The 144,179-nt window shown below is 49.7% G+C and overlaps 1 protein-coding gene across 1 annotated transcript; it reads left to right on the top strand.

The window, feature by feature from the left end:
• Positions 1-32,289: 32,289 nt before the first annotated feature.
• LOC134338888 (PDZ domain-containing protein 4-like) lies at positions 32,290-143,751 on the top strand. The gene is made up of 9 exons (XM_063035052.1): positions 32,290-32,690; positions 62,286-62,348; positions 90,115-90,377; positions 90,993-91,083; positions 92,763-92,861; positions 121,625-121,687; positions 122,988-123,089; positions 125,140-125,247; positions 137,393-143,751. Exons 1-9 carry the CDS (start codon positions 32,631-32,633, stop codon positions 138,932-138,934), a joined length of 2,391 nt encoding a protein of 796 aa, XP_062891122.1. The 5' UTR covers positions 32,290-32,630; the 3' UTR covers positions 138,935-143,751.
• The last annotated feature ends 428 nt before the right edge of the window (positions 143,752-144,179 follow it).

Here is a 144,179-nt window from a genome sequence, read left to right as displayed (position 1 = left end):
ACCTATGCTCCTCATAATTTTGGACACTGCTATCAAATCTCCTCTCAATCTTCTACATTCTGGGGAATACAGCCACATCGTATTCAACCTTTCCTTATAACTCAGTTCCCCCAACCCCGGCAACCTCCTTGTCCATTTTCTCTGTAGTCTTTCAATATTATTTCTATTTTTCATGTGGTAGGTAACCAAAACTGCACACAGTACTCCAAATTAGGACTCACCAATGTCTTGGACACCTTCACCGTAACATCCCATCTCCTGTATTCAGTACTTTGATTTATGAAGGCTAATGTACCAAAAGGTTTAATGACCCCATCTACCTGTGTCACCACTTTCAATGAATTATGGACCTGCATTACCAGATCCCTTTGTTTTACTACACTTTTCAGCGCCCTACCATTTACTGTGGAAGACCTACCCTGGTGTAAACATAGAAATCTACAGCACATTACAGGCCCTTCGGCCCACAGTGTTGTGCCGACCATGTGACCCACTCTAGAAACTGTCTAGAATTTCCCTATCGCATGGCCCTCTGTTTTCCTAAGTTCCATGTACCTTTCTAAGATTCTCTTAAAAGACCCTTAGGCCCTGTGGTTTGTCCTAGATTTCTTATCAACATCTGTCTGCACAACCTCTCCACTATCTGTCTGGCAGTTTGGTCCTATCTCCATGCAGCTCCAGTTTAGCGCCCCCCACACCCCCAAGCAGCACGAGCAAACCTTCCTGCTAGGGCATCAGACCCCCTCCAGTTCAGGTGCAAACCATCTCTTCTGTACAGGCCCCACCTTCCCTGGAAGAGAGCCCAATGATCCAAAAACCTAATGCCCGCCCTCCTACACTAACTTATGAGACACGTGCTAAACTGTATGATCTTCCTATTTCTGGCCTCACTAGCACGTGGAACAGGTATCGATGCTGAGATCACAGCCCTGGAAGTCCTGTCTTCGCACCTAACTCCCTGAACTCACTCTCCAGCATCTCGTCACTCTCCCTACCTGTGTCATTGGTACCTACGTGAACTGCAACTTTTGGCTGCTCACCTTTCCACTTAAGAATACTGAAGACTCGATCTGAAATGTCCCAGGCCTGGTATCTGGTAAGCAACGTGCCATTTAGGAATCTCATTGTTGTCCACAGAGTCTCATTTCTGTTTCCCTAACTAACGAATCCCCTATCACCACAACTCGCCTCTTCTCCCTCCCTTCCTATCTGAGTCACAGAGCTAGAGAGGTCATTCCCCCCACAAAAATATTCAAACTGTTGTTGAGATGGATGGCCTCAGGGGTATCCTGTACTGACTGTTTAATACCTTTTCCCTTTCTGACTGTCTCCCAGTCTCTTGAGTCCCACACCTTGGTTGTAACTACCTCTATATGTCGTGTCTATCACCCCTTCAACCTCCCAAATGATCCAGTTCCAGCTCTAACTCCTGAACGCAGAGTGACAGTGAAAGATACACATCTTTCAGGCATCAGTCCCTCAACTAATCCCACTGCCTGACTCTTTCCACACAGCCCTGTGTCAGTCCCCAGACAAATCCCACTGTCCCACTCTCTCCCCACAGCCCTGTGTTTGTCCCCAAACTAATCCCACTGTCCCACTCTCTCCCCACAGCCCTGTGTTTGTCCTCAAACTAATCCCACTGCCCCTTCTCCCCCCTCTCTCCCCAGGGAGTAACAGAATTTAGAGTGCTGTAAGAATGTGTGCATTGGTATTCTCCGTCTTCCTGTACGCTTGTGAGACATAGGCCCTCACAGCAGAGCTACAGAGGAAGATACAGACATTGGAAATGAGATGCTATCGCAACATCTTGGACATCTCATACTTGGACCACATCACAAACGAGCAGGTCCGCAAGACCAACCAGCACCACATTGGCCCCCATGAAGAGCTTCTCACAACGGTGAAGGAAAGAAAGCTGAGATGGAACGGCCACGTAACAAGATCCAGTGGCCTTGCAAAGACCGTTCTACAAGGAACTGTGGAGGGAAAAAGAAGGAGAGGTAGATAGAGGAAAAGGTGGATGGACAACATTAAAGAATGGACAGGGAAAACTTTTGCAGTGACCCAGGCTCTGGCACACAACCGCGACAGATGGAACAGACTGGTGCAAAGCTTGTCATGACAGCAGCCCGACGACTCCACCAGGAGTTAAGGGTGCAAGGCAAGGCAAGGCAAGAATGCCCTCTCCATAGAACGCATGGATATCTCCCCTGGGTCCTCCAGCTTCCTCACACCATCCAAAAATGTGCTGTTTGGTTAGTCATTGTAAATTGTTCTGGGATGAGGCTTGTGTTGAACGAGTGGGTTGCTGGACTTGTTGGGGTAGAAGCACCTGCTCCGCACTGTATCTCTAAATAAATTGAAATGAAGTAAAATGAAGGGCCGGGTTTAGGAATTGGCACTCTATTTTGATGACAAACTTCCTGTATTTTCTCTTCACTGAGGGTCGCGCGTGAAAATGCTGGAACTCTGAAAAAAAAACTTGGAATGTTGGAATACTCAGAATGTCAGGCAGTGTCTGAAGGAAGGGAACATTCTGACAAGGAGTTTCTGTCCGAAACGTTACTGTTTTTATTTGCACAGATGGCCCCTGAAATACCCACGTATTTCCAGAGTTTTCAAGTTTTTCTTCAAAGTCAGTAGATTTTGTTTTGACAGCAGGATCTCCCAGTGGCCACTCATTTTAATTCCATGTCCCATTCCCATTCTGATATGTCCATCCATGACTTCCTCTACTGTCAAGATGAGGCTACACTCAGGTTGAAGGAACAACACCTTGTATTCGTCTGGGTAGCCTCCAACCTGATGGCATGAACATTGACTTCTCTAACTTCCGTTAATGCCCCTCCTCCCCTTCTTACCCCATCCCTTATTTATCTATTTATTTATTTATTTATTTATTATTCTTTCTCTCTCCCCCCCCCCTTCTCTTTTTTCAACCTCTGTCCCTCTCACTATATCTTCCTCTGGTGCTCCCCTTCCCCTTTCTTTCTCCCCAGGCTTCCCGTCCCATGATCCTCTCCCTTCTCCAGCCTCGTATCCCTTTTGCCAATCAATTTTCCAGCTCTTAGCTCCATCCCTTCTCCCCCATGTCTTCTCCTATCATTTCGGATCTCCCCCTCCCCCTCCCGCTTTCAAATCTCTTACTATCTCTTCTTTCAGTTAGTCCTGACGAAGGGTCTCGGCCCGAAACGTCGACTGTACCTCTTCCTAGAGATGCTGCCTGGCCTGCTGCGTTCCACCAGCATTTTGTGTGTTTTGCTTGAATTTCCAGCATCGTCAGATTTCCTCGTGTTTGGGATTTTGTTTTTCATTCATTTAACATAAAATATTACAGCACTTGCAGGCCCTGTGGCCAACAATGTTGTGTCAACCTTCAATCTACTCTAAGCCACTCCCACATAGCCCTCCATCTTTCATTCATGTTTCTTAATGCCCCGAATGTACCTACTCCAGGCAGGGCCTTCCATGCATCCATTACTGTCTGTATAAAGAGTTTACCTCTGACTTAACCCCCTCCCCCCACTTATACTTTCCTCCAGTCACCTTAACATTATGCCCCCTTGTGTTAGCCATTTCTGCCCTGGAATAATGAAGTCTCCAGCTGTCCACTCCATGTCTCTTACCTTCTTGTACACTTCTCTATCAAATCACCTCTCATCCTCCTTCAGTGCAAAGACAAAAGCCCCAGTTCACTCAACCTATCCTCATTGGACATGCTCACTAGACCAGGCAGCATCCTGGTAAATCTCAGTCAGCTCAGCTGTTCGGTACAGTGTCGTAATCCATTCTGCCATGGTCTCTCTCAATGTGCGTCAATTTGCTGGACGTGTTTCTCCTTGGGTGAAGTCTATTCCCTCTGTGTAGGGTGTAAGATCCAAGAGTCGGCCTATATTCATTGGTAGAGTTAATCCGTCTCGGTGAGATTCTGTTGGTAGTAGCTGGGGCGGCATGGCTCATGTACACGTTACAGTATTCCTTGAAAAATATCTTCCCAGCTATCTTTTCCTTTGCTTTAGGTAGAAACTGAGGATATATCACATTGGGCTCCAGGGGTTTATCAACCCAACACTTCCTCCTCTTAATACTGGCCTCCGACTGGATCAGCCCTGTAACCCTTCCCTGATCTGCTTGGTGAGCACATATGAGAAGTAATCATTTATGACTCCCCCCATGTGGACATTACCCCAAAAGGACCCACTCTAACCCCAGCTACCTTTTCAAGAAGGCAGCAGCAATCATTAAGGACCTTCAGCACCCAGGAGACACTCTTTCTTCATTACAGGAGTCCAATGATTCAGGAACAGCTTCTTCCCCTCTGTGTTCAGAATTCTGGATGGTCCATGAACCCACAAGCCCACCTCATTAATAATTTTCCTTTGTGTTTTTTTGTAATTTATGTCTTTCCACTGTTTTGCTGCCAAAAAACAACAAATTTCATGACATATAAGTCAATGGTAATAAACCTCATTCCTCTCGGCCTTTGCTAGTCGGGGGGATTGAGTTCAAGAGCCCTGAGGTAATGTTGCAGCTCTATAAAACCCTGGTTAGACAGCACTTGGAATATTGTGTTCAGTTCTGGTCGCTTCAATATAGGAAGGATACGGAAGTTTAGCGAGGGTGCAGAGGATATTGACCAGGATGCTGCCTGGATTGGAGAGCATGTCTTATGAGGAGTGGTTGAGTGAGCTGGGGCTTTTCTCCTTTGGAGAGAAGAATGAGAGGTGACTTGATAGAGGTGTACAAGATGATACGAAGCGTAGATTGAGTGGACAGCCAGAGATTTTTCCCAGACTAATATTCCTGTACTCAATACTTGGATTTATGAAGGCCAATGTGCCAAAGGCTTTCTTTATGACCTTACCTACCCGAACACTTTCAAGGAATTATGGATCACTCCTGTTTATAATGATCAGTGAGGCACAGAGAATCTGTATTTACTGACAAGTAATCTTTATTGACTCAACTAAAAAGCACGTGGGTTCAGAAACTAATTGCCTGCGTGCACACCCACTCAAATCCCTGACCCTCCATGAACAGTCAATGAAGAGAAAGGTATTACATGGAAACATAGAACCATAGAAAACCTACAGCACAATACAGGCCCTTCAGCCACAAAGCTGTGCCGAACATGTCCCTACCTTAGAACTACTTAGGCTTTTCCCATAAGCTCCATTTTTCTAAGCTCCATGTAGCCATCCAGGAGTCTCTATCGTATCCGCCTCCACCATCACCGCTGGCAGCCCATTCCATGCACTCACCACTCTCTGCATAAAAAAAAACTTACCCCTGTCATCTCCTCTGTACCTACTTCCATTTCAGCCCTGGGGAGGCAGATACACTAGTGAAGTTTAAGAGACTACTGGACAGGTATATGGAGGAATTTAAGGTGGGGGCTTATATGGGAGGCAGAGTTTGAGGGTCGGCACAACATTGTGGGCCGAAGGGCCTGTACTGTGATGTACTATTCTATGTTCTATGAAAAGTCTCTGACTATCCACAGGATCAATGCCTCTCATTATCTTGTACACTTCTATCAGGTCACTTCTTATCCTCCATCACTCCAAGGTGAAAAGGTCGAGTTCATTCAACCTATACTCATAAGGCATGCTCCCCAATCCAGGCAACATCCTTGTAAATCTTCTCTGCACCCTTTCTATGGTTTCCACGACCCTCCTGTAATGAGGTGACCAGAATTGAGCACAGTACTGCAACTGGGCTCTGACCAGGGTCCTATATAGCTGCAACATTACCTCTTGGCTCCTAAACTTAATCCCACGATCGACAAAGGCCAATGCACCGTATGCCTTCTTAACCACAGAGTCAACCTGCGCAGCTGCTTTGAGCGTCTTATGGACTCGGACCCCAAGATCCCTCTGATTCTCCACACTGCCAACAGTCTTACCATTAATGCTGTATTCTGCCATCATATTTGACCTACACCTCACACTTATCTGGGTTGAACTCCATCTGCCCAGGAAAGGATCCTACATTGACCAGGCGTTCCTTGTGGTCCTGGTCTCCATGTGTCCGTGGAGTCCTCCTCATCGGCGATGGCTGGTCTCCGGTTGCTGGGGAGTTATTGCCATTAGGTATTTGGAGTTCCTAACTCTTGTAGTGCTAACTCATCAGTTGAACTGGTGGATCGGCATCCCACTGGCTCAAGGTCACCCGACCTACCTGGATCACCTTCTTACTGGTTCTAGTCCAGGGTTACAACCACCATTGTCTCATGGTTCTGCCCACCCCAGCCTTGTATATTTGTGTCTTTCAACTCTGAGTGGTCCAAACCAGTTAAATGAGGTGACCCAGACAGAGTCCATAAGACCATAAGACAAAGGAGCAGAAGTCAGCCATTCGGCCCATCGAGTCTGCTCCGCCATTTTATCATGAGCTGATCCATTCTCCCATTTAGTCCCACTCCCCTGCCTTCTCACTATAACCTTTGATGCCCTGGCTACTCAGATACCTATCAATCTCTGCCTTAAATACACCCAGTGACTTGGTTTCCACTGCTGCCTGTGGCAACAAATTCCATAGATTCATCACCCTCTGACTAAAAAAATTTCTTTGCATTTCTGTTCTGAATGGGCGCCCTTCAATCCTTAAGTCATGCCCTCTCGTACTAGACTCCCCCATCATGGGAGACAACTTTGCCACATCCACTCTGTCCATGCCTTTCAACATTCGAAATGTTTCTATGAGGTCTCCCCTCATTCTTCTAAACTCCAAGGAATACAGTCCAAGAGCGGACAAACGTTTCTCATATGTTAACCCTCTCATTCCCGGAATCATTCCAGTGAATCTTCTCTGTACCCTCTCCAATGTCAGCACATCCTTTATTAAATAAGGAGCCCAAAACTGCCCACAGTACTCCAAGTGAGGTCTCACCAGCACCTTATACAGCCTCAACATCACATCCCTGCTCCTATACTCTATTCCTCTAGAAATGAATGCCAAAGTCTAATGAGATAACAAATTATTCCTTGGTAGGTGTGGTATTTTACATAATAAGTAGCTAATCTGAGAATATTCTCAGGTTCAGCAAGTCATTACCTGAAGCTCCTTATGACCACATTCAAATGCTCTAATTAGTTTATCCCAGGGCAAGAATCAATTCAGAGTCCAGAAAATGGGGGTGAGGGAGAACAAAGACATTTGGTTTGTCTGCTCCTCCTGTCCTTGACTCATCAAATCCACTAACAGCAGACTGTAATTTCTTCTGGCCGACAGATCTGCATGGAGCTTTGGGCAGCAGCCCATCAGAGAGATCGGAAGCCCAAGGAGATGTAGTTCACTTAGCTTCGCCAATTGAGTAGAAAAGGCAGTGGCTCACAACAGTTTTCGAGATTTGAATAGTGGCCAATCACCATTCAAGACTGATCAGCAAAAACGAATCGAAATAAGGTTGGGACATCATCGTAACAGTCAACATTGGAATGGTCAGAGTTAGAGCGAAGATTTTGAGGCGTTTGCTCTCTGGGCTTCAGCAAGGAGAGGTTTGTGTGATAGAAGGTAAAAAAAAGGGCTGTGGGTCGAGTTCCCCTTCTCCATTACATTTGCGCAGTTAGAACAATAGAGATGCCAGGCAGGATGGTGGGATGCTCCTGTTGCAGGATTTGGGAAGGCAGGGAGACCTTCAGAGTCCCTGATGACTACACCTGCAAGAGGTACATTCAGTTGCAGCTTCAAACAGTCCACGTTAAGGAGCTGGAGCTGGAACTGGATGAACTCCAGATCATGCAGGAGGCTGAGTGAGTGATAGGTAGGACATAGAGAGGGGCAATTACACCCAAGGTGCGGGACACAGGAAACTGGGTGACAGTCACACTCAGGGAGGGGAAAAGGATTGAGGAGCCAGTGCAGAGAACCCCCTCACCAACAGGTATATCACTTTGGATATTATGGGGGGCGGGGGGAATGACCTAGCAGAGGAAAGTTACAGCAGTCAAGTCTCAAGTCTCTGGCACTGAGTCTAACTCTGCAATTCAGAAGGGAAGGTGAGGGGGAGGGGGGAGAAGAGGCGAGCTGTGGTGATAGGAGATTCGTTAGTTAGGAAAACAGAAAGGAGGTTCCGTGGGCGAGGACTAGATTCCCAGATGGGTATGTTGCCTCCTGGGTGTCAAGGTCCAGTTCATCTCAGATCAGGTCCACAGCATTCTTCAGTGAAAGGGTGAGGTTGTGGTTCACATAGGTACTAATGACATGGGAAGGAAAAGAGACAAGGTTCTGCAAAGGAAATTCAGGGAGTTGGGTGTTAACTTAAAGGACAGGACTTCCAAGGTTTTGATCTCAGGATTGACATCCATGCCACGTGCTAGTAAGGCCAGAAAAAGGAAGATTACAGTTTAACACGCGGCTAAGGAGTTGATGTAGGAGGAAGGGCATAAGATTCTTGGATGATTGGACTCTCTCTCAGGGAAGGCAGGACCTGTACAGAAGAGAGAGCTTGCATCTGAACGGGAAGGGAACTAATATCCTAGTGGGAAGGTTTGCTAGGGTTTAGACTACATTTGCAGTGGGATATAAACTAGAGTGCTAGAACAGTTACTGAAGAGGTTGTGAGGACAGATATTGGTAAGACCACAGACAAAGTCAGGGATCAAAGGTTGAGCACGGTGCAACTCGTGTCCTGTATATTTCAAAGCAAGAAGCATCGTAGGATGAGCTCGGGGCACGGATCAACACTGGAATTATGATATTGTAGCCATTAGTGAGACTTGGTTGCAGGAGGGGCAGGACTGGCAGCTCAATATTCCAGGATTCCGTTGTTTTAGACGTGCCGGAGGAGGAGGGGTGGCATTACTAGTCTGGGAAAATGTCACGGCAGTGCTCCATCAGGGCAGACTGCAGAACTCGTCTTGTGAGTTGTTGAGTGGAACTGAGAAATAAGTTCCACGTTAATGGGGCTACATTACAGACCACCCAACAGTCCAAGGGATAAGAGGAACAAATTTACAGAGAGATCACAGACTGTTGCAAGAAACATAAGATTGTTATAGTAGGTGATTTTTAACCTTCCATATATTGACTGGGAATCCTATACTGTAAAAGGACTAGTTGGGATAGAGTTTGTCAAATGTGTATGGGGAAGTTGTCTTAATCAGTACATAGAAGTTCCATCTACTTGATCTGCCAATGAGACGGGGCAGGTGACAGAAGTTTGTGTTGGGGAATACTTTGCGTCCAGTGATCACAATGCCATTAGTTTCAAAGTAAATATACAAAAAGCTAAGTCTGGTCTGCAGGTTGAGATTCTAAATTGGAGAAAGGCCAGTTTTGATGGTATCTGAAATGATCTGGCAAGTGTGAATTGGGACAGACTGATTCCTGGCAAAGCTAATAAGTAGGAAGACTTGAAAAGTGCAATTTTGAGAGTTCAAAGCTTGTATGTGCTTGTTGGAAGGTAAAGATAACATGTAGGGAACCTTGGTTTGAGAGATATTGAGGCCCTGGTTATGAAAAAAAGGTGTATATCAGGCACAGGCAGGTCAGAACAAATGAGGTGTTTATGGAGCATAAGAAATGCAAGAGATCACTTAAGAAAGAAATCAGGAGGGTTAAAAGAAGGTACAAGGTTGTCCCAGCAGAAAAGATGAAGGAGAATCCTAAGAGAGTCTACAGATACGTTAAGAGCAAGGGACAAAATGGGTCCTCTGGAAGATCAGAACGACAATCCATGTGTGGAGCCAAGAGAGATGGGGGAGATTTTACCTAATTTTTTTGCATTTGTACTTACTCAGGAGAGACACAGAATCTGTAGAAATGGGGCAAAGCGGTGTCAACTTCATGGACCCTGTACAAATTACAGAGGAGGAGGTGTTTGCTGTCCTGAAGCAAATCAGGGTGGATAAATCCCCAGGGCCTGACAAGGTGTTCCCTTGACTCTAAGGGAGACAAGTGCAGAAATTTCTAGAGCCTGAGCAAAAATATTTAAAACCATCATTAGGGACAGGAGAGGTCCCAGAGGACTGGGGGATAGCCAATATTGTTCCGCTGTTTTAAGAAAGGCTCCAAGCATAAACCAGGAAATTATAGGCCGATGAGTCTGACATCAGTAGTGGGAGAGTTATTGGAAGGTATTCTAAGGGACCTGATACTGTATATAAGTATTTGGATAGACACTGACTGATTAAGGATATAGTTTCATGCATGGTAGGTCATGTCTAACCAATCTTATAGAATTTTTCTGCAAAGTTACCAGGACAGTGGATGGAGGCAAAGCAGTGGATGTTGTCTACATGGATTTTAGCAAGGCTTGGGAGGTTGGTTAAGAATGTTCAGTCGTTCGACATTCAAGATAAACTAGATTAGACATTGGCTTTGTGGGAGAAGCCAGAGAGTGGTAGTAGAGGGTTGCCACTCCAGCCGGAGACCTGTGACTAACGAAGTGCCACAGGATCAGTGCTGGTTGCATTGTTGTTTGTCATCTCTGTCAATGATATGAAAAATACTGTGGTTAACTGGATCAGTAAATTTGTATATGACACCAAGGTTGCAGGTGTACTGCCCAGCGAGGAACATAGAAACATAGAAAACCTACAGCACTAATACAGGCCCTTCAGCCCACAATGCTGGCCGAACATACACTTACTTTAGAAATCACCTAGGGTTACCCATAGCCTCTATTTTTCTAAGCTCCATGTACCTATCCAGGAGTCTCTTAAAAGACCCTATCGTATCCGCCTCCACCAATGCCGCCGGCAGCCCGTTCCACACACTCGCCACTCTCTGTGTAAAAAACGTACTTCCAAGCACCTTAAAACTGTGCCCTCTTGTGTTAGCCATTTCAGCCCTGGGAAAAAGCCTCTGACTATCCACATGATCAATGCCTCTCATTATCTTATACACCTCTCATCCTCCATCACTCCAAGGAGAAAAGGCCGAGTTCACTCAACCTATTCTCATAAGGTATGCTCCCCAATCCAGGCAACATCCTTGTAAATCTCTTCTGCGCCCTTTCGATAGTTTCCACATCCTTCCTGTAGTGAGGTGACCAGAACTGAGCACAGTACTCCAAGTGGGGTCTGATCAGAGTCCTATACAGCTGTAACGTTACCTCTCGGCTCTTAAACTCAATCCCACGGTTGATGAAGGCCAATGCACCGTATGCCTTCTTAACCACAGAGTCAACCTGTGCAGCAGCTTTAAGTGTCCTATGGACTTGGACCCCAAGATATCACTTAGTCTCCACATTGCCAAGAGTTTTTCCACTAATACTATATTCTGTCTTTATATTTGACCTACCAAAATGAACCACTTCACACTTATCTGGGTTGAACTCCATCTGCCACTTCTCAGCCCAGTTCTGCATCCTATCGACGTCCCACTGTAACCTCTGACAGCCCTCCACACTATCCACAACACCCCCAACCTTTGTGTCATCAGCAAATTTACTAACCTATCCCTCCACTTCCTCATCCAGGTCATTTATAAAAATCACATAGAGAAGGGGTCCCAGAACAGATCCCTGAGGCACATCACTGGTCACCGACCTCCATGCAGAATATGACCCATCTACAACCACTCTTTGCCTTCTGGAAGCAAGCCAATTCTGGATCCACAAAGCAAGGTCCCCTCGGATCCCATGCCTCCTTACTTTCTCAATAAATCTTGCATGGGGTACCTTATCAAATGCCTTGCTGAAATTCATATACACTACATCTACTGATCTACCTTCATCATTGCGTTTAGTCACATCCTCAAAAAATTAAATTAGGCTCGTAGGGCCCAACCTGCCTTTGACAAAGCCATGCTGACTATTCCTAATCTTATTATGCCTCTCCAAGTGTTCATAAATCCTGCCTCTCAGGATCTTTTCCATCAACTTACCTACCACAGAAGTAAGACTCACTGGTCTATAATTTCCTGGGCTATCTCTACTCCCTTACTTGAATAAGGGAATAACATCTGCAACCCTCCAATCCTCCGGAACCTCTCCCGTCCCCATTGATGATGCAAAGATCATTGCCAGAGGCTCAGCAATCTCCTCCCTCGCCTCCCACAGCAGCCTGGGGTACATCTCATCCGGTCCTGGAGACTTAGCCAGCTTGATGCTTTCCAAAAGCTCCAGCACATCCTCTTTCTTAAAGTCTATGTGCTCAAGCTTTTCAATCTGCTGTAAGTCACCCCTACAATTGCCAAGGTCCTTTTCCGTAGTGAATACTGAAGCAAAGTATCTCTGCTGTCTCCTCCGGTTCCACACACACTTTTCCATTGTCACACTTGATTGGTCCTATTCTCTCGTGTCTTATCCTCTCGCTCTTCACATACTTGTAGAATGCCTTCTCTGCTATCTCCTCCAGTTCCAATAAGGAAGGCTATCATGGCTTGCAGATGGATTCAGATCAGCTGGAAAATGGGCTGAAAAATGGCAGATAGAATTTAATGCATACGTGCAAGATGTGGTATTTCAGTAGGACCAACCAGGGTAGGTCTTACGTAGTGAATGGGAGGGAACTGAGTAGAACAAAAGGATCTAGGAATACAGGTACATAATTCATTGAAAGAGGCGTCACAGGCAGATATGTTCATATAGAAAGCTTTTGGCACACTGGCCTCCATAAATCAATGTATCGAGTACAGGAGATGGGATGTTATGTTGAAGTTGTCTAAGACATTGGTGAGACCTAATTTTGGAGTATTGTGTGCAGTTTTGGTCACCTACCTACAGGAAAGATGTAAATAAGGCTGAAAGAGTGCAGAGAAAATTTACAAGGATGTTGCCAGATCTGAAGGATCTGAGTTATGAAAATAGATCGAATAGGTTAGGATTTTATTCTTTAGAACGTAGAAGATTGAGAGGAGCTTTGACAGAGGTATAAAACATTATGAGGTGTATAGATAGGGTAAATGCAAGCAGGCTTTTTCCAATGAGTTTGGGTGGGACTACAACCAGAGGTCATGGGTTAATGGTGAACAGTACAAAGTTTAAGACCAAAAGACATGGGAGTAGAATTAGGCCATTTGGCCCATGGAGTCAGCTCTGCCATTCAATAAAGGCTGATCCCTTTTCCCCTTGTCAGCCCCACTCCCCAGCCTTCTCCCCATAAGCTTTGATGCCGTGCCCAATCAAGAACCTATCAATCTCTGCCTTAAATGCACCCAACAACCTCATCTCCACAGCTGCCTGTGGTAACAAATTCCACAAATTCACCACCCTCTGGGTAAACAAATTTCTCTGCATCTCTCTTTTGAATGGATGCCCCTCTATCCTGAGGCTGTGTCCTCTTGTCCTAGACCCCCCCCCCCACCATGGGAAACATCCTTTGCACATCTACTCTGTCTAGGCCTTTCAACATACGAAAGGTTTCAGTGAGGTACCCGTCATCATTCTAAATTCCAGCGAGTACAGACCCAGAGCCATTCAAACGTGCCTTGTATGATAACCTTTTCATTCCTGGAATCATCCTTGTGAACCTCCCCTGAATCTTCTCCAATGCCAGCACATCTTTTCTTAGATAAGGAGCCCAAAACTGTTCACAATACTCAAAAGTTTCCAGTGCTTTATAAAGCCTCAGCATCACATCCCTGCTCTTGTATTCTAGACCTCATGAAATGAATGCTAACATTGCATTTGCCTTCCTCACCACCAACTCAACCTGCATTAACCCTTAGGGTGTTCTGCACAATTACTCCCAAATCCCTTTGCATCTCAGATTTTTGGACTTTTTCCACATTTAGAAAATAATCTGAAAATTTATTTCTACTACCAAAGTGCATAACCATGCATTTTCCAACATTGTATTTCATTTGCCACTTTCTTGTCTATTCTCTGTTTCGGTCCTTCTACAGCCTACCTGTTTCCTCGACACTACCTGCCCCTCCACCAATCTTCATATCATCTGCAAAATGGCAACCAAGCCATCTATTACGTCATTTAAATCATTGATATATAGAACCCATCCCAACACTGAACCCTGCAGAACACAACTAGTCACTGGCAGCCAACCAGAAAACGATCCTTTTGTACCCACTTACTGCCTCCTACCAGTCAGCCAATGCTTGAAACATGCCAGTAATTTTCCTGTAGTACCACGGGCTCTTAATTTGCTAAGCAGCCTCATGTGTGGCACGTTGTTAAAGGCCCTCTGAAAGTCCAAATGTAACGTCCACTGCATCCCTTTATCTATCCTACTAACTATTCTAAGACACAACACTAGTCACAGGCCTGCAATGAGAGAGGCAAACAACGGCTTCCCCTTTCTATCTTCACCCACGAAGCGAAAGTCTACTCTAACTTGCAACTTCACCCGTTTTTTTTTATTTTAAAGATCTTCATCAGGACTCTGATATGTAAAAGGATTTTTCACGGGCCCCTCTTCTGTGGACTTAACCTCACATTGTATACAGTATTCCGAAAAAACTTGTGCGTTTCTAGGAAGGCACATATCTCCAATGGCCACTAGGGGGAGGCCAGCACCAACATGGCAGTAGACGAAAACAAACGCACGGAGGATGTTCACACACTGACGGGATCTCCCAGCCCATTAAACTCAGGGGAGGGTGGTGGAGAGATCTATGTACTGATCGGAATGTCTGTTCCTGTCTGTCAGGGGCTGATCTGCACACTGACCAGCGTCTCTCAGTCCTCCCCTCTCAGGTGGAAGTCTGCACACTGACTGGAGACCCTGTTCCTCTCTCTCAGTGAGTGACTAGTGTCTCCCCGTCCCCGTTCTTGGAGACAGATCTAAACACTGGCCACTGTCCCTCAGTCCCTCTGTCTCTCGGGGATATCAGTTCATTGACCGATATCTATCAGTTCCTCTCTCTTAGGGGGACCAGTGTCTCTCAGTCCCTCTCTTTCAGCAGCAGATCTGTACACTGACCGGTGTCTCTCAGTTCCTCACTCTCATAGAGAGATTTCACCCCTTCCCCCCCTCGCTTCTCCCCTCTCTACCCCCTCCTCTCTCCCCTTCTCTCTCACCCCTCTCATCCTCCTCTATCACTCCCCTCCTCTCTCACCCCTCTCCCCATCACCCCATCACTCACCCCTGCTCTCCCACCCCTCTACCCCTGTTCCACCCTCCCCCCTCTCCTTCCCTCCCCTCTTCCGCTCTCTCCCTCCCTCTCCTTTCATGTACCTCAACCCTTCTCCCCACCCCTCTCGCCCGCTCCCTCTCCCCTCACCCTCCCACCCCCTCTCTCACTTAACCCACTCCCCTTCCCCTTCCCTCTACAGTCCTGACGAAGGGTTCCGGCCCGAAACGTCGACTCATCATTTCCACGGATGCTGCCCAACCTGCTGAGTTCCTCCAGCGTGTTTTGAGTGTTGCTTTGACCCCAGCATCTGCAGATTATTTTGTATTATCCCACTCCCCTTCCCCATCTCCACCTCATCCTCCCTTACCACATTTCCCCCTCCCCATCTCCCCTCCCCATCTCCCCTCCCCATCTCATCCCCACTCCAACCCCATCTCCCTCCCTCAAACCATTCCCTCCCCCTCTATTCCCCTCGACACCCACGCTCCCTTCCCTTTTTCTCTCTCTCCCTCCCTCCCTCTCCTTCCCTGTACCCCCACCCCCTCCCAACTCTCCCCTCCTCCTTCTCCGCCCCTCACACCCTCCCCTCTCTCTCTCCCCTTCTCTTTCCACCCCTCTCCCCCACTCTTTTGTCCAACTTTCTCCCACTCACCCCTCAACAACCACTACAACCCCTCTCCCCTTTTACCCCCTTTCTCCCCGTCACTCCTCAACCACCACTACTCCAGCCCCCTCCCACTCTTTCCCCCTCCCTCCCACATCTTCCCCTCTCACCCACCCTCTCTCTCCAACCCTCTAACTCTGTCCCCACTCTCTTCCCCTCTTTGCCCCCTCTCTTCCTCATTTCTTTCTCTCTCTCCCTCCCCTCCATCTTCCCTGCTTTCCACCACCCTCCCTCTCTCCCTTGTCATCCTTTCCTGCTCCCTCTTCTCTCCCACTCCTCCTCTCTCCACTCCCCTACTCTCTCTCCATTCCCCCACTCTCTTCGTTCCTCTAACCCCTTTCTCTCTCACCCCTTCTCTCTCATGCCCTCCCCTACTCTCTCCCCTATCCCCCTCTCCACCCTCTCCCCCCTCACCACTTTTCCACCTTTCCTCTGCCCCCTCTCTAACCCCTCTATCCCCTCTCACTCCCTCACAGCTCTCTCCCCTCCTTCACCCATCTCTTCCCCCTCTCCATCCCATTAACCTGCTCTCCCTCCACCCCTCTCTCTCCCCCTCCTTCCGCTCCCTTCCCACCTCTCCCGCCTTACCTCTCTTCCCAATTCTCTCTCTCATCCTCCTCTCTCCTCACACCCCTATCTCTCTCCCTCTGCTCCCCTCTCCTCCCCTCTCCCCACTCTCCACAGTCCTTCCCTCCCCTCTTCCTACCACCCCTTCCTTCCACCCTCTCCCTCTATCACCTTTCACCTTGCCCCTCTCCCTCCCCACTTCTTTCCCCCCTCGCTCCTCTTGCTCTCTCCCTCCCACTTCCTCTCCCCACTCCCCTCTCAGTCTCTCTCTCTCTCTCCACTTCTATCTCCCCCTCTCACCCCCTCACAACCCCTCTGTCTCTCCTCTTTCCCTCTCCCCTCCCCCTCCCTCTCTACTCCCTCTCCCCATCTCCCTCCCCCTCTCCCCCTCCCCATCCTCATCCCCCTCCCCTATCCCCCTCTCTTGCTCCCCCATCTCTCCCACTCCCCTGCTCTCTCTACCCTCCCCACTCTCTCCCCCACCTTTTCTCCCTCCTCTCTCTTCCCCTGTCTTTTTCCCTGCCACTCTCTTTCCCCTCTCTCTTTTCCCACTGTCGTTCCACACTCTTTCTTCACTCCCCTCTTTCCCCCGCTCTCTCAACCCCCTTCCCCCGTCTCCCATCACTGTCTGTCCTTCCACTCTCTCCCAGCCCCCTCTCTCTTCCCCCTCCCTTTCTCTTCCTCTCTCCCCTCTCTCACTCCATCTCCCTCCTCCCTCTCTCCACCTTCCCTCTCTCACTCTCACCCTCTCCCCTTTCTGTCCTTCTCTTTCTCTACCCCTTTCCCCCTCTTTCCCTCCACCTCACTTTCTCCCCCTCCCCCACTCTCTCTCCCCATCCTCTCCCCTTCTCTCTTACCCCTCCCCCCTCCTTCCCCACCTCAACCACCCGACCACTCCCATCTCTCTCTCCCCACTTCTCTTCCCCATTCTCCCCTTCTCTACCTTTCCCTCCTTCTCTCCCCCTTCTCTCCTACCCACTTTTCTCCCCTCCCCTCTCTCTACCCCCACCTCTCACCCCTTCTCCCCACATTCTCTCCGCCACTCTCTTTCCATTCCCTCCTGTTCTCTCCTCTTTCCCCCCACTCCCCATCCCTCTCTCACTGTCTCTCTCCCTAGACTCTCCCCCTCCCCTTCTCCCTCCACCCCTTCTCTCTCCCTTCTCCCCCTCCCCTCCTCTCTCTCCCTCCCTCTCTCCTCCCTTTTCTCCCCTTCTCTCTCCCCCTCTCCCTCCTCCGTATCTCTCCCCCTCCCCTCCCCTCCCTTTCCCTCTCCCTCTCTCCACCCTCTCTCCCAATCCCCTCCCCTTCTCTCTCTATCTCCTGTCTCTCTACCTTCCTTTTTTCTCTCTCTCCCCTCCCTCTTTTCTATCCCCCCCCCCCCACTCTCTGTCCCTCCCCCGTCTCTATTTTCTCTCTTGCCATCTTTTCTCTCTTTCCCCCAGTCCTGATCAGGAGCGTTGATATCATCTTGCGTGTACCTGCCACCCCATTATTTAAGACACGGTGAGAATGACAGCTCCGTAATCAAAGAGAACAGGGTGTGATGAAGGAGGTCACGGTGGGAGCTCGTCACTCTCAGAACAGAACGGGGCTGTGCACTGACACGCGGCCGGCTGGACTGAACATCAGTGGACTGAACACGGAAGGGAGCTAAGGGAGTAGGAGAGATTTCGTGAGACACACACACACAGAAACATACAGGGCGAAAGAGAGAGACGTGCACATGGACGGAAAGGGAGAGGTGGAGACATCCCACACAAGGAGACAGAAATGGGAAGAGAACCAAGGGAACACACACACACACAGACACACACACACACAGACACACACACACACACAGGAGGAGAAATGGAGACACTCACTCATACATACACACAAAGAGAGAGATACACAGGGAAATAGAGTGTGAAAGAGAGGGACAGTGTGAAACTCACCCACACACACCCCCACAGAGAGAGAGAGAGAGAGATAGACAGACAAAAGGACCCACAGATACGGACAGAAATACTCAGAGAAATAGCGTAGGAGAGAAAGATAGGGGCAAGGACAAGAGAGAAGCACACAAACACCCGCAGACTGATGGAGAGAGAGACAGACAGACAGACAGAGTGAGAGAGAGAGAGAGAGGGAGGGAGAGAGACAGAGAGAGAGAGAGAGAGGGAGAGAGACAGAGAGACAGAGAGAGAGACAGGGACAGAGAGAGAGAGAGAGAGAGAGAGGGAGGGAGAGAGACAGAGAGAGAGAGAGAGAGAGGGAGAGAGACAGAGAGAGAGACAGGGACAGAGAGAGAGAGAGAGAGAGAGGGGGGGGGAGAGAGAGAGGGAGAGAGAGAAGCAGGCAGACAAAGAGACACACACAGTGGCGGAGAGTGAGAGCCGCACAGACGGAGACTGAGACAGGGAGACACAGAAAAACAGATGGACGGATTCAGGAAGAGATTGGGATAGATGAAGTGAGTTTGAGGGGTTAGGGACGGCAGAGTGCGGAAGAAAAGGTGTCTGAACACAGCAGGGGAGGGTAGATAGAAGGAAGGAACAGGTGTGGAGAGACTGTGACTGACAGATCTGGAACATGGAAGAGGCAGAGATGAGGGGAAACACAGCTCACAACAGATGTGCGGGGGTTGGGTGTGCTGGAAGCTGGGGAGAGACAGGTAACAGGGAGGGGACAGCAACGACCAAATATGTGGAAGAATGGATCGGTGGGCGGGTGGGAGAGAGACAGAGAGAGATGCGGACAGACAGATAGATAGAGGGAACGGAAAGAGAGCGAGACAGAGGTAGAGACGGAAACGCACACAGAGTAAGAGAGAACAGAGACAGACAGAAACAGGGGGACACAGAAAGAGGGACAAAGGGAAACAGGGAGAGACAGATAACGATTGAGAAAGGGACACAGACACACACACACGCGTACTGTGCGACGTTCAGAGACGAGGATATACACCGTGAGAGGAGAGCGGGGTTGGCCCTGTCACCGAGTGTGTTTAGTTACTTTGCTGAGCGTAGCATCAGTCACGGAACAAAGGGAATCTCTGCTAGCGACGGCTGTTTGCCGAGGCAGCCGGGGGTCGGCTCAACCCGCCACCCGCTCGTCGTCACCTTGCCTGTGGGTTTGAGCTCCCCAACCCCCGCCGAACAATGACCCCTCTCTGCGGGGAGAGTGTTCCGAATATCTGTGCCCCTCCGTATTCCTCAGCCTCCCCAATCCCTTCCCACAATGTCGCACACCATCCGCACCATCTCCAGCGCAGACTCATCTTTCTTATCATGTGGCCAGTGGTAACCTTTGCAGCTCCGGGCTGACCATTCCATTGCGCTATCAAGTTAGAGCGTGATCTCCTCGCTGGTGTGTTGGAAACCCCGGCCAGGTATATTACCAAAGATTCAAAGTATAGTTATTATCAAAGTATGTATAACACTAATTTGTTGTGCAGTATTTAGTTTGTAATTTTGTGGTGGAAGTGTCCTAATGTTTTTGCTCTGTACTGCTATGGCAAAACAACATATTTCACATCATGCAATATCCTATTAATAAACTCAGCAGGTCAGACAGCACCTATAGAGGAGAATAAACAGTTGATGTTTCAGGCTGAAACCTGGTCTTGATGAAATATATCCATCCACATCTCCTCATTTGAGAAATCCTCTGCTCGACCATTTTTCGGCTCTGGGCCTTTACTGGAGTTTACGAGAATGAGGAGGGATCTCACTGAAAGCTATCAAACACTGAAAAGTCTGGACAGAGTGGATGCTGGAAGGCTGTTTCCTATAGTGGGGAGTGTCTAGTACCAGAGGGCACAGCCTCAGAATACAAGGACGTCCCTTCTGAACAAAGATGATTCATTATGCTCTTTCCATGACCGTAATTGTTTTTGGCAAATTTTACTACAAAATTGGTTTGCTATTGCCACCTTCTGGGCAGCGTCTTTACAAGATGGGTGACCCCAAACAGTATCGATACTCTTCAGATATTAGATTAGAGTATTAGATTATGAGGACACACAGTCCTCTATTATTGTCATGCATGCATGCATTAAGAAATGATACAATATTCCTCCGGTGTGATATCACAGAAACACAGGACAGACCAAGACTGAAAAACTAACAAAAACCACATAATTATAACATATAGTTACAACAGTGCAACAATACCATAACTTGATGAAGAACAGTCCATGGGCACAGTAAAAAAGTTCAAAGTCTCTCCAAAATCCTACATCTCACGCAAACGGGAGAAGGAAGAAAACTCTCCCTGCCATGCCCGACCACAGTCTGATTCTGAGTCGTCTGAAAACTTCAAGCTCCGATCAGCCCTCCGACACCAAGTACCGAGCACCATCTCTGCCGAACGCTTCGATCCCAACCTCGGTCACCAGCAGCAGGCAAGGCCAGGGATTTTGGGGCCTTCCCTCCGGAGATTCTCGATCGCACAGTAGCAGCAGCAGCGAACCGGACATTTCAGAAGTTTCTCCAGATGTTCCTCTGTGCTTCTCACGTCTGTCTCCATCAAATCGGAATTGTGCACAGCATCCTACTTACAAATACGATATCATTTTACCGGAGAGCTGCACGCGCTGCGTTGCGCCACCATCTTCTCCTCCCGCCAAGGAGCAGATATTGTTTGTCTGCTGCCAGTGGTCTACCTAGACAAGGTGCCACATCAATGTCGCCAATCTGCATCCAATCCCCCCCTACCCGCCCTATTTTCCACTACACAGAGTCTGTATTCTGGAGAATAAAAGTGACTCTCCTGCCCTTCGTTCAACCTCGGGAGCGAAACCGCATTCCCATGTGCTAACAATGCCCTCAGTTAGAACACAGCATACATCAGTACTACACAGTAGAGACCCTGTGGCTCACAATGTTGTGCCAACCTGTATAACTGTCAGTACCTCCAGTTGAACTCTGTCTTTTTGTGTGTTTCCCCCCAGCTGTCAGTCTGTGGTTTTGTATTGCCATGTGCTTCTGTCTCCGCTCCTGCTCTACTCCGGCCCCTGTATTACTGAGTGCTCCGTCTCTCACCTGTTTCTCATTGTTACCTGTATCGCTGCCACCTGGGTCTCATTGTGCTCCACCTATCATCTGCCTCTCTGTGTATTGTCAGTGTGTTTCAGTCCTGTGTTTTCACCTGTTTGTTGCCAGATTGTGTCGGTGAATTTTCCTGAGCCTTTCCAGCATTCGTATCTGTACTCTGTCTGTCTGAATATCGACTCTGCCTGTTTCCTGATTCTGGTTTTTGGATTTCTCTGGATGTTTTGATCTCTGCCTGAACTTTGACACCAACTTTTTTTGCACCTCAGGATTTGTTACTCAATTAATATCACTGGATCCCTCCTCCAGCGTCCTGCCAATAACCTACTCCAACATCAATCTAACTCACCCTCCTAAGCCCATAACCCTTCATTTTTTAAACATCCATTTGCCTACATAAGGATCTTTTAAATGTCCTCATTGAATCCACCTCCACCTTGCAGGGCATTCCAGACACCCACCACTCTCTGTATACAAAAACATATCTCTGACTTTCCTCTCCTCAATTTCAATGGACATCCTCTCCTATTAGCCATTACTGCCCGGGGTAAAAGGCTTTGGCTGTTGACTGTAATCTTACACATCCCTATCAAGTTACTGTTCATCCTCCTTCATTCCAAAGAGAAAAGTCCGAGCTCACTCAACCTACCCCTATAAGACACGATCTCTAAACAAGGCAGTATCCTGGTAAATCTTCCCTGCACCTCTCTAAAGCTTCCACATCCTTCCTATAATGAGCTGACTAGAACTGGACATCATACTCTGTGTGTGGTCTAACCAGCTCTAACGGGTGGCATATTAACATAGCCGCCAGCTCAACACTCTACACGCCAGCGATACGGGTTTAGTTCCCACCGTTGTCCTGTTAGGAGCTTGAACGTTCTCTCTGTTAGTTTCCTCCAGTTTCTTCCCATATTCCAGATGTAGAGGTTAGTAGGCTGTGGGCGTTGTAGGTTGGTGCCGGAAGCATGGCGGCACTTGCTCGGATCGTGTTGGTGGCTAATGCAGACATCACACTTCGCTGTATGTTTTGATGTAAATATGAGAAATAAAACAAATAATTAAGACAGTGTGGTGGTGTAGTGGTTAACACAGCACTATGACAATGCCAGTGAGCAGGGGTCAATTCCCACTGCTGTCCGTAAGGAGTCTGTACGTTCTCCCTGTAACTGCGCGAGTTTCCTCCAGGTGTTCTGGTTTCCTCCCACGGTCCAAAGATGCGTGGTCAACAGAGTAACTGGTCACAAGGGTATAACTGGGCAGCGTGGCCTCGTTGGTCCAGAATGCTGTATCTCTAAATAAATATACGCATAACCTCAAGGTTCTTGAACTTTGAGAGAGAGAGTGGGAAATCCCCCGGCTACTGAAGGCCAACATAACATACGCCTTCTTAACCACCCTATCAGCTTCAAGGGATCTATGGACGTGGACCCCAAGATCTCCCTGTTCCTCTACACTGTTAAAAATCCTGTCATTAACCCTGAATTCTGTCTTCAAATTCGACCTTCCAAAGTGAATCACTTCACACTTTTCTGGGATGAACTCATCTGCTACCTCAGCCCAGCTCTGCATCCTGTCAATGTCCAGTTGTAATCTACGTCAACCTTCCACACTGTCCATGATGCCACCAACCTTCGTGTCATCTGCAAACTTACTAACCCACCCTTCCACTTCCTCGCTTCCTCATCCAGGTCATTTGTAAAAGTCACACAGAGCAGGGGTTCCTAAACAGATCCCTGTGGATCATCACTGGTCTGTGATCTCCAGGCAGAATACACTCCATCTACAAACACCCTCTGCCTTTCTACGGGCAAGGACATTCTGAATCCACACAGACAAGTTTCCCTGAATCCCATACCTCCTGAATGAGGGACCTTATCAAATGCCTGACTAAACATCGTATCCACAGCTCTACCGTCGGGCACTGAGGTGTGGTCTTACCAGGGTGAGTCTTACAGAGTGAACGGTCGGGTACTGAGGTGTGGTCTTACCAGGGTGAGTCTTACAGAGTGAACGGTCGGGTACTGAGGTGTGGTCTTACCAGGGTGAGTCTTACAGAGTGAACAGTCAGGCACTGAGGTGTGTGCTAGAACAAAGGGATCTGGAAATATTGATCTATAATTCGTTGAAAGTGGCGTCCCTGTAGATAGGGTCATAAAGAAAGCTTTTGGCATATTGGCCTTAATAAGTCAAAGTATTTAGTGCAGGAGATGTTGAATTTGTATAAAACATTAGTAAGGCCTAATCTGGAGTGTTGTGTGCAGTTTTGATCACCTACAAAGATGTTCACAAAAATGTAAACAAGGTCGAAAGAGTACAGAGAAAATTTACAAGGATGTTGCTAGGACTTTAGGACCTAAGTTATAAGGAAAGATTGAATAAGTTAGGACTTTATTCCCTGGAACATAGAAGATTGAGAGGAGATTTGATGGAAGTTTACACAATTATGAAGGGTATAGGTAGGCTCTTTGCACTGAGGTTGAGTGGGACTACAAAGAGAGGTCAGGGGTAGGGTGAAAGGTGAAATGTTTAAGGGGGACCATGAGGGGACACTCCTTCACTCAGAGAGTGGGGAGAGTGGAACGAGCTGCCAGCACAAGTGGTGCATGTCAACTTGATTTCAAATTTGGACAGGTACATGGATGGGAGGGGTAAGGAGGGCTCCCAGTGCAGGTCGAATGAAGTAGGCAATTTAAATGGTTCGGCATGGACTAGATTGGCAGAAGGGCCTGTTTCTGTGCCGTAATTTTACATGACTCTATGACTATGACTAAAACTAGCAACATAATGAAAAGCAACACACATAAAAATTGCTGGTGAACGCAGCAGGCCAGGCAGCATCTCTAGGAAGAGGTACAGTCGACATTTCGGGCCGAGACCCTTCGTCAGGACTAACTGAAGGAAGAGTGAGTAAGGGATTTGAAAGTTGGAGGGGGAGGGGGAGATGCAAAATGATAGGAGAAGACAGGAGGGGGAGGGATGGAGCCAAGAGCTGGACAGGTGATAGGCAAAAGGGATACGAGAGGATCACGGGACAGGAGGACCAGGGAGAAAGAAAAGGGGGAGGGGGGGAACCAGAGGATGGAACATAATGAAATAGAATCTTAGTGTTTTAAACATACTTTAGCCAAGCGTTCTTAGATGTATTCAAGAATATTCAAGCTTACTTAAGCAATTTTAAATGGTCCTAATTAATCAACAAAAATAATATTGCCCCTGGTCCACTCTGTAGCTCTACCCAAACTAGACTAATTAAAGACATGAATACGTAATTAAATTCTTCACTTCTACCATGCCCCAACTCATGGTTTCTTTTGCTTGTTACACCACTGACGTTTAGGGCAGTCATAAGGGTCCTCCGTCTCTCAGCGTTCACGCCTTCCTTCATCATGTCAGTAGCTTCCGCTCAGTTTTCAGGACTAGATTTGCAGGGGGATGGGAACCAGAGTGCCAGAGCAGATAGTGGAGCGGGCGTAAAAATAAATGATGTTAAAGATTCATGCAGTCACAAATAGAAGGACTGTGTGTAATAAAGGGTGGTAATAATCTTCTGAGGTGTATATATTTCAATGCAAGGAGTATTGTAGGGAAGGCTGACGAGCTGAGAGCATGGATTGACACATGGAATTACAACATTATAGCCATTAGTGAAACTTGGCTACAGGAGGGGCAGGACTGGCAGCTTAATGTTCCAGGGTTCTGATGTTTCAGACGTGATAGAGGTGTGAATGAAGGGTTGGGGAGGGGTGGAATTGCTAGTCAGGGAAAATGTTACAGCAGTGCTCAGGCAGGACAGATTAGAGGGTTTGTCTACTGAGTCCTTATGGGTGGAGCTGAATAACAGCAAAGGTATGACCACATTAATGGGATTGTATTATAGTCAGCGAGAATTGGAGGAGCAAATCTGCAGCGAGATAGCAGACAACTACAGGAAACATAAAGTTGTGACAGTAGGGGATTTTAATTTTCCACATATTGATGGGATTCCCATACTGTTAAAGGTCTAGACAGGGTAGAGTTTGTAAAATGTGTTCAGGAAAGTTTTCTAAATCAATATATAGAGGTACCAACTAGAGAGGATGCAATATTAGATCTCCTATTAGGAAATGAGTTAGGACAGGTAACAGAAGTGTGTGTAGGGGAACACTTTGGTTCCAGTGATCATAACACCATTGGTTTCAACTTGATCATGGATAAAGATAGATCTGGTCCTCGGGCTGAGGTTCTAAGCTGGAAAGAGGCCAAATTTGAAGAGACGAGAAAGGATCTAAAAAGTGTGGATTGGGATAGGTTGTTCTCTGGCAAGGATGTGATGGGTAAGTGGGAGGCCTTCAAAGGAGAAATTTTGAAAGTGCAGCGTTTGTATGTTCCTGTCAGGATTAAAGGCAAAGTGAATAAGAATAAGGAACCTTGGTTCTCAAGGGATATTGCAACTCTGATAAAGAAGAAGAGAGAGATGTATGACATGTATAGGAAACAGGGAGCAAATAAGGTGCTTGAGGAGTATAAAAAGTGCAAAAAAAACTTAAGAAAGAAATCAGGAGGGCTAAAAGAAGACATGAGGTTGCTTTGGCAGGCAAGGTGAAGGATAATCGAAAGAGCTTCTACAGGTATATTAAGAGCAAAAGGATAGTAAGGGATAAAATTGGTCCTCTTGAAGATCAGAGTAGTCTGCTATGTATGGAACTAAAAGAAATGGGGGAGATCTTAAATGGATTTTTTGTGTCTGTATTTACTAAGGAAATTGGCATGGAGTCTATGGAAATAAGGCAAACAAGTAGTGAGGTCATGGAACCTATACAGATTGAAGAGGAGGAGGTGCTTGCTAGCTTGAGGTATATCAGAGTAGATAAATCCCCGGGACCTGACAGGGTATTCCCTCAAACATTGAAGGAGACTAGTGTTGAAATTGCAGGGGCCCTGGCAGATATATTTAAAATGTTGGTATCTACGGGTGAGGTGCCAGAGGATTGGAGGATAGCTCATGTTGTTCCGTTGTTTAAAAAAGGCTCTAAAAGTAATCTGCGAAATTATAAGGTGGTAAATTTGACGTCGGTAGTAGGTAAATTATTGGAAGGAGTACTAAGAGGTAGGATTTACAAGTATTTGGATAGACAGGGACTTGTTAGGGAGAGTCAACATGGCTTTGTGCGTGGTAGGTCATGTTTAACCAATCTATTAGAGTTTTTCAAGGAGGTTACCAGGAAAGTGGATGAAGGGAAGGCAGTGGATGTTGACTACATGGACTTCAGTAAGGCCTTTGACAAGGTCCCGCATGGGAGGTTAGTTAGGAAAATTCAGTCACTAGGTATACATGGAGAGGTGGTAAATTGGATTAGACATTGGCTCAATGGAAGAAGCCAAAGAGTGGTAGTAGAGAATTGCTTCTCTGAGTGGAGGCCTGTGACTAGTGGTGTGCCACAGGAATCAGTGCTGGGTCCATTGTTATTTGTCATCTATATCAATGATCTGGATGATAATGTGGTAAATTGGATCAGCAAATTTGCTGATGATACAAAGATTGGAGGTGTAGTAGACAGTGAGGAAGGTTTTCAGAGCCTGCAGAGAGACTTGGACCAGCTGGAAAAATGGGCTGAAAAATGGCAGATGGAGTTTAATACAGGCAAGTGTGAGGTATTGCACTTTAGAAGGACAAACCAAGATAGAACGTACAAGGTAAATGGTAAGGCACTGAGGAGTGCAGTAGAACAGAGGGATCTGGGAATACAGATACAAAATTCCCTAAAAGTGGCGTCACAGGTAGATAAGGTCATAAAGAGAGCTTTTGGTACATTGGCCTTTATAGATCAAAGTATTGAGTATAAGAGTTGGAATGTTATGATGAGGTTGTATAGGGCATTGGTGAGGCTGAATTTGGAGTATTGTGTGCAGTTTTGGTCACCAAATTACAGGAAGGATATTAATAAGGTTGAAAGAGTGCAGAGAAGGTTTACAATGATGTTTCCAGGACTTGAGAAACTGAGTTACAGAGAAAGGTTGAATAGGTTAGGACTTTATTCCCTGGAGCGTAGAAGAATGAGGGGAGATTCGATAGAATTATGATGGGTATAGACAGAGTAAACGCAAGCAGGCTTTTTTCACTGAGGCTAGGGGAGAGAAAAAAACAGAGGACATGGGTTAAGGGTGAAGGGGGAAACGTTTGAAGGGAATATTATGGGAGGCTTCTTCACACAGAGAGTGGTGGGAGTGTGGAATGAGCTGCCAGATGAAGTGGTACATGTGGGCTCACTTTTAACATTAAAGAAAAACTTGGACAGGTTCATGGATGGGAGGTGTATGGAGGGATATGGTCTGTGTGCAGGTCAGTGGGACTAGGCAGAAAATGGTTCGGCACAGCCAAGAAGGGCCAAAAGGCCTGTTTCTGTGCTGTAATGTTCTATGGTTCTGTGGAGTTGTGGAAAATCTGGGGCATTACTGTAGCGTAGCGGTTAGTGCCACGCTATTACAGCTCAGGGCATCAATTCTGACGCCAACTGTAAGAAGTTTGTACGTTCCGTCCCATGAGCATATAGGTTTCCTCCAAAATTCTGTAGGCATACAGATCAAGCTTAGTAAGTTATGGACCTGCTGTGTTGCCACCAGAGTGTGGTAACAGTGTCGGGCTGCCCCCAGCACAATCCTCGGACTGTTAACGCCTCAAATGTTTCACAGACACAAACTTACACATGCACAGGGTAGGACAGACACGCATGCATATGTATATATGGCAGAACTGGGACACACACACACGGGGACACAGGCATCCACACTTGTTGCACACAGCAGAACGGACACAAACACACACATGCACAGGTACATTGGCACACAGAGACATGGACAGTACACACACAGACATAGAAACAAGCGCACACGCACACACACACACACAGAGAACAGGACTGAGACACACACAGAGGACGGATGTGTTACTTGTGCTTCATGTCCTGTGTCGGTGGGGTGGGGAGTGAGTGAGTGAGGTGGGATTTATCAGAGAGACTGGAGGTGGGGGGTCTATACCTGCGACACACTGCAGTGGAGAAGGATTTTGATCAGAGCCTCTCGGCGCAGATGATGTGCATGAATAATTCAGCCCCCACCCCTGCCGTGGGCTGCGAGTGTTTGATCAGTGCAGTGTGCAGTCAGCAGCTCCCCCTCTCCACCTCCCACCACAGCAGGCTGCGGAGGTGTCCTCTCTTCTACTCCACCTGTCTGCAAAGTTCCTTCCCCCTCACCCCATCTGCCTCGCAGCCGCCCTCCCGCACCCCCCCCCCACCGTTCTCTGAAACTGACTCTCTGCAGAGATGCCAGGAAATGCATAGAAGGATCCCATGGAGATCGGCAGGCACATAAAGTCCCCAGTGAGGGCGATCTGCACCTCCCTCTCCTCCTGTCAGGTGCACGTGGCAGCCCCTGGGTTGATGGTCATCTTTCCCACATCCTCACTGTCCCTCACACAGAGAGGCACTCCCTCCCCAGCGCACCTCACACAACACGGTGCTCCCTCCTCACCACCCCTCACACAGAGAGGCACTCCCTCCCCAGCGCACCTCACACAACACGGTGCTCCCTCCTCACCACCCCTCATACAGAGTGGCACTCCCTCCTCACCACCCCTCACACAGAGAGGCACTCCCTCCTCACCACCCCTCACACAGAGAGGCACTCCCTCCCCAGCGCACCTCACACAACATGGTGCTCCCTCATCTCCTCTCCCACAACGTGGTGCTCCCTCCTCACTGTCCCTCACACAGAGAGGCACTCCCTCCTCAGCGCACCTCACACAACACGGTGCTCCCTCCTCACCACCCCTCATACAGAGTGGCACTCCCTCCTCACCACCCCTCACACAGAGAGGCACTCCCTCCTCACCACCCCTCACACAGAGAGGCACTCCCTCCCCAGCGCACCTCACACAACATGGTGCTCCCTCATCTCCTCTCCCACAACGTGGTGCTCCCTCCTCACTGTCCCTCACACAGAGTGGCACTCCCTCCTCACCACCCCTCACACAGAGTGGCGCTCCCTCCTCACTGTCCCTCACACAGAGAGGCACTCCCTCCCCAGTGCACCTCACACAACATGGTGCTCCCTCATCTCCTCTCCCACAACGTGGTGCTCCCTCCTCACTGTCCCTCACACAGAGTGGCGCTCCCTCCTCACTGTCCCTCACACAGAGAGGCACTCCCTCCTCATCACCTCTCCCACAACACGGTGCTCCCTCCTCACTGTCCCTCACACAGAGTGGTGCTCCCTCCTCACTGTCCCTCACACAACTCATACACACTGTCTATCACCTCCCTAGCCAGTCACTTCTCCAGTCCTCACCCAGGGTCGGGCGGTGGCGCCGCCACCCACGGGTTCCCCCTTGACCCTGAGCTCCCGGGCCCTCTGCACCCTCACTGGGTCCAGATTCCCACCCCTCCCTCTGTGACCAAACCAGCAGAGAGAGAGGAAGTTGTGACTGCCCTCCCCCCTCACTCTCTCAGGGTGGGGGTTAGGGAACAGCCCTGAGGGACGTTGGGTCCTTGAGAGGACATCCACTTGCCGATCACAGGCACGGAGTAAACGGGTCAGGGGCTCGATGTTCAGTGATCGCTCCCCCTCAGGGCCCAAACGGATCCATAATTAATGACCTGTTATCTTCACTGGTATCGAAACCAGCCAGCCAAGTTAATGATGCTCGGCCAATCCACACCTTCACACACCAGGATTGGGCAAGTTATGGACAGGACAGCGGGAGGGACGCTGAGGAGGGAATACCACACTGTGGGAGGGACGGTGAGGAGGGAGTGTCACACTCCGGGAGGGGCGGTGAGGAGGGAGTGTCACACTGCGGGAGGGGCGGTGAGGAGGGAGTGTCACACTCCGGGAGGGACGGTGAGGAGGGAGTGTCACACTGTGGGAGGGGCGGTGAGGAGGGAGTGTCACGCTGTGGGAGGGGCGGTGAGGAGGGAGTGTCACACTGCGGGAGGGGCGGTGAGGAGGGAGCGTCACACTCTGGGTGGGAGGGACGGTGAGGAGGGAGTGTCACATTGTGGGGGGGTGGTGAGGAGGGAGTGTCACACTGCGGGAGGGGCAGTGAGGAGGGAGTGTCACACTCCGGGAGGGACGGTGAGGAGGGAGTGTCACGCTGAGGGGGGCGGTGAGGAGAGAGTGTCACGCTGTGGGAGGGGCGGTGAGGAGGGAAGGTCACATTGTGGGGGGGCAGTGAGGAGGGAGCGTCACACTGCGGGAGGGGCAGTGAGGAGGGAGCATCACACTCTGGGTGGGAGGGACGGTGAGGAGGGAGGGACACATTGTGGGGGGGTGGTGAGGAGGGAGTGTCACGCTGAGGGGGGGCGGTGAGGAGGGAGCATCACACTGAGGGAGGGGCAGTGAGGAGGGAGAACCACACTGTGGGGGGGGTGAGGAGGGAGTGTCACACTGAGTGAGGGGCAGTGAGAAGTGAGTGTCACACTCCGGGAGGGGTGGTGAGGAGGTGCTGCAGGTGGAAATGTCAAGCTATGGACCTCTTTGAACCTCTTTCTTTAGTGAATCCACCTCTCCCCCCTCCCTCCCTCCCTCTCCTCCTCTTTCCGTCCATTTTCACCTGCCTCCGCCAATCTCCCTCTCTCCTTTCAACCATCATGTCTTTTTGTCCCCTCTCTGCTCCTCTCTTGCCCCTCTGCCCATCTGTGTCTCTCTTCCTCCTTCTCTCTCTCTCCCTTCACTCCCTCCATCTTACTCTCTCCTTGCTCTCCTTCCATTTCTCCCCAACCTTTCTGTCTCTCCTCTCATCAATCTCCTCCCTCCCCGTTTCTCTTTCTACCTCCCTCTCCTTTCCACCTCCCCCCTCTCTGTCTCCCACCCTCCCCTCTCTACCCCTCCCCCTCACCCGTCTCTCTCTCTGCACCTCCCCCTCTCTCTTCCCCTTCCCCCCTCACTCTCTCTCTCCCTGCTCCTCTCTTCCCCCTATCCCCCTAATCTCCCTCTCTCTCTCCCTCCCTCCCTCCTTCTCTGCCTCCCCTCTCCCTCCCTCTCTCTCCCTTCCTCTCTCCCTCTCATTCTCTCTCCCCCATCTGCCCCTCTCCCCTCCCTCCCTACCACCCTGTCCCCTCTCTCTCTCTGTCCCTCCACTCTCCCTCCCTCCCTATCTCCCCCTCTATCTCCCGCTCTTTCCCTCCCTCCCTCTCTCACCCTCCCCCTGTCTCCTTCCCTCCCCCTCTCTCTTCCCCCACGTCCCCCTCTCCCTCCCTATGTCCCTCTCTCCCTCCTTCTCGCCCTCCCCATCTCTCCCCCTGCCCTCCCCCTCTCTCCCTCTCCCTTCCACTCTCCCCTCTCTCTCTCTGCCCCTCCCCTCTCTCTTCCCCCTCCCCTCTCCCTCTCTATTTCCTGCTCTTTCCCTCCCTCCCATCTCTCCCTCCCTATCTCCCTCTCTGTCCCTCCTTCTCTCCCTCCTCCTCCCCTCTCCCTCTCCCCTTCCCCTCCCTGTCCCCTTCTATCCCCACCCCTCCACTCCCCTTCCCCCTCCCTCTCCCCGTCCCCTCCCCTTCCCCCTCCCTCCGTCTCCCTCCCCTCTCTGCCCCTCCCTCCCCCTCTCTCTCCCGCCTCCCCTTCCCTCTCCACCTCTCCCCCCTCCTCTCCCTCTCTCCTCCATCCTCCCTCTCCCTCGTCCTCTCTCCCCCTCCCCCCATTCCCCCTCCCCTTCCCCCTCCCCTTTCCCCTTTCCTCCCCCTTCTCTCCCTCTCCCCCTCCCCTTCTCTCCCTCTCCCCTCCCCCTCCTCCATCCTCCCTCCCCTCCCCCTCCCTCCCTCTTCCCCCTCTCCCCCTCCTCCATCCTACCTCCACATCCCCCTCTCCCTCCCTTCCTCCCTCTTGTCCGTGATCGTGACTCTACTCCGCTCTTGCAACTCTGCGGCTGCCCACACAGGGGCGCCCTTTCCCCAGCCTCCCCCCACCCTCCCAGTACACACATCCCCACCCCTCCCACCAGCCGATGAATATTCAATCACGTCTCATGAATATGCATAAGGCGCCTTTCATTGCGAGCCGTTCGCTCGCTGTACTGCGGCGTCCAGTGTGAGCGAGTGAACGAGTGAGCGGCTGGTTACACGGTGATGGGTGGCCGTGAGGCGACCCCCACGGGGGTCTCAGTGTCCCGGGCCGACGTTCACCGCTGAAGGGGCTGGCAGGGGGTGGGAGGGAGGGGGGTCAGGATGACATTCCGGCCCCCGTGTCCCCCGGTCGGCGACACCTGCGAATCGGGCATCGGAAGGTGGGACGTCGAGAGGGTCTGACCGCTCCTTTGATGCTGTTCGGCGGGACCAGACCCTCGGGCACTGATTCCCCCCTCCCTCACCCCCACCCTCCCCGCAAGGCAGCCCCCACACCTCTCCCTCGCGATGGGATGCAATATGTGTGTCATGGAGAAAGCTGACGGACAAAACAAGGTGCTGTCTCAGGTAGGGGAGCCGCGTCTGTCTGTGTCTGTGTGAGGGAGGGGGCACCAGGAAGAGGGGAGATGGAGAGGGAGACAGAGGGAGGGGTGGCTGATGAGGAGATGGGGGGGGGGGAGAAAGATGGAGGGGGAAAGAGAGAGATAGCAATACCTGAGAGAGGTACCTGAGAAAGGGAGAGCTGGATAGAGAGAGAGAGAGACAGAGGGTGAGAGGATGAAAAGATGGAGGGAGACAGAGAGAGACAGACAGGGTGAGAGAGGAGAAGGAAAAGATGGAGGGGAACAGAAAGAGAAAGACACAGACGGACAGGGTGAGAGGAGGAGAAGGGAAAGATGGAGGAGAACAGAGAGAGAGAAAGAGACATGCAGGGTGACAGGGAAAGAGGGAGGGTGAGAGAGCGCACGCAGACAACAGAGAAAGGTGCAAAGGAGGGAGGGAGTGATGAGGGAGAGGGGAGGGATATTTGAAAAAAACGAGACAGAGATGGCGGGGTGGGTGTATACCTGAAAGGAGACAACGGGAGGCAGTGGGAGAGAGAGGGGAGGGATATTTGAAAAAATGAGACAGAGATGGAGGGGATGTATACCTGGTGAAGGAGACAAGGAGAGGCAGTGAGAGAGAAAGGAAGGAGGGGGGAGATATAGCTGGGACAGATCAGAGAGAGGGAGATAGGAGAAGAGGGGAGGGGAGAGAAAGGTTAGTGGGGGGGAATGAGAGGGATACTGGGAAAAGACGATGAGAGGCAGTGAGAGAAAGGAGGGATGGAGAGAGAGAGAAAGGAGAAAAAGACAGAGATATACGTTCACCAGCAAGGAGATCAGAGGAACGAAAAGAAAGCGAGTGCGGGTGGGAGGGGGCAAAGAGCCCTGGTGTGGGGATGATGGAGTGCCGTGTGGGGTGACTGGGAGAGAAGAGGGGTGCTATGTACTGTTGCGGATTGGTTTGGAATCTGAAAGCTTTATCATTGCTGGCTTATATGACGTGAAGTGTGTTGTTTTGCAGCAGTGGTACAGTGCAGAGGCAAAATTACTGACTGGGATTGAGAGGTTTTCAGTTCAGAATCAAGTTTAATACAGCTGGCATATATTGTCAATTTGTTGATTTGCAGCAGCAATACATTGCAATACCAACTATAAATTACTGTAAGCATATATATAAAAATTCAGATAACTAGTGCAAAAAGAGAGGGAAGAGTAGTGAGATTGTGTTCATGAGTTCATTGTCTATTCAGAAATCGGATGGCAGAGGGACAGAAGCTGTTCCTGAATCGTTGAGTGTGTGCCTTCAGGCTCCTGTACCTCCTCCTCGATGGTAGTAATGAGAAGAGGGCACGTCCTGGGTGATGGGGGTCCTTAATGATGGACATTGCCTTTCTGAGGCATCACTTACTGAAGGACTCCTCAATGCTGGGAGGCTGGTGCCCATGGTGGAGCTGGTTGAATTTACAACTTTCTGCAGCTTTTTCTGATCCTGTGCAGTTCTCCCACGTCCCCCCCCAACCCAATATCATACAGCGATGCAACCAATCAGAATGCTTCCTCAATACCTTGGTGAGGCAGGTTGAGGGACGATGGGTTTTGGTGAGGGGGAGGGTTGAGGGGCGATGGGTTTTGGTGAGGGAGAGGGTTGAGGGGCGATGGGTTTTGGTGAGGGTTCAGGGGCGATGGGTTTTGGTGAGGATTGAAGGGTGATGGGTTTTTGTGAGGGTTGAAGGGTGATGGTTTGGTGAGGGTTGAGGGACGATGGGTTTTGGTGAGGGAGAGGGTTGAGGGGCGATGGGTTTTGGTGAGGGTTCAGGGGCGATGGGTTTTGGTGAGGGTTGAGGGGTGATGGGTTTTTGTGAGGGTTGAAGGGTGATGGTTTGGTGAGGGTCGAGGGACGATGGGTTTTGGTGAGGGGGGAGGGTTGAGGGGCGATGGGTTTTGGTGAGGAGGAGGGTTGGGGGTGATGGGTTTTGGTGAGGGTTGACGGGCAATGGGTTTTGGTGAGGGTTGAGGGGTGATGGGTTTTGGTGAGGGTTGAGGGGCGATGGGTTTTGATGAGGGGGAGGGTTGAGGGGTGATGGGTTTCGATGAGGGGGAAAGTTGAGGGGTGATGGGTTTTGGTGAGGGGGAGGGTTGAGGGGCGATAGGTTTTGGTGAGGGGGCGGGTTAAGGGGTGATGGGTTTTGGTGAGGGGGAGGGTTGAGGGGCGATGGGTTTTGGTGAGGAGGAGGGTTGGGGGTGATGGGTTTTGGTGAGGGGGAGGGTTAAGGGGTGATGGGTTTTGGTGAGGGGGAGGGTTGAGGGGCGATGGGTTTTGGTGAGGGGGAGGGTTGAGGGGCGATAGGTTTTGGTGAGGGGGAGGGTTAAGGGGTGATGGGTTTTGGTGAGGGGGAGGGTTGAGGGGCGATGGGTTTTGGTGAGGGGGAGGGTAGAAGGGCGACGGGTTTTGGTGAGGGAGAGGGTTGAGGGGTGATGGGTTTTGGTGAGAGGGGAGGGTTGAGGGGTGATGGGTTTCGATGAGGGGGAGGGTTGAGGGGTGATGGGTTTTGGTGAGGGGGAGGGTTGAGGGGCGATGGGTTTTGGTGAGGGGGAGGGTAGAAGGGCGATGGGTTTTGGTGAGGGAGAGGGTTGAGGGGTGATGGGTTTTGGTGAGAGGGGAGGGTTGAGGGGTGATGGGTTTCGATGAGGGGGAGGGTTGAGGGGTGATGGGTTTTGGTGAGGGGGAGGGTTGAGGGGCGATGGGTTTTGGTAAGGGGGAGGGTTGAGGGGCGATGGGTTTTGGTGAGGGTGAGGGTGCGGGTTGAGGGCGATGGATTTTGGTGAGGGTGAGGGTTGAGGGCGATGGGTTTTGGTGAGGGGGAGGATTGAGGGGCGATGGGTTTTGGTAAGGGGAGGGTTGAGGGGCAATGGGTTTTGGTGACGGGATAGGGTTGAGAGGCAATGGGTTTTGGTGAGGGTGAGGGTGCAGGTTGAGGGCGATGGATTTTGGTGAGGGTGAGGGTTGAGGGTGATGGGTTTTGGTGAGGGGGAAGGCTGAGGGACAATGGGTTTTGGTGAGGAGGTAGGGTTGAGGGGTGATGGGTTTTGGTGAGGGGGAGGGTTGAGGGGTGATGAGTTTTGGAGAGGGGGTAGGGTTGAGAGGCAATGGGTTTTGGTGAGGAGGAGGGTTGAGGGGCAATGGGTTAGGGTGAGGGGGAGGGTTGAGGGGCGATGGGTTTTGATGAAGGGGGGTTGAGGGGTGATGAGTTTTGGTGAGAGGAGGGTTGAGGGGTGATGGGTTTTGGTGTGGGGGAGGGTTGATGGTGATGGGTTTTGGTGAGGGGATAGGGCTGAGGGGCAATGGGTTTTGGTGAGTGTGAGGGTTGAGGGCAATGGGTTTTGGTGAGGGGAAGGTCTGAGGGGCGATGGGTTTTGGTGAGTGTGAGGGTTGAGGGCGATGGGTTTTGGTGAGGGGAAGGGCTGAGGGGCGATGGGTTTTGGTGAGGGGGTAGGGTTCAGGGGTGATGGGTTTTGGTGAGGGGGTAGGGTTGAGGGGCGATGGGTGAGGGGGAGGGTTGAGGGGCAATGTGTTTTGGTGAGGGGGTTTGAGGGGTGATGAGTTTTGGTGAGGGGGAGGGTTGAGGGGTGATGGGTTTTGGTGAGGGGGAGGGTTGAGTGGGTGATGAGTTTTGGTGAGGGGGAGGGTTGAGGGGTGATGGGTTAGGGTGAGGGTGAGGGTTGAGGGCGATGGGTGAGGGCTGTGGGCGATGGGTTTTGGTGAGGGGGAGGGTTGAGGGGCAATGGGTTTTGGTGAGGGGGAGGGTTGAGGGGTGATGCGTTTTGGTGGGGGGGCTTGAGGGGTGATGAGTTTTGGTGAGGGGTGGGTTGAGGGGTGATGGGTTTTGGTGAGGGGGACGGTTGAGGGGTGACGAGTTTTGGTGAGGGGGAGGGTTGAGGGGCGATGGGTTTTGATGAGGGGGAGGGTTGAGAGGTGATGGGTTTTGGTGAGGGGAGGGTTGAGGGGTGATGGGTTAGGGTGAGGGTTGAGGGCGATGGGTTTTGGTGAGGGGGAGGGTTGAGTGGGTGATGAGTTTTGGTGAGGGGATGGGTTTTGGTGAGGGGGAGTGTTGAGGGGCAATGTGTTTTGGTGAGGGGGAGGGTTGAGGGGTGACGGGTTTTGGTGAGGGAGAGGGTTGAGGGGTGATGGGTTTTGGTGTGGGGTGGGTTGAGGGGTGATGGGTTAGGGTGAGGGTTGAGGGCGATGGGTTTTGGTGAGGGGGAGGGTTGAGTGGGTGATGAGTTTTGGTGAGGGGGAGTGTTGAGGGGCAATGGGTTTTGGTGAGGGGGAGTGTTGAGGGGCAATGGGTTTTGGTGAGGGGGAGGGTTGAGGGGTGATGAGTTTTGGTGAGGGGTGGGTTGAGGGATAATGGGTTTTGGTGAGGGGGACGGTTGAGGGGAGATGGGTTTTGGTGAGGGGGAGGGTTGAGGGGCAATGGGTTTTGGTGAGGGGGAGGGTTGAGGGGCGATGGGTTTTGGTGGGGGGGTTGAGGGGTGATGAGTTTTGGTGAGGGGTGGGTTGAGGGATAATGGGTTTTGGTGAGGGGGACGGTTGAGGGGAGATGGGTTTTGGTGAGGGGGAGGGTTGAGTGGGTGATGAGTTTTGGTGAGGGGGAGGATTGAGGGGAGATGGGTTTTGGTGAGGGGGAGGGTTGAGGGCTGATGGGTTTTGATGAGGGGGAGAGTTGAGGGGTGATGAGTTTTGGTGAGGGGGAGGGTTGAGGGGTGACGGGTTTTGGTGATGGGGAGGGTTGAGGGGCGATGGGTTTTGATGAGGGAGAGGATTGAGGGGTGATGGGTTTTGGTGAGGGGAGGGTTGAGGGGTGATGGGTTAGGGTGAGGGTTGAGGGCGATGAGTTTTGGTGAGGGGGAGGGTTGAGGTGCGATGGGTTTTGGTGAGGTGGAGGGTTGTGGGGTGATGAGTTTTGGTGAAGGGGAGGGTTGAGGGGTGATGGGTTTTGGTGAGGGGTAGGGTTGAGGGGCGATGGGTTTTGATGAGGGGGAGGGTTGAGGTGCGATGGGTTTTGGTGAGGTGGAGGGTTGTGGGGTGATGAGTTTTGGTGAAGGGGAGGGTTGAGGGGTGATGGGTTTTGGTGAGGGGGAGGGTTGAGGGGTGATGGGTTTTGGTGAGGGGTAGGGTTGAGGGGCGATGGGTTTTGATGAGGGGGAGGGTTGAGGGGTGATGAGTTTTGGTGAGGGGGAGGTTTGAGGGGTGATGGGTTTTGGTGAGGGGAGGGTTAAGGTGTGATGAGTTTTGATGAGGGGGAGGGTTGTGGGGTGATGACTTTTGGTGAAGGGGAGGGTTGGGGGGTGATGGGTTTTGGTGAGGGGGAGGGTTGAGGGGTGATGGGTTTTGGTGAGGGGAGGGTTGGGGGGTGATGGGTTTTGGTGAGGGGGAGGGTTGAGGGGTGATGGGTTTTGGTGAGGGGAGGGTTGTGGGGTGATGACTTTTGGTGAAGGGGAGGGTTGGGGGGTGATGGGTTTTGGTGAGGGGGAGGGTTGAGGGGTGATGGGTTTTGGTGAGGGGAGGGTTGTGGGGTGATGACTTTTGGTGAAGGGGAGGGTTGGGGGGTGATGGGTTTTGGTGAGGGGGAGGGTTGAGGGGTGATGGGTTTTGGTGAGGGGTAGGGTTGAGGGGTGATGGGTTTTGGTGAGGGGAGGGTTGGGGGGTGATGGGTTTTGGTGAGGGGGAGGGTTGAGGGGTGATGGGTTTTGGTGAGGGGAGGGTTGAGGGGTGATGGGTTTTGGTGAGGGGAGGGTTGGGGGGTGATGGGTTTTGATGAGGGGGAGGGTTGAGGGGTGATGGGTTTTGGTGAGGGGGAGGGTTGCATGGTGATGGGTTTTGATGAGGGGGTGGGGTTGAGGGGTGATGGGTTTTGGTGAGGGGGAGGGTTGCATGGTGATGGGTTTTGGTGAGGGGGTGGGGTTGAGGGGTGATGGGTTTTGGTGAGGGGTAGGGTTGAGGGGTGATGGGTTTTGGTGAAGGGGAGGGTTGGGGGGTGATGGGTTTTGGTGAGGGGGAGGGTTGCATGGTGATGGGTTTTGATGAGGGGGAGGGTTGAGGGGTGATGGGTTTTGGTGAGGGGGAGGGTTGCATGGTGATGGGTTTTGATGAGGGGGAGGGTTGAGGGGTGATGGGTTTTGGTGAGGGGAGGGTTGAGGGGTGATGGGTTTTGGTGAAGGGGAGGGGTGAGGGGTGATGGGTTTTGGTGAGGGGTAGGGTTGAGGGGCGATGGGTTTTGATGAGGGGGAGGGTTGAGTGGTGATGGGTTTTGGTGAGGGGTAGGGTTGAGGGGTGATGGGTTTTGGTGAGGGGGAGGGTTGGGGGGTGATGGGTTTTGGTGAGGGGGAGGGTTGCATGGTGATGAGTTTTGATGAGGGGGAGGGTTGAGTGGTGATGGGTTTTGGTGAGGGGTAGGGTTGGGGGGCGATGGGTTTTGATGAGGGGGAGGGTTGAGTGGTGATGGGTTTTGGTGAGGGGTAGGGTTGAGGGGTGATGGGTTTTGGTGAAGGGGAGGGTTGAGGGGTGATGGGTTTTGGTGAAGGGGAGGGTTGGGGGGTGATGGGTTTTGGTGAGGGGGAGGGTTGCATGGTGATGAGTTTTGATGAGGGGGAGGGTTGAGGGGTGATGGGTTTTTGGCTCAGTATCCTGAGCTGAAGGGTGAGCATGCACTTGACGTGGTAACCCTCAGACCCACCCACCAGAACGTGGGGCAATGGGTGGAGAACAAGGTGCTGGTGTTACTGCCTGGAGTAGAGAGCGTGTCTTACAAGGAGAGATTGAGTGAGTTAGGGCTTTTCTCTTTGGAGCAAAGGTACAAAGAGGTGTAGCAGATAATAAGAGACATTTCCTACAGGGACCCTGCACACCTTGTCTTTCTCTGTGACCCTACTGGGACCCTGCACACCTTGTCTTTCTCTGTGACCCTACTGGGACCCTGCACACCTTGTCTTTCTCTGTGACCCTACTGGGACCCTGCACACCTTGTCTTTCTCTGTGACCCTACTGGGACCCTGCACACCTTGTCTTTCTCTGTGACCCTACTGGGATCCTGCACACCTTGTCTTTCTCTGTGACCCTACTGGGACCCTGCACACCTTGTCTTTCTCTGTGACCCTACTGGGATCCTGCACACCTCCCAGTTCTTTGATCTCACCAGGATGCTACACCCCTCTCCCTCACTGTGACCCCGCCGGGGCCCTACACCCCTCCCCATCTCAGTGACCCCAAAGGGACCCTACACCCCTCCCCATCTCTGAGACCCCCATCAGGACCCTGCACCCCTCCCCATTTCTGTGACACATTCCAGCCCCTGTGCCCTTCCTCGTCTCTGAGATCCTGTTGGATTCTGCTCCCCTCTAGTTTCTCAGCCACCAGCACACCACTCACCTCCCGGGCCACCAATTCACCCCACACACACACACACACACACACACACACATCACACCCACACCTCCCGGGCCATGAACACATACTCACCTCCCGGGCCACCAACTCACCATACACACACACACCTCCCGGGCCCCATGAACACACATGCACACACACGCGCACACACACACACACACACACCTCCCGGACCATGAACACACACACACACACCCACCCCTCCCGGGCCACCAACACACAGACACACACACACCTCCCGGGCCCCATGAACACACATGCACACACACGCACACACACACACACACACACACCTCCCGGGCCATGAACGCACACACACACACACACACACACCTCCCGGGCCATGAACACACACACACACACACACACACACACACACACACACACACACACATCACACCCACACACATCACACCCACACCTCCCGGGCCATGAACACATACTCACCTCCCGGGCCACCAACTCACCACACACACACACACACACACACACACACACACACACACACACACACACACCCCTCCCAGGCCACCAACACACAGACACACACACACCTCCCGGGCCCCATGAACACACACGCACACACACACACACACACACACCTCCCGGGCCACGAACACACCACACACACACACCACCTCGACCACCAACACACCATACATCTTCCTGACCACCGTCAACTTTGAGGGATCTATGGACTATATTTCATTGGGAGTTTGAGGAGAATTGGTATAGTACCGAAGACACTGACAGATTTCTACGGGATTTATCTCGGAGAACATTCTGACTGGTTGCATCACCCTCGGGTTTTGAAGTGGGGAGGGGGGCATGCACAGGAACAAAATGAGCCTCAGAAAGCTGTAAACTCAGCCAGCTCCATCATGGGCTCTAGACTCCCAGCATCCAGGACACCTTCAGAAGGTGATACCTCAGCCGTTCATCATTCAGGACCCACATCACCCAGGCCACGTTCTCTTCCCATTTTCACCATCCTGGAGGAGGAGACTGAAGGCACACACAACTTTTCTGGAACAGCTTATTTGCCTCCACCATCACATTTTCGAACAGATAATAATCCCACGAACACTACTCAATATTTTTTTCTCCAGCTGTTTTTATTTTATTTTTTATAAATATTCTTACTGTAACGTAGTTTTTATTATGTATTGCAATGTACTGCCATCACAAAGCAACGAACTTCATATACAGTACTGTGCAAAAGTCTTCAGCACATATATATACGTATATATATGACTTTTACACAGTACTGTAGTATATTTATGTATTGCACTAGACTACTGCCTCAAAGAAAAAACAAGTTTCATGACGTGTGAGTGATGATAAACCTGTTTCTGATACGGGTCTCTATTGTGGACTGAGAGTGGGAAGGGGGCAGGGAAAGTGGGAAGCATCAGAGAGACATTTGGTAATGATCAATAAACCAGTTATTTGTAATCAAATGACCCTGCCTGGTGTCTCAGGACAGGGGTGAGTCTGGACCCGCATCTCCCCCTGCCCCGGCACTCATTGTCTGCCACCCACATCACACCCCTCCCGTGGCACTCCACCTTCACCATTCACAACACCCTTTGCACCCGCAAGATTATTAAGGACCCCCATCACCCAGGACGTGCCCTCCTCTCATTGTTACCGTCAGGAAGGAGGTACAGGAGCCTGAAGGCACACACTCAGCAATTCAGGAACCTCTGCCACACAATTCCTAAATGGACATTGAAGCCATGAACACTTCCTCACTTTATTTTTAGTTATTTATGTTTCTATACCATTTTTAATCTATTTAATATACATATATACCTACTGTAAATGATTTGCTTGTTTTTTCTATATTCGTCACTGCTAGTAAGTTAACAAATTTCACAACATATGCCAGTGTTATCAAACCCAAGTCTGATTCTGATTCACAAACTCGCTCTCTGCTCCATGTTGACATGCACAGTACCGTGCAAATGTCTTTGGCACCCTAGTTATGTATACAATACGAGCCTAAGACTTTGGCACAATACTGTCTGCCAGTGATTTAAACCTGACTCTGATTCTAAACATTGTAAATGTTCCTGCCTCAGCTACTTCCTCTGGCAGCTCGTTCCGTACAATCACCACCCTCTGAGTGAAGAAGTTGACCCTTGGGTCCCCTTTAAATACCTCCCCTCTCAACTAATGAAAACCACACACGTTCTTAACCACCCTATCAACTTGCATGGTATCTTTGAGGGGTACATGCCCGTGGACCCCAAGATCCTGCTAAGAATCCTGCCATTAACCCTGTATTCTGTGTTCGATATCCTACCTATAAGACCATAAGACATAGGAGCAGAATTAGGCCATTTGGCCCATCGAGTCTTCTCCACCATTCAATCATGGTTGATCCTTTATTCCTTTTTCAACCCCATTCCTCAGCCTTCTCCCTGTAACTTTAGATGCCACGTCCAATCGAGAGCCTATCAATCTCTGCCTTAAATACACCCAACAACCTAGCCTCCACAGGTTGGATGTTCTGCGCAAGTCCCTTTGCATCTCATAATTCTGGATGTTTTCCCCGTTTAGAAAATAGACTGCACTTTTATTTCTACTACCAAGTGCATGACCATGTATTTTCCAACATTGTATTTTGTTTGTCATTTTCTAGCCCATTCTCCTGATCTGTCTAAGTTCTACTGCAGCCTACCTGTCAACACGACCTGTCCCTCCACCAATCTTCATGTCATCTGCAAACTTGGCAACAAAGCCGTCTATTCTATCATATAAATCATTAATATACAGCATAAAAAGAAGCGGTCCCAACACCGACCCCTGCAGAACACCACTAGTCACTGGCAGTCTACCAGACAAGGATCCTTTTATTCCCACTCGCTGCCTCCTACCAATCTAACCATGCCAGTAGTAGCATGGGCTCTTAACTGGTAAGCAGTCTCATTTGTGGCACTTTGTCAAAGGGCTTCTTAGAATCCAGATATACAACATCCACTAAATCCCCTTTATCTATCCTACTTGCATTCTCTTCAAAGAATTCTAATACATTCATCAGGCAAGATTTTCCCTAAAGACCACTAGAAGATGAGGCTGGAGAAATAATAATGGGGGACAAGGATATGGTAGGCAAACTAATTGAGTATTTTGCATCAGTCTTCACTGTGGAAGACACTAGCAATGTGCTAGTCAACCAGCAGGTTGACTCTGCCCTGTGTCACCAATTACTCCATAACCTCATCCTTAACAATTGACTCCAACATCTTCCCAACCACTGAGGTCAGGCTAACTGGTCTATAATTTCCTTTCTGCTATCTCCCTCCTTTAAGAGTGGAGTGACATTTGCAATTTTCCAGTCCTTTGGTACCATGCCAGAGTCCAATGATTCTTGAAAGATCATTACTAATGCCTCCATAATCTCTACCATTACCGCTTTCAGAACCGTAAGGTGCAGTTCATCTGGTCCAGGTGATCTAAGTACCCTTGGGTCTTACAGCTTTTTTGAGCACCTTCTCCCTTGTAATAGTAACTGCATTCATTTCTCTTCCCTCACACCCTTCAATACCTGGCACACTGCTAGTGTCTTCCACAGTGATGCAAAATACTCATTTAGTTCGTCTACCATCTCCTTATCCCCCATCATTATTTCTCCAGCCTCATTTTCTAGTAGTCTTATACTCACTCTCATCTCTCTTTTACTTTTTACATACTTGACAAAGCTTTTACAATCCACGTTGATATTGTTTGATAGCCTGCTTTCATATTTCATCTTTCTCCTTCTAATGATTCTTTTAGTTGCTCTCTGTAGGTTTTTAAAAACTTCCCAATTCTCTACCTTCCCACTAATTTTTGTTTTGTTGTATGTCCTCTCTTTTGTTTTTATATTAGCTTTGACTTTCCTTGTCGGCCACGATTGTACTATTTTGCCATTTGAGTATTTATTTGTTTTTGGAATACATCTATCCTTCACCTTCCTCATTTGTCCCAGAAACCCACGCCATTACTGCTCCGCTGTCATCCCTACCAACATCTCCTTCTACATCAGACTTTACTTTCTCCCTGTCAGATTTCAAGTTGAACTCAATCATATTGCGATCACTGGCTCCTGAAGGCTCTTTTACCTTAAGCTCCCTAATTGCCTCCGGTTCATTACATAACACCCAAATCCAGTCTAGCTGATCCCCTAGTAGCTCAACGACAAGCTGCTCTAAAAAGTCATTCCGTAGGCATTCGACAAACTCACTCCCTTGAGATCCATTTCTAACCTGATTTTCCCAATCCACCTGCATGTTAAAATCTCCCATGACTATCATAACAATGCTCTTTTGACATGCCTTTTCTATTTGTTATTGTAATCTGTGGCCCACGTCCCAGCTACTGTTGAGAGGCTTGTATATAATTGACAATGGGGTCCTTTCACCCTTGCAGTCTCTTAACTCAACCCACAAGGATTTAATATCTTCCAATCCTACATCAAATCTTTCTACTGATTTGAGGCCAGTCTCTACCAGCAGAACCACACCACCCCGTCTGCCTACTTTCCTATCCCTCTGATACAACATGTAACCTTGGCCATTGAGCTCCCAACTACAACCATCCTTTAACCACAATTCAGTGATGGCCACACCATACCTGACCATCTGTAATAGTGCAACAAGATCATCTACTTTATTTTTTACACTCTGTGCATTGAGATATAACACTTTGAGTACTGTATTTGCTATCCTTTTTGATTCTGCATCCCTAATGCACTGATACTCACCCTGCTGGCTGCAATTTTGTCCTATCATCTGCCAGCCCTTGCTGGCAGTCTGACTGCATGCTATCTTTGCTTTTTCACCATCCGCCCTATCCTGAGTCCCTTCATTTTGGTTCCCATACCTCTGGCAAATTAGTTTAAATCATCCCCCACAGTTCTAACAAACCTGCCTGCGAGAATAACGGTCCCCCTCGGGTTCGGGTGCAACCCGTCCCTTTTGTAATGAGCTGACTAGAGCTGGGGCAATGAATCAAGACTGATAAATGCTGCAGTGACTCCCACAGCACATGCTGTCTCCCTGTCCCACCAGCCCCAGGTGGTGGGAGAGTCCGGGGGGAGGCCAGAAGGAGAGAGAGGGATAAATAACTGTGGGGAGGGAATTGCTTTTGGACCTGCCATAGAGGCGAAGGCAGCATGTTGTTAGTGTAGCACTGTTACAGCACCAGTGACCCAGGTTCAATACGCTGTCTATAAGGAGTCTGCAGGCTCTCCCCGTTACTCTGGGTGCTCCACCTTCCTCCCACGGTCCAAAGACATACAGGACGGGTTCGGGTTGGCGAGCTGGCGAGTTGGCGTTCTATGTCGGTGCCGGCAGCGTGGCGACGTTAGCGAGCTGCCGCCAACACGGACCCCACACTGTGCTGGCCCTCGACACAAACGACGCATTTCACTGTGTTCGTGTGACCAGCAAAGGCCAACCTTTTGAGGGCTGAACAGTGCCTGGAAGTACAAGAAATAAATACTCTGAAAGAGTGAGTGTGCAAGGAGAGAATGGAGGAGCCAGGAGGAATGGGTCAGGGGAGATAGGGGGAGAGGGAAAATAAGCATAAGACAGGAGCAAATTTGGCTGTTCAGCTCATCAACTCTGCTCCGCCATTCCATCACAGCTAATTTATTATCCCCTCATCCCCTTTCTCCTGCCTTCTCCCTGTAACCTTTGATAATCAAAAACCTATCAACCTCTGCTTTAAATATACTTGGCCTCCACAGTCGTCTGTTGCTGCGAATTCCACAGAGCCACCACCTCTGGCTAAAGAAATTCCTCCTCATCTCCATTCTAAATGGATGTCCCTCTATTCGGAGGAAGTGCCCTCTGGACCAAGACTGCCCCACGATAGGAAACATTCCCTCCACATCCACTCTGTCGAGGCCTTTTCAATATTTGACAGGTTTCAATGTAATCTCTCCTCATTCTTTGAAACTCCAGCGAGTACAGGCACAGAGGCATCAATCGCTCCTCATACATTAACCCTTTCATTCTGAGAATCATTCTTGTGAACCTTCTGTGGAGCCTCTCCAACAAAGTGTCATAGCAAGGACTCTTCCCCGCCCCTGGGACAGGGCAATTATTCTGTTTGAATCTCCACTAATAAGCTTTGCTCGACAAAGATTGTGCAGGACCCTGAGGGGAATTTGGATTCTCTCGCTGTTGTTCACAGACTGAATTAAGGAATAATGCTGAAAGGGATGATGGGGGGTTTAACAGGGAATTGGATATAAGCAGCTTACAGTACTAATCTGTTCTTTGGGTGGGGGGAAGAATCACAACACGGGGGGCATTTCCCCAGCATGATTCTGCAGAAGATCAACACCCATCTTGGTCCCGGGAGTTTCCCTCAGTGCCCTCAATCTGTACAGTAATTCTACTTCATCGTTCTTCACACGGTGTCGCGTTCCCTCCTCACTACACCGCCCACATCGCGGCACTCCCTCCTCACCCCTCCACCAGAACAGCTCTCCCTCCTCACTACACCTCCCACGTCGCGGCACTCCCTCCTCACCCCCGCCTCCACCAGCACGGCCCTCCCTCCTCACCCCCTCCACCAGCACGGCCCTCCCTCCTCACCCCTCCACCAGAACAGCTCTCCCTCCTCACTACACCTCCCACATCGCGGCACTCCCTCCTCACCCCCGCCTCCACCAGCACGGCCCTCCCTCCTCACCCCCTCCACCAGCACCGCCCTCCCTCCTCACCCCTCTCCACCAGCATGGCACTCCCTCCTCACCCCCTCCACCAGAACAGCACTCCCTCCTCACCCCTCCACCAGCACCGCCTTCCCTCCTCACCCCCCCTCCACCAGCACGGCACTCCCTCCTCACCCCTCCACCAGAACAGCACTCCCTCCTCACTACACCTCCCACATTGCGGCACTCCCTCCTCACCCCCCTCCACCAGAACAGCACTCCCTCCTCATCCCTCCACCAGCACCGCACTCCCTCCTCACCCCCCCTCCACCAGCACGGCCCTCCCTCCTCACCCGCCTCCACCAGCACCGCACTCCCTCCTCACTACAGCTCCCACATCGCGGCACTCCCTCCTCACCCCCCTCCACCAGAACAGCACTCCCTCCTCATCCCTCCACCAGCACCGCCTTCCCTCCTCACCCCCCTCCACCAGCACCGGCTTCCCTCCTCACCCCCCTCCACCAGCACGGCCCTCCCTTCTCACCCCACCTCCACCAGCACAGCACTCCCTCCTCACCCCCTCCACCAGAACAGCACTTCCTCCTCACTACACCTCCTACGTCGCGGCACTCCCTCCTCACCCCTCCACCAGAACAGCACTCCCTCCTCACCCCCTCCACCAGCACCGCACTCCCTCCTCACCCCCCCCATCAGCACCGCACTCCCTCCTCACCCCCCCTCCACCAGCACCGCACTCCTTCCTCAACCCCCTCCACCAACACCGCAATCCCTCCTCACCCCCCCTCCACCAGCACGGCCCTCCCTCCTCACCCCCTCCACCAGCACCGCCTTCCCTCCTCAACCCCCTCCACCAGCACCGCCCTCCCTCCTCACCCCCCTCCACCAGAACAGCACTCCCTCCTCACCCCCCTCCACTAGCACGGCCCTCCCTCATCACCCCCTCCACCAGCACCGCCTTCCCTCCTCACCCCCCCTCCACCAGCACCGCCTTCCCTCCTCACCCCCCCTCCACCAGCACCGCCTTCCCTCCTCACCCCCTCCACCAGCACCGCCTTCCCTCCTCACCCCCCCCCCACCAGCACGGCACTCCCTCCTCACCCCCCCCCACCAGCACGGCACTTCCTCCTCACCCCCTCCACCAGCATGGCCCTCCCTCCTCACCCCCTCCTCCAGCACGGCACTCCCTCCTCATCCCTCCACCAGCATGGACCTCCCTCCTCACCCCCTCCACCAGCACGCCTTCCCTCCTCACCCCTCCACCAGCACCGCACTCCCTCCTCACCTCCCTCCACCAGCACGGCCTTCCCTCCTCACCCCCCCTCTACCAGCACCGCCTTCCCTCCTCACCCCCCCCCACCAGCACGGCACTTCCTCCTCACCCCCTCCACCAGCATGGCCCTCCCTCCTCACCCCCTCCTCCAGCACGGCACTCCCTCCTCATCCCTCCACCAGCATGGACCTCCCTCCTCACCCCCTCCACCAGCACGCCTTCCCTCCTCACCCCTCCACCAGCACCGCACTCCCTCCTCACCTCCCTCCACCAGCACGGCCTTCCCTCCTCACCCCCCCTCTACCAGCACCGCCTTCCCTCCTCACCCCCCCCACCAGCACGGCACTCCCTCCTCATCCCTCCACCAGCATGGCCCTCCCTCCTCACCCCCTCCACCAGCACGCCTTCCCTCCTCACCCTTCCACCAGCACGGCACTCCCTCCTCACCCACCTCCACCAGCATGGCACTCCCTCCTCACCCCCCCTCCACCAGCACCGCCCTCCCTCCTCACCCCCCTCCACCAGAACAGCACTCCCTCCTCACCCCCTCCTCCACCAGCACGGCACTCCCTCCTCATCCCTCCACCAGAAAAGCCTTCCCTCCTCACCCCCCCTCCACCAGCACCGCACTCCCTCCTCACCCCCCCCTCCACTAGCACGGCACTCCCTCCTCACCCCCTCCACCAGCACCGCCTTCCCTCCTCACCCCCCCTCCACCAGCACCGCCCTCCCTCCTCACCCCCCTCCACCAGAACAGCACTCCCTCCTCACCCCCCCTCCACCAGCACGGCACTCCCTCCTCACTACACCTCCCACATCGTGGCACTCCCTCCTCACCTCCCTCTACCAGCATCGCCTTCCCTCCTCACCCCCCTCCACAAGCACCACCTTCCCTCCTCACCCCCTCCACCAGCACCGCCTTCCCTCCTCACCCCCCCTCCACCAGCACCGCCTTCCCTCCTCACCCCCCTCCACCAGCACGGCACTCCCTCCTCACCCCTCCACCAGCACGGCCCTCCCTCCTCACCCCCTCCACCAGCACTGCCCTCCCTCCTCACCCCCCTCCACCAGCACGGCACTCCCTCCTCACCCCTCCACCAGCACGGCCCTCCCTCCTCACCCCCCTCCACCAGCATGGCACTCCATCCTCACCCCCTCCTCCAGCACGGCACTCCCTCCTCACCCACCTCCACCAGCATGGCACTCCATCCTCACCCCCTGCACCAGCACCGCACTCCCTCCTCACTACACCTCCCACATTGCGGCACTCCTTCCTCACCCCCCCTCCACCAGCACCGCACTCCCTCCTCACCTCCCTCCACCAGCACGGCCTTCCCTCCTCACCCCCCCTCTACCAGCACCGCCTTCCCTCCTCACCCACCCCCACCAGCACGGCACTTCCTCCTCACCCCCTCCACCAGCATGGCCCTCCCTCCTCACCCCCTCCTCCAGCACGGCACTCCCTCCTCATCCCTCCACCAGCATGGACCTCCCTCCTCACCCCCTCCACCAGCACGCCTTCCCTCCTCACCCCTCCACCAGCACCGCACTCCCTCCTCACCTCCCTCCACCAGCACGGCCTTCCCTCCTCACCCCCCCTCTACCAGCACCGCCTTCCCTCCTCACCCCCCCCCACCAGCACGGCACTTCCTCCTCACCCCCTCCACCAGCATGGCCCTCCCTCCTCACAGCCTCCTCCAGCACGGCACTCCCTCCTCATCCCTCCACCAGCATGGCCCTCCCTCCTCACCCCCTCCACCAGCACGCCTTCCCTCCTCACCCCTCCACCAGCACGGCACTCCCTCCTCACCCACCTCCACCAGCATGGCACTCCCTCCTCACCCCCCCTCCACCAGCACCGCCCTCCCTCCTCACCCCCCTCCACCAGAACAGCACTCCCTCCTCACCCCCTCCTCCACCAGCACGGCACTCCCTCCTCATCCCTCCACCAGAAACGCCTTCCCTCCTCACCCCCCCTCCACCAGCACCGCACTCCCTCCTCACCCCCCCCTCCACTAGCACGGCACTCCCTCCTCACCCCCTCCACCAGCACCGCCTTCCCTCCTCACCCCCCCTCCACCAGCACCGCCCTCCCTCCTCACCCCCCTCCACCAGAACAGCACTCCCTCCTCACCCCCCCTCCACCAGCACGGCACTCCCTCCTCACTACACCTCCCACATCGTGGCACTCCCTCCTCACCTCCCTCTACCAGCATCGCCTTCCCTCCTCACCCCCCTCCACAAGCACCACCTTCCCTCCTCACCCCCTCCACCAGCACCGCCTTCCCTCCTCACCCCCCCTCCACCAGCACCGCCTTCCCTCCTCACCCCCCTCCACCAGCACGGCACTCCCTCCTCACCCCTCCACCAGCACGGCCCTCCCTCCTCACCCCCTCCACCAGCACTGCCCTCCCTCCTCACCCCCCTCCACCTGCACGGCACTCCCTCCTCACCCCTCCACCAGCACGGCCCTCCCTCCTGACCCCCCTCCACCAGCATGGCACTCCATCCTCACCCCCTCCTCCAGCACGGCACTCCCTCCTCACCCACCTCCACCAGCACGGCACTCCCTCCTCACCCCCTCCACCAGCATGGCCCTCCCTCCTCACCCCCCTCCACCAGCACGGCACTCCCTCCTCACCCCCTCCTCCAGCACCGCACTCCCTCCTCACCCCCCTCCACCAGCACGGCACTCCCTCCTCACCCCCTCCTCCAGCACAGCACTCCCTCCTCACCCCCTCCACCAGCACTGCCTTCCCTCCTCACCCCTCCACCAGAACAGCACTCCCTCCTCACCCCCCTCCACCAGCAAGGCACTCCCTCCTCACCCACCTCCACCAGCATGGCCCTCCCTCCTCACCCCCCTCCACCAGCACGGCACTCCCTCCTCACCCCCTCCTCCAGCACGGCACTCCCTCCTCACCCCCTCCTCCAGCACCGCACTCCCTCCTCACCCCCCTCCACCAGCACGGCACTCCCTCCTCACCCCCTCCTCCAGCACAGCACTCCCTCCTCACCCCCTCCACCAGCACTGCCTTCCCTCCTCACCCCTCCACCAGAACAGCACTCCCTCCTCACCCCCCCTCCACCAGAACGGCAATCCCTCCTCATCCCTCCACCAGCACGGCACTCCCTCCTCACCCCCCTCCACCAGCATGGCCCTCCCTCCTCACCCCTCCACCAGCACGGCACTCCCTCCTCACCCCCCTCCACCAGCATGGCACTCCCTCCTCACCCCGTCCTCCAGCACGGCACTCCCTCCTCACCCCCTCCACCAGCACTGCCTTCCCTCCTCACCCCTCCACCAGAACAGCACTCCCTCCTCACCCCCCCTCCACCAGCACGGCAATCCCTCCTCATCCCTCCACCAGCATGCCCCTCCACCAGCACGCCTTCCCTCCTCACCCCTCCACCAGCACGGCACTCCCTCCTCACCGACCTCCACCAGCATGGCACTCCCTCCTCACCCACCTCCACCAGCATGGCACTCCCTCCTCACCCCTCCACCAGCACCGCCTTCCCTCCTCACCCCCTCCTCCAGCACCGCCTTCCCTCCTCACCCCCCCCCCCCACCAGCACGGCACTTCCTCCTCACCCCCTCCTCCAGCACGGCACTCCCTCCTCATCCCTCTACCAGCATGCCCCTCCCTCCTCACCCCCTCCACCAGCACGCCTTCCCTCCTCACCCCTCCACCAGCACGGCACTCCCTCCTCACCCACCTCCACCAGCTTGGCACTCCCTCCTCACCCACCTCCACCAGCATGGCACTCCCTCCTCACCCCTCCACCAGAACAGCACTCCCTCCTCACCCCTCCACCAGCACGGCACTCCATCCTCATCCCTCCACCAGCATGGCCCTCCCTCCTCATCCCCCTCCACCAGCACCGCCTTCCCTCCTCACCCCCTCCACCAGCACGGCACTCCCTCCTCACTCCCTCCACCAGCACGGCCCTCCCTCCTCATCCCTCCACCAGCACGGCACTCCCTCCTCACCCCCCCTCCACCAGCACCGCCTTCCCTCCTCACCCCCCTCCACCAGCACGGCACTCCCTCCTCACCCCTCCACCAGCACCGCCCTCCCTCCTCACCCCTTCCACCAGCACGGCCCTCCCTCCTCACCCCCCCTCCACCAGCACCGCCTTCCCTCCTCACCCCCCTCCACCAGCACGGCACTCCCTCCTCACCCTCCTCCACCAGCACGGCACTCCCTCCTCACCCCCCTCCACCAGCACGGCACTCCCTCCTCACCGCCCCTCCACCAGCACTGCCCTCCCTCCTCACCCCCTCCACCAGCACGGCACTCCCTCCTCACCCCCTCCTCCACCAGCACGGCACTCCCTCCTCACCCCCTCCACCAGCACTGCCTTCCCTCCTCACCCCTCCACCAGAACAGCACTCCCGCCTCACCCCCCCTCCACCAGCACGGCAATCCCTCCTCATCCCTCCACCAGCATGCCCCTCCACCAGCACGCCTTCCCTCCTCACCCCTCCACCAGCACGGCACTCCCTCCTCACCGACCTCCACCAGCATGGCACTCCCTCCTCACCCACCTCCACCAGCATGGCACTCCCTCCTCACCCCTCCACCAGCACCGCCTTCCCTCCTCACCCCCTCCTCCAGCACGCCTTCCCTCCTCACCCCTCCACCAGCACGGCACTCCCTCCTCACCGACCTCCACCAGCATGGCACTCCCTCCTCACCCACCTCCACCAGCATGGCACTCCCTCCTCACCCCTCCACCAGCACCGCCTTCCCTCCTCACCCCCTCCTCCAGCACCGCCTTCCCTCCTCACCCCCCCCCCCACCAGCACGGCACTTCCTCCTCACCCCCTCCTCCAGCACGGCACTCCCTCCTCATCCCTCTACCAGCATGCCCCTCCCTCCTCACCCCCTCCACCAGCACGCCTTCCCTCCTCACCCCTCCACCAGCACGGCACTCCCTCCTCACCCACCTCCACCAGCTTGGCACTCCCTCCTCACCCACCTCCACCAGCATGGCACTCCCTCCTCACCCCTCCACCAGAACAGCACTCCCTCCTCACCCCTCCACCAGCACGGCACTCCATCCTCATCCCTCCACCAGCATGGCCCTCCCTCCTCATCCCCCTCCACCAGCACCGCCTTCCCTCCTCACCCCCTCCACCAGCACGGCACTCCCTCCTCACTCCCTCCACCAGCACGGCCCTCCCTCCTCATCCCTCCACCAGCACGGCACTCCCTCCTCACCCCCCCTCCACCAGCACCGCCTTCCCTCCTCACCCCCCTCCACCAGCACGGCACTCCCTCCTCACCCCTCCACCAGCACCGCCCTCCCTCCTCACCCCTTCCACCAGCACGGCCCTCCCTCCTCACCCCCCCTCCACCAGCACCGCCTTCCCTCCTCACCCCCCTCCACCAGCACGGCACTCCCTCCTCACCCTCCTCCACCAGCACGGCACTCCCTCCTCACCCCCCTCCACCAGCACGGCACTCCCTCCTCACCGCCCCTCCACCAGCACTGCCCTCCCTCCTCACCCCCTCCACCAGCACGGCACTCCCTCCTCACCCCCTCCTCCACCAGCACGGCACTCCCTCCTCACCCCCCTCCACCAGCACCGCCTTCCCTCCTCACCCCCTCCACCAGCACGGCACTCCCTCCTCACTCCCTCCACCAGCACGGCCCTCCCTCCTCATCCCTCCACCAGCACGGCACTCCCTCCTCACCCCCCCTCCACCAGCACCGCCTTCCCTCCTCACCCCCCTCCACCAGCACGGCACTCCCTCCTCACCGCCCCCCCACCAGCACGGCACTCCCTCCTCACCCCTCCACCAGCACCGCCCTCCCTCCTCACCCCCTCCACCAGCACGGCCCTCCCTCCTCACCCCCCCTCCACCAGCACCGCCTTCCCTCCTCACCCCCCTCCACCAGCACGGCACTCCCTCCTCACCCTCCTCCACCAGCACGGCACTCCCTCCTCACCCCCCTCCACCAGCACGGCACTCCCTCCTCACCGCCCCTCCACCAGCACCGCCCTCCCTCCTCACCCCCTCCACCAGCACGGCACTCCCTCCTCACCCGCTCCTCCACCAGCACGGCACTCCCTCCTCACCCCCCTCCACCAGCACGGCACTCCCTCCTCACCCCCCTCCACCAGCACGGCACTCCCTCCTCACCACCCTCCACCAGCACCGCCCTCCCTCCTCACCCCCTCCACCAGCACGGCACTCCCTCCTCACCCCCCTCCACCAGCACGGCACTCCCTCCTCACCCCCCTCCACCAGCACCGCCTTCCCTCCTCACCCCCTCCACCAGCACGGCACTCCCTCCTCACTCCCTCCACCAGCACGGCCCTCCCTCCTCATCCCTCCACCAGCACGGCACTCCCTCCTCACCCCCCCTCCACCAGCACCGCCTTCCCTCCTCATCCCCCTCCACCAGCACGGCACTCCCTCCTCACCGCCCCTCCACCAGCACGGCACTCCCTCCTCACCCCTCCACCAGCACCGCCCTCCCTCCTCACCCCCTCCACCAGCACGGCCCTCCCTCCTCACCCCCCCTCCACCAGCACCGCCTTCCCTCCTCACCCCCCTCCACCAGCACGGCACTCCCTCCTCACCCTCCTCCACCAGCACGGCACTCCCTCCTCACCCCCCTCCACCAGCACGGCACTCCCTCCTCACCGCCCCTCCACCAGCACCGCCCTCCCTCCTCACCTCCTCCACCAGCACGGCACTCCCTCCTCACCCCCTCCTCCACCAGCACGGCACTCCCTCCTCACCCCCCTCCACCAGCACGGCACTCCCTCCTCACCCCCCTCCACCAGCACGGCACTCCCTCCTCACCCCCCTCCACCAGCACCGCCCTCCCTCCTCACCCCCTCCACCAGCACGGCACTCCCTCCTCACCCCCCTCCACCAGCACGGCACTCCCTCCTGATCGATCCTCCCTCCTGTGTGGTGTTCCCTCCCCACAGCACAGCACCATCCTCAACATCCCTGCCTCAGTGCGGTGCTCTCTCCTCACTGTCCGTCCCACAGTGAAGCGCTCACTCCTGACCACCCCTCCTCACAGCGCAGGGCTCCCTCCTCACTGCCCTTCCTGTAAGGAGAATGAGAGAGAGGGAGAAAGGTTGAGGGAACACTGGAGTCTGCATCTTGGGGAGAGAGAGGGTGAGGGGAGAGGCGGAGTGAGTAAGGTGAAGTTGACAGAGGGAGAAGGGGAGCTGCTGTCTGGTGGAGAATGGGGGAGAGAGGAGAGCTTGCGTCTGCCTGTTGGAGGGGCAGTGGGAGAGAGAGAGGTGAGAGTGAGAGAATGGGAGCTTACTAGCTCTTCCTTCAGTTAGTCCTGACGAAGGGTCTCGGCCCAAAACATCGACTCTACCTCTTCCTAGAGATGCTGCCTGGCCTGCTACGTTCACCAGCAACTTTTATGTGTGTTGCTTGAAATTCCAGCATCTGCAGATTTCCTTGTGAATAGGAGCTGGTGTCTGCCTGGGGAGGGAGAGAGAGTGAGAGAGAGAAGAAAAAATAGAGAAAGGAGAGGGCGATGGATAGAGAAGAAGAGCTGGTGTCTGCCAGCTGTGCTGAGGAATGTCTCATCCGGCTGCAGACCTGCATGCAGAGCCACCCTGAATACCAACGCAGCCCTCGTCATGGGAGGTTCCGAGACCATGGTTAGCACAGCCCCTCTTCAGGAAACTGTGGGATTGGAGCCAAGCAGGGAGGGAATGCCGCACTATCCTGTCTGGCCCCTGTGGAGACGAGGGAAAACCCAATGGTCACTCCTCAGCGCTCAGGAGACTGCACCCTTTCCTCATCCGACACTGTCCAGAGAGTCCGCTCAGCCACATCTGTGGGCTCTTCCCATGCTGAACTTTCACTTCCATTGCCTGCATATCACTGAGCGTAACCAGAGAGCGACCGTGGGATTGAGAGAGTGCCCAAGGGTTCGAGACGGACAGAGAGCATCTGTGATGCTGAGAGGAACGGACAAAGAGTGACCATGACTGCAAGAAGGACATAGAGTGTCCGTGGGACTGAGAGAGCCCCAGGACCGAGATGGACAGAGATTGCCCACGGGTCCCATACCTGACACACATATATAAGATTGAAGGGCACCAACGGGGTGAAAGCACAATCTTTTCCCGGTAAGGGAGTGGTAAAAACAAGAGGGCAGAGGTTTAATTTTAGGGATGTCAGGGGCAGCTTCTTCACGCAGAGGGTGGTTCTTGTCTGGAACAAGCAGCCACTGGTCATGCCAGTCGCATTGGCAGTGTTTAACAGCCATTTGAATAAGTACAGTTTTGGGCCCCTTCTCTCAGAACAGATAGAAGGTCAATAAATCAGTTTATTTATCCAGTCCTTTCCCTCTGTGAGAGTCATAGAAACACAGAACATGGCCCACCGAGTCCATACGAAACTGTTATACTGGTTAATCCCACCTGAATCCACCATACCCTCCCAAACTCGCAGTATTTTAGATACTGAACTCGATCCCGCATCCACCACTCACTCACACTACCTTCACCCTCTTGAGTAAAGAAGTCTCTCTGCATGTTCCCCTTAAACATTTCACCTTTCACCCTTAAACTCTAATTTGAGTCCCACCCAACCTCAGTGGAAAAAGCCTGCTTGCATTTACCATGTCTATCCCTCAAAATTGTGTACACCTCTATCAAACCTCCTCTCGGTCTTCTACACTCTGAGGATAAAGTTCTAACCTATTCAACCTCCCCCATAACGAGGGTTCTCAAGTCCTGGCAACATCCTTGTAAACTTTCTCTGCACTTTTTCGATCCTATTGATATCTTTCCCGTAGGTAGGTGACCAAAACTACACACAAAACTCCAAATTAGGCATCAGTGATGTTTTATACAATTTCAACATAACATCCCAACTTCAGTACTCAATACTTTGACTTATAGAAACATAGAAAACCTACAGCGCAATACAGGCCCTTCGGCCCACAATGCTGTGCTGAACATGTACTTACTTTAGAAATTACCTAGGGGTACCCATATAGCCCTCTATTTTTCTAAGCTCCATGTCTCTTACAAGACCCATCATATCTGCCTCCAGCACCATCACCGTCAGCCCATTCCACGCATTCACCACTCTCTGCGTAAAAAAAAAACCTTACCCTTGACATCTCCTCTGTACCTACTTCCAAGCACCTTAAAACTGTGCCCTCCTGTGCTAGCCATTTCAGCCCTAGGGAAAAGCCTCTGACTATCCACACAATCAATGCCTCTCATCATCTTATACACCTCTATCAGGTCACCTCTCATCCTCCATCGCTCCAAGGAGAAAAGGCCGAGTTCAGTCAACCTATTCTCATAAGGCATGCTCCCCAATCCAGGCAACATCCTTGTAAATCTCCTCTGCACCCTTTCTATGGTTTCCACATCCTTCCTGTAGTGAGGCGACCAGAAATGAGCGCAGTACTCCAAGTGGCGTCTAACCAGGGTCCTATACAGCTGTAACATTACCTCTTGGCTCTCAATCGCAATCCCACGGTCGATGAAGGCCAATGCACCGTATGTCTTCTTAACCACAGAGTCAACCTGCATAGCAGCTTTGAGTGTCCTATAGACTCGGACCCCAAGATCCCTCTAATCCTCAATGAAGGCCAATATGTCAAGAGCTTCCTTTCTGACCCTATCTACCTGTGACACTACTTTCAGGGTATTACAGACCTGTATTACTAGATCCCTCTGTTCCACAGCGCTCCTCAGTGCCCTGCTGTTCGCAGTATAAGATCTACCCTGTTCTCAGCCCACAAACACCCTGGTTCTAGCATCGGTCTCTTATCGATTCCTCTCACCCTCTGCATTGTATTTGTGTCCAGATTGCATTGCGATGAAGCAGTGGGTAGAATGAGATGATAGGGACGTGACAGATAGTGGCAATCAGAGTGCAGACAGAAACGAGCTGCAGTGTTGAGCCGACGGCGGCAGCGATGGCACCCAGCCTCAGGGCTGTGAACAGCTGTGGGAGATGGTAAATGTGATTAACTCTCTACGGTCTGCTCCTGCACTCTCGGTGCGCAGTGTCCCAGTGTCATCCTCTGAATGCACACACAATGTACCCCAGTGTGTGTCCCTCTCAGCCTCACCTTACAGAGCTGTGATATCAAAATTAGCCAGACCGTGAATCTCCCTCCACACCGTCCCGTCACACACACCCAGGGTCAGACACAGAGTGAATCTCCCTCCACAGCATCCCATCACACACTCCCGGGGTCAGACACAGAGCGTATCTCCCTCCACACCGTCCCTTCACACACTCCCAGGGTCAGACACAGAGTGAATCTCCCTCCACACCGTCCCATCACACACTCCGGGGGTCAGACACAGAGTGAATCTCCCTCCACACTGTCCCATCACACACTCCGGGGGTCAGACACAGAGTGAATCTCCCTCCACACTGTCCCATCACACACTCCCGGGGTCAGACACAGAGTGAATCTCCCTCCACACCGTCCCATCACACACTCCCAGGGTCAGACATAGAGTGAATCTCCCTCCACACCATCCCATCACACACTCCCGGGTTCAGACACAGAGTGAATCTCCCTCCACACCGTCCCCTCACACACTCCCGGGGTCAGACACACAGTGAAGCTCCCTCCACACCGTCCCATCACCCGCCCCCCCCCCGGGGTCAGACACAGAGTGAATCTCTCTCCACACCATCCCATCACACACTCCCGGGTTCAGACACAGAGTGAATCTCCCTCCACACCGTCCCCTCACACACTCCCGGGGTCAGACACACAGTGAAGCTCCCTCCACACCGTCCCATCACCCGCCCCCCCCTGGATCAGACACAGAGTGAAGCTCCCTCCACAGCATCCCATCACACACTCCCGGCGTCAGACACAGAGTGAATCTCCCTCCACACCATCCCATCACACACTCCCAGGGTCAGACACAGAGTGAATCTCCCTCCACACTGTCCCATCACACACTCCCGGGTTCAGATACAGAGTGAATCTCCCTCCACACTGTCCCATCACCCGCCCCCCCCCCCGGGGTCAGACACAGAGTGAATCTCCCTCCACACCATCCCCTCACACACTCCCGGGGTCAGACACACACTGAAGCTCCCTCCACACCGTCCCATCACCCGCCCCCCCCCCCGGGGTCAGACACAGAGTGAATCTCTCTCCACACCGTCCCATCACACACTCTCAGGGTCAGACACACAGTGAAGCTCCCTCCACACCATCCCATCGCACACTCCCGGGGTCAGACACAGAGTGAAGCTCCCTCCACAACGTCCCATCACACACTCCCGGGGTCAGACACAGAGTGAAGCTCCCTCCACACTGTTCCATCACACACTCCTGGGTTCAGTCACAGAGTGAATCTCCCTCCACACCGTCCCCTCACACACTCCCAGGGTCAGATGCAGAGTGAAGCTCCCTCCACACCATCCCATCACACACTCCCGGGGTCAGACACAGAGTGAATCTCCCTCCACACTGTCCCATCACACACTCCCAGGATCAGACACAGATTGAAGCTCCCTCTACACTGTCCCATCACACACTCCCAGGGTCAGACGCAGAGTGAAGCTCCCTCCACACCATCCCATCACACACTCCCGGAGTCAGACACAGAGTGAAGCTCCCTCCACACCGTCCCATCACACACTCCCAGGGTCAGACGCAGAGTGAAGCTTTCTCCACACCAAGAGGATGTTTCCTGTAATGGGGCAGTCCAGAACCAGAGGGCACAGCCTCAAAATAGAGGGATGTCCATTTAGAGTGGAGATGAGGAATAATTTCTAAGCCAGAGGTTGGTGAATCTGTGGAATTCATGGTCACGGACGGTTCTGAAAGGCAAGTCATTGGATACATTCAAAGCAGAGCTTCATGAGTTCTTGATTAGTAAGAGAGTCAAAGGTTACTGGGAGAAGGCAGGAGAATGGAGATGAGAGGGACAATAACTCAGCCTTGATCAAATGACAGAGCAGACTCAATGGGCCGAATGGCCTGATTTTGCTTGTGTCTTGTATCTTATGGGTAGCATTTTATAGTTGCACAAGGTCTTGGTAAAACCGTGCAACACACACAAAATGCTGGAGGAACTCAGCAGGCTAGGCAGCATCAATGGAAAAAGTACAGTCGACGTTTCGGCCTGAAACCCTTCAGCAGGACTGGAGAGGAAAATGCTGAGGAGTGGATTGGAAAGATGGGGTGAGGGGAGAGAGGAACGCCAGGTGATAGGTGAAACTTGGAAGGGAGAGATGAAGCAAAGAGCTAGGAAGTTGATTGTTGAAAGAGACAGAAGGCCACGGAAGAAAGAAAAACAGGGGAGGGGAGGAGGAGCAACAAATGGAGGCGATGGGCGGGCAAGGAGATAACTTGAGAGAGGGACAAGGGGATGGGAAATGGTGAAGGGGGGAGGCGGGAGGCATTACTGGAAGTTTGAGAAATTGATGTCATACCATCAGGTTGGAGGCTACCTGAACGGAATATAAGGTATTGTTCCTCCAACCTGAGTGTGGCCTTATCCCGACAGTGGAGGAGACCGTGGATGGACATATCGGAATGGGAATGGGAAGGGGAATTATAATAGGTGGCCACTGGGAAATCCCACTTGTTCTGGTGGACGGAGCACAGATGCTCAGCAAAGCGGTCTCCCAGTCTACATCAGGTCTCACCAATATACAAGGGGCCACACCGGGAGCACTGAACACAGTATATGACTCCAACAGACTCACAGGTGAAGCGTTGCCTCACCTGGAAGGACTGTTTGGGGCCCTGAATGGTAGTGAGGGAGGAGGTGTAGGAGGAGGTGTAGGGGCAGGCGTAGCCCGTGTTCCGCTTGCAAAGATAAGTGCCAGGAGGGAGATCAGCGAGGAGGGACAAATGGACAGTGGAGTCGCGTAGGGAGTGAGCCCTGCAGAAAGCAGAAAGTGTGGGGGGTGGGGGGAGGGAAAGATGTGTTTGGTGGTGGGATCCAGTTGGAGGTGGCGGAAGTTTCGGAGAATTATGTGCTGGATGTGGAGGCTGGTGGGGTGGTAGGTGAGGACAAGAGAAACCCTTTCCCAGGTAGGGTGGCGGGAGGATGGGGTAAGAGCAGATGTGTGTGAAATGGAAAAGATGCAGTTGAGGGCAGTGTTAATGGTGGAGGAAAGGAAGCCCCTTTCTTTGAAAAAAGAGGACATCTCCATTCTCGAATGAAAAGCCTCATCCTGAGAGCAGATGCGATGGAGATGGAGGAATCAAGAGAAGAGGATACTGTTTTTTCAAGTAGCAGGGTGGGATGAGGTATAGTCCAGGTAGCTGTGAGAGTCCATTGGTTTACCATAGACTTTGGTGAAACCGTACTTGGAGTATTGTGTGCATTGCTGGTTGCCCAGCCATAGGAAGGACGTCATTATGCCTGAGAGGGTGTAGAAAAGTCACACCGGGATGTTAACAGGACTGGCAGGCTGGATTTATGAGGAGACTGGATTTGATGGGACTGTTTTCCTGGAGTGAAGGATGCTCGAGGAGTCCTGATAGAGGCTTATAAAACCACAAGGAGTGCATGGACAACCCCCACCCAGGCAAGTGGAGAGTGTCCCATCACCCTCTTGACTTGTAGAAAGGGGGATAGGTGGTGTGGCGGATGTGGAGTGTATGGACCAGCTCCACCCAGGCAAGTGGAGGGTGTCCCATCACCCTCTTGACTTGTAGAAAGGGGGATAGGTGGTGTGGCGGATGTGGAGTGTATGGACTAACTCCACCCAGGCAAGTGGAGAGGGTCCCTTCACACTCTTGACTTGTAGAAAGGGGGATAGGTGGTGTGGCGGATGTGGAGTGTATGGACTAACTCCACCCAGGCAAGTGGAGAGTGTCCCATCACCCTCTTGACTTGTAGAAAGGGGGATAGGTGGTGTGGCGGATGTGGAGTGTATGGACTAACTCCACCCAGGCAAGTGGAGAGGGTCCCTTCACACTCTTGACTTGTAGATTCAGCAAAGGTGAAGTGTGGAGTGTCCTATCACACCATCACAATCTGACTTTTGCCTTGTGGACCACAAGGGCTGGGCGTAGGTGTATAAACTTTGGGGTGTCCAGGGGTGAGTCAGTCACCACGGATCAATCCCCAGCCCCTGAACAGCTCTGACAGCCTTAGTCCAGTTCCTGGTCAGGCTGAGTTTCTGGTTTGTGGTGAACCCTCTCTCCAGTGCTGATGGGCTCGACTGATGTTCCTCTCCTCTTCTCTCCCCCCCACCACATCAATATGCAGGGCCCAGCCGGACTACGACATGGAGTTCCTGGACGTCGCCTCTCGCCGTCCAGTCCACGCGTGGTAAGTACCGCTTGCGGGGTGGAGTTGGGGGCTCGCTGGCAGCTTAAAAGGTTAAAGAAGTTTGTAAAAACTGAGAACGGTACAGGCTCTTCAGTCCACGATGTTGTGTCAGCCTTTTAACCTACTCTAAGATCAATCTAACTCTTCCCTCAAACGTTGCCCTCCATTTTCTATATCTAGATCCCTTATAGGCTCATCAGGCCAGTGCTTATGCCAGTTTCCTTGACGTGAAGCGACTGAGAGTACAAGACTCCCCCTCCCGGATAGGACGCCAGTCTATCGCGAGGTTAACCCCCAGCATTTGCCGGTACCCATTTTCAGCTGGGTAGACCGGAGCAATGTGTGGTTAAGTGCCTTGCTCAAGGACACAACATGCTGCCTTGGCTGAGGCTCGAACTCACGACCTTCAGATCGCTAGTCCAACGCCCTAACCCCTTGGCCACGCGTCACACATATCCCTATATAAGGGTTTCTTAAAAGCGCCCACCATTCTCTTTGTAAGAGACCTGTCTCTTACGTTCCCTGCTATACTTTTCTCCAATACTTTATACTTTATTGTCGCCATACAATTGGTACTAGAACGTACAATCATCACAGCGATATTTGATTCCCTGGATTACAAATATTATATATTAAAGAGATTAAAAATAGTTAAAATTAGTCAATTTAAATTTAAAATTACTTATTTAGGGCCTTTATGGCTCTTCACGCCGCCCAGCAAACCTGATTTAATCCCAACACAATCATGGGACAATATATAATCACCGGTACATCTTTGGACTATGGGAGCAAACCAGAGCATCCGGGGGAAAGCCCGCGCATTGGACAGTGAGGATGTACGATAACGTCACAGAGGGTGCCGGTAATACTCTGTGCTCTGACACCATGAACAGTAATAACGTCGCGTGAACCGCTATGTTAGTGGATCTCAATTACGCCCCTATATCTCGTCATTTACTTCCAGGGAGCAAATCTGCCTGTCTACTTGATCTATGCCTCTTATCATCTTATACACCTCTATCAACTCACCTCTTGTCCTCCCCTGCTCCAAAGGGAAAAGTCCTAACTCACCCAACCTTTCCTCATCAGACACCTTTTCTAATCCAGGCAGCAGCCTGGTAAATCTCCTCAGCACCCTCTCTAAGGCTTTCACATCCTTCCTATAATGAGATGACCAGAACTGAACTCAATACTCCAAAGTGTAGTCTAACATGGGTTTTATAGAGCTGCAACACTACTTCACGGCTCTTGAACTCAATCCCCATTATTTATGAGGTCCAATACACCATGCAGCTTCTTAACCACCCTATCAACTTGTGCTGCAGAGTAGTGGGCTCAGCCCAAAACGTCACGGGCACTTCCCTCCCCACCATTGTCAGTATCTACAGGAGGAGCTGCTTCAAGTAGCAACATCCATCATCAAAGATCCTTTTCAGCTATTTCCATGAAACTTCAGCTAATTGGAGCAGCTGCCTAACTGGGCCAAAATGTACTGGTCCCGATGCGTCCCAATTATCCTAAATGCACTGTATGTATTTCTAACTGTAATTTATAGATTTTTTAAATTATGTGTTGCAAGGTACTGCTGCCATTTTAAAAAAAAACAAAGTTAATGACAAATAAGACAGTAAGACATAGGAGCAGAAATAGGTCATTTGGCCAATCAAGTCTACTCCGCCATTCAATTGTGGCTGGATCTTGGGATCCATGTCCATAGGACACTCAAAGCTGTTGTGCAGGTTGACAGTGTTGCTGACAAAGCAAACCGTGTGTTGGCATTCATCAACCGTGGGACTGAGTTCAAGAGCCGTGAGGTAATGTTACAGCTATGTAAGACCCCACGTGGAGTACTGTGTTCAGTTCCAGGATGTGGATACTATAGAGAGAGTGCAGAGGAGATTTACGAGGATGTTGCCTGGATTGGAGAACATGCCTTATGAGAATAGGTTGAGTGAACTCGGCCTTCTTTCCCTGGAGCGACGGAGCATGAGAGGTGACCTGATAGAGGTGTATAAGATGATTAGAGGCTTTTGGATTTATTTTTAGATGGTTCCCTTGTGTCTTTGGACAATTATCTAATAAATATAATTTATCAAGAATACATTTTTTTAGATATCTACAAGTTAGAAATTTCCTAAGTACTATACTTTCTTCCTTTCCAATGCTTCCTCCTACATACATTTTAGATACTATAATTAACCTTAATCCATGTCAGAAAGGTGCATCGGCTATGATTTATAATATTATTATGAAACTTAGGAAAGCTCTATTTGATAAGATTAGGGTAGATTGGGAGCAGGATTTGGGGTTTATCATCTCCGTGGATGACTGGGGGCAGATTTTACAATTAGTCAATACTTACTCTATTTGTGCTAAACATTCCCTAATTCAATTTAAAGTTGTTCATAGAGCACATATGTCCAAAGATAAATTAGCTCGCTTTTATTCTCATATTAATCCTTTTTGTGATAGATATCCGGGGCAGATAGCCTCTTTAACTCATATGTTTTGGTCTTGTCCTACACTGGAAACTTTTTGGAGAGACATTTTTAATATTATCTCCAAGGTATTGAATATAGATATCTCTCCTCACCCTATTACTGCTATCTTTGGACTACCTAAAATTTCCAGTAATCTTTCTCCTTCAGCCCGTAGAATGATTGCATTTCTTACTTTAATGGCGAAAAGATGTATCTTACAACATTGGAAAGAGCTTAACGCCCCAACTACCTTTTTTTGGTTTTCTCAGACGATATTATGCTTGAATTTGGAGAAAATTAGAAGCAATCTTTATGATTCCTCACTTAAATTTGAACCGACCTGGAGATCTTTTATTCAATATTTTCATTTAATGTAATATATACCCTTCTTGTTTTTTTTACTGTTTTTAACGGAGGTCGGGATTGAGGACGTGATTTTAAGTTTTTTAACTCTGTTTGATTTCAAGTTAGCCCACTGCTTTGCTTTGCTTTTAGTTAGTTGCACGGTGGGTTTTTTTTTGGAGGGGGGCGGTTTTCCTTTTCTCTATTGATATATATATAAAATTAGTATACTATTATGTTACCTTGGTATGTTATGTTTAAATTACATTGTTTGTATCATTTTTTTTGTATTAATATCTCCTGTAATTTTATTATATTCTAACAGTGTATTAGTGCCTATATGGCTTACCTTTTTGTATACTTATTCAATAAAAAGATTTAAAAAGAAAGAAAGATGATTAGAGGCATTGATTGTGTGGATAGTCAGAGGCTTTTTCCCGGGGTTGAGATGGCTAACACGAGGGGGCATAGGTTTAAGGTGTTTGGAAGTAGAGGGGATGTCAGGGGTAAGTTTTTCACATCGAGAGCGGTGGGTGCATAGAATACACTGCCAGGGACAGTGGTAGAGGTGGATACAATAGGGTCTCTTAAGACACTCTAAGATAGGTAGGTGGAGCTTAGAAAAATAGAGGGCCATGCAGTAGAAACCATAGAAACTACAGCACAGAAACAGGCCTTTTGGCCCTTCTTGGCTGTGCCGAACCATTTTCTGCCTAGTCCCACTGACCTGCACACGGACCATATCCCTCCATACACCTCCCAACCATGTATCTGTCCAATTTATTCTTAAATGTTAAAAAAGAACCCGCATTTACCACCTTGTCTGGCAGCTCATTCCATACTCCCACCACTCTCTGTGTGAAGAAGCCCCCCCCTAATGTTCCCTTGAAACTTTTCCCCCCTCACCCTTAACCCATGTCCTCTGGTTTTTTTCTCCCCTTGCCTCAGTGGAAAAAGCCTGCTTGCATTCACTCTATCTATACCCATCATAATTTTATACACCTCTATCAAATCTCCCCTCATTCTTCTACGCTCCAGGGAATAAAGTCCCAACCTATTCAACCTTTCTCTGTAACTGAGTTTCTCAAGTCCCGGCAACATCCTTGTAAACCTAAGTAGGGAAATTCTAGGTAGTTTCTAGAGTAGGTCACATGGTCGGCACAACATTGTGGGCCGAAGGGCCTGTAATGTGCTGTAGATTTCTATGTTCTATGTTCTTAACATTTTTCCCCTCCTCAGCCCCTCTCCCTGGTCTTCTCCCCATAAATAACCTTTGATGCTGTGGAACCAATCAATCTCTGTTTTGAATACACCCTATGACCTGGCCTCCATAACTGCCTATGGTTAAAAATTCCACAAATTCACCACCGGATAAATTTCTCCGGATCTCTGTTTTAAATGGACGCCCCACTATCCTGAGGCTGCGCCCTCTTGTCCAAGATTCCCCCACCACGGGAAAGATCCTTTCCACATCTATTCTGTCTGGGGCTTCCAACATTCAAAAGGTTTCAGTGAAATTCCACCCCCCCCCCCCCACAAGTCCTTCTAAATTCCAGTGAGTACAGGCCCAGATCCATCAAATGTTCTTCATATGATAACCGTTTCCTTCCTGGAATCATCCTTGTGAACCTCCTCTGAAACTTCTCCAATGCCAGCACATCTTTTCTTAAATGAGGAGCCCAAAACTGTTCGCAATACTCCAGGTGAGGCCTCACCAGCGCCATTTTAAGCCTCAGCATCTCATCCCTGCTCTTATTTTCTAGACCTCTTGAAATGAATGCTAACATTGCATTTGCCTTCCTCACCACCGACTCATCCTACAAATTAACCTTTAGGGATTTCTGCACATAGTCAGGGATTTTCAGCCCATTTAGAAAATAGTCCACACATTTATTTCTTCTGCCAAAGTGCATGACCACGCATTTTCCAAGGATGCATTTCATTTGCCACTTTCTTGCCCATCCTCCTAATCTGTCTAAGTCCTTCTGCAGCCTTCCTGTTTCCTCAATATTACCTGCTCCTCCACCAGTCTTGCTGTCATCTGAAAACTTGGCAACAAAGCCATCTATTCCATCATCTAAATCATTGATATGCAGCATAAAATATAGCAGTCCCAACACTGACCCCTGTGGAACACCGCTAGTCACTGGCAGCCAACCAGAAAAGGATACATTTATTTGCACTAGCTGCTTCCTAATAATCAGCCAATGCTCCAACTATGCTGGTAACTTTTCTGTAATAGTATGGGCTCTTAAGTTGGTAAGCAGCCTCACGTGTGGCACCTTGCCAAAGGCCTTATGAAAGTCCAAATAGACAACATCCACCGCATCCCCTTTATCTATCCTACTTGTAATTTCCTCGAAGAATTCCAACAGGTTTGTCAGGCAAGACTTTCGCTTAAGGAAACCATCCTGACTTTGTCCAATCTTGTCCTGTCTCACCAAGTAGTCCATAAACTCAACCTTAACATTTGACTCCAACACCTTCCCAACTGCTAAAGTCAGGCTAACTGCTTTATAATCTCCTTTCTGCTATCTCCCTCCTTTAAGAGTGGAGTGACATTTGTAATTTTCCAGTCCTTTGGCACCATGCCAGAGTCCAATGATTCTTGACAGATCTTTACTAATGCCTCCACAATCTCTAGCGTTACCTTTTTCAGAACCCTAGGGTGCAATTTATCTGGTCCGGTTGACTTAAGCACCTTTAGGTCTTTCAGCTTTTTGAGCACCTTCTTCCCTGCAATAATAACTGCACTCACTTCTCTTCCCTCACACTCTTCAACATCTGGCACACTGCTGGTATCTTCCACAGTGAAGACTGATGCAAAGTACTCATTTAGTTCATCTGCCATCTCCTTGTCCCCCGTTATTATTTTTCCGGCCTCATTTTCTAGCAGTTCTATATTCATTCTCATTTCTCCTTTCTTTATTATATCTTTGAAAAATCTTTTTTATCCACCTTAATATTTCTTGATAACTTGCTTTCATATTTCATCTTTTCCCTCCTAATGATTCTTCTAGTTGCTTTCTGTAGGTTTTTAAAAGCTTCCCAATCCTCTATCTTCCCACCAATTTTTGCTTTGTTGTATGCCCTCTCTTTTGCTTTTAAATTAGCTTTGACTTTCCTTGTCAGCTATGGTTGTACTATTTTGCCATTTGAGTATTTCTTTGCTTTTGGAATACACCTATCCTGCACCTTCCTCATCTTTCCCCAGAAACTCGTGCCATTGCTGCTCTGCTGACATCCCTGTCAGCATTTCCTTCCAATTTACTTTGACCAGCTCCTCTCTCACACCACTGTAACTTCCTTTACTCCACTGAAATACTGCTACATCAGACTTTACTTTCTCCCTATCAAATTGCAATTTGAACTCAATTATATTATGATCACTGCCTCCAAAAATCCTTTCACCTTAAGCCTCCGGTTCATTACGTAACACCCAGTCCAGTCCAGCTGATCTCCTAGTAGGTTCAATGACAAACTGCTCTAAAATGCCATCTCGTAGGCATTCAACAAATTCACTCTCTTGAGATCCATTACCGACTTGATTTTCCCAATATACCTGCATGTTAAAGTATCCCATGACGATCATAATATTGCCCTTTTGACACATCTTTTCTATTTCCCGTTGCAATGTGTAGTCCATGTCCCAGCTACTGTTTGGAGGCCTGTAAATAACTATCATCAGGGTCCTTTTAGCCTTGCAGTTTCTTAACTAAACATCTTCCGATCCTTTGTCACATCTTTCTACTGATTTGATGCTATTCTTTACCAGCAGAGGCACACCACCCCCTCTGCCTACCTTCCTATCCCTCCAATTCACTGTGTAACCTTGGACATTCAGCTCCCAACTACAACCATCCTTCAACCACGATTCAGTGATGGCTACAACATCATACCTGACAATCTGTAATGGTGCAACAAGATCATCCAGCTTATTTCCTATACTCTGTGCATTGAGATATAACACCGAGTACTGTATTTGCTACCCTTTTTGATTCTGTATCCCTAATGTACTAATACTCACCCTGGTGTCTGCAATTTTGTCCTATCATCTCCCTAACCTTCCTGACAGTCTGACTGCATGCTATCTTTGCTTTTTCACCATCTGTCCTAACCTGAGTCCCTTCACACTGGTTCCCACCCCCCTGCCAAATTAGTTTAAGCCCTCCCCAATCACTCTAACAAACCTACCCCTGAGAATATTGGTCGCTCTCGGGTTCAGGTGCAACCTGTCCTTTTGAAGAGGTCATGCCAGAAGAGATCCCGATGATCCAAGAACCTGAAGGCCTGCCCCCTGCACCAGCTTGTCAGCCACAGATTTATCTGCCGAATCATCCTGTTTCTACCCTCACTGGCACGTGGGACAGGCAGCAATCCAGAAATTACCACCCTGGAGATCCTGCGTCTCAGCTTTCTACCTGGCTCTCTAAATTCTCTCCTCCAGTCCTCCTTGTTTTTCCCTTCCTTTGTCATTGATGCCAATATGCATCTGGCCGCTCTCCCCACCTTTCCAAAATGCTGTGGACGCAATCCGGGATATCCCTAACCCTAGCACCTGGGAGGCAACATACCATCCGGATGTCCCGTTCACATCCACGGAATCTCCTGTCTGTTCCTCTGACTACTGAGCCCTCTATCACTAATGCCCCCACTTCTTCCTCTTTCCCTTCTGCACCATGGACCCGTGCTCAGTGCCAGTAACCATCCCCTGGGAGGTCATCCCCCACAACAGTATCCAAAATATTATTGAGGGGAATGGCCACAGGGGTGCTCTGCACTAACTGCCTATTCACCATCCCATCCCAGCTGCTGACAGTCACCCAGTTACCTGCCTTCTGCAACTTAGTGGTGACTGCTTCCCTGTAACTCCGAGCGATGATCCTCCACGCTCTGCCGTACAAACCGAGGGTCATCCAGCTGCCGCTCCAGGTCCCGAACACGGTCTTCAAGGAGCTGCAGCCGGACGCACTTCACACAGATGTAGTTCCCCGGGAGACTCTGGGTCACCCAGGACTCCAGCATCCGGCATGAAGAACGCATGATGGCCATTTAAACTACACTAAGTACCCCTGACACAGAAAGAAAAAAAGAAAACGTTAACAGAAATCCTGAGCCAACGCTTTTTCCGAGCCAAAGCCTGACCCTCCCATTCTCACCACTGGCCCACTCCCAACAACAGCTTATCCCTTCTGTACTTGTATCTACTCCACTCTGCACTGCTACCGCCACTCATCGCCCGCGAAACTCTCCTTTAAACGAGTGCTGCCAACCTGTGGGAAACCTCCTGGCGGTGTGCTGCTCCTGCCCCTGCTGCCAGAATGAGGGTAAACCATATATAATTGTAACTGGGTTAACCATCTGGACAGGCCCCTCCGCTGACTGCCCCTGTGGCTCCTCCCACAGACCCCTGAATAAAGGTGATTTCGCCTTGCTCCTCCCCCTCAGACTAGGGGCAGACACTCAGCATGGAAGTCCTATTGTACAGCGAGTAAAAGCCTTTCAGTATTTACCCTACTTCAGTCTTTTGGAATTATTGAAGGTGCTTCAGCATCAAACCTGATGGCGCAGCAAATGTGCACTGTGCAATTGTACTCACATAACCAACTGAACCGTACCTCTTGTATATGTGGGAGGAAACCCCTGCGGTCATGGGGAGAACAGGAGGGGGAATTTAACCTGGGTCATGAAGAGATTGTGCCACTCTTTTACTTCCTTGTAACAATTGTGTTATCTGAAGGCCTGTTGGCCTTCATAACAAGGGGAATTAAGTATAGGAGCAAAGAGGTCCTTCTGCAGTTGTACAGGGCCCTGGTGAGACCACACCTGGAGTATTGTGTGCAGTTTTGGTCTCCAAATTTGAGGAAGGACATTCTTGCTATGGAGAGTAGGTTCACTGGGTTAATTCCAGGGATGGCGGGACTGTCATATGTTGAAAGATTGGAGCGACTGGGCTTGTATACACTGGAATTTAGAAGGATGAGAGAGGATCTGATTGAAACATATAAGATTATTAAGGGATTGGACATGCTAGAGGCAGGAAACATGTTCCCAATGTTGGGGGAGTCCAGAACCAGAGGCCACAGTTTAAGAATAAGGGGTAGGCCATTTAGAACGGAGTTGAGGAAAAACTTTTTCACCCAGAGGGTTGTGGATCTGTGGAATGCTCTGCCTAAGAAGGTAGTGGAGGCCAATTCTCTGGATTCTTTCAAGAAAGAGTTAGATAGAGGTCTTAAAGATAGCAGAATCAAGGGATATGGAGAGAAGGCAGGAACGGGGTACTGATTGTGGATGGTCAGCCATGATCACACTGAATGGTGGTGCTGGCTCGAAGGGCTGAATGGCCTACTCCTGCATCTATTGTCTATTGAACCATCTGATTCAATATCGAGTCTGTTCCGCCATTTCATCATGGCTGATTTATAGAATCATGGAACACTACAGCCCAGAAACAGGCCCTTTGGAATATCTAGTCCATTTTGAACCATTGAACTGGGTGGTCCCATCAACCTCCATCTGCACCGAAGCTCTCTATACATCTCCCATCCGTGCACCTATCGAAATTCTCTTAAACGTTGAAATCAACCCCATATTCAACACTTCTACTGGCAGCACGTTCCGCACTTTCACCACCCTCTGAGTGAAGAAGTTCCCCATCAGGTTCCCATAAATATTTCACCTTTCACTCTTAACCCATGACCTCTAATTGTAGTCTCACCCAACTTCAATGGGGAAAAAACCTGCTTTACCTTTTCTATACCCCTCATGATTTTGTATACTTCTATCAAATCTCCCCACGGTCTTCAACATTCCAAGGAATAAAGTTCTAACCTATTTAATCTTTCCTTGTAACTCAGGTCCTCCAGTCCTGGAAACATCTTTGTAAATTTTCTCTGTAGGATTTCAAACTTATTTATACCTTTCTTGTAGGTAGGTGACCAAAACTGCACACGATGCTCCAAGTTAGGCCTCACCAATATCCTGTACAAATTCAACATAACATTCCATCTCCTGTACTCAGTGCTTTGATCTATGAAGTCCCATGCGCTAAAAGCTTTCTTTACAACCTTATCTACCTGTGACACCACTTTCAAATAATTATGGACCTGTATTTCCAGATCCCTTTGTTCTACAGCATCCTCAGAGCACTCCCATTCACTGTGTAAGACCTGCCCTGGTTTGTCACCCCAAAGTGCAACACCACACACTTATCTGCATTAAATTCCATCTACCATTTTTCAGCCTATTTTTCCAGCTGGTCCAGATCCCACTGCAAGTTCTGATAGTCTTCCTCACTGTCCACTACACCCCCACCCCTTTTGGTGTCATCTGTAAATTTGATGATCCAGTTAACCACATTATCATCCAGATCATTCATACAGATGACAAACAACGAACCCAGCACTGATCCCTGTGGCACTCCACCAGTCACAGGCCTCCAGTCAGAGAGGCAAACATCTACTACCGCTCTGGCTTCTTCAGCAAATCCAATGTCCAATCCAATTTACCACCTCATCTTGAATGCCAAGTAACTGAAACTTTTCAACCAGCTTCCCATCAGGACCTTGCCAAATGCCTCGCTAAATTCCATAGACAACATCCACTGCTTTGCCTGCATCAACTTTCCCGGTAACATCCTTAAAAGAAAATGTGTAGGATTGGTTAGACACAATCCACCATGCACAAAGCTGACTATCCCTAATCCTACCCTGTCCATCCAAATACTCGTATATCTGGCTCTTAGTCTACCTTCCAGTGACTTTCCCACCTCTGATGTCAGGCTCACCGACCTATAATTTCCTTGTTTAATTTTAGAGCTTCTCTTAAACAGTAGAATAACTCCAGTCCTCCAGTACCTCACCTGCCACTAAGTTCGATTTAAATATCTCTTCTGGAGCCCCTGCAACTTCCACACTTGCCTCTCACAGGGTTCGAGGCACACCTCGTTAGGCCCCGGTGATTTGTCCACCCTGGTTTGCCTCAAGACGGCAAACAACTCCTCTGCTGTAATCTGTACAGAGTCCACAACCTAACTGCTGTGTTCCCTTATGCCTGAGTAAATACAGATGCAAAAAATACATTTAAGATCTCTCCCATCTTTTCTGACTCCACTGATAGATTATGATTCTGATCTTCCAGAGGACCAATTTTGTTCCTTGCAATCCTTTTGCTCAAAATATATCTGTTGGATTCTTGAGGATTCTCCTTCACCTTGTCTGCTTGAGCAACCTTATGCCTTCTTTTAGCCCTTATTTCTTTGTAGTATGTTCTCTTGCATTTCTCATACTCTGGCGGTACCTCATTTGGCCCTCTCTGCCTATAAGTGCATCCTTTTCTTTTTCTTAACCAATAAGAAATATCTCTTAAAAACCAAGGTTCCCTAAACCTGTTATCCTGGTCTTTTATTCTGACAGGAACATACAAGCTTTGTACTCCCACTTGCCAAGTATACTTTTGCCAGAAAACCATCTGTCCCAATCCACACTTGCCATATCCTTTCTGATACCATCAAAATTGGCCTTTCTTCAATTTAGAATCTCAACCCAAGGACAAGACATCCTTTTCCATAATTATTTTGAAACTAATGTCATTATGATCACTGGATACAAAGTGCTCCTCTACAGAAACATCTGTCACTTGCCCTGTGGTCATTCCCTGATAGTAGATCAGGTATTGTACACTCTTTCATTGGGACTTCTATGTACTGATTAAGACAACTTTCCTGAACACATTTGACAAACTCTTTCCTATCTAGTCCGTTTTTCAGTATGGGAGTCCCAGTCAATATGTGGAAAGTTAAAATCACCTACTATCAGAGTCTTATGTTTCTTGCAACAGTCTGTGATCTCCCTACAAACTTGGTCCTCTAAATCCTTCAGACTGTTGGGTGGTCTGTAATATCCCATTAATGTGGTCAGACCTTTCTCATCCCTCCGTTCCACCCATAAAACCTCGCTAGATAAGTTCTCCACTCTGTCCTGACTGAGTAGAGTACTGATGTGACATTTTCCCGGACTAGTAATGCCACCCCTCCTCCTGTTCTATCAGGTCTAAAACAATGAAACCCTAAAACACTGAGCTGCCAGTCCTGCTGCTCCTGCAAACAAGTCTCACTAATGGCCACAATGTCATAATTCCATGCGTATAAGATGATGAGAGGCATTGATTGTGTGGCTAGCCAGAGGCTTTTTCCCAGGGCTGAAATGGCATAGTTTTAAGGGGCTTGCAAGTAGGTACAAGAAGGATGAGAGAGGTTTTTTTTTTACACAGAGAGTGGTGGGTGTGTGGAATGCACTGCCAGAGACAACAATAGGGTCTTTTAAGATACTCTCAGATAGGTACATGGAGCTTAGAAAAATAGAGGGCTATGCGGTGGGGTAATTCTAGGCAGTTTCTAGAGCAGGTAACATGGTCAGCACAACATTGTGGGCTGAAGGGCCTGTAATGTGCTGTAGATTTCTATGTTTCTATGATCCATGCCTTTTGTATAATACCCCTAACACTGAAATATACACAACTCCGAACATTAGCCCCACCACGCTCAACCTATTGATTCCTGACTTTCTACCTAGGCTTAACAGCATCTTTCTCCACAACCACTCCACTGGCACTCTGACACTCTGGTTCCCATCCCATGCGATTCAAATTTAAACACACTCCGAGCAGCAATAGCAAACCTTCGCACAAAGTTTGCAAACAGCTTGTAAACCGTCTCTTCTGCGCAGGACCCACTGTCCCTGGAAGACACCCCAATGATCCAAAAATCTAAAGATCTCCCTCCTGCACCAGCTCCTTAGCCCCACGTTCAATTGTATAATAATGACTTTAAGATATAGGAGTAGAATTGGGCCATTGGCCCCATTGGGTCTGCTCTGCCATTTCATCATGGCTGATCCATTTCCTTCTCAGCCCTAATCTTCCCACCTTCTCCCCATTTCCCTTCATGCCCTGACTTATCAAGAATCTATCAACCTCTGCCTTAAATATACCTAATGACTGACCTCCACAGTCACCCATGGCAATGAATTCCACAGATTCACTACTCTCTGGCTAAAGAAATCCCTCCTCATCTCTATTCTAAATGGACGTCCCTCTATTCTGAAGCCGTGTTCTCTGGTCTCAGACTCCCCCATCCTAGGAAACATCCTCTCCACATCCACTCTGTCGAGGCCTTTCGACGTTCAATATGAGAATCCCCCTCCCCCACTTCATTCTTCTGAATTCCAGTGAGTAGAAGTCCAGAGCTGTCAAACGCTCCTCATATAATAAGGCTTTCAGTTTCGGAATCATTTTCATGAACCTCCTTTGAACCCTCCCCAATGCCAGCACATCCTCAAACATAGAACATAGAAACCTACAGCACATTACAGGCCATTTGGCCCACAACGTTACGCCGATCATGTAACCTACTCTAGAAATGTCCGCGAATTTCCCTACCACATAGCCCTCTGTTTTCCTCAGCTCCATGTACCTATCTAAGAGTCTTTTAAAAGACCCTATTCTATCTGTCTCTACCACCACCGCTGGAGGTGCATTTCGTGCACCCATCACTCTGCGTGTTAAAAGAAAACACCCCTGACATCTCCTCTGTACCTGCTTCCAAGCACCTTAAAACTATGGCCCCTTCGTGCTAGCCATTTCAGCCCCGGTAAAAAGCCTCTGACTATCCACAAGATCAATGCCTCTCATTATCTTATACACCTCTATCAGGTCACCTCTCATCCTCTGTCACTCCAAGGAGAAAAGGCCAAGTTCACTCAACCTTGATATATCCCTGTGGATCACCACTGGTCACCGACCTCCATGCAGAATATGAACCATCTACAACCACACTTTGCCTTCTGTGGGCAAGCCATTTCTGGATTCACAAAGCAAGGTCTCCTTGGATCCCATGCCTCCTTACTTTCTGAATGAGCTTTGCAGAGAGAACCTTATCAAATGCCTTACTGAAATCCATATACACTACATCCATTGCTCTACCTTCATCAGTATGTTTTGTTGCATCCTCAAAAAACTCAATCAGGCTTGTAAGAAACAGAGAAACACAGAAAAACCTACAGCACAATACAGGTCCTTCAGCCCACAATGCTGTGCTGAACATGTACTTAATTTAGAAATTACCTAGGGAGGGTCTTCGCTTCCATTTGCACTTACTAACCTGAATAAACAAACAATTAATCCAATAATTAAACATACGATACAAACATGGTTTCAATTTCGTAAATTTTTTTGGATTGAATAAATTTATCCGATCAAGTCCTGTTATATCCAATTTTTTCTTTCAACCATCCAGAACTGATCAAGCTTTTCTTTTGTGGAAAACAAAGGGAATAATATGCTTTCGTGATTTATTCATGGATGATTGTCTCATGTCCTTTGAACAGTCGTCTAATAAATATAATTTGCCTAGATCACATTTTTTCAGATATTTACAGATTAGAAACTTTTTGAAGGTTATTTTACCTACTTTTCCGATATCACATCAAACTGAAATTACAGAAAATATTTTAGGTTTAAACCCTTATCAGAAGAGCTTAATAGCTATTGTTTATGATTTAATTACAAAAATACATTTAGGTGTCTCTGATAAAATTAAGAATGAATGGGAAAGAGAACTTCAGGTATCTTTACCTATAGAAAAATGGGAGAAAATTCTCCAACTAGTTAACACTTCTTCGAAGTGTGCTAGACACACTTTGATACAATTTAAGGTGGTTCATAGGGACCATATGTCTGAGGACAAGTTAGCGCGTTTTTATGGTCACATAAATTCTATCTGTGACAGATATAATTCTGAGGTAGCTTCCTTGACACATATGTTCTGATCTTGCCCTCTTTTGGAAAAATATTGGAAAGACATTTTTGATATTATTTCAGTAGTTTTGCGTATTGATTTACAACCTCATCCTATTACTGCAATTTTTGGATTACCAGTGATGGACTCTAATCATTTATCCCCTTCAGCTTGTCGTTTGATTGCATTTGTTACATTAATAGCCAGAAGATCCATTTTAATTAAATGGAAAGATTCTAATCCCCCTACTACATTTCAATGGTTTTCCCAAACTATAACATGTTTAAACTTGGAAAAAAATTAGGAGTGGTACTACTGATCCTTCGGTTAAATTTGAAGAAACTTAGGGGCCATTTATTCAACATTTTCATATGATGTAAGCTGACCTTTTCCAAATCCTTTTTAAGAAGTTTTTGTTTGTGTATAGAGGAACAAAGTTAATGACAAATAATGATCTTAACCGATGAAATATGCAGCCCAGCCTTTGTTTTGTTTTGTTTTGTTTAGTGTAGGGGGTAAAAGCTCTTTTTTGAATCTTTTTCATGTTCAGTTATTAAGAGACTGGGAGATTTAAATTGAATATGTTACTCGGAGTCTGTGTCTGTATAGGTTAACCGTTATTAATGTAATCCCTTTGTATTATTATCATTATGTTTATCAATTTGAAACTCAATAAAAAAGATTGAAAAAGAAAGAAAGAAATTACCTAGGGTTACCCATAGCCCTCTATTTTACTAAGCTCCATGTACCTATCCAAGAGTATCTGAAAAGACCCTATCGTATCCACCTCCACCACCGTCGTCGGCAGCCCATTCCACTCACCCACCACTCTCTGCATTTTTTTTTTAAAACAACAACAACTTACTCCTGCCACCTCCATTGTGCCTCCTTCCAAGCACCTTAAAACTGTGCCCTCTCATGTTGGGAAAAAGCCTCTGACTATCCACAAGATCAATGCCTCTCATCATCTTATACACCTCTATCAGGTCATATCCCATCCTCCACCACTCCACGGAGAAAAGGCCAAGTTCACTCAACCTACTGTCATAAGGCACGCTCCCCAATCCAGGCAACATCCTTGTAAACCTCCTCTGCACCATTTCTATCGTCTCCACATCCTTCCTGTAGTGCAGCAACCAGAACTGAGCACAATACTCCAAGTGGGGTATGACCAGGATCCTATATAGCTGTAACATTACCTATTACCTCTCAACTCTTAAACTCAATCCCATGGGTGATGAAGGACAATGCACCATATGCCTTCTTAACCACAGAGTCAACCTGTTCAGCAGCTTTGAGTGTCCTAAGGACTTGGACCTCAAGATCGCTCTGATCCTCCACACTGCCAGGAGTCTTTCCATTACTACTATATTCTGCCATCATATTTGACCTACCAAAATGAACCACCCCACACTTATCTGGGTTGAACTCCATCTGCCACTTCTCAGCCCAATTTTGCATCCTATCTATGTCCCGCTGTAACCTCTGACACCCCTCTACACTATCCACAGCACCCCCAACCTTTGTGTCGTCAGAAAAATTTACTAATCCATCCCTCCCACTTCCTCATCCAGATAGTTTATAAACATCACGAAGAGTAGGGGTCCCAGAACAGATCCCTGAGGCACACCACTGGTCACCAACCTCCATGCAGAATATGACCCGTCTACAACCACTCTTTGCCTTCTGTGGGCAAGCCAGTTCTGGATCCACAAAGCAAGGTCCCCTTGGATCCCATGCCTTTCTCAACAAGCCTTGCACGGGGTACCTTATTAAATGCCTTGCTGAAATCCATATACACTGCATCTACTGCTCTACCTTCATCAATGTGTTTAGTCACAGCCTTAAAAAATTCAATCAGGCTTGAAAGGCACAACCTGCCTTTGACAAAGCCATGCTGACTATTCCTAATCATATTATGCCTCTCCAAATGTTCATAAATCCTGCCTCTCAGGATCTTCTCCATCAACTTACCAACCACTGATCTATAATTTCCTGGGCTATCTCTACTCCCTTTCTTGAATAAGGGAACAACATCTGCAACCCTCCAATCCTCCGGAATTTCTCCTGTCCCCTTTGATGATGCAAAGATCATTGCCAGAGGCTTAGCAATTTCCTCCCTCGCCTCCCACAGTAGCCTGGGATGTATCTTGTCGGTCCCAGTGACTTATCCAATTTGAGGCTTTCCAAAAGCTCCAGCACATCCTCTTTGTTAAGGTTTATATGCTCAAGTTTTCAGTCCGTTGTAAGTCATCCCTACAATTGCCAAGATCCTTTTCCCGTAGTGAATACTGAAGCAAAGTATACCTCCACTACCTCCTCTAGTTCCATACACACTTTTCCACTGTCACACTTGATTGGTTCTATTCTGTCATGTCTTATCCTCTTGCTCTTCACATACTTGTAGAATGCCTTTGGGTTTTCCTTCATCCTGCTCGCCAAGGGCTTCTCATGGCCCCTTCTGGCTCTCCTAATTTCATTCTTAAGCTCCTTTCTGCTAGCCTTATAATTTTCTAGATCTCTATCATTACCTAGTTTTTTTGAACGTTTTGTAAGCTTTTCTTCTTGACTAGATTTTCTACAGCCTTTGTACACCATGGTTCCTGTACCCTGCCATCTTTCCCCTGTCTCATTGGAACGTATCTATGCTTCCAAGTTCCTGCCTGATAGCTTCGTATTTCCCTTTACTCCAATTAAATGCTTTCCTGACTTGCCTGCTCCTATCCTTCTCCAATGTTATGGTAAAGGTGATAGAATTGTGATCACTACCTCCAAGATGCTCTCCCACTGAGACCTGACACCTGACCAGGTTCATTTCCCAATACCAGATCAAGTACAGCCTCTCCTCTTGTAGACTTATCTACATATTGTGTCAAGGAACCTTCCTGAACACACCTAAAAACTCCACTCCATCTAAACACCTTGCTCTCAGGAGATGCCAGTCAATATTTGGGAAATTAAGATCTCCCACCATGACAACCCTGCTATTATTGCGCCTTTCCAGAATCTGTCTCCCTATCTGCTCAACAATGTTCCTGTTACTATTGGGTGGTCTATAAAAAACACCCAGTAGAGATATTGACCCCTCCCTGTTTCTAACTTCTACTCACAGAGACTCGGTAGACAATCTCTCCATGACCTCCTCCTTTTCTGCGCTGTGACATCTCTGATCAGCAGTGCCACACCCCCACCTCTTTTGCCTCCCTCCCCATCCTTTCTGAACCATCTAAAGCCTGGAACTCTAAGTAACCATTCCTGCCCCTGAGCCATTCAAGTCTCAGTAATGGCCACAACATCATAGCTCCAAGTACTGATCCATGCTCTAAGCTCACCCACTTTGTTCATGCTGCTTCTGGCATTAAAATAGACACAACTCAAACCATCGGTCTTAGCGCATCTCTTCTCTATCACCTTCCTATCCTCCCTCTCGCACTATCTCCAAGCTTTCTCTATTTGTGAGCCAACAGCGCCTTCCTCCATCTCTTCAGTTCGGTTCTCACCCCATATCAAAGCCATGCTGACTATCCCTAATCATATTATGTCTCTCCAAATGCTCATCAATCCTGCCTCTCAGGATCTTCTCCATCAACTTACCAACCACTGAAGTAAGACTCACTGGTCTATAATTTCCTGGGTTATCTCTACTCCCTTTCTTGAACAAGGGAACAACATTTGCAACCCTCCAATCTTCTGGTACTTCTCCTGTCCCCATTGATAGAGCTCAGCAATCTCCTCCCTCACTTTCCACAGTAGACTGTCATCTGGACCCGGCGACTTACCTAACTTAATGCTTTTCATTAGCTCCAGCATGTCCTCTTTCTTAATGTCTAAATACTCGTGTTTCAGTCCACTGTAAGTCATCCCTACAATTGTGAAGGCCCTATTCCGTGGTGAATACTGAAGCAAAGTATTCATTAAGTACCTCCACTACCTTCTCCGACTCCATGCACACGTTTCCACTATCACACCTGACTGGCCCTATTCTCACACATCCTCTTGCTCTTCACATACTTGTAGAATGCCTTGGGGTTTTCCTTAATTCTGCCCACCAAGGCCAGGACATCGTTTCTTGAACCTTTCGTAAACTTTTCTTTTCTTCTTAACTAGATTTTCTGCATCCTTTGTACACCATGGTTCTTTTACCCTACCATCCTTTCCCTGCCTCAATGGAACATACCTACGCAGAATGCTTTTCTGCCGTGCATTTCTCTGAGAACATCTGCTCCCAATTTATGCTCCCAAATTTCTGTCCAATAGCATCATATTTCCCCCTACCCCAATTAATTGTTTTCCCAAATTGTCTGCTCCTGTCCCTCTCCAGCACTATGGTAAAGGAGATAGAGTTGTGATCACTGCCTCCAAAGTGTTCTCCCACCAAGAGATCTGACACCTGACCAGGTTCATTTCCCAATATCAGATCAAGTACAGCCTCTCCTCTTGTAGGCTTATCTGCATACTATGTCAGGAAACATTTCTGAACACTCCTAACAAATTCCACCCATTCAAACCCCTTGCTCTAAGGGGATTGCAGTCAATATTAGGAAAGTTAAAATCACCCATCACCCATCACAACAACCCTATTATTATTGCACCATTCCAGAATCTGCCTCCCTATCTGCTCCCTGATGTCTCTGTTACAACTGGCAGGGTGGGAGGGTCTATAAAAGGCACCCAGTAGAGTTACTGTCCCCATCCTGTTTCTGACTTCCACCCACAATGACTCAGTAGACAATCCCTCCATGTCTTCCCCCTTTTCTACAGCCATGATACTATCCCTGATTAGCAATGACACTCCCCCACCTCGTTTGCCTCCCTCCCTGTCCTTTTTGAAACACCTAATGCCTAGCACACTTAGCAGCCATTCCTGCCCCTGAGACATCTTTGTAATGGCCACAACGTCATAGTTCCACATATTGATCCACAGTCTGTTCATCTGCTTTGCATTGAAATAGACACATCTCAAACCATCAGGCTGGGTACATCTTTGCTCTACCATCTGCCTGTCCTTCCTCACAAATTCCCTACAAGCTGTCTCTACTTGTGCGTCAACTGACTCTTTACTTTGGTTCCCCCCGTCCCCAGAAAATCTAATTTAAGCCCTCCCCAATAGCATTCACAAACCTCCCTCCCAGGATATTGGTTTCCCCTTCAGTTCATGTGCAACCCATCTCACTTGTGCAGGTCACCCTTTCCCCAAAAAAAGTCCCAATGATCCAAGAACTTGAAACTCTGCCCCCCGCACCATCTCCTCAGCCACTCATTCATCTTCCTGTTCTGACCTTCCCTAGCTCATAGGGAGTAATCCAGAGATTGCCACCTTGGAGGTCCTGCTCTTCAACCTCCTTCCTAACTCCCCAAACTTACTGCGCAGGACCTCGACCCCTCTCCTGCCTATGGCATTGGTACCAACGTGTACCATGATCTCTGGCTGCTCACCCTCCCTTTCAAGAATATTCTGCAACCGCTCAGAGACATCCTGAACCCTAGCACCCAGGAGGCAACACACTACCCTGGTGTCTCTTTTGCTGCCATAGAATCTCCAATCTGTCCCCCTAACTATTGAGTCCTCTATGACTATTGCTCTGCCTGACTTCACCCTACCCTTCTGAGGCTCAGAGCCAACCACAGTGGTATTGGTCTGGCTGACCATATAGGTCATCCCCCCCACCCCAACCAGTATCCAAAGGGGTATACCTGTTGCTGGAAGGAATGGCCACAGGGGGACTTCTTTCTCCCTTTACCTCTCTTGGTGTTCGCCCATCTACTCCCTGAATTCTGCACTCTGGGTGTAACCTGCTCAAAAGTCATCTCTGTCAATTGCTAGATCCTGAGTTCATCCAACTCCATGCAGTCTTTCAGGATCTGGAGTTGGCCATACTTCCTGCAGGGAGACCGTCAGGTTCCATGAATTCCTACGTCCTACAGGAGGAGCATTTCACTGCCATATCTGCCACCTTGTCTGCACTGTACAATGGGCAACCAAGACCAAATCAGCAATAACGAGAGGAAGAACCTACTCTTCTTAGCTGTTTCTGTGCTCTCAGCCTCTTGAGTCAAAGCCTCTAAGTTCCCATTCTGACTCCAGCCCTCAGCCCTCACTCCAACGATGACCACTCCGCTGGACCCTATCACTAATGAGAGAAAAACCCATGCAAGGAGAAAGAACTCAGCATGTTCGGTGGTCCTCCACCTGACCTCTGCTGCTGCCAATGCCTCTGATGCTTCCTGCACCTGTTTTGGGCCCCTTATCCTTTCTTAGATAATGGGTCCAAAACTACTCACAATACACCAAGTGAGGCATCACCAGCCCCTTAAGAGATCTTCAACATTCTTGTTTTTATATTCTAGTTCTCTCAAACTGAATGCTCACCACCAACTCAACTTGCAAATTAACCTTCAGGGAACCCAGCACAAGGACTCCCAAGTCCCTTTGCACCTCAGATTTTTGAATTTTGTCCATGACCATACACCTCCCAACACTTTATTCCATCGGCCACTTCCTTGCCCATTCTCCCAATCTGTCCAAGTCTTGCTGTAGCCTTTCTGCATCCTCTACACTACCTGTCCCTCCACCTATTTTTGTATCGTTCACATACTTAGCCACAAAGTCATCAATTCTTTCATCCAAAACATTGACATATAATGTAAATAGCAGTCTTAACACAGACCCTTGTGGAACACCACTAGTCACCGGCTGCCAACCAGAAAAGACTCCCTTTATTCCCCTTCTTTGCTTCCTGCCAATCAGCCAATGCTCGATCCATGCTAGTATCTTTCCAGTCATACCATGGGCTCTTAACTTGTGAAACAACCTCGTGTGGCATTTGTCAAAAGCCGCCTGAAAATCCAAGAACAAAACATCAACCGATTCTCCTTTGTCTATCCAGTTTGTTCTTTCTTCAAATAATTCTAACAGATTTGTCAGGCAAGATTTTCCCTTTAGAAAACCACGTGACTTTGGCCTATTTTATCATGTGACTCCAAGTACCCCAAAACCATATTCTTAACAATCAACTCCTACATCTACCGAGGTCAATTCAAAGTAAAATTTACTATCAGAGTACATACATGTCACCACATACAACTCTGAGATTCTTTCTTCAGCGGGTATACTTCACAAATCTATGGAACAGTAACTGTAAACTGGATTAATGAACAACAGTGCAAATGCAAATATAAATAAATAGCAATAAATAACGAGAGCATGAACCAACAAAGTAAAGTCCTTAAAGTGAGACCATTGGTTGTGGGAACACCAGAAATAGAATGTGTAGTTATCCCCTTTTGTTCAAGAGCCTGCTGGTGGAGGGGTAGTAACTGTTCTTGAACCTGGTGGTTTGGGTCCTGAGGCTCCTGCACCTTCTACCTGATGGCAGCAGCAAGAAGAGAATATGGCCAGGGTGATGAGGATCTTTGATGATGGATGCTGCTTTTCTACAGCAATGTTTCATGTAGATGTGCTCAATGGTTGGGAGGGTTTTACCCATGATGTGCTGGACTGAATTCATTAGCTTTTGTGGGATTTTCCACTCAAAGGCTTTGGTGTTCCTATACCAGACCACAATGCAGCCAGTCAGCACACTTTCCACCGCACATCTATAGAAGTTTTCCAAGGTTTTCGATGACATGCCAGACCTCTGCAAACTCTTGAGGAAGTAGAGGCACTGTCATGCTTTCTTCACAATTATATTTATATGATGGGTCCAGGACAGTTCCTCAGAGATAGTGACATCCAGGAATTTAAAGTTACTGACCCTCTCCACCTCTGATGAGAACTGGCTCATGGACCTCTGACTTCCCTCTCCTGAAGTCTGCAGTCAGTTCCTGGCACACAGTCTATTGACACTGAGTGAGAAGTTATTGTTATTTTACCATCATCTCCCTCCTGATTGCTGATTCATCACCAGCTTTGATAACGGCCCACAACAGTCGTGTCATCAGCAAACTTGTATATGGTGTTGGAGATAACTGACCATTTCCTCCTGCCTCTCTCCTTTCTTGAATAGTGGAATGACATTTATGAATTTTCCAGTCCTCCAGAACCAGGCCAGAATCCACTGATTCTTGACAAATCATTACCAATGCCTCCACAATCTCTTCAACCACCACTTTCAGAACCCTGAGCTTAAAACTATCTGGTCAAGGTGACTTATCTACCTTCAGACCTTTCCGTTTCCCAAGCACCTCCTCCATAATAATGGCAAGTGCACTTACGAGGGGTGATTGATAAGTTTGTGGCCTGAGGTAAAAGGAGTCAATTTTAGAAAACCAAGCACATTTATTTTTCAACATAGTCCCCTCCTACATGAACACACGTAGTCCAGTGGTCGTGGAGCATACGGATCCCTTCTTTGTAGAAGTGGTCCACAGCAGGGGTGATTGATGAGTTTGTGGCCTAAGGTAGAAGGAGATGAGTTATTAACTTCAAACATTCTGCATTATCACTCACAGAGTTGAACTGCACGAGAGTGTCTTGGACCTCCAGGTGGTCCACAGCAGGGGTGATTGATAAGTTTGTGGCCCAAGGTAGAAGGAGATGAGTTATACAACTCTCCTTACATGCACGTGCAGTTCAACTCTTTGAGTGAAAATGCAGAAGGTTTGAAGTTAATAACTCATCGCCTTCTACCTTAGTCCACAAACTTATAAATCACCCCTGCTGTGGACCACTTCTGGAGGTCCAAGACACCAACTTCTACAAAGAAGGGATCCGTATGCTCCACGACCATTGGACTAAGTGTGTAAATGTAGGAAAAATAAATGTGATCGGTTTTCTAAAATTGACCCCTAACTTAGGCCAGGAACTTATCGATCACCTCTCGTACTTCTTTCCTCTGACACTCTTGATCTTCCTATTTTTCTCCTCACTACCACGCGTCCTGAGATCATACCCCTGGAGGTCCTGTCCTTTAACTTAGCGCCTAACTCCCTGAACTCACTCTGCAGGACCTCGCCACCCCTACTACCCACATCACTGGTACCGACGTGGACTACCACATCTGGCTGCTCACCCTCCCACTTAAGAATGCTGTGGACTCACTCTGAGACGTCCCTGACCCTGGTGCCCATATGGGAATCGCATTCTCATCCACAGAATCTCCTTTCTGTTCCCCTAACCAACGAATCCCCTATCACTACTGCTCACCTCTTCATTCCCCCCTCCATCTTCCCTTCTGAGCCACAGTGGCTTTCCTCTGCTTGGTCCTTTCATTCCTCCCCCTCCACCCCTACTCAACATTATCCAAACTTGTAGCTGAGGCGAACTGCCACAGGGGTAAAACTGACTGTTTAACCCCTTTCCCCTACCGGACCATCCCTCAGTTTCCCGCGCCCTGCACCTTGGGTGTAACTGCCTCTCCTTATGTCCTGTCTAACAATCCCCTCAGCCTCCTGAATGATCGAAACCTTTCTACAATCCAATAGCTCCTTGGGAACTGTGGTCCACAAAATGCTCCAACTGGCCATGACCACTTCCTTTAAACTAACTCTCCCTTTATGCAATCCAATGTCCCCTCAGGAACCACAGCATGCGAAATGATTTACTTTCCCTCGCAACCCCACTCTCCTGTCTTCTCCCTGTAACCTTTGATACCCTAACTAGTCAGAACCCTTTCAACCTCTGCCTTAAATATTCTGCTGTCTGTGGCAATGAATTCCACAGATTCACTACCCTCTGGCTAAAGAAATTCCTCCCCATTCCTGTTCTAAAAGGATACCCCTCGATTATGAGTCTGTGCCCTCTGGTCTTAGACTCCCTCACCAGAAGAAAGATTTACTAGAATGTTACCTGGGTTTCATCACCCAAGTTACAGAGAAAGATTGAACAAGTTGGGTCTTTATTCTTTGGAACGTAGAAGGTTGAAGGGGGGACTTGATAGAGGTATTTAAAATTATGAGGGGGATAGATAGAGTTGACATGGATAGGCTTTTTCCATTGAGAGTAGGGGAGATTCAAACAAGAGGACATGAGTAGAGAGTTAAAGGGCAAAAGTTTAGGGGTAACATGAGGGGGAACTTCTTTACTCAGAGAGTGGTAGCTGTGTGGAACGAGCTTCCAGCAGAAGTGGTTGATGCAGGTTCGATGTTGTCGTTTAAAGTTCAATTGGATAGATATATGGACAGGAAAGGAATGGAGGGTTATGGGCTGAGTGCTGGTCAGTGGGACTAGGTGAGAGTAAGAGTTCGGCACGGACTAGAAGGGCCAAGATGGCCTGTTTCCGTGCTGTAATTGTTACATGGTTATATAAAGATCCTCTCCACATCCACTCTATTTAGGCCTTTCAACATTCAATAGGTTTCAATGAGAAACCCCTCTCATTCTTCTGAGCTCTGGCGTGTACAAGCCCAAGGCCTTCAAGCACTCCTCAGATGTTAACCCTTTCAGTCCTGGGATCATTCTTGTGAATTTCCATCTAAATTCCTACCCCCGTTCCCATTTTGACATGTTGGTCCATGGCCGCCTCTTCTGTCGTGATGAGTCCACTCTCAGGGTGGAGGGACAACAGCTCATCCTTTATCTAGGTTGCCTCCAACCCAATGGCAAGAACATCAATTTCTCCAACTTCTGATCATCTTCTCCCTCCCCCTTCCCTCTTCCTCATTTCCCCACTTTGGCTTCTTACCTCTTCTCCTCACCTGCTTATCGCCTCTCCCTGGTGCCTTCCCTCCTTCCCTTTCTCCCTCTTCTCTCCTGTCAGATTCCTTCTGCCTTTTCCACTTATCACTACCCAGCTTCTCACTTCCTCCCCCTGCCCCCACCCACCTGGTTTCACCTATCACCTTCTGACTGCTCCTTCTTCCCTCCCCCCTCCCCCACCTTCTTATTCTGGCTTCTTCCCCCTTCTTCTCCTGTCCTGGTGAAGGATCTCGGCCCGAAACGTCAACTGTTTATCACGTCCATGGATGCTGCCCGGCCTGCTGAGTGCCTCCAGCATTTTGTTTGTGTTGCTCTGGATTTCCAGCATTTGCAGAACCTCTTGTGTCTGTAATCTCCTCTGAACACAACTTCTACCCTTTATGGTAAATGTTGTGTCTGATTGATGTTCACTTTATGCTGTTCTTGCGAGTGCTGCTTATCTGAGGCTGCATTGCAGTGAAGCTGCTGCAAGTGGGTTTTTCACTGCACCAATGCATGCACGGACCCATGCATCGAGCGCCGCCTCGGTTGACTGGGGTCGACCGTAGATGTTGCATCCTTGCCGTCCCTATTAAAAGCAAGCCAGGGCCCATGTGACATGGAGAGCGAGCTGTTGCCCATCCCCTCCCCACGCAGCTGATGACTCCGAAGGAACGGCAGGGACTGACACAGATCGGCAGCACAAGGAGTTGCCAGTCAGCGTAGGACTCCAGCTCTGGGTTTTTCCTCGGGGTTTACCCCTGAAGCCTTCCCCATGAGTGGGTATGGCCGCAAGGCAGCGGAAATTTCTGATCAGAGTTTTCCTTCTAGATGATCTGCCAGCCACGGCGGACGAGCCCCATCCGCCCGAAGTGACTGGTTTTAAGGTGCCAGTCACCTGCCTTTGTCCCTTCTCCTGTCAGTAGAAACAGTTCTGCCTGGCTTAATAGCTAAGCCACATGTGAAGGCCACTTGGTTGTCAGAGGCCATTTGAGACGCACACCTTTGGCAGCATTTAATAGGTAATACTACTACTACTACATCGACTCAGGCCTAGGGGCCGGCGTCGGGCACGATGACAGACTCTCCACTTCTCCCTCTCCCTCATCAGTGTGTTCAGTTCATCTACATTAGCCGCGCCACTGTCTTCTAGGAGCGTGTTGACCATAGTGTTGGGAGGGCGCCCAGGGTTCATCCTCCCGTGCTTGGGCTCCCATATGATGACTAGGCTGGCAGGTAGCTCGGGGTGGCGTAGACAGTGCCCCGCTAGTTGCAGTCTTCTCACCTCGATTTTAGTGGAGAGCATCGGTAGGTTGTTATAGAGCTCAACGTTGTTAATAGGCAGTGGGAGCTTAACCCAACTACCTTCCCGGGCTATGACAACTTGGACTTGCTTATATGGCAGTAAATTCAACATTGACTTTCCAAAGACACAGAGACACAGTGCAAGAGGTTACAGCACTTGCAACCCATATTCAATACCTACCACTGTCTGTAAAGAACTTGTACATTTTCCCTGTTTCATCCAAGTGCCCTGACTCCCTCACACCTTCCGATTCCACAGTGAGTCGTGAGCCTGCTATCTTGGCGCCAGCAGTGCAGCGACACTTGCAGGCTGCCATCCGTACGTCCCTCGGACTGTGCTGGTCATCGACACGCTCGACAGCCGTGGGACAAACTTCTTTGCCATCAGCACAAGCGGAAACCTTGGTAGTGCCAAGTGGTCACGGAGTTGCTGTACTGGGCGGTGGTTAGGGTTGTGCCAGCTGGTTGAAGAACTGAGTGGTTGAAGGGAAGAGGCCATGTGAGTCTTCGGGTTTCTGTACCTCCTGCCCAGGGAACTCTGTGAAGATGGCACGGCCTGGATGGTGGACAGTGCCTTCTTGAGGCAGTGCCTGCTGAATTGTAAATAATATCCTGTCTTCTTTTGATTTTTTTGGCGTGTGCCTGCGTGCGTGCGAGTCTGTGCGTGTGCGTCTGAGTGTCCGTGACGATGTCTTTTTCATGGCTTTTTCCAAGGCGCAGAGCGAGAGAGAGAGAGACTGTGTGGCGAGCCACTCCCCACACAGACATTTTCGCAATATTTTCCCTTTGTTTTACGAGGTCAAGTTGCAGTCTCAACACTCAACCCCGCACGGATGGCACAGTCCGCGTGCTCGGGGGCAGACCCGACTGGTTTCGAGCCCGGGAATCTCCGCTCCCAGGTCTGGCGCCAATGTCGTTGCACCACCAGCCGGCCAAAATAATATCCTGTTTTATCATCCATCATCCCTGTCTTGTATAACTTCAGTTTAAATTTGTATTCTGTGGGCCGCTCACGTCTATCTTGGGGAACCTCTGCTGTGGGGGTCTCAGCTGCTGCCCTCTGCCATGAGTTAACTCCCCTCTCTGTAGTGCCCCCGATCACCTCCCTCTACTGAGGGGCTTTGGCCTTTCCCTTACACTGTGGAAACCTCATCCTGCCCCCTCCGCCACGGGGCCCCTCCTCTGTGGTGCCCCCAGCCACACTGACCGTGTGCTGCTGTCTCCCCACAGCTTCATGGGAAGGAGGCGTGCAGGGTGAACCAGGAGACGTCGGCAGAGACCCTCCGCCTGCCCAGGGAGCCCCTGGTCATCCAGGTGATGCGGCGAAGCCCGAGGGGGAAGGCGGCCTCGGCCTCGGCCTCGGCCCCGGAGCCACAGCTGGTGGACAACGGGACCCAGACGGACATCACCTTCGAGCACATCATGGCCCTGAGCAAGGTCCGGCCCCCTTCGCCGCCCCCCGTTCTGCTGGAACCATATGTCCTGTCTGATCTGTGAGTATCTCTGGTGCAAAGCGGGCTTGGGGAGGCATGGGCACCGGGTTCGGGGAACAGAACACACACGGCGACTTAGTAACACAAACCTCACACATGGGGTGGGGGGGGGTAATGGTGCATGGGGACAGCGTACAGTAAAACGAACCCAACACAGGGATCGGGTACAGTTATACACATCCCACACAACACGAGTATATGGGGACTGCGTTCAGTAACACAAACCAAATGTAGACTATGTATGTTAACAAAGACTCCACACAGGATCCATATACGGTGAAGCACATCCCACACAGAACCATGTACATCCTGTATAAATAGGGACTGTGTACACTGACCCACACCCTGTATAAACAGGGACTGTCCCCAACGTGTCCCTCCGTTCCCTGCATGTTCCCTATTCTCTTGTTTTTATCTACCGATTTATTTAATTGCCTGAGAGGAAGCCAAACAGAGTTTCATTTTTCCGATGTATAATGACAATAAAGATCCTTTAATTCAATTCAATGCACTCCCAGAGGAGGGTGTGGAGATATTCCACAGGAGATTTGGACTGCCTCTGGCTCACTCTCCTATCCCTCCGCACTGACCCTTGCTCCATTGCTCTTCTCACAGCCCCCCGCTGGGCAACGACTTCTACGAAGCTAATGACTACATGGACAGCGGTCACCATGAAGTGGATCGATCTGAGGACTTGGAGTACGAGGTGAGCTGCTTACAAGCCAGTCAGATGAGGCTTTTCATGGGTTCATCAGTGCTCGGCAAAGGGCTGGAATGATGGGGGGTGGGGAAAGAATTCTGGAGTTGCAGCGGGGGAGGGAATCTGGGAGTGACATTGGGAGAGAATCCCAGAGCGACTGAGTGAATCCTGGAGGGACGGGGTCAAAAGGGATTCTTGCAGCTGTAACATACATAATAGTTGCTGGTGAACGCAGCAGGCCAGGCAGCATCTCTAGGAAGAGGTACAGTCGACGTTTCGGGCCGAGACCCTTTGTCAGGACTAACTGAAAGAAGAGCTAGTAAGAGATTTGAAAGTGGGAGGGGGCGGGGAGATCCAAAATGATAGGAGAAGACAGGAGGGGGAGGGATGGAGCCAAGAGCTGGACAGGTGATAGGCAAAGGGGATACGAGAGGATCATGGGACAGGAGGCCTAGGGAGAAAGACAGGGGCGGGGGGAACCCAGAGGATGGGAAAGGGGTATAGTCAGAGGGACAGAGGGAGAAAAAGGAGAGAGAGCAAAAATATATAATAATAAATAAATAACGGATGGGGTACGAAGGGGAGGTGGGGCATTAACGGAAGCTAGAGAAGTCAATATTCATGCCATCAGGTTGGAGGCTACCCAGATGGAATATAAGGTGTTGTTCCTCCAACCTGAGTGTGGCTTCATCTTTACAGTAGAGGAGGCTGTGGATAGACATATCAGAATGGGAATGGGACGTGGAATTAAAATGTGTGGCCACTGGGAGATCCAGCTTTCTCTGGCGGACAGAGTGTAGGTGTTCAGCAAAACAGTCTCTCAGCGAAACGGTCTCCCAGCCTGCGTCGGGTCTCGCCAATATATAGAAGCTGTAGCTTCTATATATTGAAGCTTGCAGCTGTAAGACCACTTGAGGGTAGGGGGGCAAAGAGAGTCACAGAGACGGGGAGGGGTGTCGTAGATGAGGAGGTCACAGAGACGGGGAGGGATGCAGGGGTCAGAGAGGGTTTACAGAGAAGGGGGATGGAGATGGTCATAGACAGAAAGGGGTGTATGGGCTGGAGGGGGTCACAGAGACGGGGAACCACAGTACCTTGGGATGTGAGCAGTCTAGGAACCAGTGTCATGTCAGTGACAGGAGACTGAATCCCAAAAGATGGATTTTTATTTTGATTTTCACGTCTGTCATCCGACCTGGCATTCTGTGCACAGATTTGGTTGTCTGACATTGTCAGCTGGAGAGGATGCAGCAGAGATTTACAAGGATGCTGCTTGGACTGCAGGGTTTTAGTTAATAGGAGAGTTTGGCCACGCTGAACTTTTTAATCCTTGGAGTACAGTGTAGGAGAATGAGGGGAGACCTCACAGAAGTTCATAAAACCATTCGGAGATTTATTCGGAGACGGTCATTGGAGTTTCCCCAGAGTTGGGGAGCCCAAAACTAGAGGGCAAAGATAGAAGACAAGAAAGGAGAGATTTATAAAAGACCTGAGAGGCAGCTTCATTCGGAGGGTAGTGAGTGTTCAGGGTGTACAATTGCACTTGAGAGGCATTTGAAAGGTGCATGAGGGGAAGGTTATGGCCGGAGGTGGGTAACTGGGCCGGGCTGTGGACGGTATGGAGCAGTCGGGCCGAACGGCCTGCTTCCTCACTGTGTGACCATGTGACCTGTGTGCATGCGCAGGAGGTGGAGCTGTACAAGGAGAGGCATCAGGAGAAGTTGGGTCTGACTGTGTGCTACCGCACTGACGACGAGAACGACACCGGGATCTACATCGGGGAGGTAAGCGAGGCGAGTGGGCTGGGGAACGGCAGGCCCGAGCTGCAGCGTCCCAGGTTCAGTATCAGCCTCGGGCACTGTCAGAGAGCAGTTTGGCAGGGTTTCTACTCCATACCGGCTGTCTGTTCTACTGTATCTGTGCCTCTCATAATCTTGTAAACCTCTGTCAGATCTCCCCTCATCCTCCACCACTCCAGAGAAAATAACCCAAGTTTGTCCAGTCTCTCATTGTAGCTCACACCCTGTAATCCAGGCAATGTCCTGGTAAACCTCTACTGCTCCTTCTCCAAACCCCAGCATCCTTTCCTATAATGGGGTGAGCAGAAATAACTGCAATACTCCAGATCGAGCCTAACCAGAATTTTATCAATCTGCAACGTAACTTCCCAACTCTTGAACTCAGTGCTCAATCTGCAGACAAGTCCTCATGTGCACAGGTACAATGAAGAACTTACATTCAGCAACATCACAGGCACAATAAAGCTGCTAGGACTTGATGTTTCAATCCCTATGGTAAGTCGGCACTCTTGATGTTGGCGGTGGGCTTGGTGGTGACAAGGAGGGAGGGTAGGTACGTCATCGGGGTCATCAGGTGGGCACCCTCCTTCTTTGACGTTTCGTTGATAAGTCCACGACATCTCCAGAGGGCTCAACGGTGCGACCTGGCGTCCCAGATACACCCCCCCCCCCAGTTCCATACCCTCCTGTCTTCATCTTGCAGCCCAGTTGTTGTCTTTCCTTTTAATCCAAATCCAATTGCTGCTTTCTTCTGCTGCATTTGACAAGGACTCGATTGCTTGTTGGAGGGAGTGACCCCTCACCCCCATCTTCTTCAATAGACTGGTCGTAGATGTAGCAACGAATCCCCTGCATCCCACTTCTACAGGGAAAATCTTGGTCTTCAGCATCAGATAGCAGATCTTTCACAAGGGAAAAACATAGATATGTTAAACACAATCTTTACAAGAAATAGCACAATTAGATCAAGAGCAAACTCTTGATCAGTACATCGTGGTCACGACGTTGTTACACTAAGATAGTCAGAACATCGGGGGTAAAGCCCTCCCCCCCACTGAGCACATCTACGTGGAGCATTGTCACAGCAAAGCAGACTCTACCAAGAGCGACCTCTACCACCCAGGTGGTGCTCTCTTCTCACAGCTGCCATCAGGAAGAAGGTACAGGAGCCTCAGGACTCACACAACCAGGTTCAGGAACGGCTATCACCCCTCAAACATCAGGCTGTTGAACCAGAGGGGATGATTTCACTCAACTTCACTTGCCAGATCATTGATTCAGAATCAGGTTTAGTATCACTGGCATATGACACAAAATCTGTTGTTATGCAGCAGTGGTACAGTGCAATACACAATAAAATCTGTAAATTACAGTAAAAAAAATATATACAGTATACTTAAAAAGTTAAATTAAATATGTAGTCCAAAAAGAGGGAAAAAAAGTAGAGGTATTTCATGGGCTCAATGTCCATTCAGAAATCAAACAGCAGAGGGGAAGAAGCTGTTCCTGAATCGTTGAGTGTGTGCCTTCAGGCTCCTGTACCTCCTTCCTGATGGTAGCAATGAGAAGAGAGCATGTCCTGGGTGATGGGGGCCCTCAATGATGGATGCCACCTTTTTGAGGCATCACTCCTTTAAATTCTGCAGTCCTGTGCAGTGCCCCCTCCCCATCGCAGACAGCAATGCAGCCAGTTAGAATGCTGTACAAGGTACATCTGCAAAAGTTTTGAACTGTTTCCACGACCTATAGACTCAGTTTCAAAGACTCTTCATCTCATGTTCTCAGTGTTTATTGTGTATTAATTTATTTATTTATATGGTTATTTCTTTCTGTTTGTATTTACGCAGTTTGTAGTCTTTTTGCACACTGGTTAAATGCCCAGGTTGGTGCGGTCTCTCATTGATTCAATCATGGCTATTACTCTATTATGGATTTACTGAGTATGCCTGCAAGCAAATTGATCTCAGGGTTGTATACCATGACATGTACGTACTTTTAACTTTGATTAGGTTGTGCAGAATGGTCCAGGACATGTGGGCTGATGAGTTCCTTTCACCGCTATATATGACCAAATACTAAGGATACTAAGGGCATTTATGAAGGGAAATAAACAATCACTTTTCAGACCGAGACCCTTCATCAGGACTGGAAAGGAAAGGGGAAGGCAGCCGAATAAGAAGGTGGTGGTGATGAGGAAGGAATACAAGCTGACAGCTGTTAGGTGAGGCCAGTTGAGGGGGAAATGGGTGGGTGGGGGAATATCAGGTTTTGTAAATTCAGAAGCAAATCAAAACAAAAACTCAGGAGCCGGGAAATAGGTCTACTTAGTTTTACTTTTAAAGTGCTCACATATGACATGGTGGTGCAATGTAATGCCATTCATGTACTTTTACAAATAACCCAGAATGAATAGTGAACAAAGAATGCTTAATCAAACAATATATTTACAATCAACACACATAAAAGTTGCTGGTGAACGCAGCAGACCAGGCAGCATCTCTAGGAAGAGGTACAGTCGTCGTTTCGGGCTGAGACCCTTCGTCAGGACTAACTGAAGGAAGAGCTAGTAAGAGATTTGAAAGTGAGAGGGGGAGAGGGAGATCCGAAATGATAGGAGAAGACAGGAGGGGGAGGGATGGAGCCAAGAGCTGGACAGGTGATTGGCAAAGGGGATATGGGAGGATCATGGGACAGGAGGCTCAGGGAGAAAGAAAGGGGGGGGGAAGCCCAGAGGATGGGCAATAACGGATGGGGTACGAGGGGAAGATGGGGTATTAATGGAAGTTAGAGAAGTCAATATTCATGCCATCAGGTTGGAGGCTACCCAGATGGAATATAAGGTGTTGTTCCTCCAACCTGAGTGTGGCTTCATCATTACAGTAGAGGAGGCCGTGGATAGACATATCAGAATGGGAATGGGATGTGGAATTAAAATGTATGGCCACTGGGAGATCCTGCTTTTTCTGGCGGACAGAGCCTAGGTGTTCAGCAAAACGATCTCCCAGTCTGCGTCGGGTCTCGCCAATGTATAGAAGGCCACATCAGGAGAACCGGAAACAGTATATCACCCCAGCTGACTCACAGGTGAAGTGTTGCCTCACCTGGAAGGACTGTCTGGGGCCCTGAATGGTAGTGAGGGAAGAAGTGTAAGGGCATGTGTAGCACTTGTTCCGCTTACAAGGATAAGTGCCGGGAGGGAGATCAGTGGGGAGCGATGGGGGGGGGGGACGAATAGACAAGGGAGTCGCGTAGGGAGCGATCCCTGCAGAAAGCGGTGGGGAGGAGGGAATGATGCGCTTAGTGGTGGGATCCGGTTGGAGGTGGCGGAAGTTACGGAGAATTATATGTTGGACCTGGAGGCTGGTGGGGTGGTAGGTGAGGACCAGGGGAACCCTATTCCTAGTGGGGTGGCGGGAGGATGGAGTGAGAGCAGATGTGCGTGAAATGGGGGAGATGCGTTTGAGAGCAGAGTTGATGGTGGAGGAAGGGAAGCCCCTTTCTTTAAAAAAGGAGGACATCTCCCTCGTCCTGGAATGAAAAGCCTCACCCTGAGAGCAGATGCAGCGGAGACGGAGGAATTGCGAGAAGGGGATGGCGTTTTTGCAAGAGACGGGGTGAGAAGAGGAATAGTCCAGATAGCTGTGAGAGTCAGTAGGCTTATAGTAGACATCAGTAGATAAGCTGTCTCCAGAGATAGAGACAGAAAGATCTAGAAAGGGGAGGGAGGAGTCGGAAATGAACCAGGTAAACTTGAGGGCAGGGTGAAAGTTGGAGGCAAAGTTAATGAAGTCAACGAGCTCAGCATGCGTGCAGGAAGCAGCACCAATTCAGTCGTTGATGTAGCGAAGGAAAAGTGGGGGACAGATACCAGTATAGGTTTCGAACATGGATTGTTCCACAAAGCCAACAAAAAGGCAGGCATAGCTGGGACCCATACGGGTGCCCATGGCTACACCTTTAGTTTGGAGGAAGTGGGAGGAGCCAAAGGAGAAATTATTAAGAGTGAGGACTAATTCCACTAGATGGAGCAAAGTGGTGGTAGAGGGGAACTGGTTAGGTCTAGAATCCAAAAAGAAGCAGAGAGCTTTGAGACCTTTCTGATGGGGGATGGAAGTGTATGTAGGTACTGGACATCCATGGTGAAAATAAAGCGGTGGGGTCCAGGGAACTTAAAATCATGGAAAAGTTTAAGAGCGTGAGAAGTGTCACGAACATAGGTGGGAAGGGATTGAACAAGGGGGGATAAAACCGTGTCGAGGTATGCAGAAACGAGTTCGGTGGGGCAGGAACAAGCTGAGACAATGGGTCTACCTGGACAGGCAGGTTTGTGGATCTTGGGTAGGAGGTAGAAACGGGAAGTGCGGGGTGTGGGAACTATAAGGTTGGTAGCAGTGGATGGGAGATCCCTTGAGCAGATAAAGTCGGTGATGGTGTGGGAGACAATGGGCTGGTGCTCCTTAGTGGGGTCACGATCGAGGGGTAAATAAGAGGAGGTATCCGTGAGTTGTCGCTGTGCCTCGGCAAGGTAGAGGTCAGTACGCCAGACTACAACAGCAACCCCCTTATCAGCGGGTTTTATATTAACGTTAGGATTAGTGTGGAGGGAGTGGAGAGCAGAGCGTTCGGAAGGAGTGAGGTTGGAATGGGAACAAGGTGTGATGAAGTCGAGACGGTTGATGTCTCGTCAGCAGTTAACAATAAAGAGATCCAGAGCTGGCAGAAGACCAGAGTGGGGTGTGCATGAAGAGGAGGAGGGTCAAAGACGGGAGAAGGGGTCATCAGTGGGGGTGGGAGAGTCCTTGCCGAAGAAGTAGGCTCGAAGACAGTTGATTGGCCCTTTTGCGAATCAACTGTCCAGCTCTTGGCTCCATCCTTCCCCCTCCTGTCTTCTCCTATCATTTTGGATCTCCCCCTCCAGCTTTCAGATCTCTTACTAGCTCTTCTTTCAGTTAGTCCTGACAAAGGGTCTCAGCCCGAAACGTCGACTGTACCTCTTCCTATAGATGCTGCCTGGCCTGCTGCGTTCCACCAGCAAATTTTATGTGTGTTGCTTGAAATTCCAGCATCTGCAAATTTCTTATTGTTTGCGTTAATATATTTACAATATTACTTAATTTTAATATTAATGAGATTTTATATACACAACACTCCTCACTGCTCATCTATAAAATCCAAATCAAAACAGCATACATCTCAACTCGATTATGTAGCGTGTTACTCTCTAGTCATTTATATACACACACATACATGCATACATACACACTACACTATATAGATATACACAACATCATAAATTTTAAATTGTCCCATTCAGGCCTCAAGATTTTATCTCTGAATAGCTGTGGAGGATTTCTTACTCTTGTGGGATAACATCTTTCTTGATGGGGGGGGTGGGGTCACTCTCTTTGGTGGGTGAAACTCCTGGTTCTGGGGTTCTGAGGTTCTGGGGCCTGTGAAACAATCTCAGGTTCTGGGGCCTCCTCTGTCGTGGAGGTAGGAGTTGACCCTGGGACCACAGGGAGTGGCTCTGACAGCTCTGAACAATTGTCTTCTCTAACTGATGTCTTTAACTGATTGATGTTGTTACAGCAACAATGAATATTAATCGAGCCAGGTTTTATAAAAATAACCAAACGTTTATTCAATACGTATAAACGATAAGGAAAGAAAACAAAGGAAAACTTTAACCAGAGGTTAACAGGTATGCAGCCGTTCACCAACTCACCACTTGGCTCTGGTTCTTAAAGCATTAAATGCGAAAACAGTTCTTAAAGCGATACAGTCAGATACAGTTCTTAGAGTGATAACTTCGGAAGTCCAACAGTTTTATACATTCAATTGGGAGAGACTTCTCTGGAGAAAGATTTCTTCACCGACGCACCTTTACTGCTGGTTCCGTCCACAGGATTTCCGATGCCGAAAATAAACAGTTTAAATCAACTGACTTTAAATTCCTTTAGAGAGAGAGTGCACCTTTTTGCATGAACTCATTGCGCTTTTGCAACAGTTATCTCGATGCAGGTTCTCTCCAACGAAGACTTAATACGGTCGATTCTTTATTAAACTGCCAAACGATGCCGACTTCTCTCGATCCTTCACTTCGATGAATTCTTCACTCTCCCTTCAAAACTGTCGGAATTGAGTAAATTGGCACTTCCAGCCACAAATTTCCAGTTCAGTAATACAAAATCTTGTAAGAGAACGCACCTTCCATTTTAAAAGTGAAACTGCGTCATAAAAACAAACACGCACCAGAAACGGAGGCTCAACACGTTCTACCTGGAAATCTACAAAGTCAAAATCCCCCTGCGTCACCTGGGGCGACCCGTATATAGTCACGGGGGGGCACATGTCATCACGTGACCTCACATCGGCGGGAAAATCACATCAGGTGACCTCCAAAAGGCCATCACATCATTCTCACAAAAAAAAATCTCCTTGAGCATGTAACAATGTGTTGTCTCCAGATGATATCAGATGCAATCTCCTCTGTGTCGGAGAGCAGTCCGGTTCTATCCTTAATATTTCCCAGTACCCACTGTACTCCCTCACCAGGACTGCTTGTCCAGCTGTGAAACATTGAACTTTCTTGTTTGATGAGCCCTCAATTTGTTTCAGCTGTTTGTCCTGCATATTCCTTCTGAGAGTGGGTCTGAGGAGATCCAAGCGTGAATGCGAGGAACCACCTTCTGTGGATTGAAAATGGACACCAGTGGTTAATGATCAGTAATGAGGGTAAACTCTCTCCATGCAAGTACTGGTTGAAACGTTTAACAACCCAAAACATTCTCAAGAGCTCTCTGTCAATCTGTGCGTAATTTTTCTCTGCAGCAGTAAGGGGGCGTGATGCAAAGGCTATGGGGCATTCCCTTATAACATGTGACATGACTGCACCTATACTATAAGGCGAGGCATCGCAGGACAATGGACCATGGGCAATGTGGATCAGAATATGAGAGTACAGTAACAGACATCACATTTCACTTGCCCTTTGGAAAGCCACCTCACACTGCTTTGTCCAATGCCATTTCTTCCCAAACTGTAGTAATAAGTTTAAGGGGTGGAGCACAGTAGCCAGGTTTGGGAGGAACCTGTTATAATCATTGGGAAATCCTGAAAAGGACCACAACTGTGACACATCCTTTGGCCTTGGGGCATCAACCATTTCTTCAATTTTTCTCAACGCGCTTGTGTAATCGTTATGCATCAATGGTGTGACCGCAGTAAATAATGCTTTGTTTAAAGAATTCACACTTTCCACATCATGCTCTGACACCATAATCTTCTAATATATTTAACACTGTCTTGAAATTTTGGAGATGTTCCTTGTCATCTTCACCAGTAACAATGATGTCATCCAAGTGTTGGGGTGGCCTTGCAGCACCTGGTCCATAGCTTTCTATCAGAGTGCAGGTGCAGAAGCTACTTCAGAAATAAGCCTACTATCGCAATAAAGCACTTAGTGAGCATTTATGGTGAGAAGCACTTTGGACTCTTCTTCCATCTCCATCTTTAGGTAGACCTCAGATAAGTCCACTCTGCTCAAGTATTTTTCTCCAGAAAGGTTTGCAAAGATATCTCCTATCCTGGGCAGAAGGTATTGATTTGGGTTGATGGTGACCTTAAACTTGCTACAGATCCTGACAGACCGTGGTGACCTCTCAACATTGGAAAGAATTCCTTCAACCTCAATGCAATCTAGCTCGCTGAATATTTTATTACAGATTGTAAAACATGGGTGTGAGATTTTCATTTAACACTATTTTACCCTTGATATTTTTCAGTCTTCCATTGCCATCCTTGAACACTGCTGTAGTACCATCCAGTACCTTTCTTAAATACCTTTCAGTTAAGTCTATTTGCAGGAAATATGGTAAGCATTCATTGGAGACTGGATCACCAATTAAGTTGTAGTTTTCTTAGCCAAGCACGGCTCCACAATGCTGGCCCTCCTGTTCTTACCACATACACGCCCAATATGGCTTGTTGTTTGTCGTATTTCACCGTTATTAATTTCATTCCCACAGGAGTTATCTTTTAGACCATGACATAAGAGAAGAAAGAGGCCATTCAGCCCATCAAGTCATTCCATCATGGCTGATCCCAGATGCCACACAACCCCATACACCTGCCTTTTTGCCATAACCCTTGATGCCCTGATCAATCAGGAAACTGTCAATTTTCGCTTTAAATATACCCACAGTCTTGGCCTTCACAGCTGTCTGTGGCAGAGCATTCCACAGATCCACTACTCTCTGGCTAAAAAAAAAATCCTCATTACCTCTGTTCTAAAGGGTCGCCCCTCAGTTTTGAGGCTGGGCCCTCTAGTCTTGGACACCCCCACCATAGGAGACATTCTCTCCGCATCAGCCTTATCTAGCCCTTTCAACATTTGGTAGGTTTCAGTGAGATCCCTGAATTCTTCTAAATTCCAGTGAGTACAAGCTCAAAGCTGCCAAACACACCACATATGTTAACCTCTTCATCCCCAGAAACATCCCTGTGAACCTCCTCTGGACTCTCTCCAATAATAATTCATCCTTTCTGAGATGAGGGGCCCAAAACTGTTGACAATGTTCCAAGTGCGGACTGACTAGCGTCTTATAAAGTATTATCTCCTTGTTTTTATATTCTATTCCCCTTGGAATAAATGCCAACATTACATTTGCCTTCTTTACCACAGACTCAACCTGTAAATTAACTCCAAAGTCCCTCTGCACCTTTGATGTTTGAATTTTCTCCTCATTTAGATAATAGTCTGCACTATTGTTCCTTTTACCAAAATGCATTACCATACATTTCCCAACACAGTATTCCATCTGCCACTTTTTTGTGCAATCTTCCAATTTGTCTAAATCCTGCTGCAATCACAGCATCCTCAGCACTACCTACCACTCCACCTATCTTCATATCATCTGCAAACTTTGCCACAAAGGCATCAATTCCATTATCTAAATCATTGACAACAATGTGAAAGAATCGGTCCCAATACTGACCCGAGGAACACCACTAGTCACTGGCAGCCAACCAGAAAAGGCCACCTTTATTCCCACCCACTGCCTCCTGCCTATCAGCTATTCCTCTGCCCATGCCAGTAATGCTGTGCTTCAGTTCCCATTACTAAACTGACAATGCTCAGAAAATCTCTTCAATTTAGCCACATAAGCTGAAATGAACTCCTCTTCCTTTTGATTCCACTTATGAAATCAAAAGTATTCTGCATTCAACAATGGATTCAGTTTTATATGTTCCTGAATTACTTTCATGATATCAGCAAAGCTCATTTCAAATAGTTTTATTGGAGTAGTCAAACTTCTAAGCAAACTGTATGCTTTCCCAACTATTATGCAGCAAAACTGGCACTCTCATTTAATTCAAAATACTGCTTCTCATTTAATTCTCATTTAATTCAAAATACTGCTCAATTTGTTCAGTGTACACCATCCGTTGTGCAATCAAACATTTCTATCGTTCTGATGTAGCCATTTCTGATTTTTTTATTATCACCTAGTACTCGCTGTTTATGAATCCGTGAATTTTGTCATTTTCTGCCTTTTCTTTTAAACTCAGCTGTCTTTCTCCCTTTGCCAAGAATCATATGCTGCACTTTTTTTTTGAACTCGACTGTCTCTCTCCCCTTGTAAAGAAAAAACATGTTGCACTCAACAGATGGGTAGTCATCTCAGCTTCATTTTGAAACTACCTGGTCACCATTGTTATGTTTTCTAACTCCAGAAACAAATCGAAAGAAAAACATGGGAATCAGGAAATCACAAATGACTTGGTGCCGTAATAACGTATGCTATTCACGTACTTTTACATATTACTCGTAATGAATTATGCATGCAGACTTTTTCCCCAGGGTTGGGGAAATCGAGAATTAGAGGGCACAGGTTTAAGCTGAGAGGGGAGAGATTTAGTAGGAACCTGAGGGACAACTTTCTCACCAAGTGGTGGGTATATGGACCGAGCAAGATAGTGGTGGGTATATGGACCGAGCTGGCAGAGGAAGTGGTTGAGGCAGGTGCATTAACATCATATTAAAGGGGCTTGGACCATAAAGGTTTAGAGGGATATGAGCCAAACGCCAACAGATGGGACTTACTTGGATGGGAATGTTGGTTGGCATCAACCAGTGGGCTGCAAAGCCTGCTCCCATGTTATGTGACTCTGACAAATTTATTTATTCATTTATAAAGCACAGAATAGGCCCTTCTGGCCCTTCAAGCTATGCCACCTAGCAAACCACGAAAACCTCAATTTAACCCTAATTTACAATGACCAATTGACGTACCCGCTACATCTTGGGACTGTGAGAAAAAACCCGAGGACGCTGAGAAAACCCACGCATGCCACGTGAAGTTCCCCAGTACCGTCAGGCCATGCGCAAATCCAGGCAATGAGTGGCAACAGAACTATTCACTCGAGTGGAGCGGGATTGGTGGGGGGGGGGTGGGGAGCAATGTTCTGGTCATGTGTACTTGGCTCACCATGAGGAAGAGCCTTGTTCTCATCCCAGGACCTGTTCTGGAGATGACCCCGGTGCAGAGAGTGTGGCACACTGCTTTGTACCTGCATGTATGTGTGCATCAGAATCAGGTTTAATATCACTGGCATATGACGTGAAATTCGTTAACTTTGTGGCAGCAGCATATTGCAATACGTAATAACATGGAGAAAAAAGAAAAGTGAATTACAGTAAGTAATTTAAATAGTTAAATTAGTAGTGTAAAGGGATGTCATCTACAAATTTGCTGATGATACAACCATTGTTAGTAGAGTATCAGATGGAGATGAGAGGGTGTACAGGAATGAGCTATACCAGTCAGTTGAGTGGTGTCACAGCAACAACCTTGCACAGTAAGACCAAAGAACTGATTGTGGACTTCAGGAAGGGCAAGACGAAGGAACACGAGCCAACACTCATAGAGGGATCAGAAGTGGAGAGACTGAGCAAGTTCAGGTCTCTGGGTGTCAAGATCTCTGAGGATCTAAACTGATCCTGACATATCGATGCAGCTAGAAAGAAAGCAAGACCGTGACTATATTCCATCAGGAGTTTGAGGAGGTTTGCAAATAGATGGCATTTGAGCTGTCCCCAGTCACACAGTCAGAGTAGAGCAGTGGGCTAAGCACACACCCTGTGTGTTGATCGTCAGTGAGGTAGAGATGTTATCTTGGGGGTGAGTTGTCCTGCTAATCAGGGACAATATCATAGCTGCACTCAGAGGAGATGAGTCAGGCACTGAGTCCATTTGGGTAGAGCTCAGGAATAGGAGTTGATGGAATTGTACTACAGACCCCCTAATAGCCACCAGGTATTAAGGAAATGTGTAAAAAGAATAGGCTTGTTATCATGGGGGATTTCAATTTCCCTAATATAAACTGGGTCCTTAGCGTAGGGGTTTAGATGGGGCAGTATTTGTTAGGTGTATCCAGGAAGATTTCTTAAATCAATAACCTGATTTCATGTGGATAGTCAGAAGCTTGTTCCCAGGGGTGAAATGGCCAACACGAGAGGGCACAGTCTTAAGGTGCTTGGAAGTGGAGATGTCAGGGTAAGTTTTTTATGCAGAGTGGTGAGTGCGTGGAATGGGCTGCCGGCGACAGTGGTGGAGGCGGATACGATAGGGTCTTTTAAGGCACTCCTGGATGGGTACATGGAGCTTAGAAAAATAGAGGGCTATGGGTAACCCTAGGCAATTTCTAAAGTACATGTTCAGCACAGCATTGTGGGCCAAAGGGCCTGTATTGTGCTGTAGGTTTTCTATGTTTCTATGTAGATAGTCCAACATGAGGGACCATACTGGACCTGGTGTTGGGTAATGAGCCTGGCCAGTTGACTGCCATTTCAGTGGATGAACAGTTGGGGAACAGTGACAACTCCTTAACTTTCAAATAGCTATAGAACACACCTAACAAACTCCACCCCATCTAAACCCCTTGCTCCAGGGAGATGCCAATTAATATATGGGAAATTAAAATCTCCCACCACGACAACCCTGTTATTATTACACCGTTCCAGAAACTGTCTCCCTATCTGCTCCTCAATGTCCCTGTTACTATTGGGTATCTATAAAAAAACACCCGGTAGAGTTATTGACCCCTTCCTGTTTCTAACTTCCACCCACAGAGACTCGGTAGACAATCCCTCCATGACTTCTTCCTTTTCTGCAGCCATGACACTATCTCTGATCAGCAGTGCCATGCCCCAACCTCTTTTGCCTCCCTCCCCATCCTTTCTGAAACATCTAAAGCCTGGCACTCTAAGTAACCATTCCTGCCCCTGAGTCATCCAAGTCTCTGTAATGGCCACAACATCATAGCTCCAAGTACTGATCCATGCTCTAAGCTCATCCGCTTTGTTCATGATGCTTCTTGCATTAAAATAGACACATCTCAAACCATCAGTCTGAATGCATCCCTTCTCTATCACCTGCCTATCCTCCCTCTTGCACTGTATCCAAACTTCCTCTATTTGTGAGTCTACAGCCCCTTCCTCCGGCTCAGTTCCCACCCCCCAATTCTAGTTTAAACTCTTCCCAATAGCCTTAGCAAACCTTCTCGCCAGGATATTGGTCCCCCTCGGATTCAAGTGCAACCCGTCCTTTTTGTACAGGTCACACCTGGCCCAAAACAGGTCCCAATGATCCAGAAATCTGAGTCCCTGCCCCCTGCTCCAGTCCCTCAGCCACACATTAATCCTCAACCTCACTCTATTCCTATACTCACTGTCACGAGGCACAGGCAGTAATCCCGAGATTACTACCTTTGAGGTCCTGCTTCTCAATTTCCTTTGTAACTCCCTGTAGTCTGTTTTCAGGACCTCCTCCCTTTTCCTAACTTGTCGTTGGTACCAATATGTACCACGACCTCTGGCTGTTCACCTTCCCTCTTCAGGAGATGGTGGACGCGATCAGAAACATCCCGGACCCTGGCACTTCCCATCCGTGTTGCTTCCCTACATCCGGAATCGCTTGTCTGACCCCCTAACTATAGAGTCCCCTATTACTGCTGCTATCCTCTTCCTCTCCCTACCCTTCTGAGCCACAGGGTCGGACTCTGTGCCAGAGGCGCGGCCACTGTTGCTTCTTCCCCTGGTAGGCTGATTCCCACCCCCCCAACAGTACTCAAACAGGAGTACTTATTAAGGGGGACAGCCACACGGGTACTCGCTAGTAAACACAAAAGAATCTGCAGATGCTGTGATCAAAGCAACACTTTCAGTACGCTGGATGAACTCAGCAGGTCGGGCAGCATCAGTTAGAAACGATGAGTCGACGTTTCAGGCCGGAACCCTTCATCAGGACTGAAGAATGAAAGATGGGGAAGGATTTGAAGAATGCTTGTAGCTTCAGTTGAAAGACCAGTAATTTGAAAGACAAATGGGTGGGGGAGGGGAAGCATTGACGTCATAGCCCTGAAAACAATGGGTGGTAGAAAAAGGAGGCGGAACCATGAGGGAGTTGGGGGAGGGGGTAGAGTGAAATAGGGATAGGGGAAGGGAGGGGGAGGGAATTACTGGAAGTTGGAAAATTCTATGTTCATACCAAGGGGCTGGAGACTACCTAGACGGTATATGAGGTGTTGCTCCTCCAACCTGAGTTTAGCCTCATCATGGCTAGTATCTGACTCTTGCCCTTCCCTCTCCTGACTGGTACCCACTTATCTGTCTCCCAAGGCCCCGGTGTGACTACTTGCCTATAGCTCCTCTCTATCACCTCCTCACTCTCTCTGACCAGATGAAGGTCATCGAGCTGCACCTCCAGTTCCCTAAGGAGCTGCAGCTCGACGCCTGGCGCAAATGTGGCCATCCAGGAGGCTGGGAGTCTCCCGGACTTCCCACATCTGACACCAAGTACAGAACACCAGTCTCACAGACATACTTCCTGTTTCTATTCCTCACAGGTAACCTACCTCGCCTCGACCGGTTATCGCAGAAGCCCCGTTGAGCCAAAGCCCTCCTACTCAGTCCACCTCTACTCTGTCACCCGCTTTATAAAGCTGTCTCCTTTTAAACTCTTCGAGCTGGTCTAACTCGCTGACGTCCACACACCTGCGCAGTCGTCCCTCGATCAAACTGTGACTGCATGTGGTTTATATTTGTTTTGTGTGCATAAACGAGACTGTCTGCATGTGGACTCATTCGTATGCATGTGTTTGAGAGTGTGGCTCTGAGTATTTGTATGCGTTACAATGTTTGAGAGTGGATGTGTGTAAGTGCGAATGTGTACTTGTCTATCTGTGTGAGAATGCACGTGAACATTTATTAAACTCTTAGATTGCCACATGGATGATAGAAAAATGAGAGGGAAGGGTTAGATGGATCTTAGAGTAAGTTTATGAGATCAAAGGGCCTGTACTGTGCCAAACACAGCGCACCATGGTTAGCACGACACTCTAACAACTCAGGGCATCAGAGTTCAGAGTTCAAACCCAGTGTCCTCTGTAAGGCCTTTGTACGTCCACCCCCTGACACGCTTGGGTCTTCTCCGGGTGACCCGGTTCCCTCCCACCAAAGACATACTGGTTGGTAGGTTAACTGGTCATTGTAAATTGCCCTGTGATCAGGCTAGGGTTGAATCGGTGGGTTGCTGACTCAATGTGCTGGAAGGAGCTGTTCCGTGCTATTTCCCTAAATAAATTAAAATAATGTTCTGTTTTCTACTTGTATCTGTGTGAGTGCTGATATGTACGTGTCAGTGCAATTGTGAGTCTTTTTGTCTCTGTATCTGCCCCCCTGCTCATCCCTGGCCAACAACCCCCCCCCCACGTACCTTCCCCACCCAGAGGGAGGTCATGCATGAGACTCCAACCACCTCCCCCTCTGACTGTGACTGTCACCATGCCAACACTCGATGGAAAATATTCATCTGCTTTACCGCCTGTTGGCAGACTGTGTCTGTGACTCCTTTGAGCTGCGTTCACCTAGGCACTGAGAGGAGGGATCTAGGCAACTCCAACTGCAAGTACAGGTCAAAGTAACTGTTATTATCAAAATACATACATGTCACCATAGACAACCCTGAGATTCAACTTCCTGCAGGCATACTCAGCAAATCTATAGAATAGTAACTATAACAGGATCAATGAAAGATCAACCAGAGTGCAGAAGACAACAAACTCTGCAAATGCAAATATAAATAAATAGCAATAAATAACGACAACATGAAATAACAAGGTAAAGAGTCCTTAAAGTGAAATCATTGGATATAGGAACACTTCAACAACGGGGTAAAGTGAGTGTAGTTTATTCAAAAGCCAGATAGTTGAGGGGTAGTCACTGTTCTTGAACCTGCTGGGGCGAGTCCTGAGGCTCCTGTACTTTCAGCTGATGGCAGCAGCGAGAAGAGAGCCTGGCCTGGGTGGTAGGGGTCTCTGATGATCACTTTTCTACGACAGTGTTTCCTGTAGATGTGCTCAGCGGTTGGGGGGGCTTTACCTGTGATGTACTGGGCCAAACTGTAGAATTCAGAACTAGCAAACTCATCCTTGCTATCTGACGCAGACAGTCTGGAGTGTAGCACAGTGGTAAGTCTCAGTGCCAGCTGCCGGCAAGGAGTTTGTACTCTCTCTCCGTGACCACGTGTGTTTCCTCCAGGCGCTCTGGTTTCCACCCACGGGTTAGGGTTAGAGAGTTGTTGGCATGCTATATTGGCGCCAGAAGTGTGACGACACTTGCACAATCTTCGCTGATTTGATTTGATGCAAATGACACATTTCATTTCATTTTGATGTGCATGTGACAAATTCATCTTTAATTCTTTAAAGGTGAGAAAGAGCGAGAGTTCAAGTTTAATTGTCATTCAACCATACATGAATACCCATGAATACAGCCAAACGAAACAGTATTACTCTGGGGCCAAGGTGCAAAACACAGCAGATTGAGTACCCCTCATCCAAAATGCTTGGGGCTGAAAGTGTTTTGGATTTTTTGGATTTTAGAATATATAATGAGCTAGCTTGAGATCACTGTCATTTCCAACTCCGAGCAGTAAGCACAGATACACTTGTTCATCACAAATATGTACTGATATTCAACATATTAGATTTTCATCAGCGACAATCTTCGCAAACTCATTGATGAATTTCTCTGCCTGCTTCATGATCAGCAGATGCTTTATCACCATGGATCTTTAAAAATTCAATGCCATGCCTTTTCTTAAATTTCTGCAACCAGCTTGCTGAATATTCACAATTAACTTCAATTTTCATTTCATCGTGATAGATCTTTACATGTTTCATGATCAGCATACCTTTAAGTGGCACATGTTCACTCCAATGCTGATGACACACGATTGGGATCTTCATTTTTCACTTAATGCAGTATTGTTCTATGTTTCATTAACTTCTGTTCATTACATATGTCAGGTCACTTCTCAGAACTGTCTGAGCTGCAGGAACCTGTACATCACCTTGGAAACTTCCTCGCGCCTTGTGGAATTTTCCATTTGTGAAGTCAAGTCAGCCCTCAAAAAAAATTTCAGATTTTGGATTTTCTGATATGGAGTACTCAACCTGTACCAACAGTCATACAGAGCAGAGGGGAACATCGACTCAGACCATGAGAGGCCTGCGTCGGACATTTTCATGCCTTACAAGGCGCAGATTGGAAGTCTGTGTGGGGCAGCACTCCTCACACGGACACTAGAGCAATGTGTGGTTAAGTGCCTTGCTCAAGGACACAAACATGCTGCCACAGCTGAGGCTCGAACTAGTGACCTTCAGATCACTAGACGAACGCCTTAACCACTTGGCCATGTACCCAGCAACTGCAGAAGGCCCATATAAAATGGCAGTAAAGTGAAAGATGGTATCCATTAGTCTAGTGAGACCATGGATCTGTTCCTGGAAGGTCTTCACTCTCCAGGGCACAGGCCTGGGCAAGGTTGTATGGAAGACCAGCAGTTGCCCATGCTGCAAGTCTCCCCTCTCCATGACACCGATGTTGTCCAAGGGAAGGGCATTAGGACCCATACAGCTTGGCACCAGTGTCGTCGCAGAGCAATGTGTGATTAAGTGCCTTGCTCAAGGATACAACACGTTGCCTCGGCTGGGGCTCAAACTCACGACCTTCAGGTCGCTAGTCCAATGCCTTAACCACTTGACCACGTGCCCATAGCAGTAAAGTATAGTCACATAAAAACTTATATATAGTCCAAGTCCCTGAGTCTATGAATATTACAGCAGTCTGCAGTCAAACTCAATCCAGCTTGTTTTCCCCCAAGCAAACACTGGGGGGCAGCACTGACTCCAGTATGGACATCGCACATCACTACCTCCAGCACTCCGGTGGAGAGCCTGACTCCAACACCTCCTTCAGGGCAGCTGCAAACAGGCAACGCCGCAGCTTGAAGCCTAGTCCACGCTACAACCTCCCCTGCCATTTGCCAATAAACCAGTGAACTGGACATGCAGTAGTCCACACCACCAATATCCAATAGGTTTACAAGATGATCACTCGCTATTGGACTGCACACCACCTTCAGGCACTGATGTCTCTCCATCACAAGCAATAACATGTCCACACTAAGTCCACCTCCTTCACTTTCTCTGCCAACAAGCAATTAGCTGATGGGGAAGACCTGCAGTACTTTTAAGTTCTCAATGTACAGCAGGGTGTTGTGATTGTAAAAATTACCTTTAAAAAAGACAGTGACCCACTGCTGTCTTACCGGAAGGGAGGTGACTTGGACAACACATACATCATGCTGGAGGAACTCAACAGGTCAGGAGAACTCAACAGAATCTATAGAGGGGAATGGACAGTCAATGTTTTGGGGAAGAGGAGGAGAACCAGAGGGAAGTGATGGACAGGTGAGGAGAGAGAAAGGGTAAGAATGGGGAATGGAAAAAGACAGACATAGACAATAGGTGCAGGAGTAGGCCATTCGGCCCTTTGAGCCAGCACTGCCATTCACTGTGATCATGGCTAAACATCCACAATCAGTACCCTGTTCCTGCCTTCTCCCCATATCCCTTGGCTCTGCTGTATTTAAGAGCTCTATCTAACTCTTTCTTGAAAGCATTCAGAGAATTGGCCTCCACTGCCTTCTGAGGCAGAGCATTCCACAGATCCACCACTCTCTGGTTGAAAAAGTTTTTCCTCAACTCCGTTCTAAATGTCCTACCCCTTATTCTTAAACTGTGGCCTCTGGTTCTGGACTCCCCCAACATCGGGAACATGTTTCCTGCCCCTAGCGTGTCCAAACCCATAATAATCTTATATGTTTCAATCAGATCCCCTCTCATCCTTCTATATTCCAGAAGGAGAAGGAGGGAGTGGGTGAGAAATTAACAGAAGGTGGAGAAATCAAAGTTCAATCCATCAGGTTGGAGGCTGCCCAGACATGATGCGCTGCTGTTCTTCCAGCCCGAGTGTGACCTGGCTGTAGCAGCAGTGGAGACAGACGTTGCAATGGGAATGGCTGGTCACCAGGAGATTCTACCTTTTCTGGCAAAAGTTGCTTGAGAGGGGACTTGGTTGAAATCTATGAGGTCCAGACAAGGGTGGGAGTGAGGAGTTTGTATCCTATGTCATCTCTCCTATCCACGCTCCATGATTTAAGCCTCACATATCTAAATCAAAGGTGAGGTGCAATTACTTTTTTGTAAATCTTGAAGACTACCTACCACGATGGGTGGTGGAAGCAGAGACTTTGAACACTTTTTACAAAATTCCTAATAAGCAATGGGATGAAAGTGATGTCAAAGTTGAACTTATTGCCATACGTACAAGTCTGCACAATTAATTACGCCACTGGTGCTTAGGGCAGCAATGGAGTTCCTCCTCCTCAGTCTGTCCTTGGCCACAGAGAAGGAATCTTCATTGCTGGTTCTGTAACGATTTTGACAACTTAAGATTGTTAGCCCTGAGACGAACCCCCAAACCTGGTGGACCAGTGGACCACTTAGTCTGGCCTCCAGCCTTTGACCTGTTTGGCATGGGTGACCAAGAGCAAAAGCATAAAGCCCTGACTCCAGCCAGCGTAGCTCTCTGGGTTATTGGGACGTGCAAGCCTCCAAACCCCACGACAAGGTAGCAGCCTGCTTAGAGGACACGTCTGCACAGGTGCAACAGAAAAACTTACTTGCCGCAGGATCACAGCACATAGCATTGAGGAAGTTGCAGTAAGGCGAGGGTTAAAGACAATATCCAGGCAAGGATAGCCTCGGGCTGTTGTAGTCAGGTGTGACGACCAGAGACACCTCGGATTATTACAAATGAGATGGGCTGGACTGACTGCACAGTATGCACTGAAGATGCACGAGGCTTCTGCAGCGAGACTTTTCTAGAAAGGTCTTTCTAAAATATAGTATGCCTTTACACAATAGGGGGTGCCAGAGACAGACGAGATATGAATAATGGGAGAATGTGAAACATAACCAAGGACAATTGCTTTACTAACTTAAAAATATCATTGGTCGTCAGCTTCAAGTTTTAACACTTCTCTGATTGGCAATTGATCTTGCAGGGAAGTAATTCAAACATATCCAATTTACCTAGTAGTCAATATCCATAACTGATCGGCATATTCTGCATAAAAATAGTAGTTTCCTGTCCTGACTTCAGAACCGTTTATAAGTGACAGGGGCAACACTGTTCTCCTTGTGCGTGAGTAAAATAAAGTATCTTTCAGTTGTAAGAGTGTGTGAGTTCTGGGCCCAGTTATATTATGCTATTCATGATTGATGACAGCAGAATTCACAAGAAAAGCAGTAAGGTGATTTATACACAATTTTTACACGAAAGAGCACAATTAGATTATGAGAACACTCAGTTCTCTTTTATTGTCATTTAGAAATGCATACATGCATTAAGAAATGATACAATGTTTCTCCGGCATGATATCACAGAAAAGAAGACAGACCAAAGACTAACACTGACAGAACCACATAATTATACCATATAGTTACAGCAGTGCAAAGCAATACCATAATTTGATGAAGAACAGGCCATAGACATATTAAAAAAATAGTCTCAAAGTCCCCGAGTCGATCAACTCTCGAGTCCCCGATAGCAGGCGGCAAAAGGGAGAAACTCCCTGCCATAAACCTCCAGGCACCGTCAACTTGCCGATACCTTGGAAGCAGCCAACCACAGCTGACACTGAGTCCATCCGTCCGAAAACTCCGAGCTTCCGAGCAGCCTCTCCGATACAGCCTCCCAAGCGCCATCCTCTGCCGAGCGCCTTCGACCTCGCCCTGGCCGCCAAAACACACAAAGCCGGGGATTTTGAGGCCTTCAGCTCCAGAGGTTCCGGTTACCACACAGTAGCAGCGGTAGCAAAGCAGACATTTCAGAAGTTTTCCAGATGTTCCGCTATGCACTCACGTCTGCCTCCATCAAATCAGGATTGTGCACGGTCCCCTACTTGACAGATAACAGATATTCATCACCGGAGAGGCCGCGCAGGCTGCCATCGCACCGCCATCTTCTTCCATCAATTAGAATGAAGGAAAAGAAATCACTGAAGTGCAAAGTGTTACAGTGATAGGGTTCTGCAGGTTGGTTCAAGAACCAAATGGTTGAAGGGAAGTAGCTGTTCCCAAACCTGGTGGTGTGGACTTCAGACTTTGGTACCTCCTGTCCAAAGGGAGCAGAAGGTACAGATGGCATGGCCCAGATGGTGGTGATCTTTGGTGCATTCTGACTGGTTGCATCGGCTATGGGGGCTCCAATGCACAGGATCAGAAAAGGCCGTGGAGGGTTGTAGTCTCAGCCCAGCTCCATCGCAGGCCCAACCCTCAAGGGCATCTTCAACACGTGATTTCTCAAGAAGGCGGCATCCATCATGAAGTCCCTCACCAGCCAGGACATGCCCTCTTTCTCATTACCACCATCAGGGAGGAGGTACAGAAGCCTGAAGACCCACACTCAATGTTTTAACGACAGCTTCTTCCCCTCCACCTTCAGACTTATGAACATCATCTCACTATTTATTCACATAAAAATAAATCCTTATTTATTGTAACTTCTTTAGCCTTGTACTGCTGCCGCACAGCAACAAATTTCATAACATCTGTCAGTGGTAATAAAGCTGATTCTGCGAAGGAGATACAGTCTGCTTGAGGCAATAACTCTGATAGGTGGGGACGAAATGAGATCACAGTTGAAGTAGAACAGGATAAATCTGAATGCAGAATAAATTGTTAGTGGTGCAGGCAGAGAAGATCATAATGAGGTAGATTGTTACATCAAGAATCCATCGTATCGTACTAGGGAACCATTTAATGCCTTCATGACTTTATGACAGTGGGTTAAAAGCTGTCCTTGAGCATGGGGGGGGGGGCATGCTTTCAGGAGCATCCACGTTGATAGGACAAGTTAACAGGCCCTTCCGGCCCTGTAAGCCCGTGCCGCCCAATCACGCCCCTGTAATCACGGGGGCTTTCTGTCGCCATTGTTGCTTGTCGTGTTGTGCGCTGTTCTGCCGAGCATTGTGGGTATGCTGCCTAGGGGCCGGGACGTGCAGCAACACTTGTGGGCTGCCCCCAGCACACCGCTGGTTAACACAGACGACGCACTTCACTGTGCGTACGCGCATAATAAATAAACCGGAATATGGGCGAACACTGGAGCCTCCTCCAAGTAGTCACGGGAAGAGTGTACAGACAGTGGCGGGAACTGAACGCAGTCACTAGTGTTACGCCAGCCATTACACTCCCGCACTCTTGCTCTGAAATCAAAAGTTCAAAGTAAATTTATTATCAAAGTACATACATGTCAACCTGTGGGCACGTGGCCAAGTGGTTAAGGCATTCGACCAGCGACCTGAAGGTTGTGAGTTCAAGCCCCAGCCGAGGCAGCGTGTTGTGTCCTTGAGCAAGGCACTTAATCACACATTGCTCTGCGACAACACTGGTGCCAAGCTGTATGGGTCCTAATGCCCTTCCCTGGGACAACATCGGTGTCGTGGAGAGGGAAGACTTGCAGCACGGGCAACTGCCGGTCTTCCATACAACCTTGCCCAGGCCTGCGTCCTGGAGAGTGAAGACTTTCCAGGCGCAGATCCATGGTCTCGCAAGACTAACGGATGCCTTTTATATGTCATCATATACAACCCTGAGATTCATTTTCCTGTGGGCATTTTAGTAAATACAAAAAAAAAACACAATAGAATCAATAGAATCAAAATGGACAAACCGCCACTGCAAATTATGCAAATATAAAAAGAACAAAATAATAATAACTAACTAAATAATTAGAGAGCAATAGAGAGCAAGAACTGTGGGGTCTTTGAAAGTGAATCCATAGGTTGTGGAGTCAATTCAGTGTTGGGGCAAGTGAAGTTACCCTCTCTGGTCAGGAGACTAATAGTTGAGGGGTTTCTGAACCTGGTGGTGGGGGACATTGGTCACCATGAGGAGGGAGGTCTCTTGCAGTGAGATCTTGAGCAACACACACACACACACACACACACACACACACACACACACACACACAGTGCTAGAGGAACTCAGCAGCATCTATGGAAGGGAATAAACAATTGATGCTTCGGGCTGAGATCGTGAGTAGGTGGGCCAAGGAATGGCAAATGGAAGTTACATTTTGGCAGGACATAGAACATAGAACAGTACAGCACAGTACAGGCCCTTTGGCCCACAATGTTGTGCTGACCCTTAAACCTTGCCTCTTATATAACCCTCCACCTTAAAATCCTCCATATACCTGTCTAGTAGTCTCTTAAACTTCACTAGTGTATCTGCCTCCACCACTGACTCAGGCAGTGCATTCCACGCACCAACCACTTTGAGTAAAACACCTTCCTCTAATATCTCCCCTGAACTTCCCACCCCTTTCCTTAAAGCCATGTCCTCTTGTACTGAGCAGTGGTGCCCTGGGGAAGAGGCGCTGGCTGTCCACTCTATCTATTCCTCTTAATATCTTTATATTACAGACTGGATCTTTAAAGTATATTATTGTCAAAGCAGGTATACTTTATACAACCTTGAGATTCTTATCCTTACTGGCAGACACAAAACAAAGAAATCCAATCGAACCCGTTAAAAAGACGATCAAAGACCCAATTTGCAGAGAGGAAAAACAAATTGCACAAACAATAAAAGTAAGCAAATAACATTCAGAACGAAAGTGAGTCTACCGCCACAAGGCCAGTCATCACTGCAACCAGCCCACGAGCCTGTTATTCGCAGGACACAGCCTCAGTTCAGCACAGAGACGAGTAAACCTTACGGATCAGTGAGCTGAACACCGGCCCGTCTCGCACCCCTGGCCCTGACATCCTAACCTTTTCAATCTAGCCCGCAGATTGTCCCTCGCTCCAGGACCCAGCCCTGCCACCACCTCGATTCAGCCCATACCTGACTTTTCCCACTCAAATGTTGGCTTGTTCCTCGCTCTTGAACTCAGGCCCCACTGCCTTGCCTCGATTCTGCTGGTTCAAATCGCCTCCAAGTCTGCTCCAGCAGCCAAACGTTAGCTCCTTCCCTATTCTTGGATCCGAGACCTGCTGCCTCGATTCAGCCCGTGCACGACCATCCTGCAACTTTGAGACTTCAGTTCACACCGTAAAAATGCCAGGTCGTACAGGCGGTTCAAAAGCTCGACTCCGAAAGCTGCAGACTGTGCATTGCAGTGATCTGTTTTCGAGAAATATGTGTGATCAATAAACTTGCTGTGTTGACTGCCGGCACCATCTCAAACTAGTGACCACCATTTCCTTGAAGCACAGGAAAATAAGGGTGACCTCACCGAAATTTATGAAATTATAAAAGGTACAGATAAGGTCATTGTCTTTTTCCCAAGGTTGGGGAATTCAAAATTACTTGGCAGGGCAAGGTAAGGGAGGAGAGACTTATTTTATTTCAGTGATACTTCGAGAAGTAGTCCCTTCCCGCCCATCAAGCCACATCACCAAGCAACTCCCATCAAACGACACACATAAAAGTTGCTGGTGAACGCAGCAGGCCAGGCAGCATCTCTAGGAAGAGGTACGGTCAATGTTTCGGGCCCAGACCCTTTGTCACCCCTGTCAAACCCCAATTTAACCCTAACCTAATGACAGGACAATTTAGAATGGCCAATTAACCCACCAACTTTGGACTGTGGGAGGAAACTGGAGCACCCGGAGGAAACCCACACAGTCACGGGGAGAACGTACAAACTCCTTACCGACACCAGCGGGAATTAAACCCGGGTTGCTGATCGTGTCTGTCTGACAGTTTCTTAAATGTCCGTAATGTATCAGCCTCCACCACCGCCCCTGTGCGGGAGGGGAGGGAGGGGTTAGATTGATCTTAGTGTAGGTGAGAAGTCTGGCACAACATTGTGAGCTGTGCCGCAATGGGTGCAGGATTGGGAAGGTTTAGAGGGTATGGGCCACGCGCTGGGAAATGGGATTAAGATGCACCCACATCTTCAAAATCAAAATAAAATTTATTATCAAATTACGCATGGTATCTGTGCAAATAAAAAATAAATACTGAGAACATGGATTGTAGAGTTCTTGAAAGTAAGTCTGTAGGTTGTGGGATCAGTTCAGATTTGAGGTGAGAGAAGTTATCCACGCCGGTCGGTGTGATGGTTGAGGGTAATTGTTCCTGAACCTGGCTGTGTGGGACCTAAGGCTCCTGTACCTCCTGCCCGACGGAAGCAACAAGAAGAGAGCCTGGGCTGGATGGTGGGGCGGGGGGGAGGTGGTCCTTGATGATGGACGCTGCTTCCCTGTGGCAGGGGTCAATGCTGCGGCAGGCTTTCCCCGTGATGGGCTGGGCTGCATCAACCACTCCCTGCAGGGTTTTCTGTTCCGTCCACTGCACGGGGAGAAGGAGGGGGCAGTGAAAGAGGGAGGGGAGGGTTGTTAGACCACAAGGCATAGGGAGCAAATTAGGCTAATTGGCCTATTGAGTCCCATCATGGCTGAGTTATTATCCCCGTCAATTCCATTCTCCTGCCTTTGACAACCCAACTAATCCAGAGCCCATCGGCTTCCGCAGTAAATATATCCCATGACTTGGTTTCCATAGACATTCTGTGGCAAAGAATTCTGGCTAAAGAAATTCCTTCTCATCTTTGTTCTAAAGGGACATCCCTCTATTCTGAGGCGGTGCCCGCTGATCCCAGAATCCCACTACAGGAGACAATCCTCTATCCTCTCCATGTCCACTCTGTTTGGGTCTTCCACTATTTCATAGGTTTCAGTGAGATTCACCACCCCCCACCCCCACATTCTTCAAAACTTCGGTGAGGACAGGCCTGGACCCAACAAATGCTTCTCTTACGTTAACCCTTTCATTCCTGGGATCATCCTGGTGAATCTCCTCTGCACCCTTCCCAATGCCAGCACGTGCCTTCTTAGATAAGGGATTTTGGCATGTCAACAAGTACCCTCAAAAACTTCTATAGATGTTCCGTGGAGAGCATTCTGACAGGCTGCATCACTGTCTGGTATGGGTGGGTGGGGTTGGCTGCTGCACAGAACCGAAAGAAGCTGCAGAGGATTGTAAATCTAGTCAGCTCCATCTTGGGTACTAAACTACAAATTACTCAGGACATCTTCAGGGAGCGGTGTCTCAGAAAGGCAGCGTTCATTATTAAGGACCTCCAGCACCCAGGGCATGCCCTTTTCTCACTGTCACCATCAGGTAGGAGGTACAGGAGCCTGAAGGCACACACTCAGCGATTCAGGAACAGCTTCTTCCTCTCTGCCATCCGATTCCAAAATGGACACTGAACTCTTGGACACTACCTCACTTCTTTTAATATACAGTATTCTGCATGTTTTTAAATTTTTTCAATATATGTATAATATAATTGATTGACTTAATTATTTAATATTATTCTTATTTTTATTTTTTTTCTTTTCTATATTACATATTGCATTGAACTGCTGCTGCTAAGTTAACAAATTTCATGTCACATGCTGGTGATAATAAACCTGATTCTGACTCTAAAACTGCTCACAATAATATCAGTGCACCCTGACCAATGTTGTGTATAAAGCCTCAGCATTACATCCTTGTTTTTATATTCTAGTCCTCTCAAGATGAATGCTAACATTGTATTTGCCTTCCTCACCACTGACTCAACCTGCAAGTTAAACTTCAGGGAAACCCCTCATTGGCATATTAATTGTATTTATTATTAATGTGTACAATGTTTACTCTGAGCTCCATGCAAACAGGGAACTTCACTGCACCCCTGGCACAGATGACAACAAACTGATCCAATCCAACTCTTACACTCAATAAACGCAGGAGATTCTTCAGATGCTGGAACCCTTGAGTTAACGACACACAATATGGTGAAAGAACTCAGGTCAGGCAGCATTGATGGAGGAGGATAAACAGTCAAGGTTTCAGACCGAGACCCTTCATCAGGGACTGGAAAGGAGGGGGACAGGAGCCGGAATAAGAAGGTGGGGGAGGGGAAGGTGTACAGTGCTGGAGATGATCGGTGAAGTGATGGGAATGAAGTAAAACTCTGGGAAGTGATAGATAAGGACCTGAAATACACCATCAAGTCTGCTCCACCATTCCATCATGGCTGATTTATTATCCCTCTCAACCCCATTCTCCTGCCTTCTCCCCGTAATCTTTAGCACCCTTACTAATCAACAATCTATCAACCTCCACTTTAAATAAACCCAATGACTTGGCCTCCACAGCCATCTGTGGCAATGAATTCCACGGATTTAATACCCCCAGGATAAAGAAATTCCTCCTCATCTCTGTTCTAAATGTCCCAGATGGCCACACCTCGTTTCCCCAGCGACCTGTATTCAATCCCAATCCCGGGCTCTGTCACATTGTTAGAGGCATCGAAACATAGCGTGAAATACCATCACGAACAAGAGACAATCTGCAGATGCTGGAAATTCAAGCAACACACACAAAATGCTGGAGGAACTCAGCAGGCCAGGCTGCACCTGTGGAAAAGGAGTACAGTTGATGTTTCGGGCCGAGAGCCTTCATCAGGACTGAAATGGCATATATTGTTTGTGTTAATAACCAGCACAGTTCAAGGATCTGCTGGGGTGGGGGGATGTAAGTGTCACGTTCTCTCTGGCCCCAGCATACCATGCCCACAACTTACTGACCCTAACCTATACGTCTTCGGAATGTGGGAGGGAACCAGAGCATCCAAAGGGTCACAGGGAGAACGTACAAACTCCTTACAGACTGGGTGGGAATTCCGGAGGAAGCAGACTCTTTGGGAGCCTTCAGGAGGGTGGGGGGGGTACAGTGGGAAGGGAAACATGCAGGATTGGTTGTGGTCAGCTCATCATTTGCTTTGGCACAACATTGTGGGAGGAATCCTGTGCTATACTGTTTGGGCTGACTCGATGGGCTGAGTGGCTTTCAGCTTTGTACAGCTATAGGGTTGACAAGACACCAAACTTCATAAAATCTGGTTGGGCCATATCTATATATATATAGGCCATTGGGCCACATCTAGGGTATTGAATACAGTTCTGGTAACCTCACTTTCAGAAGGACGTTGTGGCTTTAAAGATGGTGTAGAAGAGGTTTACCGGAACACTGACTGGTTTAAAGGGCATGTGCTGTCACAAGAGGCTGGACAAATTTGGTTTGTTTTCTCTGGAGCACCACAGACTGACGGGACATCTGACAGAGAGGTTTAGAAGATTATGAGAGGCATAGATAGAGCGGACAGGAAGTATCTCTTTCCCAGGGTTGAAATGTCTAACACCAGAGGGCAGGCGTTGAAGGTGAGAGGGGGTAGGTTCAAGGGGGGTGTGAGGGGTACGTATTTTACTCAGAGTGGTGGATGCCTGGAGTGCACTGCCTGGTATGGGGGTAGAGGCAAATACATTACAGGCTCCTAAGGGATGTTTGGATAGACAAATGGAGGATACGGATATTGTGTCCGTAGGAGGGATCAGTGTTTGGGTGTTCTTGATTTGCTTTTTAGCTGGTTCAGCACAGCATTGTGGGCCGAATGGCCAGTTTCTGTGCTGTACTTTTCTATGTCCTATGCTCTAAACACCAGGCACCTGTCATGCCTCAATTGAAGTGCTCCTCCGAGGAGAAACAATTACTTATTTTATTTAGAGATACAGCACGGTAGTGGCTCCATCTGTCACTACTACAGGGCGTGACGACCCTGCCCTACACCAGTCCCGGGCTCAGCTGGCTCCGGCTGACAGTACCCGGTATGGGCCCCTATCCAGGGTCACGGATCCCACTGCCTTGTGGGTATCTTCGGGAGAAGAGAAGGCTGAGGAGTAAACCCCACACAAATCCGGAGTGGAGCCCCTAAGGCCATTGGATGACGTATCACGTCACCTCCCGGCAGCTCCTGCAGCCAAGCTGATGCCAAACGTACTGCTTCACATTCCTTTGGACCCCATCCGCGAGGCCGAGAGGGGGATCTTGATGTCTGGGCAGCCCAGGGTCTCCACATTCATCGCCCAGGTCTGCGTCTGGGATGGGTGCATCCATTGTCTACTTAGACAGATGGAGCCATTATTATTATTACAGCATGGTAACACGACCTTCCTGCCCAACAGACTCTGCCACCCAATTACACCCAGACGACCAATTAACCTAGCAACCAGAGTTAGGAAAGGGGGCAGAAACCGGGGCACCCAGAGGAAACCCACATCGTCACAGGGAGAACCTACAGGCAGCGGCGGGAATTGAACGCAGGTCACTGCCACTGTAATAGCATCACACTAACTGCTACACTACCTCACTGCCCTTCTCTGAAACATCAGAGTATCAGTGAACTAGTTTAACCACAGTTACCTGGTCATCTGCAGATTAATCCCAATGGTATCGCGGCGAAGGACGGTCGGATACGGACGGGAGATCGAATCGTTCAGGTAAGGCAATCCCCTCCAGTACACTGTCCAGGTCCCAGCGGGGTCCAAGCCACAATCCATACTACAGACTTCCCGAAGAGAAAGCACACAAACGGCCCATCACTGTGTCTGACCCCGGGAGTGTGTGGAGGGAGCTTAACTCTGTGTCTGACCCCGGGAGTGTGTGATGGGACGGTGCGGAGGGAGATTCACTCTGTGTCTGACCCAGGGAGTGTGTGATGGGACGGTGTGGAGGGAGCTTCACTCTGTGTCTGACCCTGGGAGTGTGTGATGGGACGGTGTGGAGGGAGTTTCACTCTGTGTCTGACCCTGTGAGTGTGTGATGGGACGGTGTGGAGGGAGTTTCACTCTGTGTCTGACCCCAGGAGTGTGTGATGGGACGGTGTGGATGGAGCTTCACTCTGTGTCTGACCCCGGGAGTGTGTGATGGGACGGTGTGGAGGGAGATTCACTCTGTGTCTGACCCCGGGAGTGTGTGATGGGACGGTATGGAGGGAGATTCACTCTGTGTCTGACCCCGGGAGTGTGTGATGGGACGGTGTGGAGGGAGCTTCACTCTGTGTCTGACAACGGGAGTGTGTGATGGGACGGTGTGGATGGAAATTCACTCTGTGTCTGACCCCGGGAGTGTGTGATGGGATGGTGTGGAGGGAGTTTCACTCTGTGTCTGACCACGGGAGTGTGTGATGGGACAGTGTGGATGGAAATTCACTCTGTGTCTGACCCCAGGTGTGTGTGATGGAGTTTTAGTTTGTGGCTAACCTGCACCCTTGAACTATATTATAATCTGGGCAGACAAATGCACTTGTCTGAGTTTTCTTGAGTTCAAATGGCCTCATCATAATCGAGGAACTTAAACCCAATGAATCTGAGGAGAACAAGAACCATGAAGCCAGGTGAAACTCAAGGGTCTGGCCCTTTTGAAAGGTTCATTTATTCGCGAGGTATGTATGGTGAACAACTCCAGGATTCATCTTCTCCAGATAGCCACGAAACAAAGGAAAACATCAACCACCAACCCCCCCTCAAAAAAATCAGATCTTACAAACCCCCAACCCCCTCCCTCGCACAATAAAAGTAACAGATCGTGCTACACAGAAACGGTAGAGAGAAGAGCTTCTCACGTTCACAGTGTGCGTGTTCTTCCACACTAATAGCAACACAGTGCTTCTCCCTGCAGTCTGTGCAGTTCGGGGATCAGTAGATGGGGCATTGCGTGCCGTGGGTGAGCTGGGATCTGGAGTCTCTGTTGGGTTGGGGCGGGGGAGGAGCTGACCGCTTCCCCTGTCTATTTATGCAGATAAACGGAGTCGAGGTGCAGAACAGGGAGGAGGCGGTCGCCATCTTGACTCGAGAGGACAGTACCAACGTCTCCTTACTCCTAGCCAGGCCGGAGATAGAGGTAACAAAATCAACCTAGCCCTGCATTTTTCAATCACCCCTGTGGCTATCTACGAGTTCCTTATATGTCCCTTACGTATCTCTGACATCCCCCCAGACTCTCCTCCAATTACCTTAAAATTATGTCCCCTGTCTTAGCTGTTTCTGTCCAGGGAAAAAGTCTCTGGCTGTCCACTCGATCTTGGCCACTAATCAGGCCGAAATCCTTTGGCAGGACCTCTCTATCATCTCTATCAAGTCGCCTCTCATCCTCCTTCGCTCCAAAGAGCTCAATCAACCTACCTTTATAAGATATGCTCTCTAATCCGGGCAGCATCCCGGTAAATCTCCTCTGCACCCTCTCTAAATCTTCCACGTCCTTCCTATAATGAGGTGACCAGAACCGAACTCGATACTCCAAGTGGGATCTAACCAAGGTTTTATAGGTTGTAACATTACTTGAACTCAGTCCCCTGACTAATGAAGACCAACACACCATATCACCACCGTATCAGCTTGCACAGCAACTTTGAGAGTTCTCTAGACTAGAGTTCTCTGGACCCCTCTGTTCCTCCACACTGCTGAGAATCCTGTCATTAACAGTGTACTCTGCCTGCAAATCTGACCTTCCAAATGACTCACTTCATACTTTCCTGGGTTGAACTCCATCTGCCACTTCTCAGCCCAGCTCTGGATCCTTTCAATGTCCATTAAAACCTTCTGCATTATCCACAACTCCACCAATCTTCATGTCCTCTACATACTTATTAACCTACCCTTCCACCTCTTAATCCAAGTAATTTATAAAAATCACAAAGAGCAGTGGTCCCTGTGCCACACCACTGGTCACTTACCTCCAGACAGAATACAATCCATCTGCAGCCACCCTCTCCCTTCTGTGGCAAGGCCATTCTGAATCCACACAGCCATGTTTCCCTGGATCCCATGTGTCCTGACTTTCTGAATGAGCCTTCCATGAGGAACATTATCAAATATCTGACTAAAGTCCATATACATCACAGCCACTGCTCTGCCTTCATCAATGTGCTTTGTCACGTCCTCAAAAAATTCATTGAGGCTCACGAAGCACGATCTGCCTCTCACAAAGCCATGCAAACCATCCCCAATCAGACAATGCTGTTCCAAATGCTCATAAATACCATCTCTAAAACACTTTCCTAATAATTTGCCCACCGCTGAAGTAATACGCACATTTCAACAAATTATGGAGTTGTTTTTGTAGATTCCTCTGTTCTACCACACTCCTCAGTTCCCTACCATTCACTCTGTAAGTCCTACCCTTGGTTGATGCTCCCAAAATGCAACACATCTCACGTGCGTGCATTAAGTTCCATCTGCCATTTGTCAGCCCACTTTTCCAGCTGGTCCAGATCCTGCTGCAAGCTTTGATAGTATTTCTCACTGTCCACTCCACATGTGCCATCGGCAAATTTGCTGATCCAGTTAACCACATTATCATCCAGATCATTGATACAGATGATAAACAACAACAGACCCAGCACTGATGCCTGTGGAAGTCCACTAGTCACAGACTTTTATTCAGAGAAGCAAACTTCTTCCCCAAAGCCAAGGTCTAATCCAATTTATTGCCTCATCCTGAAGGCCAAGCAACTAAGCCTTCTTGACCAACCCCCCGCCCCCCCCATGTGGGACCTTGTCAGAGGCCTTGCTAAAGCCCGTAACTTGCCTTCTCAACTTTCCTGGTAACTTCCTTGAAAAAGTCTATAAGATAGGTTAGGCATAAGATCACTCTCTACTTTGTACATAGTTTTCTTCTTTCGATTGTTCTTTCTTTCCTCTCCTTTCTATAAGTGTATACCTCAGATTAAATATTATATGACTATATGATATATATGTAGAGTATCTGAAATACATCTTATGGAAAGTCTTGTTTGATGATGAACTTCAATAAAAAATAGATTACAAAAAAACAAGATAGGTTAGGCATGACTTACCAGGCACAAAACTAAGTTGAGTCCCTGTCTATCTGAATGCTAGAAAACCTTCTGCAACTTAACTTTTTTCCCTTCCCCTGCCGTCCGCCCCCGCAGCTGGACGAGGGATGGATTGAAGAGCGAGGAGAAGCTATGGAAATTGCCAGTCGAGAGGAGGGCGAGGAACCGCTGCCGGGCCTCGGCAATGCTGCACCAGTGAAGCACGTGAGTGCCGGGACTACAGTCGGGGGAAGAGATTGGAGGAGCACACGGTTTAATGCTGTCAGTGAGAGCTCAGTGCCTCTGGGGTCAGGAGTCGGTCAGGTGCTCTTAAAATGCCCAACGTGTCCGTGCTGGTGAGAGTGGGTAAGTTAAGATGAGTGGGACAAGTTCATTACTTGAGCGGTGGATGCCTGAGATGGTGTTGGAAGCTGATACAATAGAGCAATTTGGACAGGCTGAGAATAGAGTACTACAGCACAGAAATGGGCCCTTCTGTCCATCTAGTCGATGCCAACCCATTAATCTCCCTAGACCCATCAATCTGCACCTGCTCCACACCCCTCCCATCCATGTACCTATCCAAATTTCTCTTAATTGTTGAAATCAAACCCACGTCCACCATTTGCAGCTCATTCGACACTCTCTGAGTGAAAAAGCTCCCTCTCATGTTCTCCTTAGACCTTTCACCTTTCACCCTTAACCCATGACCTCCAGTTGTAGTGCCACCCAATCTCAGTGAAAAAGCCTGCTTTATTTTGCCCTATCTATACCCGTCATAATTTAGTATTATTATGAAGGCATCCGTTAGTCTTGCAAGATCATGGATCTGAGCCTGGAAACTCTTCACTCTCCAGGGCGCAGGCCTGGGCAAGGTTGTATGGAAGACCAGCAGTTGCCCATGCTGCAAGTCTCCCCTCTCCACGACACCGATGTGGTCCAAGGGAAGGGCATTAGGACCCATACAGCTTGGCACCAGTGTTGTCGCAGAGCAATGTGTGATTAAGTGCCTTGCTCAAGGATACAACACGCTGCCTCTGCTGGGGCTCGAACTCATGACCTTCAGGTTGCTAGTCAAATGCCTTAACCAGTTGGCCATGTGCCCACTATATACCTCTATCAAATCCCCCTCATTCACTTACGCTCCAAGGAATAAAGTCCTAATCTAATCAAACTTTCCCTGTAACTCAGTTCTGGCAACATCCTTGTAAATTTTCTCTGCACCTGGGAGGGATATAGATCAAGTGAAGGCGGAAGGGATTTATTTTAACATGGCATAATGGATAGCTCAGATACGGTGGGCCAAAGGATCTGCTGGCAAGCTCTCTTCATCACCCTCCCTCCTGTAAACTTGTGGGATTAATGTAGCCATCGGTGGAAGTTGGTGGTTGATGCTCAGCACAGACTCAACGGGCCGAAAGGCCTGTCTCTATTTTATTTGCAGCCAGGAAACTGTGCCCAGTTGGCACAAGGGTCAAGAACCAGGGGGCACACAGAGTTAAGGTGATCAAAGTCTCCAAGTCATATGCCATGGGTAGCAGCAAGATTGATCCAATATCAAAACAGAACTTCTTTTTATGCTGTATATAAATGATTTAGATGATGGAACTTTGTTGCCAAGTTTGCAGGTGATACGAAGATTAGTGGAGGGGCGGGCGGTGTTGAGGAAGCAGGTAGGATGCAGAAGGACAGATTAGGAGAAAGGGCAAGAAAGTGGCAAATGAAATACAATGTTGGAAAATGCATGGTTATGCACCTTGGTAGTAGAAATAAATGTGCAGACTATTTTCTAAACGGGCAGAAAATCCATGAATCTGAGACACAGAGGAACTTGGGAGCCCTTGTGCAGAACACCCCGAACTTGCAGGTTCAGTTGGTGGTGAGGAAGGCAAATGCCATATTAGCAAATACAAGAGCAAGGATGTGATGCTGAGGCTTTATAAGGCACTGGTGAGGCCTCACCTTGAGTATTGCGAACAGTTTTGGTCTCTCATCTTTGAAAAGATTTGCTGGCATTGGAGAGGGTCCAGAGGAGGTTCACAAGGATGATTCCAGGAATGAAAGGGTTATCATACGAGGAACGTTTGATGGTGACTAGTTTTATGGACTATAGCAACACACATAAAATACTGGGGGAACTCAGCAGGTCAGGCAGCATCAATGGAAGCAAGTAAACAGTCAACTTTTCGGGCTGAAGCACTCCTTCAGGAGTGACTAGGACGGGGGAGGACACCAGAATAAAAAGGATGGAGGAGGGGAAGGAGGCTAGCTGGAATGTGATAGGTGAAGCCAGGTGGGTGGGAAATGTAAAGTGCTGGAGAAGAAGGGATCTGATAGGAGAGAAGAGTGGAGCACAGAAGAAGGAAGGGGCAGGGGGCCCAGGTAGGTGAGAAGACGTAAAAGGATGGAGTGGGGAACAGAGGAAGAGGGGAGGAGGAGGGATTTTTTTTTATATATAACCAGAAGGAGAAGTTGGTATTTGTGCCATCAGGTTGGAGGCTACCCAAATGGAATATAAGGTGTTGCTTCTCCACCCTGAGGGTGGCCTCATCTTGGCACAAGAGGAGGAGGCTATAGACTGACATGTCGGAAAAGGAATGGGAATCAGAATTAAAATGCTTGGCCACCAGGAAGTTCTTCATTTGCCGGATGGAGCGGAGGTGCTTGACAAAGTGGTCCCCCTGTTTACGATGGGTCTCACCAGTGTAAAGGAGATCTCATCGGGAATACCGGACACAATAGATGGCCCCAGCAGATCTGCAGGTGAAACGTTGACTCACCTGGAAGGACTGTTTGGGGGCCTGAAGGTAGGTGAGAGGACTTGGCGTGCTTTACAGAGTTTAGTGCCAGAAGGGAGATTAGTGGGGAAGGATGAATGCACAAGAGGGGGCGATCCCTGTGGATAGCAGGGGGAAGGGGAGGTAAAGATATGTTTAGTGGTAGGATCCCTTTGCGGATAGCAGAAGTTGCAGAGGATGATGTGTTGGATGTGGAGGCTCATGGGGTAATGGCCCTTCAAATGTTGAAAGGTCTAGACAGAGAGGATGTGGAAAGGGTATTTCCCATGGTGCGAGGGTCTAGGACAAGAGGGCAAAGCCTCAGGATAGAGGAAACATCCATTTAAAATGGAGATGCTGCAAAATTTCTTCAGGCGGAGGGTGGCGAATTTGTGGATCTTGTTACCACAGGCAGCTGTGGTGGCCGGGTCATCGGGTGCATTTAAGGCAGAAATTGATAGGTTCTTGATGGGCCGTGGCATTACAGGTTATGGGGAGAAGGCTGGGGAGTGGAGCTGAGGATGAGAGAAAGGATCAGCCATAATTGAATGGTGGAGCAGACTCGATGGGCCAAATGGCCTAATTCTGCTCCTATGTCTTACGGATAAGAGAAGCTCTATCACTGTTAAGGATGGGATGAGCGCAAATGTTCGGAAAATGGAGATGCGGGCGAGGACAGCATCAATACTGGAGGGAGGGAAGTAGGAGGCCATCTCTGACAGAATGCTGTAGCCTGGCAACAGATGCGGCAGAGGCAAAGGAACTGAGAAAAGGGAACAGCATTTTCACAGGAGCTAGGGTGGGAAGCAGTATAGTCAAGGTAACTGTGGGAATCCGTAGGTTTATAAAAGATGTCGGTTGACAGTTTGTTTCCAGAGATGGAGACAGAGAGATCAAGGAAGAGGAGGGAGATGTCAGAAATGAACCAAGTGAGTTTAAGGGCAGGGTGGAAGTTGGAGGCAGAGATGAGGAAGTTGACGAGCTCAGCAAGGGTGGATAAGGCAGCACTAATGCAGTCACTACTGTAGCGGAGAAATAATTGGGAAGTGTTACCGGGGAAATGTGGACAGTCCTACGCAGCCAACGAAGGGGCAGGCGCAGCTAGGATGCATGCGGATGGCCACGGCTACCTCATGAGTTTGGAGAAAGTGGGAGGAGATGAAGGAAAATTGTTGAGGGTAAGGACCAGTTCAGCCTGACAGAGGGGGTGCTGGTGGAGGGGAATTGGTGGGTTCTTTGATAAGAAAGAAGCGGAAACGTATGTTATATTATTATAGATTAAAGAACAGTACAGGCCCTTCAGCCCAAAATGTTAAGCCAATCTTTTGACCTACTCCAAGATCATTCCATTTTGTATCCAAGAATCCCTTAAAGGCCCCCAATTTATCTGCCCCCGGGGCAGTGCATTGCATACACCCGTCACTGCATTAAAAAAAAAACCTTCCTCTGACATTCCTTTCTACTTCCCTCCACCTACCTCTGCATTCTGTTGGGCCTCAAACCTAAGAAAGGATGTGGTGAAACTGGAGAAGATCCAGTGGAGGGACATGATCCCAGGAATGAATGGGTTAACATATGAGGAGCATTTGATGACTCTGGGCATGTAGATTTGATGACAGACTGCATCACTGACTCTATGGGTAGTGGGGAGGGGGTGGGGGCTACTGAACAGGATTGAAAGAAGCTGCAGAAAGTTGTAAAATTAGTCAGTTCCATCTTGGGTGCCAACTTCTGTAGTATCCAAGACATCTTCAAGGAGCAAAGCCTCAGAAAGGTGGTGTACATCATTAAGGACCCCCATCACCCAGGACATGCCCTCTCCTTATTGTTACCATCAGGTAGGAGGTACAGAAGCCTGAAGGCACACACTCAGCGATTCAGGAACAGCTTCTTCCCCTCTCCCATCTGATTCCCAAATGGACATTGAACCCTTGGACACTACCTCACTTTTATCATTTCTGTTTTTGCCCTAATTTAACTATTTAATACACAGCTATAGACTCACTGTAATCGATTTATTTATTTACTTATTTCTATATTATCATGTATTACAATGTACTGCTGCTGGGTTGATAAATTTCACGACACATGCTGGTGATGTTATGCCTGATTCTGATCCTATATTTGCTGGAGCTTAGAAGAATGAGGAGGGATCTCATTGAAACCTATCACATATTAGTCTTAGATGGCGTGAACGTGGAGAGGATGTTTCCAAAAGTAGGGGAGTCTAGGATCGGAGGGCACTGCCTCAGAATACAAGGTCATACCTTTAGAACAGAGATAAGGAGAAATTTTTTTGGCCAGAGGGTGGTGAATCTGTGGAATTCATTGCCACGGATGGTTGTGGAGGCAAAGTCATCGGGTATAGTTAAAGCAGAGGTTGATAGCTTCTTGATTAATAAGGGCATCAAAGCTTGGGGAGAGGAGACAGGAGAATGGGGTTGAGAGGGGAAATGAATTAGTCATGCTGGAATGGCAGAACGCATTTCATGGGCCAAATGGTCTTAAATGTGTCAACGTGTTACGGACAAAATACTCTCCAAGTGAGGCCTTGCCAACATCCTATACAACTGCAACATAGCATCCCAGCTCCTGTACCCGGTGTCCTGACCAATGAAGACCAGCTCACCAAATGCCTTCTCCACAACCTTACCTACCCAGGATGCCAATAGGCAAAAATTCTTTCTTTGTTAAGATCCACAATGAAGCACTGTGGGTGGAGGCAGGTCGAACTGTGGTGTTCAGACAAAAGCAGGGTTCCTCTCAAGGCCAGAAGAGCAGAATTCGGTCATTCAACCCATCAATATTCTGCTCTGCCATATCACCAAATACAATTGTAAACAAGAGAAAATCTGCAGACGCTGGAAACCCCAGCAACACAGACAAATTGCTGGAAGAACTCAGCAGGTCAGGCAGCATTTACAGAAAAGAGTACAGTTGACGTTTCGGGCCGAGACCCTTCATCAGGACTGGGAGAGAAAAAAAGGAGTTAGAGTTAGAAGGTGGAGCAAAGGGAAGAAGAAACACAAGGTGTTAGGTGAAACCGAGAGAGGGGTAGGAGTGAAGTAAAGAGCCAGGAAGCTGCAAGGTGAAAGTGATAAGGGGCTGGAGAAGGGGGAATCTGATTGGAGAGGACAGAAGGCTACTGAAGCAGGAAAAGGGGGAGGAGAACCAGAGGGAGGTGATGGGTGGGTGAAGATAAGGTGTGAGAGGGAAAAGCGGATGGAGAAAGTGGGGAGCAGGGGCTTTCGAGAAGTCGATGTTCATGCCATCAGGTTGGGGGCTACCCAGGCAGAATATACAGTGTTGCTCCTCCAACCTGAGTGTGGCCTCATTACAACAGTCGAGGCGGCCGTGGAACATGTCAGAATGGGAATGGGAATGGGAATGGGAAGTGGAACTAGAATGGGTGGCCACTGGGAGATCCGCTTTTTCTGGCAGGTGCTCGGCAAAGCACAATTATGTTAGAAAGATGTTTGCGCAAGTACTTCGATAGGAAAGGGCCTTACAGACGAGCTGCTCGATGGAGTGGAAGTGTTTAAAATTATGGGAGACAGACACAGGTGGACTGTAACAGTCTTTTCTACAGGGTGCAGGAGTCTATACTTGGGGCGTAGATTTAGTGTGAGAGGGGAAAGATTTAACAGGGACCCAAGGGGTAACTACGTGGTGAATATTTGGAATGAACCGCCAGAGGAAGTGACTGAGACAGGTAAGCCATGGAGGAAAAGAGCACAAAACTCAGAAACAGGCTCTCCAGCCCACCTAGTCCGTGCCAAACTACTATTTTGCCATGTCCCATTGCCCTGCACCTGGACCATTGCCCTCCATATCCCTCCCATCCATCTATTTACCCAAAATTCTCCTAAATTTCAAACCACATCCACATCCACCACTTCCATCCTCAGTTCATTCCACACTCTCAACTCCCTCCATGTTCCCTCGCAGTTGTGTGTGAAGCCTGCCACCCCTACTGGGGCATAGGCCACCAACAACAGCTCGCCAGAGTCCTCCGTTCTGGGCCATCTCAAGTTGTCCCTAGGTGTGGACCATCTTCAAAGATTCTTCTTCTCCCGAGAATGAGGTCTCTCGAGCCTCTATTGGTGTTCCTGTAGCTCTGGGTTTTTACAGCATGCTGGCTCCATGCCCAGCCTGGCTTGGGATCATATATAGTAGAGTTCCCCCTCAGGTTCCCCTTCAATATTTCACCATTCACTCTTAACCTATGACCTCTAGCCTCACCAAATCAGATTGGGATCACCGTCAGAATTAGGTTCGATATCACTGACATGTCATGAAATTTGTTGTTATGTGCCAGCGGTACATCACCATCAGTCAGTCAGCGGGTGCCGTCCCGAATTCGGGGTTGGCAGCTATGCATGTCCATCTACTTCGATCTTGCGACAACACCGAGTACAGCCTCTCCTCCAGTTTGTCCCTGCTGGCTGCCTTTGCACTGCCTGCCGCCGCCCCCGCTGAACTCGAGCCCGAGGCCATCTCGGCCTCCAGCCACGGCTGCTTCTTCGAGCTCGGCCCTTCCTTAGGCGGAGGCCTTGGGCAGGTCCAGGCACACGGTGCAGCACCCAAGTTCATCATATCTCTTCTAACCAGGTGCACAGCATACAATTCGTAGATCCGTGGTGAGGCTTTAATCTCTTTCACGGAAGATGGCCGTTGGCTCACAAGGAGCTCATCCGCCCTTTGTCAGGTCTTGTTTTTTTCAGTCCTGCTGGGTGTCCTCACACCCTCCTCACCAGACTAAGTCCGGTGGGAGAGCCGGCACAAGTCATCGACCACTCGACCATGGCCCCCGGCCGAGCGCCGGGCACCCACCCCCCCCCCGCCGAATCTCTCCGAGCGTCCGGCGCCCAACCGAAAACATAGTAACCAAAACTAAGTCACAGTAAGAATTATATATACATATAATTATATAATTCTAAGTTAAATAAGTAATGCAAAAAGAGAAAAAAATAGGTAGTGAGGTAGTGTTCATGGGTTCAAAGTCCATTCAGAAATCTGAGGGGAGGAAACTCTTCCTGAATCACTCAGTGTGTGACTTTAGGCTCCTGTACCTCCTTCCTGATGGTAGCAATGAGGAGAGAAAATGCCAGGGTAGTGGTGGGGGGAGCCTTGCTGATGGATGGCGCCTTTTTGAAGCATCACTCATTGTAGATGTCTTGGATGCTGTGATGTGTTGACCATTCATCAACAGAACTAGTTAGGAAACCTTAACTAATCGAAATTTGCACTTTATTGTCTGCACAAACAACAACATAACTATGTTGACCCCACGCCAACAATTAGAACATGAACTCTGCTGTTCCCTCTGTACCAATACTCACTCAGACCACTTCCCCACTTTATAACACCAAATCAGGGGTTCTCCCATTGACCAGATGATCGATCGTTTCTTCTCCCGGCCCCTCGCCTGGGGGTTCTTCCTTGCCACAGTTAGTCTTAGGAGTTGTCGCCTCTTTGAATTTGAAGCTCCTTATTTTAAACACTTACTATCAGTTCAAATGTTGCACTTCATTCCCGTTGGCTTGAGGTCATCTGACTAACCTATAACACCTTCCCACTGGATGTAGTCCAAGGGCTACACAACTTCAGGCCTGGGGTTGAACTTCTGTTCCGTCACCTCTGGTTCAAAGCAGGTCACTCATACACTGGATCAAGGTAAGATCATAGGAAACATCCTTTCCACATCTATGCCTTTCAACATTCAATAGGTTTCAATGAGTAAATTCCAGGGAGTAAAGGCCCAGAGCCATCAAACATTCTTCATATGATAAGTCTTTGATTCCCAGAATCATTCTCATGAATCTCCTCTCCAATGTCAGCACATCCTTCCTTCAATAAGGGGCCCAAAACAGCTCACAATACTCCAAATGAAGCCTCATCAGTGACGTTAAACCATGACCTCTAGATCTAGTCCCATCCAACCTCAGTGGAAAAAGCCTGCTTGCATTTACCCTATCTACACCCCTCAAAATTGTATACCTCTGTCAAATCTCCCCTCAGTCTTCTATGTTCTAGGGAATAAAGTTCTAACCTACTCAATCGTTCCCTATAACTCGGGTCTTGCAATTTTTCTCAGCACTCTGTCAATCTTTCCTGTAGGTAGGGGACGAGAACTGCACACAATATTCCAAATTAGACCTCACCGATGTCTTATGCAATTTCAACATAACATCCCAACTCCTGAATTTTCAAGGAATTTTGTTGTAACTAAAAAATATTAGTTGGACTGCAGTGATCAGAATCAAGTTTAATATCCCCGGTACATGTCATGAAATTTGTTATGCAGCATAATAAAAGCCGTGAATTATGGTACATGTGTGTAAATATATGTATATAGATATGTGTCAAAAAAGGTTAGATAAGTAGTGCAAAAAGAGGAAAAAAAGTAGTGAGGTAGTGTTCATGGGTTCAATGTCCATTCAGAAATCTGATGGCAGAGGGGAAGAAGCTGTTCCTGAATCGCTGAGTGTGTCTTCAAGCTCCCGTATCTCCCCCCGATGGTAGCAAAGAGAAGAGCTGTAGTGGAGCATGTATCAAGCTTCAAATTCCTTGGTGTCCACATTTCCAAGGATCTCACCTGGTCCCTGAACTCCTCCATCCTGATCAAAAAGGCACAACACCACCTTTATTTCCGGCGGAGCATCAAGAAAGCTCACCTCTGTCCCTGGATACTGACGGATTTTTACCACTGTACCATTGAGAGCATACTCACCAACTGTATCTCAGTGTGGTATGGAAATTGTCCCGTATCGGACCGCAAAGCACTCCAGCGAGTGGTGAAAACTGCCCAGTGGATTATCAGCACCCAATTGCCCACCATTGAGAACATCTACCATAAACGCTGCCTGGGCAGGGCGAAAAGCATTACCAGGGATGCATCTCACCCTAACCACGGACTTTTTACTCTCCTCCCATCCAGTAGGCACTACAGGAGCCTCCGCTCCCACACCAGCAGGCACAGGAAGAGCTTCTTCCCTGAGGCTGTGACCCTGCTGAACCTCACATCACAGCGCTAAGCAGTATTTCACCCATATTGTACGGTCTCAGTACTTTTATATTTGTGTGCTGTAGCACTTACTTTTTATTCACAGTTATTTTGTAAATAATACTATTCTTTGCATTTCTGGTCAGATGCTAACTGCATCTCATTGGCTTTGTATCTGTACTCGGCACAATGACAATAAAGTTGATCTCATCTAATCTAAGAGATCATGTCCTGATTGATGGGGGTCCTTAATGATGGATGTTGCCTTTTTGAGGTATTGCTCTTTGAAGATATCCGGGATGCTGGGGAGGCTAGTACCCACGATGGAACAGACTAAGTTTACAACTTTCTGCAGCTTTTTTTCGATTCTATGCACAGCCCCTCCATGCCAGATGGTGATGCAGGCAGTTAGAATGCTCTCCATGGGTACATTTGTATAAATTTGGCAGTGTCTTTGGCAACAAACTAAATTTCCTCAACTCCCAATGAAATACAGCCGCTATCCTATCTGCTTTGTAACTGCATCGATATTTTAGGCCCAGAATAGACGTTGACACCCAGGAACTTGAAATTCCACTTTCCACTTCTGATCCCCCGATGAGGATTGGTGGGTGTTCCCTCATCTTAACTTTTCTGAAGTCCACAATCAATTCTTTGGTCTTACTGATGTTGAGAGCAAGGTTGTTGCTGCGAAACCACTCAACTAGCTGATCTGTCTCATGGAAAAAGCTCGTTTTCATTTACCATATCAATACCCGCTCATAACTTTTATACACCTCCCATCAAATCTCCAGGGTGGAGAGGGAATCTTGGTTGGCATGGATAGGATGTGCAGAAGAATTGGCTTCCCTGCTCTATAACTTCCAAGGGGATATGGCCCAAGGGAAGATGGGTTTGGTGTGGGACAGAGGATTGGAAGTTGGAGACTGGGAGTTAGTTTGGAGAAGGGGTTGGAAGAATGATGGGGAATCTCATTGAAACCTATCGAATATTGAAAGGCTTGGATGGAGTAGACGTGGAGAGGATATTTCCTATAATGAATCGGTCCATTTACAATAGATTTGAGGAGGAATTTGCTTAGCCAGAGGGTGGAGAATCTGTGGAATTAATTGTCATAGGCAACTGTGGAGGCAAAGTAATTGAGTATATTTAAAGTGGAGGTTGACAGGTTCTTGGTAACTTGGCCTTTCAAAAGTTATGAAGAAAACAAGGACAGTAAATCAGCTGTGATGGAATGGCAGAGCAAACTGAACGTCCGATATCTTAGTGTGGGATGGAGGGTTGGAGATTGGAGACGGATGTTGTGGGCCGAGCAGAGGAGTGGGACAGGGAGTTGGAGAGTGGAGATGTCTGTAGTGAGCCATCAGAGAGTTGGTGTATGAACAGTTAGAAGTGTGGGCTGAAAGATGGCAGATGGAGTTTAATGTTGAAAAATGTGAGGTGCTACATTTTGGTAGGACTAATCAAAATAGGACATACATGGTAAATGGTTGGGCATTGAAGAATGCTTTAGAACAGAGGGATCTAGGAATAATGGTGCATAGTTCCCTGAAGGTGGAATCTCATGTGGATAGGGTGGTGAAGATAGCTTTTGGTATGCTGGCCTTTATAAATCAGAGCATTGAGTACAGGAGTTGGGATGTAATGTTGAAATTGTACAAGGCATTGGTAAGACAAATTTGGAGTATTGTGTACAGCTCTGGTCACCGAATTATAGGAAAGATGTCAATAAAATTGAGAGAGTACAGAGGAGGTTTACTAAAATATTGCCTGGGTTTCATCTCCTAAGTTACAGAGAAAGGTTGAACAAGTTAGATCTTTATTCTTTGCATAGAAGGTTGAGGGGGGACTTTAATAGAGGTATTTAAAATTATGAGGGGAATTGATAGAGTTGACATGGTTAGACTTTTTCCATTGAGAGTGGGGAAGATTCAAACAAGAGGGCATGGGTTGAGAATTAGAGGACAAAAGTTTAGGGGTAACATGAGGGGGAACTTCTTTACTCAGAGAGTGGTAGCTGTGTGGAACGAGCTTCCAGCAGAAGTGGTTGAGGCAGGTTCGATGTTGTCGTTTAAAGTTAAATTGGATAGATATATGGACAGGAAAGGAATGGAGGGTTATGGGCTGAGTGCAGGTCGGTGGGAGTAGGATAGGGTAAGAGTTTGGCACGGACTAGAAGGGCCGAGATGGCCTGTTTCCGTGCTGTAATTGTTATACGGTTAATTGAGTATATTTAAAGTGGAGGTTGACAGGTTCTTGGTAAGTTGGGCATTCAAAAGTTATGAGGAAGACAAGGTAGAGAAGGACAGTAAATCAGCCGTGATGGATGACCTAAGTCTGGTCCGATATCTTAGTGTGGGATGGAGGGTTGGAGATTGGAGATGGACGTTGTGGGCCGAGCAGAGGAGTGGGACAGAGAGTTGGAGAGTGGAGATGTCTGTAGTGGGCCATCGGAGGGAGTTGGTGAATGAACGAAGGCAGTACTGGGGAGTTTTGGGTGGACCAGCAGAGGGAGCGGGTGTGGGACGGCGGGCTGGAAGCAGAGACGTCTCTGTGGGCAGAGTTGACGGCTTGATCCTCTTTGCAGAAGGAAGTCGATGAGGAAGAGGAGGAGGAGGAAGAGGAGGAGGACGAGGACGAGGACGACGAGGGGAAGGGCTCGGCCGACCCCGGCAACGTGCTGAGCAACAGCCAGGAGCTGGACAGCGGCGTGGGCCGGACGGACGAGAGCACCCGCAACGACGAGAGCTCGGAGCACGACATCCTGGCGGACGAGCAGGCGATCACCGTCACCAGCACCGCGGGCAGCGGCACGCCGGGCGGTGGGCGGAGGCCGCGGCCATCCAAGGGCGATGGTCAGACCGGCCGCCGGCGCGGTGACCTACACCTCAGCACCGAGTCGCTGCCGGGGCTGACCGAGGAAGAGTGCCTTCGGTACCGGGAGTTGCTGGAGCTGCGCTGCCACCTGGAGAACGGCAACGCCGCCGCTCTCTGCTACCGGGCCGCCGGCCGGGCGCTGGACGTCAACCGCAACGAGGGTGTGGGCCGGCTGGCGGCCACGCTGCAAGAGGAACTGGGGCATCTCGAATTCAAGTGCCGCAACGTGCTGCGGGCGCAGAAGATGCAGCAGTTGCGGGAGCGATGCATGAAGGCGTGGCTGGCCGGCGAGGCTTCGCCCTTTGACGGCGGAGGAGGAGACCCGCTGCGAAGGGGCGGTCTGTGCGACATCACCGAGCTGCCCGAGCGCTCGGACCGCGACAGCACCAGCGCCTACAACACGGGCGAGAGCTGCCGCAGCACGCCGCTGTTAGCCGAGCCCGCCCTCCTGCCCCCCGCCGTCACCGCCGCTGCCCCGGACAGCCCGTGGCGCCGCCTCGGGGCCGGCACCAACCTCAACCTGGAGCCGCCGGCCGGCCTGGCTAGCCCTCCCCGCTTCAGGAGCCTGCCCCGGCACCAGGAGAGGTCGGGCAGGAAAGGTGCCAAGGCGACGGGTGAGGGCAGCCCCTACCTGTCTCGCTGCCGCCATCGCTCGCCCGGCACCGGCGAGCGCTACCGCAGCTGCGTCCAGTTGACCCAACCCCAGCCTGGACCCGGACCCGGGCCCGGGCCCGCCCCCGAGGGTCTCCTCCCTGCACCCCCGGCGGCCGGCGGCACCCCCCGGCTCCCGTCCGAAGGCCGGAGCGAGTGGAGGGTGAAGGTGAGGAGCGACGGCTCCCGGTACGTGGCCAAGCGGCCGGTGCGGGACAAGCTGCTGAAGGCCCGGGCGCTGAAAATACGCGAGGAGCGCAGCGGAATGACCACGGACGACGACGCCGTCAGCGAGATGAAGATGGGCCGCTACTGGAGCAAGGAGGAGCGCAAGCAGCACCTCGCCCGGGCCCGCGAGCAGCGGCGGCGCCGCGAGTTCATGATGCAGAGCCGGCTGGACTGCTTGCGGGAGCAGCAGGCCGGCGAGGCGGCCCGTGGCGACCTCAGCATCCTCGCCCTGAGTCACAAGAAGACGATGCGGCGTCGCAACCGCAGGATCTTGGATAACTGGATGACCATCCAGGAGATGCTGGCCCACGGCGCCCGGACGGCCGATGGCAAGCGAGTCTACAACCCGCTGCTCTCGGTCACCACCGTTTGAGTGGGGGGTGATAGCTTCACTCCCGGCTTTTGCCGGCGAGGGTCGCGGGTCGCACCGGGACTTATGACTTTTGTCGCGGGTAGGGGGGAGGGGTAAGTTGCGATGCTGGCCGAACCCGGGACGCTGCCTCGCTGTCTCTCCATCGGGGTTCACGGGGAAGGGAGTTCAGATTCCCCTCAAGCGTGTTGTACAGGTGGGAGATCTCGCTCTCTCTCACAGGCACGCACTCTCTCACGTACACACTCACTCTCACGCTCTGTCCCTCACTCCCCCTCAGTCTCTTTCAAACTCACTCTCTCTCTCTCTCTCTCTCTCAGTTACACACTCACTCACGTCCTGTCCCGCACTCTGTTTCAAACACTCTCTCTCACGCACTTTCTCACCCACTATCTCTCTCTCTCACGTACTCACTCCCTCTCACTCTCTTTCAAACACACTTTCTCACTCGGGCTCTCTCTCACGTACACACTCACTCTCACGCACTGTCCCTCACTCCCTCTCACTCTCTTTCAAACTCTCTCTCGCGCGCGCGCTCTCACTCTCACGCACTTTCTCACACTCTTTCTAACACACACACTCTCTCGCACGCTCTTCACAACTCTCCCTCACACACACACACACACACACACACTCACACTTAATCTCTCATACTCTTGCAGTCTCTGTCTCTTTCACGCTCGCTCTCTCGCACGCTGTCTTCACAACTCCCTCACACACACAATCTCGCATACTCTTGCAGTCTCTCTCTCTCTCACCCTCTCTGTCAAGTGTCTTTTTCTTCCGTTTGCTCGCTCTCTCTGTCTCACTCAGCCTCTCTCTATGCCTCACACACACAACAACCCTTACCCAGGGAGCAGTGAGCGGGGATCAACAGATTTATATTACACCGAACAGGGTAGGCTGTTCGGCCCACAATGTTGTGCCAACCTTTTCACCAGCTAACACTCCCTTCCCGCATAGCCGTCCATTTTTTAATCATCCATGTGCCTGTCTGAGAGTTTCCTAAATACTCCAACATCGCTGTCTCAACCACCGCACTGGCAACTTGTTTCACACACGCGCCGTTCTCTAAGTCAAAAAAAAACCTACCTCTGACATCTCGGCCTGAAACATCAACTGTTTATTCCCCTCCGTAGATGCTGCCTGACCTGCTGAGTGCCTGCAGCATTTTGTCATTGTGTGTGTGTGTGTGTGTTGCTCTGGATTTCTAGCATCAGCAGAATCTCCATTCCCCTCTCAACACCGTAAAGTTACGCCCCCCATCCCCCACCCTGGTTTCGGCCATGTCTGCCCTGGGTGGAGGGAGTTTCTGGAAGCCCACTCTGTTTAAGGTCTGGGGAAGGGGGGGGGTCGAAGTGCGAAGTGAGGGGCAGAGACCAGTGGGTGGCTGAAATGGGTTATCAGAAGAACTGGCAGAATCAAGCCATTTGATGCAGTTTGAGGGGTTTTTAAAAGGACCTGTGGATATGAAAGGATTGGATTCACAAGCAGAGGACGTTCAGTATAAATTTGGCATCGAGATTGGAGCAATGCTATTTGTACTGCTATATATTGTAAATAAGACCATTCGGCCCACTCAAGCCTGCTAGACAGGAGCAGCAGGTCACTCTGACCTTTTCCATCTTGCTGTGGAGGAACAGGGAAACCCTGGCACACCCAAATAAGAGGAGACACTTTTATCTCCTCAACCTTTTGCAGGAACAGTGGGGCTGGGAGGGGCATTCAGCCCATGCTGGCTGGCTGCCTGCCTTACCCTTTCTATCCAACTAGCCCTGGTGGACCACGATGTTGTTAAATGGCTGGCTTTGAGACCTGACAGCTTTGACTGTCTTTGGAGTGATAGACTCCTCATTTCTTCTCCCCCCTCACCCACCATGGGAGAAATAGTTTTTACATTTCACTCCCAACCCCAGATCTCCAAGCAGTAGGAATAGTTTAGGTCTCCTGAGGGGTGGGGACTCTTAACTAGGTAAAATTCCTGATGTTGCAACCCCTAAACCCTGAAGACAACAGAGGTTCTGCACTCTCACTGTGATCAGCAGTGGCTGTAGTAGCCCTGGGTCAGTAAGGGTTGGAGACAGATTGCAGGGCAGTGGGAGTGGATCAGGGACTGAATGTGGGACAGTGGAGACTGGAGCTTGACTCCAGGATGGTGGGGAAGGGGGGAGCTGGAGACTGACTCTGAAACAGTGAGGGAGGGGGGAGTAGTGACTGACTTTGGGACAGGGGAGTGCAGGAGACTGACTTTGGGGAAGGGTGGCCAAGGAGACTCTCTTTGGGATGGGGAGGACCACAAGAGACTGACTTTGGGACAGGGGAGCACAGGAGACTGACTTTGGGGTGGTGGGGAGGGTTGGCCAAGGTTTCTTTGGGACGGGGTGACGAAGGAGAATGACTTTGGGACAGGGAGGGCAGAGGAGACCGTATTTAGGATGGATGGCACAGGAAATTGTCTTTGGGATGGGGGGCAGGAGAGACTGACTTTGGGATGGGGAGGGCTGGGACAGTGGGATATTGGATAGTGTGGATGAGACTGTTTGACTTTAGGGATGGTTAACTGGCCCCAATCCCTTGTCTCCAGAGTCTGGTGATGTCTCCAGTCTCCTGGTTTCGGAGTTCGCACCGGCGGTAGGTTTGCAGATAGCGGCAGACAGCTTTGCCTTCGCAGGGGCCGCCAAGCGGCTTCTGAGATTGATGCCTGATTGCAGGAGGCTGGTTCTTCTCCCGTGACCTGCCAATACCGCTACACCCCAGGATCTCTTCTCCCCACCCAGGAATCCTACTGCCATGGCCCCAAAGGAAGGTGCTTCCCTCAGCCTCGAGAATTGAGGCCAGACCAGGCCGAGGCCGAGGCACCGGCGGTAGGAGAATGGCCCGAGCTCTCCCCCCACCCCGGAGCACTCAGATTCCAGGCGAAACCTCGGCAGGGCTCTCCTCATCCCTGAATGACTATATTCAGGGAGATCTGATAGAGGTATGCTAAATTACCAGGGTGTAGACAGGGTAAATGCAAGCAGGCTCTCCCCGCCTGAGGCTGGGCGAGACTAGAACTCGAGATCATAGGTTAAGGGTGAAAGGTGACATATTTAAGGGAACCTGGGAGGCGGAATCTCTTCACTCGGAGGTGAGATTGTGGAACGAGCTGCCAGTGGAAGTGGTTCGATTGCATCATTTAAGAGAAATTTGGATAAGTACGTGGATGGGAGGGTTAGGGAGGGCTATGGTCCAGGTGCAGGTTGATGGGACTAGGCAGATTAACAGTTCGGCACGGAGTAGATGGACCGAAAGGCCTGTTTCTCCGATTCCGTGTCAATGACCCTGCTGGGAATTGACCAACCCTGGATATTGGGCCCCAGGGTAAAAACCATTATCTCTCCCGTCAGACGGTTTAGCTGCTCTGACATTTTCTGGCATCTTCCCCCTTTCCTTTCCAGTCGCGATGAAGGGTCTCAACCCAATATGTCGACTGTTTATTCCTCTCCATCGATGCCGCCTGACCGCAGAGTTCCTCCAGCATTTTGTGTGTGTTGTTCTGGGTTTCCAGATCTGCAGAATCCCTTGAACACTCTGCTCAGCCTAAATCATCCACTGACTCCTGCCCGTCCCCTCACCCTACAAAACAACCACGCTGTTCACACCTCACCGCCGCTCTCCCGACGCCACAGGGGTTTTCAGCTGGGGGCCTGTCTCCAGGGAGTCCAACTCCATCCCAGGCCGGTGGGAAATCTGAGCAATGGAGTCATTTTGGAATAAACAGTTTTTATTTAGAATATTAACAAACACAGGAGGTTCTGCAGATCCTGGAAATCCAGAATGAATAGGTGGGGGTGAGGAAGCAGGCTGGCTGGAAAGTGATGGACAAAGCCAGTCGGGTGGGAATGGTAAAGAGCTGGAGAGGAAAGACTATGATAGGAGAGGAGAGTGGACTGTAGGAAAAAGAGGAGGAGGTAATAGACGGGTGAGAAGAAGGGGTAGGAGCCCAGAGTGAGGAACAGAAAAGAGGGAACAAATGTTACCGGAAGGAGAAGTGGGTGTTCATGCCATTCGGCTGGAGGCCACCCAGACGGAATATGACGTGTTGCTCCCCCACCCTAAGGGTGGCCTCACTCGCCCTAGCAGATGAGGAGGCCACGGAGTGACACGTCTACCTGAATGGGGATAGGAATTTGAATGGCTGGTCGCCGATGAAGCGAAGGTTCATCAATATGAGTTCGGGCATCGCCGCCCAGCCCAGGTGACAGACTCCAGGCCCGTGCAAATGCGACCAGCTTTTCAATGTACCCTGAGATGGGCAGCGGCCCGAGGAATGTTCGGGAAACGGCCGCTCCCAGCTAGTCAGTGGACATCTTGCCACTGGACCGTCTCTTTCTCTTCCCACGGGTGCTGTCTGACCTGCCGGGCGCCTCCAACCTTTTCTCCCCCACCCCCTTCCCAAACACTCCCTTTCTTCTCGCCTGCGTTACAGGAGCCAGTGGATTTGCCGTCCCAGCGCCTTCCCCACCCGCAGTAACCTCCCGGCAAGAATCAGTACCTCGTATCACACAGAGGAACGTCACGCAGCTCAGTGGGGCTATGCCGGCTCTCAAATGTGATCCTGTCAACTTCTCTCACTGTACCCCAGAAATTAAAACTACATTCCACGCGTGCCGACTCCCTCCAGACCGGCGGGAAGCGAGCCCGGGTCGCTGGTACTGTACAGCGTTACTCTCACCGCCACGCTACCCTGCCGTCCATTGGAAACTCAGTAACTAACACGGACGTCTTTGGAGTGTGTGTGGGGTGGGGTGGGGGGGGGTGGGATTGGCGGAGTACCTGAAGGAAACCCACGCGTTCTCGGGGGAAACGTACAAACTCCTCGCATTCTCGACGAGCGCCCTGGATTCTCCCAGCGCCCGCCTGCTCTGGGACGTGGGGGTGGAATCGGAGAACCTGGGCCGGGACGGGGGTGGGGGGAAGAGAGGGTGGTGTCCCACGGGGAGAAGGTACAACACACGCGCAGGAGCGCCGGAGGTCGGTATCGAGCACGGGTCGCTGGAGCGGCAAGGAAAGAGCGCATTTCTTGTGCCGCCCTTTGCCACGGGAAAATTTGGGAGGGTGGGTGGGGGGAGGGGAGCTGTCGCAGGGCAGGGCCCCAGGGTGAAAATTTGAGACCGGATGCGTTTTGTTAAAAGTACGGACTCTTTATTTCCTCTTCGTTTTACGGTAAGCTCCGTGTAGTTTTGCTGTTTTGATGACAAGTGCATGC

Source organism: Mobula hypostoma, chromosome 28 (assembly GCF_963921235.1).
Source record: "Mobula hypostoma chromosome 28, sMobHyp1.1, whole genome shotgun sequence".
NCBI classification, from domain to species: Eukaryota; Metazoa; Chordata; class Chondrichthyes; order Myliobatiformes; family Myliobatidae; genus Mobula; species Mobula hypostoma.
This window is presented reverse-complemented; position numbering and strand designations above follow the sequence as displayed.

Coding starts and splice junctions, on each gene's coding strand:
- LOC134338888 (XM_063035052.1), top strand. CDS start 32,631: ATGGGATGCAATATGTGTGTCATGGAGAAAGCTGACGGACAAAACAAG. Junction 62,349..90,114: donor CGCCGTCCAGTCCACGCGTG/GTAAGTACCGCT, acceptor GTCTCCCCACAG/CTTCATGGGAAGGAGGCGTG. Junction 123,090..125,139: donor TAGCCAGGCCGGAGATAGAG/GTAACAAAATCA, acceptor CCGCCCCCGCAG/CTGGACGAGGGATGGATTGA.